The sequence below is a fragment of the Molothrus ater genome, chromosome 18 (genome assembly GCF_012460135.2).
Source record: "Molothrus ater isolate BHLD 08-10-18 breed brown headed cowbird chromosome 18, BPBGC_Mater_1.1, whole genome shotgun sequence".
In the NCBI taxonomy this organism is placed as follows: domain Eukaryota; kingdom Metazoa; phylum Chordata; class Aves; order Passeriformes; family Icteridae; genus Molothrus; species Molothrus ater.
In genome coordinates this window covers 13558469-13699056 of record NC_050495.2, presented here as the reverse complement: position 1 = coordinate 13699056, position 140588 = coordinate 13558469, and the positions used below count along the sequence as shown (strand labels likewise).

The 140588-nt window shown below is 55.8% G+C and overlaps 1 protein-coding gene and 1 long non-coding RNA gene across 2 annotated transcripts; one reads left to right on the top strand and one right to left on the bottom strand.

Moving 5' to 3' along the window:
- Positions 1 to 35481: 35481 nt before the first annotated feature.
- On the bottom strand, positions 35482 to 39912 carry LOC129046866 (uncharacterized). The gene is made up of 2 exons (XR_008508675.1): positions 37064 to 39912; positions 35482 to 35547 (listed from the first exon to the last, which is right to left on the bottom strand). It is a non-coding gene; the product is annotated as an uncharacterized LOC129046866 (long non-coding RNA).
- On the top strand, positions 39568 to 136315 carry RTN4R (reticulon 4 receptor). Its single transcript, XM_036393368.2, has 2 exons — positions 39568 to 40144; positions 134254 to 136315. Exons 1-2 carry the CDS (start codon positions 40123 to 40125, stop codon positions 135678 to 135680), a joined length of 1449 nt encoding a protein of 482 aa, XP_036249261.1. The 5' UTR covers positions 39568 to 40122; the 3' UTR covers positions 135681 to 136315.
- Positions 136316 to 140588: the final 4273 nt, after the last annotated feature.

Sequence of the window (140588 nt, the reverse complement as noted above, 5' to 3'; positions counted from 1 at the left end):
CCAGTGGATGAAGATAAGCAATAGATGCGAAATCTCTTGACTTTAAGGCTGTTAACAGAGCACAAGAGGATGTTCCTGAGCAAAGCAGGGAAACAGATCCAGATTTCTTGAGAGGATGGGGGTGCAAGCAGGAGAAGGCTGTTCCCAGAGAGCTCCTGCAAAGCCCTGTCCAAGCAGGACAGACAGGGCTGGCCTGAGACTGATCCTGGTTTCAGTTCTAATTCCTGGTTTACAGGATGGAATTGGGAGGCTGAGCCCTGTGAAAAATGCCCAGCTGGAGTGAAGGGCAGGATTCAAACTAGAGTGGCTTGGATGAAATTCAAATGCTCTAAAAACAGTCACCTAAAAGGGGCTGTGGAGAGGATGGAGCCAAACTCTTCTCAGGGCTGCATGATGAGGTTTAGCAGAGAATGGGCACGAGTTACAACTGGGAAAATTTCCAGAGAAATATTCTTCACTTTCAGGACCAGAGAGGTGGGGAAAATGTCAACCCCTGGAATTTTTCTAAACCAAAGCTGAGAAGCCTGGTCCAGGTTTAGAGTTAGCCCTGCTTAGAGCAGAAGAGGCAAGGAGAGACCTCCAAGGCCCCAGGCAACCAAAATCTTTCTATTATTCTATGACAACAACTCAGCTGGGCATTGGCCACCCTCAGCTGTTCTGGGCCAGGCTGGACAGGGCTGGGAGCAGCCTGGGACAGTGGGAGGTGTCCCTGCCCATGGCAGGGGTGGCACTGGATGGGCTGTAAGGTCCCTTCCAACCCAAACCATTCCAGGACTGCACAATTCCATGATCTGGGAACTGAATAGCTCAGGAGGGAAGGAGCAGCTGTGCAGAAGGCAAAGAAACTCCAGAGGAGCTGAGAGAGGAAATCCAGTGCCCCCCAAAAGGGACAATCCCTCAGCCAAGCAGACTGGCTGCAGGGTTTCATTCCCTTCCCCAGGGATGAGATCCTGGTCCCTGCTCTGACCAACCCTCTCCAGCATCTCTAACAGCAGCCCTGCTTTGGAAGGCCATGGGTGACTGGGAGTGAATTCCTTAGCCCAGCAGGAGATGTTTTCCAGGCCACTGCTCCTGGTTTTCACACTTGTAAAGGTTTTAAGTTGTTTTCCCTATTTGCATTACAAATACCATACAATTTTTGGACACACAGAGCTGCATCCCCAGATTCCTCTTCTTTCAGGCTGAATGCAGCTGCACAGCAAAGATTCTCTGCCTGAGCCTGCCTCTCCCTGGGATTAAACAAAGGAGTTTCAGTAATGCACAGGTATCTCTCAGGTAGATATTTTATTTTTCTTTCCACAGTGCCCAGGATTGTCCATAGGGGGAAGGGAAGGGAAGGGAAGGGAAGGGAAGGGAAGGGAAGGGAAGGGAAGGGAAGGGAAGGGAAGGGAAGGGAAGGGAAGGGAAGGGAAGGGAAGGGAAGGGAAGGGAAGGGAAGGGAAGGGAAGGGAAAAGAGAAAGTTCCTCACTGGGGAAAGGTGCAGCTGGGTTTGGAGATGCTCCTGGGCCCCAGCAGGAGGGTCAGAGAAGCAGGGGCTCAAGCAGCTGCACTGGCTTTGGGCTGGAGGGCAGGGAAGGAGCCCTGGAGCTGGGCTAAGGGGTTCAGGGCAGGTGGGATGTGGTGGCTCAGTGCTGTGCTCAGGTGTGGCAGGTCTGGAGGAGCAGCCAGACCTCTCCTCCCAGGGCTCCACCTTCCACCACTCTATTTCTGTTCATATTTGCCTGGAGCAGAGGGCAGATAAATTTCTGGTGAGCTCTTAGGAAAGTTATCCACGTTAGGACGGGGTCACAGGCACTGAGGGACATCCCACTTTTAGTGGCAGGGTTGGACATCAGTGCCTGGGTCTGAGACAGTCTGAGCTGCAGGGGATCCCCCTGCCCCCCCTGTTGAGGGCTGACACAAAATGCTCTGACCCTTCCTCACAACAGGCAAAGGGCCTGACCCCTCCAGGAATCCATCCCTGCCTCCCAGTGTGCAGGGCAGGTGTTGGGAAAGCCAAAGCTCACCTCGAACTGAAGGGCCCAAGGGATGCCAGGCATGGCCATGGAAAGGGCAGGGATAACCGAGGGGATGGGATGGGCCATGGAGTGACAGAGGTGCAGAGAAGGCTCAGTCAGTGCCATCCTGCTCACACAACTCCAGGCTGGCTCTTGGAGACTCTCTGCCTCAATTAACAAATCCCTATCAAAGGTCTTGGCTCCTTTTCATCTTCTCATGTGGCTAAAAGGACAATAGCAAACTCTCCAAGGTCTCATACCAAACCCTGGCTGATGCTTTATCTCCATTTCCTTCCTCCACTAAAGAGTGGGGACATAAATCCTGGATTTCCACAGCCTCTCCCATGTTCTCAGAATCATGGAATGGGTTGGGTTGGAAGGGACATTAAAGCCCATCCAGAGCCACCCCTGCCATGGCAGGGACACCTCCCACTGTCCCAGGCTGCTCCCAGCCCCAGTGTCCAGCCTGGCCTTGGGCACTGCCAGGGATCCAGGGGCAGCCCCAGCTGCTCTGGGCACCTGGGCCAGGGCCTGCCCACCCTGCCAGGGAACAATTCCTGATTCCCAATATCCCATCCAGCCCTGCCCTCTGGCAGTGGGAGCCATTCCCTGTGTCCTGTCCCTCCATCCCTTGTCCCCAGTCCCTCTGCAGCTCTCCTGGAGCCCCTTTAGGTGCTGGTGTTCCCCTGAAAGAGCAGAGGTGGAGCAGCACTGCCTGCCAGCCTGGCAAAGAGATGTGTGTGCCCTGTCCCCTGTTTGTGTGTGCCCTGTGTGTGTGTGTGTGTGTGTGCCCTGTCCCTCTGTGTGTGTGTGTGTGTGTGTGTGTGCCCTGTGTGTGTGTGTGTGCCCTGTGTGTGTGTGTGCCCTGTCACCTGTGTGTGTGTGCCGTGTGTGTGCGTGTGCCATGTGTGTGTGTGTGTGTGCCGTGTGTGTGTGTGTGCCGTGTGTGTGTGTGTGTGCGTGCCATGTGTGTGTGTCCTGTGTGTGTGTGTGCCGTGTGTGTGTGTGTGTGTGTGTGCCCTGTCCCCTGTGTGTGTATGCCCTGTGTGTGTGTATGCCCTGTGTGTGTGTGTGCCCTGTGTGTGTGTGTGCCCTCTCCCCTGTGTGTGTGTGTGCCCTGTGTGTGTGTGTCTGTGTCCTGTCCCCTATGTGGGTGCCCTGTGTGTGTGTGTCCTGTCCCCTATGTGTGTGTCCTGTCCCCTGCAGGGCTCCCAGGGACAGCTCAGCTGCCCAGGGCACAGAGAATTTGCTTCCCAGCTGAGGATTACAAAGGAGGTTTAGAAACATTTCTTTGGGAGTTTTTTTTAAAGCTTTTGTATTCTGCTCGGATGCTGCTTCTCTCCAAGCAGAATGAGCTCCCCCCACCCAAAAAAAAAAAAAAAAAAAAAAAAGGGAAGAAAAGGTCAGGCCAAGCCTGAGCTCGGATGAAATCCCTGGAAGCGTCGGGCTCCTTGTGCAGTTCAATTCTGCATTTGCCTGACTAAGACACAGCCTCTCCTGCTGGGCTTCTCATGGCTTCAGGAGCGTGAACTGGATTTCCACCAGGACAGGTTCTGAGTCCCCAGCCATGGCAGGGAGCCTTTCCCTGGGGCTGCAGGGCAGGAGTCGCCTCCTGTGCCTCGGTCCCTGCTCAGGGCAGCAGCTGGGTGGGCGCCGCCCCATTTCCATTCCCTGGGCTGTCACGGGAAGAGCGGGGCAGGACAGCATCGGTAAAGGGCCGTTCATTCCAATGCTCCATTTCCATCTCCTGCAGCGCTGCCAGGAGCTCTGCCGGGCACAGGAGGCAGTGCTGATTCAATGTTCAGCCGTGCCTGTCTGGCAGTGCTGAGCCTGGGAACGATCCCGGCCCCAGCTGGATCCCAGCGGGTCCCATCAGGGTGGGATGGGAACAGAGCAGGAGCAGCCTCCTCACCCCAGGCACAGCTGGGCAATGGGGCAGCTTGGAAAGGGAGTGTGTGTTCAGAGGGGGACGTTTGAGATGATTTTCACAGACTCACAGAAGGCTCTGAGCTGGAAGGGACCCAAAGGACCATCGAGTCCAGCTGGGGATGGCCCCTGTGGGGATGGAACCCACTGGGGGCTGTCAGCACCAGGCTCTGACCAGCTGAGCCAGCCCCAGCTCACCCATGGACAGAAGCTGCAGCTGTGCTCCATCCCTGGAGGGATCAGAGCAGTGAGAGGAGGCAGGATGGCAGCCTGAGTGAGCTGGGATGGGCTGGGGAGCTCCCCAGCTCTGCCCACACCATGCCATGCCATGCCATGCCATGCCATGCCATCCCATTATCCCATGCCATGCCATGCCACGCCATGCCATCCCATCCCATTATCCCATGCCATCCCATGCCATCCCATTATCCCATGCCATCCCATGCCATTCCATGCCATCCCATCCCATTATCCCATGCCATGCCATCCCATTATCCCATGCCATCCCATCCCAGGCCTTTGTGGGGATGGAGCCAGGACATTCCAGGTGCACAGGGTGTCCTGGCACAGCTCTCAGCCCCCACGTGGACTCAGGGGACCCCAAGCAGCTCAGGGCTGTCACTGGTGTCCAATCCTGCCACTACACAGAGGGATGTGACCCTGAGACCCACTGGGGATAACCCTAGAGCTCAGCAGGGTTTATCTGCTCATCCCAGCCTTGGCAGGGATGGAGACAGGGAATTCCTCCTGCAGGGTGTCCCAGTGAGGCCCCGGGGGGCTGGAGGGATCAAGGAGCAGTGGGAGCAGGGCTTTGTCTCCCTTGCTGGCTCAGAATTATCTGCACTGGCAAAGGGAAGGGGAGCATCCCCCACCCTGCCCAGGGCACAGAGGGCTCTGGCCAGCCTGACAGGTCCTGCAGCCCCTCCAGGCTGGCTGCTGGCCCAGTTTCACCTCTGCCAGAAGTGCCTGCTGGAATAGCCATGGGCATCAGTGTCCCGGTGGCATCAGGCTCTGGGGGCTGCAAACCAGCCTGGATTCCTCTGGAGATGACCAGGCCATGCCCATGTTGGTGGTGCCAGGTGATTTCTCAGCTGGTGGCTCTGCTCAGGGTCACATCAGGGGGACACAGGGGGCACTGCCAGGGAATCTCGCCAGCCATGAAATCAGACAGAGGCTCCCAAGCAAGTGAGTGCTGGCAGTGTCAGGAGGCAGCAGAGCTGCTCTTGTTGGTGTTTTCTGCTGGAAAAAAAGACACTGTGGGATTTCTTCTGGCCACAGAACATTTCCCACCTCCAGGCTCCATGCAGGGATGCAGGCTGCCTCCAGTCTCTGCTGCTGCAAGAGAGGAGCTGGATGAACAGGAACCCCCCTGCTGTCATTCCCAAGAGACAATTCCTGCTTGGAAGGGGCAGGGGCCTGTGCTTGGGGCACTGCTGGAGCCACTTGGGTGTGGGGAATGTCCCAGGTGGGATCCAGCAGGAACCAGAGCAGACACAGCAACACCTCAGAGCTTCAGCCACTCGGGATGGCAGCACCCACAGGGGGCAGCTGGGAAAGGACCTCTGGGAGCCACCTGGTGTCCCCTGGTGCCCCAGCAGGGCCATGCCAGAGCTCAGGGCACAGCAGGGTGTGCTCACAGCTCTGCCATGGCCCCAGGGAGGAGCCCCCAGAGCCTCTCTGGGCTCTGCTCAGGGCTGGGCACTGCCCAGGGCAGCAGCTCTGCCTCCTGGCCAGGGGCAGCTCCTGGGCTCAGGCCCTGCCCGTGCCTCTGGGGCCATTGCTGGGCCTGGGGCAGAGCCTGGGGCTGCTCTGAGCCCTGCACACAGGGGGACACAGGGACACACAGACAGGGACAGACTGGGGGACACAGGGACACACAGCCAGGGACAGACTGGGGGACACAGGGACAGACAGGGACAGGCTGGGGACACAGGGACACACAGACAGGGACAGACTGGGGGACACAGGGACACAGACAGGGACAGACTGGGGGACACAGGGACAGACAGGGACAGGCTGGGGGACACACGGACACACAGACAGGGACAGACTGGGGGACACAGGGACACACAGCCAGGGACAGACTGGGGGACACAGGGACAGACAGGGACAGGCTGGGGACACAGGGACACACAGACAGGGACAGACTGGGGGACACAGGGACACAGACAGGGACAGACTGGGGGACACAGGGACAGACAGGGACAGGCTGGGGGACACACGGACACACAGACAGGGACAGACTGGGGGACACAGGGACACACAGCCAGGGACAGACTGGGGGACACAGGGACACACAGGGACAGACTGGGGGACACACGGACACACAGACAGGGACAGACTGGGGGACACAGGGACACACAGACAGGGACAGACTGGGGGACACAGGGACAAACAGGGACAGACTGGGGGACACACGGACACACAGCCAGGGACAGACTGGGGGACACAGGGACACACAGACAGGGACAGACTGAGGGACACAGAGACAGACAGACAGGGACAGACTGGGGGACACAGGGACAGACAGGGACAGACTGGGGGACACACGGACACACAGACAGGGACAGCCAGCCAGGCACACCCAGGCACCCCCAGGGCTCAGGCCCCTCTCTCTCCCTGGGCTCCTCTCCAGGCTGAGCAGCCCCAGCTCCCTCAGCCTTTCCTGCCCCGAGCTGCTCCAGGCCCTGCTCAGCTCTTTCGGTGCTGGGAGGGGCTCTGAGGTCTCTCAGAACAGCCCCAGCCCTCCCACCCTGACTACAGAGAGAGGAATAAACAGACGTGGCTGGAATTCCTACACTCCACAGAGGCCTTGGGCCTGCCATGCCAGTCCTGCAAGCCCCAGGACAAGGGAAATTTTCCATTCCAGCTCCTCTAGGAATCATTGTGTGCCCAGGCAATGCAGGGGCACTGGAGATCAGACAGGTGAAGGATATAAGGAGCTTACAGGGTGGCAGAGTAGAGGAGCTGTGGGGCCATGGCAGGGTGATGAGCAGGGTGGGCAGGCCCTGGCACAGGTGCCCAGAGCAGCTGGGGCTGCCCCTGGATCCCTGGCAGTGCCCAAGGCCAGGCTGGACATTGGGGCTGGGAGCAGCCTGGGACAGTGGGAGGTGTCCCTGCCATGGCAGGGGTGGGATGAGATGAGCTTTAAGTCCCTCCCAAACCAAACCAGTCTGGCATTCTGTGATTTTGTGGCGCTCAGCTCTTGATCCCCCTTTCCCTGCACACCCAAGCTCCCTCCTCCCTGCATGGCTGCTCACAAAGCTGGGAGAGGCCTCCTTATGCTTAGAGCAAAAGGGCACCACATCCTTCCCAGTGCCCCATTCAGCCTGCAGGAACTGGGAACTGCAGGAGCTGGGAGCTGCAGGAACTGGGAACTGCAGGAACTGGGCCCTGCAGGAACTGGGAATGGCAGGAACTGGGCACTGCAGGAACTGGGAATGGCAGGAACTGGGCCCTGCAGGAGCTGGGAGCTGCAGGAACTGGGAACTGCAGGAACTGGGAGCTGCAGGAACTGGGCATGGCAGGAACTGGGAATGGCAGGAACTGGGAATGGCAGGAACTGGGAGCTGCAGGAACTGGGAATCGCAGGAACTGGGCCCTGCAGGAACTGGGAATGGCAGGAACTGGGCCCTGCAGGAACTGGGAGCTGCAGGAACTGGGAGCTGCAGGAACTGGGCACTGCAGGAACTGGGAATGGCAGGAATTGGGAGCTCCAGGAACTGGGCACTGCAAGAACTGGGAGCTGCAGGAGCTGGGCATGGCAGGAACTGGGCACTGCAGGAACTGGGCATGGCAGGAACTGGGCCCTGCAGGAACTGGGCAGGGCAGGAACTGGGCGCTGCAGGAACTGGGAATGGCAGGAACTGGGCCCTGCAGGAACTGGGAACTGCAGGAACTGGGAATGGCAGGAACTGGGCCCTGCAGGAACTGGGCACTGCAGGAACTGGGCCCTGCAGGAACTGGGCCCTGCAGGAACTGGGAATGGCAGGAACTGGGCCCTGCAGGAACTGGGAACTGCAGGAACTGGGCACTGCAGGAACTGGGCCCTGCAGGAACTGGGAATGGCAGGAACTGGGCACTGCAGGAACTGGGCACGGCAGGAACTGGGCACTGCAGGAACTGGGCCCTGCAGGAACTGGGCCCTGCAGGAACTGGGAATGGCAGGAACTGGGAATGGCAGGAACTGGGCACTGCAGGAACTGGGCCCTGCAGGAGCAGAGCTCTGTGCCCCACAGGAACACGGGCACTGGGCACTGCAGGAACTGGGAGCTGCAGGAACAGTGCTCTGGGCCCCACAGGAAGCCAGGCACTGGGTGCTGCAGGAATCAGGCCCATGGGATGCTGTTCCTCCTGTTCCCCAGCCCAGACACATCCCCTGCTTGCAGCCCTCCCCTCCTGCCCCAGCCCCAGTGCCTGCAGGGCTGGGTGCTCCCTGCAGGAGCAGAGCTCTGGGCTGGCCCCATGGCCTGTGGCAGCAGCAGGGCAGGATTGGGCTGGAGCAGCCTCAGCAGGCAGGGCTGGCTGCCTGAGGGATGTCTGGGGAAGGCTGAGCATGGTAAGCAGGGCTCTGGGTGGCCACTCTCACACGTGTCCCTCTTCAGCAGGAACTTGTAATGGGCAGCTGCCTTCGCCTGCTGTGAATGAAGGAAAACAGATGTGACATTTAAAGCTTCTCATGGCACCGTTGTGTGCTGCCTAGAGCTGCATTCTTTCAGCAAGGTCTGATAAAAATAATGAGCAGGTGACTCTCCTTGCAATTTCTTGGCATTTATTTTCAATGTCCTTAACTGCTTCATTCCCCAGAGTGCTGACAGCAGCACTCACCCGCTCCAGGCAGGTGTATTCACAAAGATTTCCTTTTGACCAGGTATCCCATGGAAACCCTCCAGGAACTGATCTGAATGGGCCAAACACTCCTGGTTTGTGTCACTGCAAACCTGCAGAGCCACTGGGACATAACTCATGGAGTGAAGCCAGAGCTCAGCTGAAGAAAGTTCAGCCCCAGATTCTGGGCTGTGCCTGGATTTTCTCATACTCCTTTTTGCTCAAACTTCCTTTTTTCATCACAAAATAGGGTCTGGAGCCCCAGGAGAGGCTGAGGGAGCTGGGAAGGGGTTCAGCCTGGAGCAAAGGAGCCTCAGGGGGCCCTTGTGGCTCTGCACAGCTCCTGCCAGGAGGGGACAGCCGGGGGGGTCAGGCTGTGCTCCAGGGAACAGGGACAGGAGCAGAGGGAACGGCCTCAGGCTGGGCCAGGGCAGGGGCAGGGTGGATTTTGGGGTAATTCCTTCATGGAGGGGGCAGTCAGGCACTGGCACAGCTGCCCAGGAAGGTCTGGAGTGCCCATCCCTGGAGGTGTCCAAGGAAGGCCTGGACAGGACACTCAGAGCTCAGGGCTGGGGACAAGGTGGGGATGGGGCACAGCTGGGACTCGACAGGCTGGAGGGCTTTTCTTACCTCAGGGATTCTGGGATTCTGGGAAAATGTCTGTGAGCACCCAACACACTGAGCCCACCCAGGAGGAAAAGGCCAATGCCAGAGACATCTGAAGGATTTATTTGGGAAAATTGCCTTGGTTTTAAAGCCTGGGTTTTCAGCAGCAATTTGATGTGGATTCACAGAATATCACCTTGTAGTGACCAAGCCAGAGAACCTCCACCTCCATCCTTGTCCTTCTAGTTCCATGACCAACACCCAACTCAGCCTGGCAACTGTGTGGCCTCCAGAGCCCATCCCTGCTCTTGTGCCACAGCAGTGTCTGACAGGAGCCCTCAGCCAGTGCCAGTGTCCCCTGCTCTGCCCCCCCGTGGCCCTGGGACCTGCCTTGTCACCCATTGACCTCAGCCTGGCACATCCTCTCCAGAAACCCCCAGCTCTGCTCAGCAGGGCTCATTCCAGCTCACCCCCACAGCCATGGCTGCACCCCAGGTCATGTCCCACATTCACTGAGAGCTGCCCCGGGCAGGGACAGCTCCTCCTGGGGACAGCTCCATCTCTGCTGTGGGACAGGGACAGCTCCATCTCTGCTCTGGGACAGGGACAGCACCCAGGGCATGGCTGGGGCTGGGCCAGGGCAGCTCAGGCTGAGATCAGGGCAAGGTTCTTCCCCCAGAGGGTGCTGGCACTGCCCAGGCTGCCCAGGGAATGGGCACAGCCCCGAGGCTGCCAGAGCTCCAGGAGCCTTTGGGCAGCAGTGCCAGGGATGGACAGGGTGGGATTGTTGGGGGTCTGGGCAGGGCCAGGGGCTGGGCTGGGTGATGCTGGGGGTCCCTCCCAATTCAGGACATTCTGGGACTCTCTTTACAGAACTGTTTTTTGTCCAGTCTGGCATTTTCTGACATATTTCACTCTATTCAGGAGAGCAGCATTAACAGGATCACTTTTAGAACCTACTTTTAGGTGCTTGCACAGAGAAAGAAGATGTGCAGATTTTGATGAATAAATCCAGTTTTCTTTCCTACTTACCCAGAATACCAAGGTTTTTCTGTTTCTTCTGTGAAAGCCCAGACAACCAAAAGTTATTTTTTAAAAAAGTCCTCATTTTTTTGAAAATTTTTGATTAAAAATAATCTTTTTTTTTTTGGAGATTTTTCCAAATGTCCTTGAATCTTACAGATTTTTTTTTTCTTTTTCCCTCCTTCCTCCCCTGCTCCTGAGCCCTCCTAAAGATAAAGCCACTTCCCAGTAACCACAAATATCCACAAATTTAACTCCAAGCTGTTTGAACCATTTGTAGGGCTCCTGCTGCCTGTGCTGATGGCAGCAGCCAGGGGCCCTGAGCAGGAAACGAGCATTCTGTGAGCACCACGCACCAGCTGGGGAGCAGATTCTGTGGAGCCTGGGGAGGTCCTGACTCCATCTGGGATGCCAAGGCCAGACCATAAATCTTCCAGCTTGGAGCCCATCCTGGCTGCTGCTCAGCCCACCCCCCTTGCAGGGAACTCCTTGCTCCTTCTTGCATCCCTGCAGCCTCCCAAGGGCAGGAGATGGGGCTGGGCCTGTGCCTGCAAATTTGGTTCAATTAATATTGGGTTAATTAGCTCGAAAGACAAAAAGTAGGTTTTATCTGTCATTGGGTGGGTTTTCAATGAGTTCCCAGTGGCACAGTTTGCCCACAGCTCTGTGGAGTCCTGGGTGACGCTGGCTGGGGGCTCTGTACAAATCACAAACAGGACAGGACTGCTGGGAACGTGCCTTGAGCTGTTTTATTTTCCAGCATCTGTCTCATTACATGGTGACGACAATGGGAAGATGCCAGCAGCTCACATCCCAGGCAGCAGACCAAGAACTCAATGTTACAACTTATTTTATAAGTTTTTTGACCAATCCCACAAAGCAAAAGCACATTGACAGTAGTTCTATCCAATCACTATAAGCACATGTACCTTTGGTTAAACAATGCTTGCTTATTTTGGATACAATACCTGCTTGTGAGCCTTAAAACACAACACACAGAGCTCCATTATTAAGCTTCAAACTTCTTAATATTTGGCTAGATAAACATTTCTGTAGCTTAGAGAGTTTTTGGTTTGCTGGTTAACTCTAATCACAGTTCTACTGCCTCTAACACCTACCTTTTGCAGCTTTCTCAAAACCCTCTAATTTTGTACATTCCCACACTGGGAGGCCCCTGGGTGGTGCAATCAGTGCCCTCCTCCCCTGCACTGCCCAGTGAGCACCCTGTGACAGCCCCAGCTCAGCCCAGTGCCAGGGAAACCCTGCCAGGGCTGGCAGCACCAGGACTGGGCTGGGAGGGCTCCAGGTGAGCAGCAGAGCCCAGCAGAGGAACCTTCCCTGTAGCCATGATAGTTTCTGAAAAATCCTTTCCTTAGGATTGTTCCTCCTGAGAAGCTGAGAGGCCTCAGGAACAAAATGTAACCAATGGTTATCTGCTGCTGTGGAATGCAACAGGTGCATCTGGGATTGGTCTCATGTGCTTGTTTCTAATTAATGCCCAATCACAGTCAGCTGGCTCAGACTGTCTGAGATACAAACCTTTGTTATCATTCTTTCTTTTTCTATTCTTAGCCAGCCTTCTGATGAAATCCTTTCTCTATTCTTTTAGTATAGTTTTAATGTAATATATATCATAAAATAATCAATCAAGCCTTCTGAAACATGGAGTCAGATCCTCATCTCTTCCCTCATCCTCGGACCTCTGTGAACACCATCACACTTCCCACAGCTCCTGGTGCCACTCCAGACTGAGCTCTGCTCTCAGCACCCCAGGTTCCCCCATGAGCTGCCCGGGTGTGGGGGTGACGGGGCTAGGATGGTCAGGATGGATGGAGAGCAGAGATCTCTGAGGCCAGGTCAGGAACTTGGGGTTCATTGCAAAGGGCCTGGGTGCAGGGCCCTGCTGGGAGCTGCCAGGCACAGCTGGAGCAGGGCTGAGAGAAGTAAAAAGAGTGGGGAAGAGAGAGAGCAAGAGTGTGGTAAAGAGGATGAGAGCGAAGTTCCCATTCCAATGCAATAAATCTTCTTCTGTGTTGAATATTTTAATTCTCACTAACTGTCCTAGGGTGACATTCTGATGCTTGTATCCCCATTCCTGTGTTCTGTTCATGCTGGATATCATGTTCTGTGCCTTCCAGACTGGCTCTGAAGAGCAAATGTTTTGTTTTGGTTTTGCTCTCAGCCGCTCCCCCACGGCTGGTGGGACACACAGACAGGGCAGTGCCTGGTGCTGCTTTTGCTTTTTGCTTTGCTTTTCCCTTTGCTCTTGCTTCTGCTTTGCTCCTGCTTTGCTCTTGCTTTTTGCTCCTGCTCATTAGTCAGTTTAGCCAAGCAGCCCAAATTTTCCCTGGACTGTTTCTCCTTTCCCTTTTTTGGACCTACTCAAACCTGCTCCAGACTGGGACCTGGGAACACCGAGAGTTTGCACCTTGTGGCTGCAGCAGCTGCCCCAGCACAGGAGGGACTGAGAACAGAGCGACCACCCCCGAGAGAGACTTTCTGAATTTGTCATCTTTGTCAGAGCAGTGCCAGAGTGGTGTCACCTGGTATTGTTCATTTTGTGTGCTGGGGGTGCTGTGCCTGGTAAATAAACAGGTTCTTTGCACTTGTCTCCAAGGAATCCTTCCCGACCTGGTTGGGCACAGGGGCTGTGTGGGTTTGTTTTCTGGAGGGGCCCCTTGGGAGGTTTTCTCCCAAATTTGCCCTAAACCAGGACACTAACCAATCGATTACAAGATACAAATCCTACAGCATTTCCATACAGCCTATAAGAATCATTACATTACCATACTGTGTTACATTTTAAACCCTAAAATCTCCTCTTTGGGCCCCTTCTGCCAAGCTGTAGGGTCTGCTCTGACCCTTGGGCCTGTCTGCAAGCAGAGGGTGTTGTTCCATCAAAAGGGGATCACCTTCACCTGGCCACACCATTGTTTTCCAGTTGTTCAGTACCTGAGGTATCTCAAAGCTTGCTTTCATTTCAATCTCACTTATAGTTTCTATATTCTCAAAATCTTTTGCAGACAATCATATTTATAAGGCTTTCCTGTTTCATCTTCCCCAACACCTGGGCTCGTCCTGCCCATGGCTGACAAACGCTGCTGGTGGCCACCCCAGCCACCCTGGGTTTGCCTCTTCCTGCTGCTCCTGCTGCTGGCCAAGGGGCCCAAAGCAGGAGCTCTGTGTCCTTGCCCTCTGCCTTTGGCCATCTGATGCTCAGGTCTCCAGGATATCAAGCCTTGCTCCACACACCAACCTCCCCCAAAAGTTGTAGGTGAGCTGCAGGTGACATCCCGTGACTGCAGTGCCTGGAGCTGCCCCAAACCCAGCCCTGGTCCTGCTGTGTGCTCTGGGTGACCTCCCAGGGGCTGTTTGTTCCCAGAGCCAGCTGATCCCTCCTCTCCTCCTGCCCAGGATGCCCCAGCTGGTGGGATTCAGGGTGCAGGGTGGATTGGCAGGGCAGGGCTGAGGCCTGCCAAAGTGGGGGAGCCCAGCAGGGAAGAGCAGGATGCTCTCCCAGGGGGAATCAGGCTCACGAGGTGTCCCTGAGGGGCAGGATGGAAAATGCAGATACCTGCCCCACTGCTGTGGCAGCAATAACACATTGTTATAACACATTTCTAGATCCAGGTGTGATAGAAGCCTTCAGTCAGGGCGGGAGCAGAGACCTTCCCCTGCTGGGAGCTGTGGGAATGGGGATCCTCTGATGGGAGAAGGGTGATGAGGCCCTGGCACAGAGCAGCTGGGGCTGCCCCTGGATCCCTGGCAGTGCCCAAGGCCAGGCTGGACATTGGGGCTTGGAGCAGCCTGGGACAGTGGGAGGTGTCCCTGCCATGGCAGGGGTGGCACTGGATGGGCTTTAAGGACCCTTCCCATCCAAACTTTTCTGTGATTCTGTTAAATTAAAAACCCCACAAACATGGAGAGCCCAGAGCAGTTTCTCACCTCCCTGCACTCCACTGGACCAAGGGAACTGCTCTGCCATGCAAAGATCATCGGCTGTTGAGATAAATTAATTCCCTTAATCCCTTAAATGTCTCCAGGCTTTATCTCGAGATGGCATCTTGTAAATTTGTGCTGTTTGGATCCTCACTAAGCTGCTCTTGGGCAGTGCCAGGGGTGGGTGATGCTGCAGGTGAGAGGCAGATGCCCAGTGTGACCCCAGAGGCAGATGCCCCCGTTCCTGTGGCCCCAGAGGACGGGGCTGTGGACAAAGCCCCCGCCAGCCCATGAGCAGCACAGAGCCCTGGAACACACTCTGCTTGCCTGCTGTGATGTGTGGTTGGGGGTAAGTGTACAGAGTCTGCAGCCCCAGATTAGATTAAGATTATTTGTAAAGGCTTTTTCTTTACATATGTTTGCCCTTGTGCTGCACAGCTGTGGGCAAAGCCTCTTGGAGCTGCTGATCCCCTGCACAGCTGTGCAGGCTGATGTGCTGCTCCTGCCAGGCTGGGCAGCCCTGGCAGTGCAGAGCATCCTCCTTCCTGCACTGAAACTGCAGCAGAGCCTCCTGCTGAGCCTGCAGCATTTCCATGCCCTGGGTCCCCTCCCATGGGCTTCGACTCCAGGTTTCTATATTATAATATATAATACATAATATAATATGTATATTATATAATATGTATATTATATAATATGTATATTATATAATATGTATATTATATTATATTATATTATATTATATTATATTATATTATATTATATTATATTATATTATATTATATTATATTATATTATATTATACATCCAGGTGTGCCCCAGGTGCCTTGGGCTCTTCCCCCAGAGGGTGCTGGCACTGCCCAGGCTGCCCATGGAATGGGCACGGCCCTGAGGCTGCCAGAGCTCCAGGATCACTCCAGGGATGCCCAGGGTGGGATTTTGGGATGTCTGTGCAGGGCCAGGAGCTGGACTGGATGATCCTATGGGTCCTTCCAGGCAGGACATTCTGTTATTGTGTGATTCTGTAACCTGACTCTGAAAGGAATTCACACAATCACAGAATATCCTGAGCTGGAGGAATGCCCAGCATTGCCCAGCCCACCCCTGTCCCTGCCCAGACCCCCAACAATCCCACCCTGTCCATCCCTGGCAGTGCTGCCCAAAGGCTCCTGGAGCTCTGGCAGCCTCGGGGCCGTGCCCATTCCCTGTCACTGTGCCAGGAGCTCTCCTGTGCTGGTTTGGGATGCTCAGGGACCTCCTGCCTCTGCCCTGGTCCCTGGCATCTCTTCCCCTGAGTTTGCCAGGGTTCCTCAGCAATGCTTTATCAGTTCATCAATGGCTGCTTCAAGTGAAACATTTGCTGAACACCTGGGATTGGACTCAGCTTTGGGGTGGTGCTGAGTTAGGCTCTGGTTTAAACTTCGGGTGAAAGAAGAGTGAATATGACACACAAAACATCAGTGAGGCTCCTTCCCCACATCCATTAATTTGGGAAAAGCCTCCAAGATCAAGTCTAACCTTCAATCAAATCCCACCATGGTCACTGAGCCATGTCCCAGTTGCCACTTCTCATTCTTTCCCCATTTCCAAGGATGGGGACTCCATCACTGCCCTGGCTTTCCTTGGCCAAGCTCCTGCGCTCATTCCTCTCTCCAGACCCAGCTGAGAGCTCTCTGGAGGAATCACAAGCTCTTGTTAAAACCCACAGGTGACTTTGGCAATTGCTGGCCTGGCAGAGGTCAGCCCTGAACCTGGAGTGCCCCTCAGGCAGCACAGCCTTGCAGGAAAGGTTTTTTCCATCCCAGGGGTTCTGAGAGCAGTCTGTGTGTGGGGACTGGCAGAGCAGGACACGGGGGGCTGTGCCTTGCTGGGAATGGGGTGTCCCCTGCAGCCTTGGGGAGCCTCCAGCTCTGTGTCCTGCCCAGGGGCCCTTTGCCAGGTGGGATTTGGGCAGAACAGTGCAGGGATGAGACACCTGCAGTGACAAACCCCCCCCGGCCCCTCTGTCCCACCCTGCCTGTCCTCTGCACGGGAAATGCACCTTTAAATAGCTGAGAAGCCCCCTTGACTCCGTGCCCAAAACCGTGGTGAAAGAGGCTCCATCTTTCCATCTCTGACAAATCAATACTGTCTGGGCACTGGAGATCCCAGCTAAATGAAGTGCTAATTACTAATTTAATAGTCAGAATAAAACTCTCTCAGGCTGTAAAGGGAAAGGCCACTCCCCCTTGAAGGTGAACAGAGCAGTGAGCAGAAAGGCTAAAATACAACCCAAGAGTCTTCTCAAAAGGTTGAAGGCACCTCTCAGTCATTTCTGTGTTTTGTTTCCTCTGTTTGTGATTTCTTAGATCCAGCAGCATCCTGTGGAATCCAAAATTTATCGTGAGGAGAGCATTGGTAACAAAAGTTCAAGTGCTGCAGTGAAAATCTGTCTCCTCTTCTTGGAAAGCCCTTGCAAAAAAACCCACCAACAACACAATGCATAGGAATAAAGCTAAGAAATGCAGCATTTGGAGCCAGAAAATGAAAGCTAAAAGCTGTGGTTGCTCTGCATCTTAATCTCTCTGCCCTGGCTAAGGTTTCCTTTTCCATTAGTGCATTATTTAGAAGCTAAAATGTAAGAGAGGATGGGAGCTGACAGGCAGAGCCTGTTCTGGAGTTGTTACAGGGCTGTGCTTCTCCTGCACCCACAGAGCTGACTCCAGCTTTGATGGATCACCAGGAATGAGATGGGTGGGTGCAGTGCTTGAACTCGGCAATGGGGCAGGAAGGGGCAGCCCAGACCTGCAGGGGATCCCAGCACAGCTTGTCTGTCCTTCCTGGGGCTGCAGCCCTCCCACAGAAGAATCACAGGACCATGGAAGAAGCTGGAAGGGACCCAGAGGACCATCCAGTCCCACCCCTGTCCCTGCCCAGACCCCAGTGAGCCCTTCTCAGGGACCTGGCAAAGGGACATCACCCAGGAACCTGCTTAACCCTTCCAGGGCCTCATCCATACCCCAAAGGATGCAGCTACACCCAGCAAAGCCAGGATCCTGTGCAAGGAGGGAAATAAGGAAAGGGAAAAGAGGGACAGGGCAGGGAAAGAAAAGCCAAAGAAGCGAGAGGAGCTGTACAAAGCTCTGTTCCCATCATCTTCAAGCCTTGGTTCAGCTGTGCAGGGTGAGCACTGAACTCCTCACTTCTGCCAAGGTTCCTCAGGAGCTGGGTGATGAAAGGGTGGATTCCTCATCCCAGCAGTGCAAGGCCAAAGAATGGGGATAAAGCCTCACAGTCCATGATTGTCTTGAGGGATCATTTTGTTACATCTCTTTTTAGAATCACAGAATATCCTGAGTTGGAAAAGACCCCCAGGGATCACCCAGCCCATCTCCTGTCCCTGCCCAGACCCCCCAACAATCCCACCCTGTCCATCCCTGGCAGTGCTGCCCAAAGGCTCCTGGAGCTCTGGCAGCCTCGGGGCTGTGCCCATTCCCTGGGCAGCCTGGGCAGTGCCAGCACCCTCTGGGGGAAGAACCTTGCCCTGAGCTCAGCCTGAGCTGCCCTGGCCCAGCCCCAGCTGTGCCCTGGCTCCTGTTCCTGCTCACCACAGAGCAGAGCTCAGTGCCTGCCCCTCCTGTGGACACCTGAGCTCCTTCCCTCCCACAGGGGCTGTGCTGCCCTTGGGAGCTGAGGAGCCCTGGAGAAGGAGCCCAGGACAAGGTGCCAGCTGTCCCACTGAGAACAGGGCACGCTGCTCTGCCAGGTCCCACCTGTGGCAGCACCAGAGCCCCTCCAGCCCCCCCTGTGACCCCTCAGCCACGGCTGGGCTGGAGCTCCTGCCCTGATTTTCTGGTGACTGGCTGTGAGAGTCTGTCTGAATTTTCCCTCATCTGCCTCACGATTGTCATTTGAGGACCACTGAAGAGAAGACCCCCCTCTTTTCTCTGTAGGAGAGAGTCACATGCCAGCAAGGCCCTGAGACCTGAGAGCACAGTGCTAAGTTACTGTTTTCACAGGTGTTGTTTGCTGTGTGCTACACTGAGCCCAATGAGGAGAAGGGGGCACCATGCCCTGTTTGCAACAACAGCCTTGGGAGCTGTCCCACCTCTCGGCCTGGCTGGACTCCTCCTGAGTTCTGGGTGATCCCCCCACAGAAGACCCTCACCTGTTTTACAACCACCATGACAGACAGACTGAGATGTGAGGAGCCTCTCCATCAAGGACTGAGACATGGAACCCCCATGTGAAAAGGCCCCTCTGCTCCTTCCAAGGACTGGCACTGAAACCCCCAGCCCGGGGCAGGTGTGTGGGGCAGGCAAGCTGACCAGAGCGAGATGTTTGCCTGCAGGTTGTGACCACTGGACCAAGAACACAATGGCTCTCGTTTACTGCTGAGAACATGGACTACCTGTTACATCTATTCCTTATTGTATCTGTTCCCCCCCTCAAAATTTCCAATAGAGTTATCATAATAAAAACCTCTGAGTGAGTGAGAGATTTTGAGATCTCCCCAGCGTATCAGGCGGATCCTCGGCTGGACTGGACCAAAGGACTTGGTCTCTACCTTTGGTAGCAATATCTCCCTCTTTCTCTCTCTCTTTTCTCTCCCTTTCTCTATCTTTTTCTCTCCCTTAATCCCTCTATTGCATTTTGCTGTGGGTATTCAATAAAGGTGCATTTGTTTTGATTATTACTGCAAACCCCCTGTGCCATGTCAGTGTTTTTTGCACCCTGAGATCAATCCATGAACCATCACGAAACCCATCCGTGAGGATGGATCGTGACACTGGCACATTCCAGCCATTCCCAGGGCCCTGGACCCCTGCAGTGGCTCCATGTGCTGGGGAGCCGAGTCCCCATTGCCAGCACAGGTCTGCACAGGGGCTGTCCTCACTGGCTCAGCAGCAGGGCACGGACAGCTCCAGGGGCTCCTCCCGGGCCCATTCCTCCCCTGGAAGCTGTTCCTCCCTGTTCTCTGGGCTCCAGGGCCCTGCCAGGCAGGAGGCACAGCCGAGGTGCAGTGCTGGGTATCGACGTGCCCCAATATTCATGGCCCCATAAAGCTGGTTTATGGTGATATAATAACCCTAAATATGGCACTATTGGCATCAGGGAGCTCGCAGTTCTGAGTGCTCTATCCTCGGTGAAATAAATGCCTCCCAGTCATCAATAGAGGAGCTGGATGGAGTCAAGCAAACAGCAGCTTTTCCATCCCTCTCCCCGCTGCAGCTTCACAAGGTATCAATATATCTATTGGAGTCCTTTGTGAGCAAGACATAAATCTGGGCGTTTGTTTGCCGGGAACAAATGCTTTATTATTAGCAAATTGTAAAGCAGGGGCGAAGCACTCTGCTAACAAGTGCCCGATCTGCAATGCTAATGGCAGCTGGCTGCAGCTCACACTCCGCCCCTCCTGTAAACACCTCCGTGGGAGCAGCAGCATCTCCCGGTGACTGAGAGCCCAGCCCTCCCCTCCCGCTCCTGCTGCCGAAAATAAGCTCTGCAATCGCTCCAGGCCTGGCAGACGAGCACGGGAAGAGCTGGGCAACGCTCTCCACTCTGAGTGGCAGCAGAGCATTTTGACATCTTGCCAGAATTCCTGAAAAAGGAAGGGGGAAAATCCATTTTCTTTCCTTTTTTTCAGGCTGTTGTTATCAGGAGTGAGTGGGGAGCTGTGTTTGCCAGGAGCTGCGAGGCTGGCAGGCTGCTCTCCACCCATGTGGGGTGGGGAACACGCTGGGAGATGTTTTGGGAGATGTTCTGGATGTGCTGCAGGGCTCCCCAAAATCCTGAGTGATCAGAACCCACTTCAGTCGGAACACCTGGACAGGACTGCCAGGGAAACCCCACGAGCTGTCAGCAGCTTTGGGAACTTCCCCAGCCCCACTCCTCCTTCACAGGAGCTCAGCTCAGCCCCGGTTCAACAGGAAAACCCCCTGGCTCTTGCCCACCTCCCTGGGAAGGGGAACAGCCCCAGGGCGCTGCCACAAGATCCTGAAACTGCAGTTTAAGTGAGGTTCCCTCCTGGTTTTCTCTTTTCCAGTGCATCACCATCCTGGTCTGGAAGCTAACCTAGCCATGAGCAGCAGATATTTCATCCACTTTCAAGAGGAGGGAGTGCTTGCACCGTGAGCTGGAGGGCTGCTGGCATCTCACCCTGGAGCCCACCTTCCCTTCCCTTCCCTTCCCTTCCCTTCCCTTCCCTTCCCTTCCCTTCCCTTCCCTTCCCTTCCCTTCCCTTCCCTTCCCTTCCCTTCCCTTCCCTTCCCTTCCCTTCCCTTCCCTTCCCTTCCCTTCCCTTCCCTTCCCTTCCCTTCCCTTCCCTTCCCTTCCCTTCCCTGGCACCCTGCAGCCCAGTGTGGTTTGCAGAGCTGGGATGTTCCAGCAGCTCCTTGGGAGCCCTGCAGAAGGCACCACCACCCACTCCTGCCAGGGAACAGCAAACACGGCCAGATATTTGCATGCTCCATTTGGAGTGCTTTGAAACAGCTTCTCAAGTCAGTTTTGGTAAAGCTCTCAGTGATCTTCCCCACTGCAAGGATGTTTTATGTATCTCAGAGCACTCTGTCACACACACACAGGAAGGTGCCCTTCACAGGTGGCTTCTCTGTTGCTTTAGGGTGACATCAAGCTGTCCATGTGAGTCACAGAGGGAGGAAGAGCAGCCCCAGACACCAAAAGTCCTTCCACACTCAGGCAGTGGTGCAAGAGCTTCCCAGGCTGGTTTTCCAGGGCACAGCCCCTCTGCACAAGGCTCTGTTGGAGCAGAGCTGAGCACGGTCCCTGCAGCAGCTGAGGGAGATGGAGGAGCTCCCAGGGGCCTCCTCTTGCTGGGAGCCCATAGAGCCCCCATGGCACCACCCAGACACACCTGGGCACAGGCTCAGCCCCATTTTCCTGCCCTCTGTCCATTCTGAGCTGAGGAATGGCACGAGAGGAGCTGAGGCTGGGGGGGACTGAGCCTCAGGCAGGCTCCTGCATGGTGTGAGGGCTCCCTTGGCTCCCTGTCCTCAGGGCTGCAGCCCAGGGGAACATGGAAATGGCAGGAGAGGAAGAGCAGGACTGTGAAAGGTGAGAAAAGCATGGTGGGGGGGTTTAGCCAAGGGCCAGCTGGGCTCTGGGCTTGGAAAGACCTCAGGAGGAAGCATCAGGAATCCCTGCTGTCCTTGCCATGCCAGCATCCATCTGCAGGGCTGCCAGCAGTTGTGTCCTCACACCTGCCCTGTTCCTGCACTGCTCCCGAGCATCACTCCTGGTGCAGAGATGGAGCTGGGACAAGGCCTCAGCCCCATTCCACAGGGAAAAGTCCCTTTCAGCCCTGCCCATCCTCCCTGGGGTGCCCAGGGCAGCAGCACATCTGCAAACAACCCCAGAGCTGCAGTGCCCAGCAAAAATGTCAGGCTGGACACCAGGAGGAATTTCCTCATGGAAAGGGGACATCAGGCCTTGGCAGGGGCTGCCCAGGGAGGTTTGCAGTGCCCATCCCTGGAGGTGTCCAAGGAAGGACTGGATGTGGCACTGAGTGCTCTGGGCTGGGGACAAGGTGGGGATTTGGAACAGGATGGAATCAATGACCTTGGAGGGCTCTTCCAGCCTCAGTGATTCTGGGATTCTGTGAATAAAGCCAAGGTTCTCACTTCCAGCAGACTCTGGGCAAAGCCTCCAGCCCTGCAGGAATCTCTCACGGAGAAAAGAAGCCAAAATTGCAGCTCCTGCAGCATGGAAATGCTCAGGGCTGTCTTGCCTGGCACCTGCAGCAGTCTCAGCCCCGTGCTGGCTCTGCCTGATGTTGCAGAATCTCATGGATCAGCACATGGGGCCCTGGCACAGCCCTGTGCCAAGCGCTGCCCTTGGAGGGGACAGAGGTGACAGCAGGGCTCCGAGTGCTGCCCTGGCCTCAGCCTGCCATTGCCAGCTCCCCTGCAATTCCTGATCCTGCATTCCTCATTGCCCAGCTCACGCTCGGCCCAGTGCAATTCCTGCTTCTTATCCCACCATCCTGCATTCCCGGCCGCTCCAGTGCAATTCCTGCTTCTTATCCCACCATCCTGCATTCCCGGCCGCTCCAGTGCAATTCCTGCTTCTTATCCCACCATCCTGCATTCCCGGCCGCTCCAGTGCAATTCCTGCTTCTTATCCCACCATCCTGCATTCCCAGCTGCTCCAGTGCAATTCCTGCTTCTTATCCCACCATCCTGCATTCCCGGCTGCTCCAGTGCAATTCCTCCTCTCCTGATCCCATATTCCCGCATTCCCGGCCGCTCCAGTGCAATTCCTGCCTCTCCTGATCCCATATTCCCGCATTCCCGGCCGCTCCAGTGCAATTCCTGCCTCTCCTGATCCCATATTCCCGCATTCCCGGCCGCTCCAGTGCAGTTCCTGCCGTGCCCGCACAGATGGCGTCGGGCCGGGCCGTGCTGAGCGCGGCTCTGCGGGGCCGGGTCCGAGACAGAGCCCCCAAATCCCGGCTCTGGGCAGCGCTCCGGGCCCTGGCAGATCGCTCTGCCTCTCATGCTCAGCGCTGTCGCTCTTAAAATCCATCTCAGCACTGCCCCGCAGCATCAGCTCCTGCCGCAAAATCCCTGTGTCCCTCGAAATCCCTGTGAGGGGCTGTGGGTGCTCCTCTGAGGCTGCCTGGGACCAGTGCGGTGCTGCAGCCCTGCTCTGTCCCTGCACTGCTGCTGCAGCTCTGCTCAAAGCTGTCCCTGCACTGCTGCTGCAGCTCTGCTCTGTCCCTGCACTGCTGCTGCAGCTCTGCTCTGTCCCTGCACTGCTGCTGCAGCTCTGCTCTGTCCCTGCACTGCTGCTGCAGCCCTGCTCTGCTCTGTCCCTGCACTGCTGCAGCCCTGCCCTGCTCTGTGCCTGCACTGCTGCAGCCCTGCTTTGCTCTGTCCCTGCACTGCTGGAGCCCTGCTCTGCTCTGTCCCTGCACTGCTGCTACAGCCCTGCTCTGCTCTGTGCCTGCACTGCTGCTGCAGCCCTGCTCTGTCCCTGCACTGCTGCAGCCCTGCTCTGTGCCTGCACTGCTGCTGCAGCCCTGCTCTGCTCTGTCCCTGCACTGCTGCAGCCCTGCTCTGTCCCTGCACTGCTGCAGCCCTGCTCTGCTCTGTGCCTGCACTGCTGCTGCAGCCCTGCTCTGTCCCTGCACTGCTGCAGCCCTGCTCTGTGCCTGCACTGCTGCAGCCCTGCTCTGCTCTGTCCCTCCCGTGCCCCCCGGGCAGCAGGGCCGGCCCCCAGCCCCTGCCGGGCTCCTCGGTCCCTGCCAGCTCCCCCAGGGCTGCCCCGCTGCTTCCTTGAAACTTGTCCTGTACTTTACTTTGAATGCAGCAGGGAGTCAGAATTCCGCCCACTGTTCCCTTCTATTCTTGGCCCTCCGCTTCCCTCACCTCCCAACCAAAATCTGTTCTCCTTCTGAAAATGGCTTTGATTTTCTGACGGCGAGAAGGCAGCTCTCTCCCACGGGCTTTGGGCCGTGGGCTGGCACCCCCAGCTCTGCAGCCCGGCCCAGGGGCTGCCCCTGGCCTCGCTGACCCCTCCGCAGCCCCGCTCTGCTCTGCTCTGCCCTGCTCTGCCCTGCTCTGCTCTGCCTGCTGGCAGCGCTTCTGCGGCTCCTCCACTGCCTGCTCCTTGCATTTGCCGCCTGCCTTGTGCCAGCCCTGCTAAATTTACGGGATTGTTGCTGGGAATTAGCGCTGTGTCCGTGTTTTCCTCCCTCCCTTCCTGCTGCCACTGCCGGCCGAGGCGGAACGCGCTGTTTGTCCCCATTCCAAGCGGCTCTGTCGAATCAACAAGAACAGATTATTCATCTGCTGCGGGAGGCTAATTGCAAACAGCCAGGAAACAGAGGATGATTTCACCGGGAAGGAATGGGCAGCGCTGGCCCTGCCCCTTTTGGCAGCACGGGTCAAACCCGAGCTCACACCTGAGCACAGCCCTGGTGCCAGCACCCTCTGATGGCTTTGGGGTCCCCAGACAGGGACCCTGCTTGGCGAGGCAGCAGCACAGCCCCGTCAGTCCCAGTCCAAGCAGCCCCTGCAGTGCCAGAAACCCACCAGCCCACACCCAGGCACATTTGTAACACCTGCACCTGCTCCCTGAGCTCTTGAGCCTGCACTGGGGGGAATCCTCAGACACTCTTCAGAGCTCTGAGGTCTCTGGAACACAAAAATCCCCACAAACCAGCACCCTTGTGCTGCCCATTTCACATCCTTAGCCAAGAGGTGGCACAAACGGCAGCCCCAGGGCAAGCAGGAGCCTCATGGAGGTTCCTCCAGTCCAGGAACGTGGAAGGGTTTGCTGGACATGTGGTTTGTGTGTCATTGTCACTGCCACTCCTGGTGGCACCTCAGCTGCACACATTTATGATGTTCACCCTGCAGGAGCAGCATGCCTGAGTGTCCTGAGTGCTGTCCCCTGCTCAGGGTCTGGCCAGCACAGCCTGGGGAGTGCTGGTCCTGCAGGACATGGGACCATGGCAGTGGATTCCCAGTGCTGGTCCTGCAGGACATGGAACCATGGCTCTGGATTCCCAGTGCTGGTCCTGCAGGACATGGAACCATGGCTCTGGATTCCCAGTGCTGGTCCTGCAGGACATGGGACCATGGCTCTGGATTCCCAGTGCTGGTCCTGCAGGACATGGGACCATGGCAGTGGATTCCCAGTGCTGGTCCTGCAGGACATGGAACCATGGCAGTGGATTCCCAGTGCTGGTCCTGAAGCACATGGAACCATGGCTCTGGATTCCCAGTGCTGGTCCTGCAGGACATGGAACCATGGCTCTGGATTCCCAGTGCTGGTCCTGCAGGACATGGGACCATGGCTCTGGATTCCCAGTACTGGTCCTGCAGGACATGGGACCATGGCTCTGGATTCCCAGTGCTGGTCCTGCAGGGCATGGGACCATGGCAGTGGATTCCCAGCTCCTGGTGCTGGTCCTGCAGCACATGGAACCATGGCAGTGGATTCCCAGTGCTGGTCCTGCAGGGCATGGGACCATGGCAGTGGATTCCCAGCTCCTGGTGCTGCTGCCAGGGCTCTGAAGCAGCAGCTGCTCTGCAGAGTCAGGTTTGCAAGGAGAGGAGCTGATTTCCATGGGCCTTCCCACAGAGCAGCATTCTGCTTTCCTGCAGCCTTCTGGCTCTTCCTGAAAACCTCTCGCTTTAGGAGCTAGGTGGGCACTTGGCTTTTCCTGGGGCACTCTGCAGGAGCAGCTCTCAGCTGTCACTTCAGTGCCTGCACTGCTCTGGGCAAGGGTGGGCGATGGAAGGGTCACCAGGCCAGGGGGGTCAGGAGGTGGCTTAATCCCAGGGGCCCTTCTAGGCTCAGGCTGCTGCCAAAACCACACCTCCTTCTCACTGTACTCAGTGCTTTTTTGCCAAAATACTCCATCCCATGATGTTCATTTGCCACTTCCCCTGTGGAATTGGGTGCCCCTACCCTTTGCCAGCAGAGCAAAGCCATGGCCTTGACAGGGATGTTTCTAAAGCCTTCATTAAGAGCTGGTTCAACAGCACTGACAGCATTTTCTTGGGATTATTTCTAAAAGCTGAAGCAGTTCTTGTAAAGCCTTGAAGGTTCCAGCACATCCCCTGGCAAACCTCTGAGGTCCAAAGCAGCAGCAATGCCCCAGCAATTCAGTGCCTGGTGGGCAGGGTGAGCTGGGCTCTGACTCCTGCAGCTCCACAAGGCCAAAGCCAGCATTTGCTGGGATCATGGCAGTTTGGGACAATAATTGCCAAACAGGATCAAAGACAAATCCACCAGATTTGAGCTGCTCGAGCATTCCTGCACTCCCCTGAATATAGAGCAAGTTTCAAGGCAGAAAAAAAGGTTTGAAAAAGTCCAGCTTGTCACAGGTTCTCTCCAGGTGATGTTTGGGGTCAGGTTTAGTCTAAAACCTCCTTGGAGGGGGAGCAATGCTTTGGTTCTCCAATTTTCTGCCCAGTTTGGCACAGTCAGTACTGGAGAATTCTGCTCTGAACTTTGCCCTTCCCTGCATTCCCACTCATTACATTTTCAGGAAAACACACACTAGAATTGTATTTACTTGTTTAATTCTAACTAAAGAAGACAATACTGCCTTACCCCTCTCTGAAATGCCTCAGTGTGCTCCAGTCCACTCTGCTGCTTTCCATGGGGGGCTGAACACTGGGGACTGACTAAAAGGGCTAAAAACTGAAGAGCCAGACTGTGGTGCCTGGAGATCCATGGGGCAGAGTGACAGAGCTGCTTAAACCTGGCTGGAGATCCTGCCTAGGGGGCCCCAGGAGCAGCCCAAGCCAATCTTTGCAGAAAACTGAACGAGTAATCCCTGCTCTACCCCAGCTTCCACCTTCCTCCAGCTCGCTTGGTTTCTCTTTTCCATGAGCAGTTTTTCTGCTCCTTAGCCAGCTTCTCTGGCACCAAGCCATGCCAGTGCCATGCCAAAGACTGTGCCAGTGCCATGCCAGTACCATGCCAGTACCATGCCAGTGCCATGCCAGTACCATGCCATGCCATGCCAAGGGCCATGCCAGTACCATGCCAGTACCATGCCAGTGCCATGCCAAGGGCCATGCCAGTACCATGCCAGTACCATGCCAGTGCCATGCCAAGGGCCATGCCAGTGCCATGCCAAGGGCCATGCCAGTGCCATGCCAGTGCCATACCAAGGGCCATGCCAGTGCCATGCCAGTGCCATGCCAGTGCCATGCCAGTACCATGCCAGTGCCATGCCAGTGCCATGCCAAGGGCCATGCCAGTACCATGCCAGTGCCATGCCAGTGCCATGCCAGTGCCATGCCAAGGGCCATGCCAGTACCATGCCAGTACCATGCCAGTGCCATGCCAGTACCATGCCAGTGCCATGCCAGTGCCATGCCAGTGCCATGCCAAGGGCCATGCCAAGTGCCATGCCAGTGCCATGCCAGTGCCATGCCAAGTGCCATGCCAGTGCCATGCCAAGGGCTATGCCAGTGCCATGCCAAGGGCCATTCCAGTGCCATGCCAATGCCATGCCAAGTGCCATGCCAGTGCCATGCCAAGGGCCATGCCAGTGTCATGCCAAGGACCATGCCAGTGCCATGCCAGTGCCATGCCAGGGGCCATGCTAAGTGCCATGCCAGTACCATGCCAGTGCCATGCCAGTGCCATGCCAGGGCCATGCCAAGGGCCATGCCAAGGGCCATGCCAAGGGCCAGTGTCATGCCAGTGCCATGCTAAGTGCCATGCCAGTGCCATGCCAGTGCCATGCCAGTGCCATGCCAAGGGCCATGCCAGTGCCATGCCAGTGCCATGCCAGGGCCATGCCAAGGGCCATGCCAAGGGCCATGCCAGTGCCATGCCAGTGCCATGCCAGTGCCATGCCAAGGGCCATGCCAGTGTCATGCCAAGTGCCATGCCAGTGCCATGCCAAGGGCCATGCCAGTGCCATGCCAGTGCCATGCCAAGTGCCATGCCAGTGCCATGCCAGTGCCATTCCAGTGCCATGCCAGGGCCATGCCAGTGCCAGACCCTTCAGGAGCTGTGCAGGGGGTGGCACACCGAGTCCCTCCCATCCCTCGGGCACAGCCTGCTCGTGGCTCCCCTTGCCTGGGGCCAGGGGGGTTCCTCCTGCTGTGCCCCAGGGACTTCCAGGCTCTTCTTGGGGATCTCCTTCTTCCTCAGGGCCGGTTTCTCGTCCTCAGGCTGTTTGGGAGGTTTCAAAGGGTGGCTGGCCACAGCTCCTGGTGCCTCACAGCACACCCAACCCCTCCAGTGCCCCCACCCAGGGCTGTCACACCATGGTGGGCACATCTGAGTGCCCCACATGGGCTGGTCCGGCTGGAAATTGTGATTTGCCTCCAGTCTGCCCTGCCCCCTATCCCTGGGTCCTCTCCCATTCCCCATGCGCCCTCTGCTCTGGTTCCTGCCCCAGGCTGGCTCCCTCTGCCCTTTGTTGATGGCAGCAGCTAAAGGGGAAGAGTCCAATCTTTGGCCTGGAATGGATTTACCTTCAGTGCCCCTGGACAGCCCATGGTGCTGGTCCCTGTTTGGTGGCAGATCCCCGTCCCTGGGGGCAGGAGAGCTGCCCAGGGCTGCCCTGATGTGTCTCACACCCTGTGCCTGCCCAGCTCAGCTCTGCTCCAGGTACAGCAGCGTCCCCGGGAGCCTCTGCAGGCCCTGGAGATTTTCAAGTTAAGACATGAGCTAGAGGAGTAATCCAAAATGAATAATTTATTTTGGTGAATTTTCCTTCCCTCTGTTTACAGATTGTCTCAGAGCAGATTGCAGCTTTCACACCTCAATTCATTATTGGAAACTATTTGCAGATAGTTCCCGGTCTGCAACTCATTTGCTAACTCTGCTGGGAGCACTGCAGATCTGAAATCAGAGCTGCTGTGACTGGTCAGGTGGTGCTGCCATGCTCTCATTCCTCTGTGACATCTCTGAGCTCGGGATGGGGCTGCAGGGGCGGCTGCTCCAGGCACAAATCCCGTGCTCATTTTCTGCCAGGGCTCTCCAGAGCCTTCCTGCAAGGCTGCCAGGACAGCCAGGGGCCTTGGGAGAGGAGGGGTCAGCCTGAAAAATACACAAGGAAATGGAAAACAAACAAACAAACAAACAAACAGAGTGAGGAGAAGCCACGTCCCGGTGCCTCGAGGCAGAGGAAGTCTGGGCAGGGATGGACTGGAGGGAAACACGAAGCTGAGCCCTGATAGCAGACAGATAACCCATGTGTGATGGTGTTCACAGGGGTCTGAGGATGAGGGAAGAGACCAGGATCTGACTCCATGTTTCAGAAGGCTTGATTGATTATTTTATGATATATATTACATTAAAAGTATACTAAAAGAATAGAAGAAAGGGTTTCATCAGAAGGCTGGCTAAGAATAGACAAAGAAAGAATGATAACAAAGGTTTGTGGCTCAGACTCTGTGTCTGAGCCAGCTCCTTGTGATTGGGCATTAATTAGAAACAACCACATGAGACCAATCCCAGATGCACCTGTTGCATTCCACAGCAGCAGATAACCATTGGTTACATTTTGTTCCTGAGGCCTCTCAGCTTCTCAGGAAGAAAAATCCTAAGGAAAGGATTTTCCATAAAAGATGTCTGTGACACCCATGGATTACAGACTGGAGGAAGGCACGAAGCTGAGCCCTCAGATAGCAGACAAATAACCCATGGATTGGAGCCCAGCCCTAGAACAGCAGAGCCCTGGGAGGCAGAGCTCAGAGCAGCGACCCCAGCTGGGTCCTACAGCTGAGACTGTGCAAAATCAACAGAGGAAACTTTTGTAACAGGGCTAAAATAGTAAAATAAAAGCAGACCTTTATTTGGAAGCCTCCAGGTGTCCCAGTGGTCATGGGCACACCCAGTATTGTATTTTTACAATTTTTAGAGGTATAATAAACTAGCATATCTAACAAATATTGTCCAACTAGAAGAGCAGTTGGTTAGGAAAATTTTTCCCCAGGTACTGCCCCAATGGAGTTGGTCCAGGGCTTCTTTGCCTTACTTCTCGTTATGTCTTCCCAAATTCTGATTAGAAAATGGAATGTTCTTCTTGTAGGTTCTACTTGAAAATAAGACTAAATAGTATTCTAGGAATGTGTTAAAAGGTTAGCTTCTTACTCTGAAATCTAAGAGAAAGGATAAGAAAAACACCAGGAGCTGTATAAACACATTTTAATGGTCTACAAAGTCACAAATACATGAAAAATACAGAAAAAGCAAAAATGTTCAGGCATCAACTGGGCTGGAGCAGCCATTCTTCAGCTGCTGCTCCCAGGTCCCTTCCCACTCCTTGGCTGTGTGTCCAGCACACACCCAGACTGCAGGATGTGCTCAGCAGCTGGGACTGGGGCTGCTGGGAGGCTTTGCACCCCAAAAACCTGCTCAGTGTGGATGCGGGGTCTGCCTGGAGCTTTGCATTGGGGTGGGGCTGAGAGCAGCTGCTGCAGGGGTGGAGAGGCCATGGCTGTGCTGGGCTCCCTGGGCTGGCCTGGGGACACCCAGCACTGCCAGCCCAGCCCCAGCACCCATGGGCACCCCTGGGGACACCCAGCACTGCCAGCCCAGCCCAGCCCAGCACCCCTGGGGACACCCAGCACTGCCAGCCCAGCCCCAGCACCCATGGGGACACCCAGCACTGCCAGCCCAGCCCCAGCACCCATGGGCTCCCCTGGGGACACCCAGCACTGCCAGCCCAGCCCAGCCCCAGCACCCATGGGGACACCCAGCACTGCCAGCCCAGCCCCAGCACCCATGGGCATCCCTGGGGACACCCAGCACTGCCAGCCCAGCCCAGCACCCATGGGGACACCCAGCACTGCCAGCCCAGCCCAGCCCAGCACCCATGGGCACCCTGGGGACACCCAGCACTGCCAGCCCAGCACCCATGGGCACCCTGGGGACACCCAGCACTGCCAGCCCAGCCCAGCACCCCTGGGGACACCCAGCACTGCCAGGCCAGCCCCAGCACCCATGGGCATCCCTGGGGACACCCAGCACTGCCAGCCCAGCCCCAGCACCCATGGGGACACCCAGCACTGCCAGCCCAGCCCAGCACCCCTGGGCTCCCCTGGGGACACCCAGCACTGCCAGCCCAGTCCCAGCACCCATGGGGACACCCAGCACTGCCAGCCCAGCCCAGCCCAGCCCCAGCACCCATGGGGACACCCAGCACTGCCAGGCCAGCCCCAGCACCCATGGGCATCCCTGGGGACACCCAGCACTGCCAGCCCAGCCCAGCCCAGCACCCATGGGCACCCATGGGGACACCCAGCACTGCCAGCCCAGCCCAGCCCCAGCACCCATGGGCACCCCTGGGGACACCCAGCACTGCCAGGCCAGCCCCAGCACCCATGGAATGCACAGGGCTCCCCTGGCCCAGCTCTGTGCAGGAGCAGCTTTTGCTCTCAGGTCTTTGTTCAGATTTTACTGCACCTCTCCCCCTCCCCTTGGCTCCCCTGCACGTGCAGAATCTCTGGGGTGGGCTGGCCCCAGCTGGATGCTGGGTGCCCACCAAAGCTGCTTTATCAGTGCCCTCTGCAACTGGAAAGGGGAGAGAAAATAAAGGGAGAGGTAAACACTGGCAGAGATCCCTCCCTGGTCACCATCACAACAGCCTGAACCTGGGGATAGTGACTGAATTTATTACCAAAAAATCAGAGCAGGACAATGAGAATAGAATAAATCTTAAAACCAGCTTTCCCCCACCTCCCCCTCTTCCCTGTTCACTCTGCTCTGAGCCAGGCTGGGAGAGCTGGGGGTGCTCACCTGGAGAGGAGAAGGCTCCAGGGACACCTCAGAGCCCCTTGCAGGGCCTAAAGGGGCTCCAGGAGAGCTGGAGAGGGACTGGGGACAAGGGATGGAGGGACAGGACACAGGGAATGCTCCCACTGCCAGAGGGCAGGGATGGATGGGATATTGGGAATCAGGAATTGTTCCCTGGCAGGGTGGGCAGACCCTGGCACAGGTGCCCAGAGCAGCTGGGGCTGCCCCTGGATCCCTGGCAGTGCCCAAGGCCAGGCTGGACACTGGGGCTGGGAGCAGCCTGGGACAGTGGGAGGTGTCCCCCAAACCCTTCTGGGATTCCCTGCCTGTTCCCAGCTGCCCACAGTGAGTGCAGGGCGAGCTCAGGGCAGCCCCAAGCCCAGGTGAACCAGGTGAGTCTCCCCAAGGCTGCAAAGGGAGCAGCTTTCTGCAAGAGATGCCTGAATAAATCAGCAGCCCTTCCTGCACAGCCTTCTGAAGGATTCCTGGCACATCCCAACCTCAGCAGCACCGCCAGGACCAGGTGGGAACCTTTTCCAGAGGGGATTGATGTGTCAGGCTGGAGCCGTGCTGGGATGATTTACAGGAACAACTCGTCCACACCGACCCCATTGCTCAGGCAGAGAGGCTGAAATGTGAGGGAAATCACGGAGCAGGAGCTGCCAGGGCCATCACTCACTGCTGGGAGCAGCAGCAGCCCGGGGATGGCTGGAGAGGCAGGGCTGGGTGCACTGGCAGAGGTGCAGATTGCACAGCAATGTTCCTGCTCTCTTCCCAGAGCTCACCTCTCCTGGCATTCCCAGAAAACCCTTCTGTGCCTTCAGAGCAGTCCTGCCATGACTGACAGAGGGCAGCTTTTCCCTCCTTGCCCAGCCCAGCCCAGCCCTGCCCAGCCCAGCCCTGGTGCAGTTTCATGGCAGGAGGAGCAGAGCAGCCCAGGGAACAGCTCAGACACTCTCTGCCTCTCCCTGGCTTCATGAGCTGAGCAGCTGGCAGGGCTGGAGCCAGGCAGAGCTCACAGCAGGGCCAGGGCCAGCCCCTGCCATGTCCTGTGTCCCTGCAGAGGGTGCCAGGCCATGCCTCTGTGCTCTGTGCTGGGGCTGGCCCTGCCAGTGCTGGCCCTGGGCAGCCTCTGAGGTGCTCTGGGACCCAGAGCTCACTGACTGCAGGGGAGGAACCAGGCCTGGCACATCAGCTGTGGGAGCTTGAGGGACCCCCAGGATCATTCAGTCCCACCCCTGGCCCAGCCCAGACCCCCAACAATCCCACCCTGGGCACCCCTGGCAGTGCTGCCCACTCAGATGTGGGTCCTTAATTCCTGACACAAATGGGCCCCACAGGGAGGCTTTTCCTGCATTAAATGTTGGCTCATTCCCCCTGAGCTCCAGGATCAGGAGTGTGCCCAGGCAGGGAGGGCTGGAGGTGGCACAGGAGGCTGGGATGTGACCCTGGTGTGGGTCAGGCACAGGGAAGGGCAGATGGAGCCACAGCTCCAAATCTGAAATGCCTCTGATTTGGCTCCATTGGATTTTATGGGGATAGAAAAGAATTTCCAGACAATTACAGAAAGCATTTCCACCTTCTGAGCCTCAGGCTGGGAGAGATCAGAGAACCATAAAATCTCCTGAGCAGGAGGGACCCCAGGGATCATTGATCCAGCCCTGTCCCTGCCCAGACCCCCAACAATCCCACCCTGTCCATCCCTGGCAGTGCTGCCCAAAGGCTCCTGGAGCTCTGGCAGCCTCGGGGCTGTGCCCATTCCCTGGGCAGCCTGGGCAGTGCCAGCACCCTCTGGGGGAAGAACCTTGCCCTGATCTCAGCCTGAGCTGCCCTGGCCCAGCCCCAGCCATGCCCTGGGTGCTGTCCCTGTCCCAGAGCAGAGATCAGTGCCTGCCCCTCCTCTTGCCCAGGAAATTCCTCCTGTGGACACCTGGGCTCCTCCTCTCTGTGGCACAGTTCCTGTGGGAGCTGAGGAGTTCTGGAGAATGATCCCAGAGCAAGGTCCCACCTGCCACAACTTCACATCCACTGCTCCTGCAGTTTTGTGTAAAATACCTGGTTTGTATTGGAAATGTTTGCTGTGCAGGTAGGATGGTTCAGTCCTGGTACTCTGTTCTGCTGCAAGAGTCCCTCTGCCAGCACAGAGCCTCCCTGCCCATGGCAGGGCATCAGTGCAGGCCTGAAAATGGAGCAGGAGCTGCTCTGGGTGCTGGGATAAATCCTGTCAGCACAGATCCTCCCTGGCTGCTGCCCTGGCCCAGGAGCCCTGCTGGTGTAGAGCCCCCCGGTGCCTCCCAATGCCCCCAGTGCTTCCCAGTGCTCCCAGTGCCTCCCAATGCTTCCCAGTGCTTCCCAGTGCCCCCAGTGCCTCCCAGTGCCTCCCAGTGCCCCCCAGTGCTTCCCAGTGCCCCCAGTGCTTCCCAGTGCCCCCCAGTGCCCCCAGTGCCTCCCAGTGCCCCCCAGTGCTTCCCAGTGCCCCCAGTGCTTCCCAGTGCCTCCCAATGCCCCCAGTGCCTCCCAGTGCCCCCCAGTGCTTCCCAGTGCCCCCAGTGCCCCCAGTGGTTCCAGTGCCCCCAGTGCCTCCCAGTGCCTCCCAATGCCCCCAATGCCCCCAGTGCCTCCCAATGCTTCCCAGTGCCTCCCAGTGCCCCCCAGTGCTTCCCAGTGTTTCCCAGTGCCCCCCAGTGCCCCCCAATGCTTCCCAGTGCCCCCCAGTGCTTCCCAGTGCCTCCCAGTGCCCCCCAGTGCCTCCCAGTGCCTCCCAATGCTTCCCAGTGCCTCCCAATGCCCCCAGTGCCTCCCAGTGCCTCCCAATGCCCCCAGTGCCTCCCAGTGCCTCCCAATGCTTCCCAGTGCCCCCAGTGCCCCCAATGCCCCCAGTGCCCCCAGTGGCTCCCAGTGCCCCAGTGCCCCCAGTGCCCCCCAGTGCCTCCCAGTGCTTCCCAGTGCCCCCAGTGGTTCCAGTGCCTCCCAGTCCCCCCCAGTGCTTCCCAGTGCCCCCAGTGGTTCCAGTGCCTCCCAGTGCCTCCCAATGCCCCCAGTGCCCCCCAGTGCTTCCCAGTGCCCCCCAGTGCTTCCCAGTGCCCCCAGTGCCCCCAGTGCCTCCCAGTGCCCCCCAGTGCCCCCATTGCCCCCCAGTGCGCCCAGTGCCCCCAGTGCCTCCCAGTGCCCCCCAGTGCCCCCCAGTTCCCCCAGTGCCCCCAGTGCCCCCATTGCCCCCCAGTTCCCCCAGTGCCCCCAGTTCCCCCAGTGCCCCCAGTGCCTCCCAGTGCCCCCAGTGCCTCCCAGTGCCCCCCAGTGCCCCCATTGCCCCCCAGTGCCCCCATTGCCCCCCAGTTCCCCCAGTGCCCCCAGTGCCCCCCAGTGCCCCCAGTGCCCCCCAGGCTGCAGGGGCCATGTTCCAGCTGCTGGAAATGCCCAGGACAGAGCCACGGTCTTGGTGCCCTTCACAAAAGCCAAGAGGTAGAAGGTGTCAAACACAATCTCTGTCAGTAGAGCAGTGGTGGTGGTGGCTCTGGAGAGCCCCTTCAGTTCTGCAGCTGGGTCTGCCCCGTGGGGTGCCCATGCCTGGCCTAGAGCAGGGGACACTGCTTTGGAAAGGTGTCCTTGTGCCTCTGCAGGGTGACTCTGCCACAGGGGTGTCACCTGGAGCAGGTGACATTGCCCAGCTGCTGCCTGCCCACATCTCCCCCTGCCTCCTGTGAGCACAGCAGTGCCAGAACTTGGCAGAGACTCAGTACAGAGTGCCAGGATGGTCTGGACTGGGAGGGACATTAAAAGAGCATCTTGTCCCCCTTCCACTAGAAAGAGAAAAAAATCCTGGTCCTTTGGTGCCCTTTTCTGCCTCCTTGCTCCTCTCAGAGGTGTTTCCAGGTGCTCCCAGCCCCATCAGACACAGGACAGCTGCAGCCACAAGGCCATGAGGGAGAAAGGTGAAAAGCCTTTCCTGGACCAGACCAAGATACCCTTTATTCAATACTGGCATTCAGGAGTCAACTCCTTTAGGCTCTGTTAAAAAAGAAAGAGGTGGGTGTGAGCACAGCAAAGGGCAATGAATCCCCATTTCATGTGCCCTATTTCCCCACATGCACCTCTCTCAGTGCCCACAGGCCCAGGAATGGGCCCTAAATCCTTTGGGAGCCCTGTGCTCACAGCTGAAGAGAGCAGGGAGGGATGGCACTTTGCAAACAAGACTCCCAACGTGCAGGAAGAGAACTGATCCCAGTGTGATTAAGCATCAGGTAGAGATGAACATGTAATTATCCAGTCAAAGCAAGGAGGCTTCATCTCGAGGAGCTGGCTCCTCTCCAGAGCCACTGCAACTGTGAGCAGCCCAGCTCCCCCAGGACATCTCCTGCCTGGGACTCCCCTCCTGCAGCAGCTTTGCTGGACACCCCCTTGCCACATGGAGAAATGTGAGCACAGGTGTCACACAGCAATGGGAGCACAGGTGTGACACAGGGAAATGGCAGCACAGGTGTCACGCAGAGCAATGGGAGCACAGGTGTGACACACAGGGAAATTGGAAGCACAGGTGTCACACACAGCAATGGGAGCACAGGTGTCACACAGGGAAATGGGAAGCACAGGCGTGACGCAGGGAAATGGGGAGCACAGGTGTGACACACAGCAATGGGAGCACAGGTGTCACACAGAATTTGGAAGCACAGGTGTCACACAGGGAAATGGGAGCACAGGTGTCACACAGAATTTGGAAGCACAGGTGTCACACACAGCAATGGCAGCACAGGTGTCACACATAGGGAAATGGGAAGCACAGGTGTCACACAGGGAAATGGGAGCACAGGTGTCACACAGAATTTGGAAGCACAGGTGTCACACACAGCAATGGCAGCACAGGTGTGACACAGGGAAATGGGAAGCACAGGTGTCACACAGAGCAATGGGAGCACAGGTGTGACACACAGCAATTGGAAGCACAGGTGTCACACAGAATTTGGAAGCACAGGTGTCACACAGAGGGAAATGGGAAGCACAGGTGTGACACAGAATTTGGAAGCACAGGTGTCACACAGCAATGGCAGCACAGGTGTGACACAGCAATGGCAGCACAGGTGTGACACAGCAATGGCAGCACAGGTGTCACACAGAATTTGGAAGCACAGGTGTCACACAGAATTTGGAAGCACAGGTGTGACACAGAATTTGGAAGCACAGCTGTCCAGCACGGGGCACACAGCAGCAGTTTCTCAGTTTCTGTGCCCTGTCACACGGCCTGGAGGCAGGGCTGGTCCGAGCACACCCTGGAGCGTCACTGCATGCCAAGGTCACAGCCCCAGCTGCCTCACAGCGACCTCTGAGCCACAGCTGCTGGGTCAAACAGCCCGAGGAGGGGCAGGATCTGCACCAGAGTCAGCCCCAGCCCTGTACAGATGTGTGCTCTCCATTTCCAGATTAACCTTTCAGAAATGTCAGCCAAACAACCGCTGCCTCCCTCGGACAACCTGGAATTTTTGGGCCTGTGACTAGAGCTTCAATTAACTCCTTCAGTGCTCCTGCTCACCTTCCAGCCCTCTCCCAGGAAATTCCAGCTCCAGGGCCCTTTCTTCTGCAGCTATTTTGATGCCCTGCACGTTGTGACCTCTCTCTCCTGCTGCACCGCTTGGGATGGTGGAGTCAAAGGGCACTGCTGAAACAGGAGTGCTTGCAGGTGTGTTCACAAGGCACATTCCTGATCTGTGCTAGCTGGGCTGCAGCAAGAGCAGGGCAGGGTGGGATCAGCCTCCCTCCCAGAAGATGTCCATAAACAACAACAGAGTGTGCTGCAGCAGATTGCACAGCAATGTTCCTGCTCTCTTCCCAGAGCTCATCTCTCCTGGCATTCCCAGAAAACCCTTCTGTGCCTTCGGAGCAGACCTGCCATGGCTGGCCCAGGCACCCAAGAGTGGCCCAAGTGTTCCAGCTGTGGCCCTGTGGGCACACTGCTCCTCTGGCAGCACGTTCATCAAGAGCTCTCCTGTTCATTAAGTGTGTACAGGGCTCCTGGAATATCCAGGATGGGCAGGAGGCAGCTGGGAGTCACCCAGAGCAAACAGAGGGAAGGGGGCAGGCAAGGCAGAAGGGGCAGAGGAGCTCAGGGCATGCCTGAGCTGGGCTGCAGGTGTGGGAAGGAAGAGGATTGGGGAATCATCACTGCACCTTTGCACTCTGGAGGAGCAGAAAGAGAGTGGCCAGAGGGAGCCCCTGCCCTCCCCAGGTGCCACCTGCCCTCTGCAGGGGGCTGTAGGAAGGGGCTGCAGCCCTGGGCTGCACAGAACTTCACATCTGCACTTAGAGGGTGTCTGGACAGCTCTCCTGCATCATCTTCAGATGGGGCTTCAAGGACCTATTGAAGGTATCCCTGCCCACGGCAGGGATTGGAACCAGATGAGCCTTAAGGTCCTTTCTAACCCAGCCCTGCTGTGATTCTGAGCCCAGCACCTCGGGCCAGCTGAGGCTGTTGGCACAAACAAGGCCCACACTGAGTAATTCACCCCCAGCTGCCCCAAGTGTCCAGCTGGGTGCCTTTGGTTGAGTTTCTTTGTTCCATAGATGATTGTGGGCTGGGTCAGTGGGAGGCACCCTCAGCCTCTGGGTTGTGCGCACAGGAGAAACTGAACCCTGGCTCACCTTGCAGTGATGCCTACATGGAAAGGTGGAAACTGGGCAGGCCTTGGAGGGATGTGGTTGTGACAACAACCCCGAGGGCAAGCTGGAGAGATGCCCAATATTGGGTACAAACCCACTGAGGAATGAAGGCTCAGAAGCATTTCTATACCCAGTGTACACCAGTAAAGATAATTACACACATTATAAAACCTCAGAATGGATTGGGCTGGAAGGGACCTTAAAGCTCATCCAGTGCCACCCCTGCCATGGCAGGGACACCTCCCACTGTCCCAGGCTGCTCCCAGCCCCAATGTCCAGCCTGGCCTTGGGCACTGCCAGGGATCCAGGGGCAGCCCCAGTTGCTCTGGGCACCTGTGCCAGGGCCTGCCCACCTGCCAGGGAACAATTCCTATTTCCCAATATCCCATCCATCCCTGCCCTCTGGCAGTGGGAGCCATTCCCTGTGTCCTGGCACTCCAGTTCTTCATGAAAAGTCCCTCCCTGGCTTCCTTGCAGCCCCTTCAGACCCTGGAAGGTGCTGTGAGGTCTCCACACAACCTTCTCTTCTCCAGGCTGAACAATTCCAGCTCCCAGCCTGGCTCCCCAGGGGAGGGGCTCCAGTCCAGAGCTGCTCCCAGAGCTCCATCTCCCATGTTTGGGGGGTGCCAGGGCTGTATGCAAAGTCCCAGGCAGGGTTTCACATGGATACAGGTACATCCACACATTGTCCACAGATCTGGTGGCAGCTGAACCTCTGCCTAGCAGGGACAGAGCCACCATCTCCCCATACTGTGGATGTTCAGCTTTCCCCGGCACAATCCTTCCCTCACTGAGCAAATGAGTTCGCTTAATAAAAATCCATCTTTCTGCTTCCCAGATGGGACGGGGGCAGATGGGATCTGCCTGTGCAGGAGCCCTCGTGCCCCCAGGCCAGGGAAGGGGGCCGGAGGGCTCGGCAGGGTGGGAATCCAGCTACAGTGAAACCCTCGGGCTCTGTGGGTAAACTGAGGCGAGCCGCTGTCCTTGCTGCCCGCGGGAGAGGGATCCCGAAGGGCAGGGATGGCGAGAGAGCTCAGCCACAGGGAGGAGTTCTCAAAGGGCTCTCTGACATCCTTCCCTCGGGAAAGCAGCGGCTCCGCACCCGCAGCAGCCGAATCTGGTGAGGAAGAGGAGGCACCGCACGTTCGGATGTCTCTCGCCGCCTCCCCGGCGCGCAGATCCAGAGCAGGGGCAAACACCCGCCGAGGTCTCCGGTGCCTCCCCAGGGGCTCCGAGCCGCGGTGCCCGGGGCGGTGCGGGCGCGGCTGCGGCGGGAGCTGGGGAGGAGGGAGCGGGCCCGGTGCCCGCCGAGCCCGGCCGTCCCTCTCCGCCGCTTCCTTTAGGTGGCACCGCTCCTCCAGGAATGAGCTCCGGGCCCCGCGCAGCCCTGCCCGGGCAGCGGCCGCACCGCGGGGGCTCCGCCGCGCACCGCACCGTCGGAGCGGCCCCTCCTCCCCTCGCCAGCCCGTGCCCGGCTCCCCCGTCCTCCCGCTCACTCCTCCAGCCAGTAAATCCGATCTAGGCTGATTCCTCTCACGTCAAACCACATGATCCCATAAAACATTCATCGCCTCTCCATCCCCGCTCGCTCGCCGCTCGCTCCCGGGATCCAGCGCAGCCGGCTCCGCTCCCCGCCGGGATCCGCCGCAGCCCCGGCCCCGTGCGTGCGGCGGGCGGGCGGGCGGAGCGAGGAGGAGGCAGGCGAGGCAGGCGAGGCGAGGCAGGGAGGGGGAGCCTCGCCTGGATGCTGACTCCAGCTCGGGGGCTGCTCATTCCCCCGATGAGCGAGGGCACCGGGAGCGCCCCCCCCTCCCCGTGCGCCGCCGCTCCCCGCTCGGGCTGAAGTTTGGCTCCGGGATCTGCCCCGCTTTCCCAAGGATTGTACCGCTGCCGCTCCACTTTGCGCCTCCAGACGTGCCTTCCCCGACCCCTAAGATGAAGAGGGCGATAGCTGAAGGTACGTGCGCCCCGGTCTCCCTCCGCCGCCGCGGCTCCCCCGGGCAGGGCACGGCGGCCGCGGCCCCAACTTCGCCCGGCGCCGGGAACTTCCCTCGCCGCAACTTTTTTTTTTTCCCCCGTGGGGTCTTCGGGAACGGCCAAGGTCCCGCGAGGAGAAGAGGGGCCGGGGGCCGGGCCGGGAGCGGGCGCTGGGGCCGGGAGAGGCGGCGGGGAGGGCGCGGGGGGAGCGGGAGCGCCGCGGCTGCGGGAGCGGAGCGGAGGCGAGGCCGGAGGGGGAGCGAGCCCCGGGCACGGCTCGGCTCCAGCCGCGGAGCAGGGCAGCGGGAGGGAAGGAGGACAGAGGGATGGTGGAAAGGGAGCAGCGGGCTAAGCCCCCTCCAGCCGCCGCCCAGCCTGGCTTGGCTCAGATCGGCCTTGGGGTGACCGGGCGAAGTTGGTGCCTCCGGGGGAAGCGCGTCCGCACCCCGCACCCCGCACCCCGCATCCCGCACCCCGCATCCCGCACCCCGCATCCCGCACCCCGCATCCCGCATCCCGCACCCCGCATCCCGCGGCGGAGGGGCCGGGACGGGCGGAGAGGGGATGGGGCAGCCCGGCTTGCCCCGCTCGCAGCGCGGCCGCCGGAGCAGCCCCGGCCCCGCTCCCCGAGCCCGTCCCGCTCGCGGAGCCGCCGCACGGGGAAGTTCCCGGAGGCTCCGGGGGCTCCGCAGGGTCCCGGGGTGCGGTGGGGGCTCCCCGCAGAGCCCTCCCTCAGGGTTCCGCCGCTTCGTGTTCGGGAGCCAGAGGCTGGGGAGGGCTGGGGGTGCGGGGCTGGTGCCCCTTTCCATTCGCTCGCAGCGCCGGGGGAGAGGCACGGAGCTCGCAGCCTGGCACGGCCGGACTCTCTCCGCACCTTTTCCATGCACTTCGGCGATAACCTTCGCTTCCCGGGCCCTTGTGCGGGCTGGGGCTGGGGCTGGGGCTGGGGCTGGAGCAGGGCTGGCACAGGGGCCGGGGCTGCGGCGGCTCCCGGAGCTCCCCGGTCCCGCCGTGCCGTGGCCGCTTGCGAGGGCGCCGGGGGCACCGGGAAGCGGCCCCGGCTCGGGGGGACACTCGCTGCCGGGCTCAGCCCGCCGGAGCAGCAGCGTGTGCCGCCCAGGCGTGTTCGCTGGGAGCCAGCCCAGGATTGCAGTTCGGAACGGGAGGGACCAGCCCGCGGTGGGAGCTCCCGGGCTGGCCGGGGCTGGCCAGGGGAGGTTCGGGCGTGCGGAGCCTCTGCCTGCTCTGACTCCGCTCTGTGCCGTCTCCGGCTCGCTTCCCGTTGCCGTCAGCGACACAGATATAATTCTCTTTTCCTTTCTATTTTGGAGGGCACTCTGGCTGATTTATTTGTGACGATCAAAGGACACATCCGAGCTGTGCTCCACACCGCGCACTGCCTCCTCGAGAGGCTTTGTGTCGATGTGAAACGTGAAATGGCCAATTTATTGCTGTTTGGGGAACACCTCGGGAGCGGGCTCGGCTCTGGCAGCTTCTCCCCGGCCCGGAGGGGATGCTGAGAGCGCAGCCTCCATTTGCCGGGGCTCGGGGGCTGCCGTGGGTGTGAGCCCGGGGCTCGGTGCCCCGCTCGGCCGGTGCCGGGCAGCGCTGGGTGTGCCCCGATCCCCTCGCTCCATCCCCGCTGCTGCTGCTGCTGCAGCGCTGCTCTCCCCACGCACTGACACTCCCGGCTGCCGCCAGCGCCGTGTGGAACAACACGGGGAAAAATGAAATATAAAAACTGTGTTACAACGGCTTTATTTATAGAACGAGGCTTGGAGGAGTTTGGGGTTGAATTATTTGCTTTTTTGCTGCAGTTTATGAATTGCTCCTGTGAGAGGCTGGCTTGCTGGCAGGTTTGGCTGGAAAGTCCTCACGAACCTGGGGGATTCTGTTTAGCTGAGTGTCCATCCTGCTGGATCTGGACTACATTTCCCACTGTGGGCTGCCAGGATGCTTCAAGTGCCTTGTAAGCCAGAAATAGCCACCAGGGGCAGTTGGACAGGCAGAGCTTTCCCTGTTCTCAGCACTGGCTGCCTTATTAACACGATTCATTTTTACTCAAAAAGGGCTTTCTATGCTTATTCTTTTTTTTTTTTTTTTTAACCCGAATACAAACCCCTATAATAGGAGAACCTACATCAACATCACCGATGGGAGAGCAGCTCTTTTTTTTCCTCTTGAGAGAAGACACCATTCATTGCATTATTCTGTATTTCCTGTCTTTATAATGTAAATTTTTTATCAAGGGCCCGCTGCATTTTCTGGGCTTTGTCCCCGCTTTCCCAGCTGGCGGCACAGAGTTCAGACCATGGGCCCATCAAAGGCTGTGTTTGGAGAGGATTTCTAAGGAGGAATGTGCTTAAAGAGGAATTTTAGGGCAAAAAGGTGGAGGTGCTGTTGCACCACTCGGTGCCTGGGCGTTGAACCGGTGCAGACATCGTTGTTCCCTGCTGGATCTGGGATGTTTTCCCAGACAAAGCTGGGCCAGAGGAGGAGTTAATGAGAAGCAGTGAGGAAGTGTGGAGGGCTGTGGGCAGCACGTGCTGAAGCAGCCGGGCCCCTCGTGAATTCCCTCAATGCCGAGCTCAGGAGCTCCAGGCTGGGCTTGGGAAAACCTCCCGGGAGCCTGGTGTGTCCATAAAGGAGTGAAAGGAGAGGGAGTGGCTGGTGGGAAGGAGCAAGGGGACATTTGTCACACAGCATCTCTGCCCTGCTCCCTGCCCTGCTATGCAAGGGCAGGAGAGTGGCTGTGGCTCCATCCGCTCACCCTGTGGAGCTGGAAGCTGGCAAGGACCACGGGGATGCCCAGCTGAGATCCCACATTCCCTGTGCCAGGCTGTGCCTGCTGCCACAGGCCCTGGGTAATCTTCTTCTGACCCCAACCACGACTTGGGCCTCAGCTTTCCAAAGGAACAACCAGAATCCAGCAGCACAGATGGGAATTTTCCACATTTTTCATCTCAGAAGCAGCAAGAAGCCTGTGAGCTGGGGGCAGGGCAGGGGAGGATGCTCTGAGGCTGCTGCACCCCTGCACACACAGCCCTGCCCAGCCCTGCAGAGCCCTGCTCAGCCCTGCTGCCTGAGGGCACTGGGGCTCCTCCCTTCCCTTCCCTTCCCTTCCCTTCCCTTCCCTTCCCTTCCCTTCCCTTCCCTTCCCTTCCCTTCCCTTCCCTTCCCTTCCCTTCCCTTCCCTTCCCTTCCCTTCCCTTCCCTTCCCTTCCCTTCCCTTCCCTTCCCTTCCCTTCCCTTCCCTTCCCTTCCCTTCCCTTCCCTTCCCTTCCCTTCCCTTCCCTTCCCTTCCCTTCCCTTCCCTTCCCTTTTCCCTTCCCCCTGAGGAGAGGGAGGTGGCCCAGAGCTGTGCCCAGAGCAGGAGGAGGCAGGGCAGTGCCCGGAGCTGAGCTCTGATTTCTGCCCTGCTCTGCCCCGGAGCTGCAGCCGGGATTCACCTGCAGGGGCCAGGGAGGAGCTGCTCCCTGCAGGCTCAGGTGTTTGTTTGTCCTCTTCCCCTTGGATTTGCAATGCTCTCTGCTGCTGTCACCTTCATGAGACAGATCTCTGAGTGCCAGGTGCCTCTTTAGATGTTCCTCAGGAGGTTTTCTCTTTATGCAGGGGGCACAGCCCCCGTGGAACAGGAGCACCCTGCAGCACTGCACAGGGGGCTGGCACAGGCAGCAGCTCAGCCTGGGGCCTGCAAGGGCTGGGACTGAATTTCTGGGAGTGCTTGTCCTTCCTGGCACTTTCTGGGAGGGCTTGTCCCTCCTGGCCATGTGGGAAGCTCTGTGCTGTGTCCCAGAGCAGGGGGAGCTGTCTGGGATGTGTGAGGAGCAGGGGGTCAGGGCTCCTCCATCACAGACACCCAGCACTGTGGGAGGAGGAGTGAGGCTGCTGAGACACAAAGCCACCTTCTCCTCCCCTTTCCTGCTGTGGCTGCAACTCCTGGAGGTTTCCAGAGGCTGAGGGAAAAGGGGACAATTGTACTGAAAAGTCTTAATCAGCTGAAAGAGGCTGAGGGTGGGTCCTGCCGTGCCTGTGCAGAGGTGCCGGAGGAATTCGTGCAGAGTTTGCTCAAATGTGCAACCTCACCTCAGCCTGAGCTCTGTGTGCCTGGTGCTGCTCTGACACAGGGGAATGGGGCTCTGGGGGGCTGGTCACCCTCTGGGGGCGTTCAGAGGGGTCTGGGGGCTCAGGGCAGGTGACAAAGCTGCATCCCTTGGGCTGTGGGCAGCTCTCGGCCAGAGCCTGCCTGTGGGCAGGGCACAGCTGTGGGGTGGCACAGGAGGGCACAGCTGTGGGGTGGCACAGGAGGGCACAGCTGTGGGGTGGCACAGACAGAGCAGGGCACAGCTGTGGGGTGGCACAGGAGGGCACAGCTGTGGGGTGGCACAGACAGAGCAGGGCACAGCTGTGGGGTGGCACAGAACACATCTGGTGGTGTGGCACAGAACACATCTGGTGGTGTGGCACAGGAGGGCACAGCTGTGGAATGGCACAGACAGAGCAGGCACAGCTGTGGGGTGGCACAGGAGGGCACAGCTGTGGGGTGGCACAGACAGAGCAGGGCACAGCTGTGGGGTGGGACAGGAGGGCACAGCTGTGGGGTGGCACAGACAGAGCAGGGCACAGCTGTGGGGTGGCACAGACCTTGACCTGCCTGCTTTGCTTTTGGAGTGCTCCTAGAAGGCCTCTGGAGTCTGCTCTTGTTCTGCCTCCCTGGTATCCTTGACCAGGTCATTGAGCCTTTCTGTGATGTGGTCTCAGCTCTTCCAGCTCTGTCCTCACACAGTGATGCTGAGTTATGTCCCCAGGGACCCAGGGGATGCTTAAACTCAGCCCAGAGCTGGGGTGTGGAGGCTGAGCAGTCCCTGATCCCTCCCCAGCAGTGCCACAGAGGCAGGTGGGACACACTGATCATCTCCTGGGGGCTGCTGCTGCATCCACAGCAGCTCTGTGTCTCTGGGCTGGCCCACCTTCCTCCCAGCCTTCACACTGCAGATTGTACAGCTTTTATTGTCCCTCTCCTGGAACCAGGAGATTAGCAAAGCACTTGAGTTTTATTTGGAATCCTCCCTGGTTGTCAAGGAAAGCAGAAACACTCCACAAGCACATGCAAAGCATCGAGGAGACTGGAAACAAAGAAACACAAACACTCCAATGCTGGGGTTTTTAGTTCAGTTTCTGGAGAGCTCAGCAGTTTGAGGCATCCCCCTGATGCCTCTCAAGGAGCAGTGCTGGCTCCTGTCTGCAGGGCTCAGGCAAGCCAGGCTCAGAATGTTTGCTTTCATGAAACCATGGAATATTTTGGATATTATAATCTCAATACACCTCTTGCTCAAGCACAGCTGATTTCACAGCCAGATCTGGCTGCTCAGGGGCTTGTCCTGCCCAGCATGGATGTATTACCAAGGATGGAGCTGCCTGTCCTCCTCCACAGCCTGGGTGCAGCCCCAGCCCTTTGTCACCCGGCCTGGATCAGCACCATGGGTGCTCCTGTCCCTTTGGTGGCCTGGGGGTGCCTGGCTCTGTCCCTGGCTCTGTCCCTGGCTCTGTCCCTGGCTGGGGCAGGAGCAATGGGGAACTTTGTGCTGGTTCCCTGTGAGGTCAGAGCAGGTGCTGGGGGGGCATCAAAGAGGGGTAAAAGCAGGGGTGACAGCCAGATGCCATGGCAGGGACACTCAGGGTGGCAATGGGACACTCAGGGTGGCAGCAGGGACACTCAGGGTGGCAGTGGGACACTCAGAACAGCAGCAGGGACACTCAGGGTGGCAGTAGGGACACTCAGGGTGGCAGTGGGACACTCAGGGTGGCAGTGGGACACTCAGAGCAGCAGCAGGGACACTCAGAGCAGCAGCAGGGACACTCAGGGTGGCAGTGGGACACTCAGGGTGGCAATGGGACACTCAGAGCAGCAGCAGGGACACTCAGGGTGGCAGTGGGACACTCAGAACAGCAGCAGGGACACTCAGGGTGGCAGTGGGACACTCAGAACAGCAGTAGGGACACTCAGGGTGGCAGCAGGGACACTCAGGGTGGCAGTGGGACACTCAGAACAGCAGCAGGGACACTCAGGGTGGCAGCAGGGACACTCAGGGTGGCAGTGGGACACTCAGAACAGCAGCAGGGACACTCAGGGTGGCAATGGGACACTCAGGATGGCAGCAGGGACACTCAGAGCAGCAGTAGGGACACTCAGGGTGGCAGTGGGACACTCAGAGCAGCAGCAGGGACACTCAGGGTGGCAGCAGGGACACTTAGGGTGGCAGTGGGACACTCAGGGTGGCAGTGGAACACTCAGAGCAGCAGCAGGGACACTCAGGGTGGCAGTGGGACACTGAGGGTGGCAGCAGGGACACTCAGGGTGGCAGTGGGACACTGAGGGTGGCAGTGGGACACTCAGGGTGGCAATGGGACACTCAGGATGGCAGCAGGGACACTCAGAGCAGCAGCAGGGACACTCAGGGTGGCAGTGGGACACTCAGGGTGGCAGCAGGGACACTCAGGGTGGCAGCAGACCCTTGCAGACGTTGTCCTGTGCTGTGTTTGCTCTGTGCTGCTCCTGCCCCTTTGCTGTGGGCTGTTCCAGCCTGCTGTCCCTCATCAATGGTGATTAGCACAGCTCCCCTGGGGCTCTGCAGTCCCCAGATGCTCCCTGTGCTGACACCCTGCAGGGACAGGGACCTCTCTGAGGACACCCGGGCCTGGCCACATCCCAGAGCCCTGGAGGTGCTGGGGGAGGCTCCAGAGCGGGGCTGCTGCACCTCAGCTCAGCTCTGCTGGGGATTTCTCTGTCCAGGCTTTGCAAAGCTCCAGCGATGGAGCCTGGCTGGCCTTGCCCAGCGCTGGAGCTGATGGAAAAGCCTCTCCTGATGTCTGACCTGCAGCTCTTGGCTGTGGCTCCTTGCTGTGTCACCTGGCCACACAAAGGTGTGCTCTGCTCTGCCATCCCTTCAGCTGCCCTGGAGCAGCTGGAGGCTGCAATTAAATCTTCCTTCATCTTCCCTTTGCCCAGCCCAACCATCATAATTCCTGCTGCCTGACCCTGCAGGACATACTAGCACATATATTGGGAATTGGGAATTGTTCCCTGGCAGGGTGGGCAGGCCCTGGCACAGGTGCCCAGAGCCAGGCTGGACATTGGGGCTGGGAGCACCTGGGACAGTGGAGTTCCAGCCCAGCTATCCCAGGACAAGGGCTGGACTCAGCTCCTTCTTCCTTCCAGGAGCTGCATCCTGAGAGCATCCAAACCCTTTTGGTGCTTGTTGACTGGAGCTGACTCCAGGAACCTCCTTGTCCAGCATTTCTGTCCTTGACCCGTGCTCTGAGAGCCTTTATTGTCAGCTGTGCTCTGATCCCACCGCAGCTGCAATTCCACAGCAAAGCAGAGGGATGCAGGCCAGAGGGAGGCTCAGGGCCTGGATGGAGTTTCCATCCCAACCCAGCTTTTCTCCTGCCTGGATGGAGTTTCCATCCCAACCCAGCTTTTCTCCTGCCTGGATGGAGTTTCCAGCCCAACCCAGCTTTTCTCCTGCCTGCATGGAGTTTCCATCCCAACCCAGCTTTTCTCCTGCCTGCATGGAGTTTCCAGCCCAGCTTTTCTGGGTCCCGCTGGAGCTGGACACGTTCCCTCCCTGGCTCTGGGAGTCCTGGTGCCTTTCCAGCGCTCTGTGCTTGGTTTTCTCTCTCCGTGCTGCACCTTCTGCTGGAAACAAAGGGATGTTTGCATTCCAGCGCGATGCTTCCCTTTCTTCCCTGAGTGCAGGGGACAATTACAGTGCCTTGCACTAATTGATCCCTTATTAGTGCTAATTGTGATTTACGTGGTGCTTTAGGAAGGGGCATTTCTGTGGCAGAAGTGATGCTCTAATGTCGCACTTGTGATGTGTCACCTCATCTCCCGTGAGCTGCTCATGGGGGAAGCGGGTTCACTTTTATTTTTTTGTTAAAAACCAATCTTTTGCAAGAACCATCTGGCTGCTAAATTCTCCTCCCGGAGCTGTGCGGTTTGCAGGGAGTTCATTTGCGTCTTTAGCTACTAAAGAGGAAGTAAAAGTGACTGATTAGTCTGAGACTGGGACCATTCACATCAAAGTGACAGATTTTGCGAGCTGGATTTGGGGAAGTGTTTAAAACTGGTGTGTTTTCATTAAATTGTGAAGGCTGTGGGCAGAAGTGCGCTCTGGGCGCTGCAGCTCAGGCTCAGCCCTGCACCCTGGGTTCTTCTGTCACTGTGAATTGTGGGGCTGCTCAAATTTCCCTCTGCTTGTTTGATGACTTTAAATATTGATTTTAATTGTGCCTCTTTCTGAAGGCTGTGAGTGATGGTGGGAGCCATGGACAATGATCCCTGAGCACAACACAGCCACGTGCACCGGGAGGGGGGAGCTCAGCCTGGCTCTGCACAGGGGAGGGAGAGAAGGAAAATACCTGTGGAGCCCCCAAACTCAGCTTTCCCTGCTCCCATGGGGGCTTTGCAGGGATGTGCCAGGAGCTGCTGGCCAGGCTGGGCTCTCAGAAGCCCTTTGGGGGTGCTGGGGTGAGGCTGGGAGGGCTCCACACTCTCCCCTGTTCAGAGGGGTCATTGGAAAGCCTCAGAGCAAATCCAGAGTTTGGGAATGTGGGATTTGTCTGTGCAGAGAGAAATGGTCAATGGGAGACAGCAGGACCTGTGGAACTTGCACTGCAAGGATCTGGAGGGACAGGACAAGGGAATGGCTCCAAACTGAGAGAGAGTGGGTCTAGATTGGAAATCAGGGATGATCCTTCCCTGGCAGGGTGGGCAGGCCCTGGCACAGAGCAGCTGGGGCTGCCCCTGGATCCCTGGCAGTGCCCAAGGCCAGGCTGGACATTGGGGCTGGGAGCAGTGGGAGGTGTCCCTGCCATGGCAGGGGTGGCACTGGGTGGGCTTTGATGTCCCTTCCAACCCAAACCCTTCTGGGTCCCTGGGGCACTGGCATGTTTTCAGAGCAGTGGGAGCTGTGCTGTCCCTCTCCCTGTGCCCGGGTTCATTCCCAAGCACACATCCTGATGGATCTGGCCCTGATCAATGCTCTGTGGCCGTGCAAACACGGTTAGCATTGGCTTTACACTAGAGGGCTGTCTGTCCCTTTCCCTTCTGAGAGCAGCCCTTGTGCCGGGCTCCCAGTTTGATGCCGGGGTGGGCAGTGCTGCAGGTGGGGTGTGGTGCTCGGCTCTGCTCTCTGCGCTGCCCACAGCAGCCCTGCCCGGGCTGCAGGAGCCCTTTGGAGCTGTTTCTGGCCAAGTGGAGCTCTCTGGCTCTGCCCTCTGTCCAGCCCAGCAGGAAGCAGCAGCTTCCACACAGGATTCCTTCCCCTCCTGCTCTTCCAGGCTCCTTCTGCTGTCAGGAGTGGGGCACTCTGGAGCACAGGGTGCTCTGGGTTTCCAGGAGTGTGGCATTTCCTGCTGCTGCCCTGCCCTGCCCTGCTGAGGATCTGCAGCCCTGAACATCTGCACATCCAGCTTGGGCTGACAGACAGGAATTGCTCTGGAAATGGCTCTGGGGGCTGGAGGAGCCTTCAGTGTCCCAGGGCTGAAAGATATTTGCTGTGGGAATCTACAAAACCAGAGAGTTTTGGGGAAGTTGCAAAAGGCAGGCCTCAGAGACAGTAGAACTGGGACTGGAGCTAAGCAGTAGGCATGAGATTGGTCAGCAGAAAAATTATTCAAACTGTAGAAAAGCAAGGACAGATAGAACAATGGTCTGTGTATTAATGCTTTGGTAGAATAACTCTCTAAGCTACAGAAAAGTTTATCTAGTGAGATATTAAGAAGGTTGAAGCTTAATAATGGAGCTCTGTGCATTGCGTTTTAAGGCTCACAAGCAGGTATTGTATTTGAAATAAGCAAGGATTGTTTAACCAAAGGTACCTGTGCTTATAGTGATTGGATAGAACTACTGTCAATGTGCTTTTGCTTTGTGGGATTGGTCAAGAAGCTTATAAAGTGAGTTGTGACATTAAATTCTTTGTCTGCTGCCTGGGATGTGAGCTGCTGGCATCTTCCCATTGTCATCACCATGTCATGAGGCTGATGCTGGAAAATAAAACAGCTCAAGGCACGTTCCCAGCAGTCCTGTCCTGTTTGTGATTTGTAAATAACCCCCTACCAGTGTCATTTGGCAGCTGCTGTGTCGTTATAGGACACAAAATAAAACCATGTGGACACACAACTCTCCAAGGTAGAAAAGAGTGTGTTTAATTTGTGACTCTAACATTTATAGATTTTCAAAAGTGACAGTGGATTGGAGGGTGGCAGTGCTACTTCTCCAATGACACTGGAAAAACCAACAGTTTATCAAATTTTTGTTCTTCCATAAAAGAATGTAAAACAATCAGTTATTTACATAAAGTGTATGAGAAAGTTGGTTACAAGAATGTAAACACCAGAAGGCTTAGAAAAACTTAAAAAATCAGGGCAACACTTCTGCCTGAAAGTTCAGCTGGGACAGCTCCTCTGGCTCTCCTGTCACCTGTGGGGCTGGGACCTCTGGGGACATGGCCACCATGAAGCCTGCTTGCTTTGGTCCCTGCTGCCATTTGTTTCATGGAATCACAGAATATCCTGAGCTGGGATCAGGATCATCCAGCCCTGCCCAGACCCCCAACAATCCCACCCTGTCCATCCCTGGCAGTGCTGCCCAAAGGCTCCTGGAGCTCTGGCAGCCTCGGGGCTGTGCCCATTCCCTGGGCAGCCTGGGCAGTGCCAGCACCCTCTGGGGGAAGAACCTTGCCCTGATCTCAGCCTGAGCTGCCCTGGCCCAGCTTCCTTCTGGTTGAATTGAATTGATTTGTTTCATTCTGTCCCCACTCCCCTTTAAGCCAGGTAAAGACAGAACCAGCTGGAGCCTGCCTGTGCCTGACAGACATGGTGTGAATTCAGGCCTGCCTGGAGAATTCCAACCCCAAACACAACCCCTCCGTGCCTGCCATGTGCATCATGCCATGCATTTGTGGCACTGCTTTTTCCTCTTCTTGGATGCCTGGGCAGTCCCTGTTTGGCTCAGTTTGGGCAGAAGTGGTGGGAATGGAGAGCAGCCCTGGGCAAGGGTGAGCAGGGCTGGGGGTGGGAATAAGCTGGGATGGCCAGGAGGGTGGGAGGGGGCACTGGTGGGTGCTGGAGCATTCAGGGGCTGTGCCCAGCACACACTCAAGTGTTGCTGTAGGACATGAAAGAACACAAGCTCACACCGCTGCTCTCAAGGTGAAGAAAAAAGAGAAGTTTATTTTCTGACTCCAACATTTATACATTTCCAAGAGTGACAGTGGATTGGAGGGTGACAGTGCCACCTCTCCAATGACACTGGGCAAACCAACAGTCCATCAAATTTCTCCTTCTCCATAAAGGAATGCAAAACAATGAGTTTTTTACAGAAAGTGTGTGAGAAAGTTCATTACAAGAATGTAAACATCAGAAGGCTTAGAAAATCTTAAAAAACCAGGGTGACACTCAAGTGCAGAGGGTGGTTCTTTGGCACAAGTTGGTTTAGGAGCTCCAGGCACTTCTCTCCCTCCCTCAGTTTGTCCCTGATGTGTCCTGAGGGGGGGCAGGGGTGAACGATGGCGATGCTGAGCTCTGAGGGGTGGCACTGACCCCAGGGGTGGTGGTGGGACCGTGGGGACCAGGGCTTGGAGCTGCTCTGCATCCACCACCCACAGCTGGGGCAGCAGCAGTGGCAGCAGTGGCAGCTGTGTCCCAGCTGTCCCCGGGCTCAGGACAGGGATGTCCCCAGGCCCAGGGTCCCTTTGCGGGCATGGCAGAGGGATCAGGCTCAGCCCTGCAGGATTGGTGTTCCAGGCTTGATGTTCCAGGCTTGAACCTTGATTTCTGACATCAGGGGTGAAGTGAGAGAAGGAGGAGAAGGAGAAGGAGAAGGAGAAGGAGAAGGAGAAGGAGAAGGAGAAGGAGAAGGAGAAGGAGAAGGAGAAGGAGGGCTTGGAGGCAGAGCCTGGCTGAGGGGTGCAGCTTCATCTTAGGTGACCCCCAAGGCCACACCCTTGGGTTTGATGTCACCCACAAGGCCAAGGACCATTTCTCCCAAGCTTTTACCAAACCCAGCTTCTACCATGACACAAATTTTGCAGCTGAGGCACTGGGGGCAATGTGGGGTCTGGAGATCAGGCAGTGCTTGTTTGAACATCATTCCCACTAGTCAGGCACTGTTCCTGTTTTCCTGAGCCTGTGTCCTCTGCTGGGTGCAGAGAGGTCCCAAAGCCCTGGGAAGGGGCTCTGGGAGGGGCTGGGGGTGCTGCTGGGCTGGGATCGTGTCCAGTTCCTGTCCCCTTCTCTCCCAGGCTGCAAGGGAGCCCCAGGGGACAGCCCAGCCAGGGAGAGACGTTTGTACCAGTGGCACCATCAATGACCCCGAGCTGCATGGGGAGGCCCAGGAGAGCCTTTCCTTGGCCATGGTGTTTCATGGGAAATGCTTTGCTTTCTCTGTGATTATTTTTGGCTTTCCTGGAGTTTCTCAAGGCTTACAGTTAATCCTGAGCTTTGGGGTGGCCAGCTGGGCTGCAGGGACAGAGTCTGCCTCAGAACACTGGGTTTGGCCATTTCCTGGGGAGCTTGGGTGTGCTGGAGCTTGGAAAAGGTTAACCTGGGCACACCTGGGGTGTGTGCAGAGTGCTCTGCATGGAGACACAGCTGGGCCAGGGGAATGTCCCTGCCCATGGCAGGAGTGGCTCTGGATGAGCTTTAAGGTCCCTCCCAGTCCAAACCATTGCAGGATTCTGTGATGCTGTTTTTGTAGTTATAAGGACCCCCCAGCTCAGCCTGTGCCTGCTCCAGCCCTGCCCCCTCCCAGCTTCAGGTGCCCCCCAAGGCAGCTCCTGGGAGCTGAGCCCTCTCCTCTGAAGTGCTGGGCTCTGCTGGTTTCACCTGCATTTCTGAGTGTTCTACCCTGCCTCTCTCCTGAAATCAAGGCCTCAGCATGGCCCATGTGAGCCCATGACTCCCTTGCTGGGACATTTGGCCCCAGCCCTGCTCCTGAAGCCAGCCCTAAGGCTGGGGTGGGAGCCCTGCTGTGACAGCCCCCGAAGCTCTGTGGGATGTCTGGGTGTGTTCCACCCCTCTGCAGGTGTGGGATGTGTGCCCTGGGGCTGTGCTGGCCCTGGGGTCACCCCGTGGGACAGGGGCAGGGCCAGCCCTGCTGTCCACACCATGGTTTAGTGACAGAGGGGCCAGCAGCCCCCCAGCACCTGCCCTGTGTGTACCAGAGCACGAGGCCCTCCCAATAATCCCTGCCAGCTCATCCCAGCCTGTCTGCCTGCTGAGGAGGGACACCAGGCTCTGAGTGCCCCTGCTGGGGCTGAGTGTCCCCAGGGGTGACCTGGTGCCCTGTGGCACTGCAGGGACAGTGAAACAGCTGCTCTAAACCAGGGGCTGCAGCTGAAAACGCCCTGGGAGCCCTCCCTGCTCAGGGCTGCTGTTTGCTGTGCTCTCTAACCCAGAGAGATCTGTGAGTGAAAGGTGTGAGCCCAGCACTTGGCATGGGCAGAGCTGGGATGATATTGGTATTACCAATCTTGCAGACAGGAATATTGGCTTGTCTGGCCCTGCTGCTGAACCAAATCACAGCAACTGTGCTGTTTCACCCCACAGACACTTTGGGCTGCCTGGGTGTGTGGTGTTTCACCCACAGACACTTTTGGCTGGCTGGGTGTGTGGTGTTTCACCCCACAGACACTTTTGGCCGGCTGGGTGTGTGGTGTTTCACCCACAGACACTTTTGGCTGGCTGGGTGCTGCAGTTGGGCCCTTGGAGACAAGTCCAGGCCTGCAGGAGCTCTGGTGGTGCTGGGATGGAGCTTCCCCCCATAACAGGGGCTGCTCCTCAGGTTTCCCTCTGTTAGAGAAGCTTTAAGGCGATGGTGAAGGAAAGGAGTCAGTTCTGCTGGAGGGTTTGGATCCAGAGCTTTATTCTGGCCCTCAGGCCTCTGAATGCAGCACCAGCTCCAACAGAACTCCCTGAGCCCGTGGCTGCTGCTCCTTTAACCCCGGGGAGAGGGGCAGGGAAGGGGCAGGGAGCCACCAAGCAGGTACAGGAGGGGAGAGACAAAGGGACAAAGGACACCTGGATGGCCCAATGCCCCCCAGGGGTAGAGGGCATCCTTTGGATCTGCCAATCACTCGAGGCCCTTCTGGAATGCCAGGACTGACAGACAGTGCTGGGAGGGGGAAGGAGAGGTGACTGACACACCTGGGAGGGAATCATCAGGGGAGGGACCCGGGGTTCTGAGGTGAACCCTGAAATCACAACACAACAGGAAGGGATGGTGCAGCCAGGGCTCCAATGGCACAGGAATTGCCACCGTGCTGGGAGCCAGAACCTGCCTGGGTGTGCAGAGAGGACAAGGAGTGAGCAGGGATTGCCAGGGCACCCACAGCTCCTGGGACAGAGCCCCAGCCAGCTGTGGGGCCACTCTGCCAGAGCAGGTGCCTTGGGAGGAGGAGGGACAGGCACAGCCCCTGGGGACCGCGTGGAAAAAATCACAGAGCAGGGACATGCCAGGCTGGGGGACACTGGGGCTGCTGGGGGACACTGCACACGTGGGGCTGGCTGTGTGACACAGGCTGGCTGTGTGACACTGGGAATGGGTGTGTGACACTGGGATTGGGTGTGTGACACTGGGAATGGGTGTGTGACACTGGCATTGGGTGTGTGACACTGGGGCTGGGTGTGTGACAGTGGGACTGGCTGTGTGACACTGGGGCCAGATGTGTGACACTGGGATTGGGTGTGTGACAATGGGACTGGCTGTGTGACACTGGAGCTGGGTGTGTGACACTGGGGCTGGGTGTGTGACACTGGGGCCGGGTGTGTGACACAGGCTGGGTGTGTGACACTGGCATTGGGTGTGTGACACTGGGGCTGGCTGTGTGACACTGGCTGGGTGTGTGACACTGGGGCCGGGTGTGTGACACTGGGGCTGGCTGTGTGACACTGGCTGGGTGTGTGACACTGGGATTGGGTGTGTGACACTGGCTGGGTGTGTGACACTGGGGCTGGGTGTGTGACACTGGGGCCGGGTGTGTGACACAGGCTGGGTGTGTGACACTGGCTGGGTGTGTGACACTGGGGCTGGGTGTGTGACACTGGGACTGGCTGTGTGACACTGGCTAGGTGTGTGACACTGGCTGGGTGTGTGACACTGGAGCTGGTGTGTGACACTGGGGCCGGGTGTGTGACACTGGAGCTGGGTGTGTGACACTGGCTGGGTGTGTGACACTGGGGCCGGGTGTGTGACACTGGGGCCGGGTGTGTGACACTGGGAATGGGTGTGTGACACTGGGATTGGGTGTGTGACACAGGCTGGGTGTGTGACACTGGGGCCGGGTGTGTGACACTCTGCACACACGTGGGGAGCAGGCAGGGCATGGGGACATGGGGACAGCTGCACCAGGGGCTGCCCTTGATCTCTTGTGGTATTTTCTGGGTCCCCCATCGTTGGGAGGAATAAATGAATCAGAGTCCACGTTCTCAGAAGCCTCATTTATTATTTTATGATCTGTATTATATTAAAGAATGCTATACTAAACTATACTAAAGAATAGAGAGAGGATACAGACAGAAGTCTAAAAGATAATAATGAAAAACTCGCGACTGACTCAGAGTCTGACACAGCCTGACTGTGATTGGTCATTACGTTAAAACAATTCACATGAAACCAATCAAACATTGACCAGATGGTAAACAATGTCCAAGCCACATTCCAAAGCAGCAAAACACAGGAGAGGCAATCAGATAATTATTGTTTTCATTTTCTCTGAGGCTTCTCAGCTTCCCAGGAGAGAAATCCTGGGCAAGGGGATTTTTCAGAAAATATGATGGTGACAATCTGTCATGGGACAGGGCTGAAAATCAGCCTGGGATGGGCACACAGCTCATGAAGGTGAATGGGCCATGGCTTGTTTGTCACCCAGGAGGGACACAAAATCAGGGACATGATTCAAAACCAATGAAACAAAATGGTTGTGTTGAACACAGGGTAAGGACAGGCTCTGCCAGTCCCCTGGGCTGGGGTCAGCACTGCATGGGCAGTGTGTGAGCCATGGGTGTGGAGCTGGTGAAAGGCTCCTCCTTCTCCTTCTCCTTCTCCTTCTCCTTCTCCTTCTCCTTCTCCTTCTCCTTCTCCTTCTCCTTCTCCTTCTCCTTCTCCTTCTCCTTCTCCTTCTCCTTCTCCTTCTCCTTCTCCTTCTCCTTCTCCTTCTCCTTCCCCCATCTCTGGGAGGAAGTGGGAAGGGGGACAAGCCCTGGGTGAGGAGGAAATGTGAAGTGCAGCTGTGAGTTGGTGCCTCCTCCCTTGGGGAATGACAGTTCCTTATCCCTTGTCTCCCAAAAGGCACAAAGTGCTGAGGACACCCCGAGGGTTTGGCATGCACAGACCCTCCAGGGGCTGCAGCTGCAGAGGGAGAGGAGACAGGGGGACAGTGTACAGAGACAGGAGGGTGACAAATGGCAAAGGAGAGGGTTCATGGACAGGAGAGGCCTCCTGGGCTGCAGGTCCAGGGCAGGTGCAGCAAGGGCCACGTTTGTATTTTCAGGAGACCATCCAGCCTGCAGCTCTCCCACCTCTGGCAGGGCTGCAGAAGAGCCAAGGCTTGGAGAGAGCCCTGCTCCCTGTGGGAATGCAGGGAGGGGGCACCAGCAGTGCCCACCAGAGCAGCTCCTCCTGCAAAACCAGCAGCTGGAGCCCTCTGGCCCTCTGGGAGCCCTGTGCTCTCCTCAGGTGACAGTTCTGGGCTCAGGGGCATCCCCAAACTCTGCTCCCTCTCAAGCAGTGCTGCCTCAGGTTGTGTTCCAGAGGAGCTTTCCAGGAGGTGGGACCGGGAATGGGGATCCCTCAGAGTACAGCACAAACACCTGGAGGAGCAGCCAAGGCTTGGCCAGCAGAAGGTGACAGGAAATGCTGGATCAGGAAAGCTCTTTTAACAGTTTAGTGGTGCCAAAGGATGAAGGATGGACTCCATAAACCTGGAGGTCTTCTCCAACCTCAGGGACCCCGGGGTTCTGTGGCTGGTGCTGAGCTGGGGGTCCTGTGCCACCCTTGAGGGGACCCTCTGTGCTTTGTGCCCTGCCCAGGAGCTCTCCCTGTGCTCTGGGAGCCTCAGGCTGAGCCTCAGGGCTGTCCTTGCTCAGCCAGGGCCAGCCCTGCCCTCCTGGCTTGGTCACATGGGTGTGTGACCACCCCAGGGGTGTCCTGGGAGCTCTGTGCTCATCTGGGCCCTTTGGAGCTCTGCTGGGCAGGTTTCTGTGGGTTTGGGGCCTCCCTGGAGGGCTGCAGTCCCAAGGGCACCGTTAGAGCAGATGTTGTGTTAGGAAATGCAGAGGTGGCTCCAAGGCCCTTCCCAGGGAGCGTCCACGCTGTCCCTCCATGGGGACAAGGAGGTGGTGGTGGCTCCATGGCCCTTCCCAGGGAGCATCCACGCTGTCCCTCCGTGGGGACAAGGAGCTGGTGCTGGTTTCCTCCTCCCTGCCCTGGGCTGCTCTGCAGAGGCAGGGCCAGTGTGGGGTCCCTCCACTGCCTGTGGCCCTTTGCTTTGCTCCCTCCCAGGACCAAAGGCCACTGTGGAGAGTCACAGAACCATGGAATTAGGGCTGGAAAAGATCTCCAAGGTCATCAAATCCAACCCCGACCAACACCAAACCATATTGTGAAGTGCCAGGTCTGCTCACTTTTTGAACATCTCCAGGGATGGTGACTCCAGCCTGTTCCAGGGCCTGGCCACCTTTGAGTGAGGAAATTGTCCCTGATTTCCAGCCTGAAGCTCCCTTGTTGTGCAGCCTGAGGCCGTTTCCCCTTTCCCACTTGCCCAGGAAGGTGCCTGGTGCCACCTGAGCAGGTCCCTGAGCCCTGCTGGCACAGGCTGGCAGCAGCTCCTCCTGCCTGTCTGCCTGCCTGGCTCTCTGGAGCCGCACAGGGAATATGCAAATTTAACCTTTGCATTTTCTGTGCTGTTCTTTTCCTGGGAAATGTCACCGGGGGCACCAAACTGGGATTGCCTGGCACTGGGGGAAAGAGCAGCAGTGGTGTGTGCCTGGATCCTGGGGAGGATCCAGCATGGAGCTGCCTCCTCCAGGGAGGGCTCTGGGAGCTGCCCTGCCCTGCCCTGATGTCTGCAGGGATGGTGACTTGGTTTGGAAAGACAGGAGTCTGCTAAGGAAGGCAGGAGCCTCCCCTGAAATGGAGAATGTAAACCCTCCCCACCCCTCTGAATTGCTGTAAATTTTAAATTAAGGGGCTCTCAGGCAAAAATATGGGAGCAGGAAATAACAGTTCTTCAATAGGGAAAGGGAAAAATAAAAGGATAAAATAAACAATGCAGTGCACTAGAACAACACTGCCAGAGTCAGAACCCAGCCTGACACCCTGTGGGTCAGGCTGTTGGCACAGTCCCATTGGAATTGTGGCTCAGCCCTCCTGCAGTGCCAGGGGTGGCTCTGCTGGAGCAGGGATCCTGGAGAGAAGGATGGATTCTGCCTCTGAAGATCCAGGGGAAGGAGAGGCAGCTGCTGTTCCTCTGGGCAATCCCGTGCAGAAGCCGTGCTGGTGTCTCAGAACCTCTGGATTATATCCGGGTAGGAATGCTTGGCTCCTCCCTCTGGGCTCACATCTCCCAATGGGATGCTGCAGTTCTTATCAGCCATGCAGGGACATTCAATGGCTGTTATCAGCAGATGTCCCCTCCCGAGGGAGGTGTGAATGTGGTCACTCAGAGAGAGAGATAAGGCAAACTGCCCACTTGACAAAGGTAATCTGCCATACAGATGGGAATGGAAAACATCTTGCATTGCAATCTTCAACAGATGGATGGATGGATGGGATGGGATGGGATGGGATGGGATGGGATGGGATGGGATGGGATGGGATGGGATGGGATGGGTGACTGGAGCCAGAGGGAGGTTGTGTCCCTCGTGTCCCCAAGGCTGGGGGAGCTGTCAGCAGTGCCACATCTCCTGCTGCTGGGAGAGGCTTGGGAGCCAGTGCTGTGCTCCAGGGATGGATCCAGAGGCAGCTGCTGTGGCAGGAGGGAGCTCCCTGTTTGCCCAGAGAGAAGGGGAATCCCAGCTGGCAGAGCTGGCAGTGGCTGATGGGACTGTCCCAGCTGAGCCCAGACTGAGGTGAAGGGCTGGGATTCCTGGGAAGCACCTGTAGGACAAACAAGAGTGGGGTTGCAGTGGGGGCAGGACTTACTGCAGGGGGGAGAGGAATTTCAGCACCAGAATAACCAAAGCCTTTATTAACACCCGTGAAGGTGCTGCCACATTGGCTTTGTGGCTTTTGGGAGCCCCTGCCAGGGTGGATGTGTTGATCTCTGCACCATTCTCATGGAATAATTCCATAATTCCACCGAGGAGCAGCTGAGGGAGCTGGGAAGGGGCTCAGCCTGGAGCAAAGGAGCCTCAGGGGGCCCTTGTGGCTCTGCACAGCTCCTGCCAGGAGGGGACAGCCGGGGGCTCGGGCTGTGCTCCAGGGAACAGGGACAGGAGCAGAGGGAACGGCCTCAGGCTGGGCCAGGGCAGGGGCAGGGTGGATTTTGGGGAAATTTCTAAAGACTGAAAGGGTGGTCAGGCACTGGCACAGCTGCCAGGGCAGTGCTGGATCCCCATCCATGGAAAAGCTCAGGAAGCTGTGTGGCTGTGGCACTGGGACATGGCTCGGTGCTGAACGTGGTGCTGCTGGCTCGAGGGTTGGACTCAACAGTCTCAGGGGTTTTTCCACCCCAGACAATTCTGTGGTTGCCATGGGCTGTGCCAGCCCCAGCTCTGGGTTCTGTGATTCTCCATGGGCTGTGCCAGCCCCAGCTGTGGCTCTGAGCAGGCAGAGCACACCTGGAGAGCCCCATGAACAGCTCAGGGGGGTAGCCCTGGTGCTGTGTCCTCTGCAGAGTGACCTCAGCTGCCATTTTGGGTCTGTCTCTGTGTGGGACAAGTGCTCAGGGCCAGCAGGGCAGGAGCTCTCCAGGGACAGCCAAGGCTCCCCCAGGAGCAGCAGGGGCAGCTCTGGGCCAGCAGGACCCAAGAAAGCAGAGCAGGAGCCTTCACAAGCAGCCCAAAGTGAGCCAGGCAGGATAGGTGGGTTCCACAGGAGGACATATCCATCTCCTGTTGGGGAAGATGAAACAGGAAAGCCTTATCAATATGATTGTCTGGCAAAAGATTGTGAGAGTATAGAAACTATAAGTGAGATTGAAATGAAAGCAAGCTTTGAGATCCCTCAGTTACTGAACAACTGGAAAACAATGGCATGGCCAGCTGAAGGTGATCCCCTTTTGATGGAACAACACCCTCTGCTTGCAGACAGGCCCAAGGGTCAGAGCAGACCCTACAGCTTGGCAGAAGGGCCCAAAGAGGAGATTTTAGAGTTTAAAATGTAACACAGTGTGGTAATGTAATGATTCTTATAGGCTGTATGGAAATGCTATAGGATTTGTATCTTGTACTAGATTGGTTAGTGAGAATTAGAATATTCAGCACAGAAGAAAATTTATGGTGTTGTAATGGGAACCTCGCTCTCTTACCCTTTTACTCTCTCACCCTTTTACTCTCTCACCCTCTCATCCTCTCTGCCCCTCTCTTCTCTCAGTCCTGCTCCAGCTGTGCCTGGCAGCTCCCAGCAGGGCCCTGCCCCCAGGCCCTTTGCAATGAACCCCAAGTTCCTGACCTGGCCCCAGAGATCTCTGGTCTCCATCCATCCCCACCCTCCTACCCTCTGATGCTCCTGCAAAATCCCAGCTCCCAGAGGGGTTGGGAAGCAGTAGAGTCACAGAGGGTTTGGAAGCAGGACAGATGCCTTGGAGGTGCCCTTGGAGCAGCCTGGGCTGGTTGGGGTTGCACTCCCAGCTCCAGGGCTCTGGGAGCAGTGGGGGCCCTGGGGACCCCCAGCCCTGCTGAGCTCCTGGGTTTTGGCTGCCCCTGAGGAGAAGGTTGGGCTGTGCTGGGTGATGGTTTTCAGAAGGCTTTATTTATTATTTTATGATATATATTACATTAAAACTGTACTAAAAGAATAGAAGAAAGGATTTCATCAGAAGGCTGGCTAAGCTAAGAATAGAAAAAGAAAGAATGATAACAAAGGTTTGTGGCTCGGACTCTCTGTCCAAGCCAGCTGACTGTGATTGGCCATTAATTAGAAACAATCACATGAGACCAATCCCAGATGCACCTGTTGCATTCCACAGCAGCAGATAACCATTGGTTACATTTTGTTCCTGAGGCCTCTCAGCTTCTTAGGAGGAAAAATCCTAAGGAAAGGATTTTCCATAAAAGATGTCTGTGACAGTGCTGTGTGTGCTGCAGGTCTGCACATCAGAGAGGAGCAGTCACAAACCCACTACAAGGTGTATCCAAACCTTCTTAATTAACATCAATAACCTCAGCAGTTCCTGGCAGAGGGGCTGGAGTGCTGGGGAGGGCTGCAGGGCAGGGATGGAGCCATGGAGCAGTGAGGGGGTGCTGCTGGTCCTCACCCCCAGGAGCAAGGCAGGGAAACAGAGAGAGCAGGGCAGGGTCCACATGGGAAAGCTGCTGCTCCCACAGTGCATGAGCAACTTCCAGAACCCTTGGATTTGCCAGATCATGGAATATCCTGAGCTGCAGGGGATCCACAGGGATCACTGGGTGGCTCTGGGGGGAAGGACCCATCCTGGGACTGAACCTCGGTGCTGTCAGCACCAGCTGAGCCCAGCCCTGGGGCTGAGGGGCTGGGAGAGCTCCCCAGGCTCTCCCCTGGGGCTGAGGGGCTGGGAGAGCTCCCCAGGCTCTGCCCTGGGGCTGGGATGGGAAGGGGGGAGCAGGGCAGGGATCGGTTTCCATTGCTGGGCAACCCCAGAGCACCTGGCCATGGTGGGACCACTCAGGGGACTCTGGGACCGGCTCCTGGGGACAAGAGAGACAGAGCAGGGCCAGCGCAGGGCCAGGCAGGCTCTGCAGGGTGTGGGATTATTTACAGCCAGGGGAACGGCCCCAGAGGCACCTGGGCACTGGAGCATCCCCAGCTCACAGCAGGGGCTGCTGGGGAACATTCCCTGCCCAGCAATCCCAGGAGCAAGGCCTGTGATAGCCACAGGATTTTCTGGTGATAGCCACGGGATTTTCTGGTGATAGCCACGGGATTTTCTGGTGATAGCCACGGGACTTTCTGGTGATAACCATGGGACTTTCTGGTGATAGCCATGGGATTTTCTGGTGATAGCCATGGGATTTTTTGGTGATAGCCATGGGATTTTCTGGTGATAGCCACAGGAATTTCTGGTGATAGCCACGGGATTTTCTGGTGATAGCCATGGGATTTTCTGGTGATAGCCATGGGATTTTCTGGTGATAGCCATGGGGTTTTCCTGGGCCTATCCATAGGAAACAGGCAGAACCAGGTCAGCTTTGTAATGCCTGAGAGAAGAGCCTCATCCCAAAGATGAGAGCAAAATCTATCCCTGTTTTCATGTGAACCATTTTAAGGAGCATCTTTAGGCTGTGTGGCAGGTGGGAATGGCCAAGGCCTGGTTTATTTATTCTTTACTCAGAGGGTGGGCAGGCCCTGGCACAGGTGCCCAGAGCAGCTGGGGCTGCCCCTGGATCCCTGGCAGTGCCCAAGGCCAGGCTGGACATTGGGGCTGGGAGCAGCCTGGGACAGTGGGAGGTGTCCCTGCCATGGCAGGGGTGGCACTGGATGAGCTTTGAGGTCCCTCCCAACCCAAACCAGTCTGGGATTTTGTGATTCTGAGCTCTGGGGCAGAGCTGCTGCTTCCCAAATCCCTTCAGGAGCAAACATGGGCTCTGGTGCAGATGTGGAGCTGCCCCTGGCAAGGGAGGCAGCAGAGGGTTCAGAGGCACTGCCTGTTTTCCCAGCCAGGGAGAAGCATGTCCTGGTGTAATTGCCTGGCTTATTTGGAAAAAACTCACTGTAGTTCCTAGAAATTCAATATTGAAAGCACTGAGTAGGACCCTCTGTGGATTAATTTTGAGGAGAGAAGAAGAATGAGGAATTTAATGCTCACTCTAATGAATGTCAATCTTCTCTCTTAATGAATAGGAATCACAGTTTGCTGCACATTGTTGGGAAATGAAAAGCATCCTAAGTTCCATTCACTTCCTTTTTTTTCCCCTTTCCCTTTCTTTCTTTTCTCCCCTCTTTGAGTGAGATAATGCTGTGCACAGCAGATGTGAACATTCATTTGTGAGCACGGAGGATTTTTATCTCTCCCTGTACAAGGCAAGGCTCTCCTTCAGCTGAGCTTTGTAAAATTTCCTGTACAATCCAAACATTGCTTCAGAGCTGGATCCTTCACAGCCAGCTGGGGTGGGGTTTTTCCCTTTTCCTTGGGAAACCATCCTGACAATGCAGAGCAGAGCTGGCCCAGCGTGTGCTTGATGTGTTTGCTGCTCTCAGCCCTGGCTTTGCTGCTTGGAGTGGCAGAGGTGAGGCTCTGGTGCCACTGTCACCCTGCAAGGGACACAAAAGGACACAACACCCCCCTCCATACCCCATGGCATCCCTTCCCTTGGCAGAGGGATGCCCAGGAGTGATGCCAGGGGGGATTAAAGCAGCAGCTCTGGCTTTGGGAAGGTGCTGAGGCTGGCACAGGGCAGGGCAGGGGCTCCAGCCAGGACAGGGGAACTGCCCAGCCCTGCCCAGCCCTGGGCCTCAGCACCTGCCTCTGCCTGGGGATGGACGGCCCAGGGCCTCTGCAGCAGCACAGCCCCCCCATTGCAGCAGCACAGCCCCCCCATTGCAGCAGCACAGCCCCCCCATTGCAGCACAGCACCCCCATTGCAGCACAGCACCCCCATTGCAGCAGCACAGCACCCCCATCTCAGCACAGCACCCCCATTGCAGCAGCAGAACACCCCCATTGCAGCAGCACAGCACCCTCATTGCAGCACAGCCCCCCCATTGCAGCAGCACAGCCCCCCCATTGCAGCAGCACAGCACCCCCATCTCAGCAGCACAGCCCCCCCATTGCAGCACAGCACCCCCATTGCAGCAGCACAGCACCCCCATTTCAGCACAGTACCCCCATTGCAGCAGCACAGCCCCCCATCTCAGCAGCACAGCACCCCCATCTCAGCACAGCACCCCCATCTCAGCAGCACAGCACCCCCATTGCAGCACAGCCCCCCCATCTCAGCTGGGCTGGGGAGGTCTGTGAGCAGCAGAGCCCTCTGAGTGCCAGGAGCCTCCTGGTTCTTGTCCTGCTCCTTGGCAGCTCCAGCCCTGGGGGAGAGCCACGGGCCAAGGGATCTCCTGGAACTGCTGAGGGGCCCAGGGATCTCCTGGAACTGCTGAGGGGCCAAGGGATCTCCTGGAACTGCTGAGGGGCCAAGGGATGTCCTGGAACTGCTGAGGGGCCAAGGGATGTGCTGGAACTGCTGAGGGGCCCAGGGATGTGCTGGGAACTGCTGAGGGGCCCAGGGATGTCCTGGAACTGCTGAGGGGCCCAGGGATGTGCTGGGAACTGCTGAGGGGCCCAGGGATGTCCTGGAACTGCTGAGGGGCCAAGGGATGTCCTGGAACTGCTGAGGGGCCAAGGGATGTCCGGGAACTGCTGAGGGGCCCAGGGATGTCCGGGAGCTGCTGCGCTCCTGGCTGAGGGCTCAGCCCAGCCAGCCTGCACATCTGCCCTTTTCCATCACTCTGTTTGGATCAGGGGGTCACCTCAGACCCTGGGGACAGTCTGGGGTCACCTCAGACCCTGGGGACAGTCTGGGGACACCCCAGCACAGGCCCTGGCACTGGAGATAGCTGCTGGGGCTGCCAGGAGAAGGCTCCGTGGCTTCTGGGGCTTTGGGAGGGACTTGGGGTGTACACAGGGGCTTTGGGGTGTATGTCAAGGTTTGGGGTGTACATGGAGACTTTGGGGTGAATGTGGAGGTTTGGGGTGTACATGGGGGCTTTGGGGTGTATATGGAGGTTTTGGGGTCTCTGTGAGGTTTGGGGTCTCTGTGGGGGCTCTGAGGTGGGAGTGGAGGTTTGGGGTGTGTATGAGGGCTTTAGGTTGTATTTGGAGGTTGGGGGTGTATGTGGAGGTTTTGGGGTGTCTGTGGGGGTTTGGGGTACATATGGGGCCTTTGAGGTTCATGTGGGATGTTTGGGGTGTCTGTGGAGGCTCTGGGGGGTCGGTGAGGTGTGGAGCACACACTGAGGCCCCTCCTGCTGTCCCCAGCAGCCAGGCTCAGACACGGAAGGGATGAGTGGCTGCAGGAGAGGGAAGGGAATTCTGAGGAGCCGTGGGACAGAGCTGAGGGCTGGCCCATCCATCCTCCAGGAGTGGAGCCCAGGCAGCCCCTGGGAAGGGAGGTGAGGTGTGAGCAGAGCCTGCAGCACCCAAGGCACTCTGGGATCAGGGTGAGAAACCCCAATCACTTGTTTTTTAAAATCTTAAAAGTTTAATGATAATAAAATGGTTCTAGAAATAGCAATACAATTAGAGTAATAATAATATGGACAATTTGGATTAGGACAATATGAGACAATAGAAACAAAGAGTTACAGACAGCCCGGGTACCTTTTCTGGGCAGCATAAACCCAAAAAAGGACCCACATTAACAGAGGATTAACCCTTAAAAACAACAGCCTGTTGCATATTCATACACCTCATCCATGATGCATAAATTCCACTCAAACACAGGATTCTGTCTGGGCAGTGCCAGCTTCTTCCTCTGAATCCTGATGGGGTCTCCAGGGCTGAGCAAGGCAGGAAGAAGTTCATTTATTCTGATGATGGGGCAATAAATTCTCTTTTTCTGAAAGATTCAGGTGTCCTGTGGCTGCTATCTGGTGTGAGTCCTTTCTTTTTAAATAGTATCTTACATAGCATAGTTTCTGTTTTAACATTTTGTTATAACCTAAAACTATATTTAACACACTACTAAAAAAATTAATACAGCATCACTTTCAAACATAACACATATAATATTCATTTCAATATTTGCAAGAAGCCAGTCATAAAAGAGGCATTTTTCAGAACCAGGATGCAGATCAGGAGCAGGGCCAGGGGTCCCTGTGGCTGTGCTTTGGGATGTGGAGGGGAAGGGGGCAGCCTGGCAGGAAGGGCTGCTCTGGAAGGGGCTTTCCCCTGGTCTGTTCCGTGTGCAGATGGCTCCAGCTGAGCGGATGCTGGCTCAGAGCCAGGGGAGTTTAGAGTTGCACTGTTTTAAAATATTTATTAATGTGAAGATGTCGTTAGCACTTAAGCCGAGGCAATACTGTAGAAGTCTTTTTGCTGGAGTGGAAGTTAGTGATGCTGAAAAGCCATTAAACTGTAAATATAAACTATATTAAGTGCTCAGGAGCAACCTTAAATATCCCTCAGCTGGTTGCTGTGCCTGTGCAAGGCTGAGTGTCTGAGAGAGGATTATTCACAGAGATCTCTCTGCACAGGGCCTGGCTCTGCCCAGGGCCTCCAGGAGGGGCCTGAGGGGATTTACAGGTGAGATTTTCAGCTCAGGGGTTGCTGTTCAGTGCCTGATATCCCCCAGAACCGCAGGGTGCCACAGGCAGGGATAAGAAGGAGAGCATTCAACCCTGCCCAGCCTGGCCTTGGGCACTGCCAGGGATCCAGGGGCAGCCCCAGCTGCTCTGGGCACCTGTGCCAGGGCCTGCCCACCCTGCCAGGGAACAATTCCTGATTCCCAATATCCCATCCAGCCCTGCCCTCTGGCAGTGGGAGCCATTCCCTGTGTCCTGTCCCTCCATCCCAGACCATGCACACTGAGCCCTGGAGAAGGAGCCTGTGGCTGAGATCCTGGGGTGGTTGCTGTCCCTGGAGATGGCTCACAATGCATTCAGCCCCTGCTGACGCTCCTGCCTGTCCCCATGGGCTCCCTGCCCAGTCAGGATCAGCCCTGATCCTCCTGCCCTGCCAGATCAGGAGCTGGGATTTTCTCAGGAAGGGCTGCCAGAGCTCAGGGAGTCGGTGAGTGCAGTGGCCCTGAGCCCTCTCTCCATTCTCCATCCCTGTGCTCACAGGGACGGAGCTGATGGGGGTGGTTGGTGCTGACCCTGCCCTGGGGTCTCTGGGGTCTGGCTCTGCCCCCCAGTGTCTGCTCAGCATCCCCCAGAGCTGGGCAGCAGCAGCCCCTGAGCCCTCCTGTGCCCGGGGTCCTGCTCTGTGCCAGCCCTGCTCTGCTGCCCAGCTGTGCCCAACCCTCCCAGTCTGGGTTCAGGGGAGGCCATGGATGCTCCGAGGGCTGGAGCCAGGCTGGGAGAGCTGGGGGTGCTCACCTGGAGAGGAGAAGGCTCCAGGGAGAGCTCAGAGCCCCTTGCAGGGCCCAAAGGGGCTCCAGGAGAGCTGGAGAGGGACTGGGGACAAGGGATGGAGGGACAGGACCCAGGGAATGGCTTCCACTGCCAGAGGGCAGGGATGGATGGGATATTGGGAATCAGGAATTGTTCCCTGGCAGGGTGGGCAGGCCCTGGCACAGGTGCCCAGAGCAGCTGGGGCTGCCCCTGGATCCCTGGCAGTGCCCAAGGCCAGGCTGGACACTGGGGCTGGGAGCAGCCTGGGACAGTGGGAGGTGTCCCTGCCATGGCAGGGCTGGCACTGGATGGGCTTTAAGGTCTCTTCCAACTATTCCTTAATTAACAATTCCATGATTCTGTGATTCCATGGATTTTGTTAACCCCAGGAGCTGCTGGGCAGCCTGGCCTTGCAGACCCTGCCTCCCTCTGCTGCTGGACCCTCCTTTTGTGCTCCAGCCTAAGGCTGGCACTTGATTTAGTAAACTCCCTGCACCCAGGAGAGCTCACATTTCAATCTTTAAATCCAACCTGAATAAAGATTGCAGAAGTGAGGAGCCCCCACTCTGGCTGCTGAGAGCTCACAGTGATATGGATTTCTTAGGCAATTAAATTGCACATAATAGAGTAACTGGATTGTACAAATTTAAAGAGCACCTGGAATATGCAGGCATATTCTGAAATTTCTAATCTCATATTTCAGCTCTAGCCCATTAATCTGTCATATTTAAGGCCTTTATTTCTTTTCTGTTCACCCTGCTGCAGAGTTGGGATATTGCTGGGAAATGCAGCTCTTCCATGTCTGCCTGGATCTCCTGGGCCACGGCCTGAGCACATTTTCCTGCTCACATCCTGTGCTCCATCCTGGTTTTCTGAGGAGAGTGGAGCAGGGCTGGGACAGTGCAGGAGCACCCTCAGCAGGGACAGCCCTTGCTGGGGACAGGAGGTGCAGCCCCACATCCCTGTCCCCATGCCCAGCCTGCCCACCCCTGGCTTTTCCCTTCTCACATCCAGCAGCCCCCCAGTGCTGTGTGCCCCTGCAGTGTGCAACCCCCTTCCCTCTGGGCTCTGCTGGCCCAGCTCAGCTCCCTGCTGGCCCCTGGGCTGCTCTCCTGGCCAGCTGGGCACCAGGGGGGTCCCCGTGGAGAGGGAGGGAGCTCAGAGCCTGTGCTGCAGCCAGGAGCCTCAGCAGCCACAGCTGCTGCTTCCACTGACTATTTGGGGGCTGAGATGCAGCCAGGGGGATCTGGGCCCTGAGACTGGGGAGGATCTGGGGAAACACCTGCAGGAGAGGAACTCCAGCCCTGGCCCAGCTGCCCAGGGCAGGAGGAGTCCCCATCCCTGTGGATGTGGGGGAGCGATGCCCTGGGCAGGGCTGGGGGAGCAGAGGATGGAGCTGGGGATCTCAGAGGGCTTTCCCAGCCCTTCTCACTCCATGACTGTTTGGTTTGTGCCCCCCACCCCGGGTGTGGCAGCGGTGTCTGTGCCTGTCTCACCCCCACAGGTCCCTTTCCTGCCTGAGTGACAAATTGCCTGTGTGGAACATTCCAAGTGTCCTCTGCAGGAGCCCCAGTGCTGCTGAAGCCCAGCAGGCCCCGTGGCTGGCAGTGGATGCCCCATGCATTTGTGGGTTTGGGTCATGGAGTTATCTGGGAGATTTTTTCCCTTTACAAATGCCAAGAGCAGCCCAGCTCTCCCCACAGGAGATCCCTCAGGGATTGCCTGGGGTGCAGTGCTGGGACAGTCCCTGGGGTGGGGCATTTTCTGGGGTCCCCGTGGCAGGAAGGAATGAATCTGACTCCATGTTCTTAAAAGGCATTATATTATATTATATTATATTATATTATATTATATTATATTATATTATATTATATTATATTATATTATATTATATTATATTATATTATATTATATTATATTATATTATATTATATTACATTATATTATATTATATTATATTACATTATATTATATTATATTACATTATATTATATTACATTATATTACATTATTATATCATATAATATATCATATTATTATGCTATACTAAAACTATACTAAAGAATAGAGAAAGGATACAGACAGAAGGCTTAACAAGTTACTAATGAAAACTTGTGACCCTGGCCAGAGTCCTGATACAGCTGGACTGTGATTGGTCATTAAGTTAAAACAATTCACATGGAACCAATCAAACAATGACCAGTTGGTAAACAATCTCCAGACCACATTCCAAAGCAGCAAAACATGGAGAAGCAATCAGATAATTATTGTTTTCATTTTTCTCTGAGGCTTCTCAGCTTCCCAGGAGAAGAAATCCTGTTGAAGGGATTTTTCAGACAATGTGACAGTGACACCTGGTGTGGCCCTGTGCCCACCTGCAGCCAGTGTTGGGCTCTGCTCAGCTGCAGGTTTTGTTCCAGCAGAGGGGAGGGCCCAGGGCAGGGCCGTGTCCCTGGAGGCTGCTCAGGGTAGCACAGACAGGAATTCCAGCTCCTGCTCAGCCCAAAGCTCAGGCTGTGTGTCTGTGCCAGCCAGGGCAGCCCCAGCCCTGTGGCACCTGTGGCACCTGTGGCACCTGTGGCACCAGCTGTCTCTAGGCTGCTCTGGGGGGTTGTTGTGGGGCAGCCCTGGGCTGCCTCCACTCCCCTGCCCCTGCCCCAGCCCTTTCCTCAGGGACTGTGCCTGCAGGAGCACTGGGATGGGATCTGACTTTGGGATTCCGTCTGCTTGTAAATCATAAAGTCATGAACAGCTTTGGATTGGGATGGACACCAAATCCACCCAGTGCCACCCTGACCATGGCAGGGACACCTCCCACTGTCCCAGGCTGTTCCCAGCCCCAGTGTCCAGCCTGGCCTTGGGCACTGCCAGGGATCCAGGGGCAGCCCCAGCTGCTCTGGGCACCTGTGCCAGGGCCTGCCCACCCTCCCAGGGAACAATTCCTGCCCAATATCCCATTGTCCGGAAAATTAATCTGCAAACAGAGGAGCCCTGTAACTTTATTTGAATAAAAGGAGAGGCAATTGGGCATCTCCCTGGGTCTCTCACATTGCTAGAGAGCACAGCCTCCTTTTTATCCCAATTTCCTGGCTGCATTTCCCTCTCTTTCCCCACTGGGTGAGGTACCTGCGAGGTACAGACTTCCCAAATGGCCTGGTACACATCCCCTTCTAATGTGCATCCCCCTCTTCCTTTTTCTGCATCTCTGTTCTTTTTCTCTAAGTCCAGGGATTTAGCACAGCCTTGGGTGAGCTTGGTCTGTGTCAATTAGTGGAACTCCTCTGGAATTTATGGTTCCTCCCACTGCTTCTTTCACCTCTCAGTATCTGGTTTTATCTACCAGCAGGCTCACAGGTTGTTTTAAAGACACCTCATTCCTTTCACCATCCAGCCCTTCCCTCTGGCAGTGGGAGCCATTCCCTGTGTCCTGTCCCTCCATGCCTTGTCCCCAGTCCCTCTGCAGCTCTCCTGGAGCCCCTTTAGGCCCTGCAAGGGGCTCTGAGGTGTCCCTGGAGCCTTCTCCTCTCCAGGTGAGCACCCCCAGCTTTCCCAGCCTGGCTCCAGCCCTTGGAGCATCTCTGGTGCCTCCTCTGGCCTGGCTCCAGCAGCTCCAGGTCCCTCCTGTGCTGGCCCCAGGGCTGGGGCAGCTCTGCAGGTGGGGTCTCACCTGAGGGGCACAATCCCCCTGCCCCAGTCCCTGCTGGGGTCAAACAAGGAGCTCCTGGAGCTCAGCTGCCCCCCAAACACATCCCAGGCTGCAGGAGAACCCTGGCCCTGCCCTGCCAGCTCCTCCTGGGAAATCCTTTGGGGTACCCCCGAGTTCAGGCACCCCCAAAAGGCTCTCTGTAGTTTCTGCCTCTCTGGGGCAGGAGGAAGGTGGAGCTGGGAGCTTGGGCTGTCCCTGGGGTGGCTCTGGAAGCTCTGGGATCCAAGGCAGAGGGGCAGTGGCTCAGGAGGCTGTGCCATTGTGAAAAATGCATGTATTTTATGATTGGCTTTTCTCAAATATTAAAATGAATATCATATGTGTTGTGTTAGAAAGTGATGCTGTATTAATGCTCTTAAGTAGTGTGTTAAATATAGGTTTAGGTTATAAAAAATGTTAAAATATAAACAATGTTATGTAGGATACTTTTTTAAAGAAAGGTGCTATTAGGATTTGGAGGAAGAAGCTGACACTGCCCAGACAGAATCCTGTGTTTGAATGGAATTTATGCATCATGTATGAGGTGTATGAATATGTAACAGGTTATTGTTTTTAAGGGTTAATCCTCTGTTAATGTGGGTCCTTTCTTGGGCTCGTGCTGCCCAGAAAAGGTACCTGGACATCCGTAACTCTTTGTTTCTATTGTCTCATATTGTCCTAATCCAAATTGTCCAAATTATTATTACTCTAATTGTATTACTATTTTTTATAACCATTTTATTACTATTAAACTTTTAATATTTTAAAAACAAGTGATTGGCGTTTTTCACAGCCACACATGCCATCCTCCTGGGAGCCAAGGACAGAGGGGACTCAGGGGGCTGTGTCACACATCCCACCCTCCTGTGTCACCCTGGTTTTTTAAGATTTTCTAAGCCTTCTGATGTTGACATTCTTGTAACGAACTTTCTCACACTTTCTGTAAAAAACTCATTGTTTTGCATTCCTTTATGGAGAAGGAGAAATTTGATGGACTGTTGGTTTGCCCAGTGTCATTGGAGAGGTGGCACTGTCACCCTCCAACCCGCCGTCACTCTTGGAAATCTAAAAATCTAAAAAATAATCTATCTAAATCTAAAAAATCTAAAATAATCTACCTAAATCTAAAAAAAAATATAAATGTTGGAGTCAGGAAATAAGCTTCCTTTGTATGCTTCACCTTGCGAACAGCGCTGTGCGCTTGTGTTCCCTCGTGCCCTGCAGTGACACTCCTGGGGCAGCCGCAGGGCCCTCCCTGTGTGGCTCAGGACTCGCAGCCCTGTCTGCCACAGCACCTGCAGCCTCAGCTGGAGCAGCAGCGCCCTGGGAGCTCCTCTGAAACCCAGCCCGAGGGAAAGAGGCAAAAACCTGACCTGCTTTTGTTTGCTGCGCGCAGCCCAGGCCGCTTTCAACTCCTGGCCTCGATTAGGGGAAGCTAAATTGTTTTCCCGTGGAATTGTTCGAGAGTAAAGAGAGGTCTCGGGTGTTAATTCGCTCTTTGTTTTCGCTCAGGGAACCACGGGGGGTTGGAGCCTGGCGGCTCGGTGAGCGAGGCAGGCAGGTTTGTGTTGGTTTGTTTGCAAAACAAAGTTTAGGGATCGACTGTGCCGAGCAGAACGAGCCAGGATGGAAGAAAAGATGTGAGCGCTCTCTCAGGAGAGCTTTAAAAGCCTGCACATCTCGCAGACGCTTTAGAAATTCAGAGCTGACCCTGCTTGCTTTGTTTAAAAAAAATTAAAATATAAATAAAAATCTGCTGCACAACCCCACCCCCGTGGCTTTCTTTGTGAGGAACTTCTGACAGACTCGGAAATGCTCTGCCTGCTGAATAAATTATAAACCCCATCCTCGGGCAGAGGCTGCACAGCCAAAAGCAAATTAAATCCTCTTCATGGCAATATCGAATGGAGACATTTGCTTCAGTTGGAGGAGCGTGCATTCAGAGGATTTACCTTTGCTCAGCCTCTCAGGAGGGGAATCTCTGCCTGGGGAGGGCTGGGAGGGCAGGGTGGGTGACGCTCTCAGAGAGGGCTCAGGAGCTTCAGAGCCAGGGGAGCCGGGGCTGGGCTGGCAGGGGCAGCCCTGGGTGATATAAACACGGGCAGGAGACCTTTCTGCTTTTTAATGCCTTTATTAAAAGTGATCAGAGCGGGTGGGGAGAACCAACGGGTCACGCTTACGCTGCTGCTGCTCCCAGGAGTGACAGAGAGGAGGAGGAGGAAGAGTGCAGCTTCATCCACTGGTTTGCAGGCAGAGCTGGGGGCTCCATCCTCACCACAACATCAGGAATTTCCCCGCTTTTAGGTTTGACATTCGAGCTCCTCTGTCCAGCTGACATCTTTAGGTTAGGGTGAGGGGTAAAAAGGGCCTTAGTGGATACTGGATTCTGTTCCTCACGTCCAGACATCACTTTGATCTGTCAATTCCATGTTGGCTCGTTGTTTTTAGGGGTTTTTTCTAGGTTTGGTCAGGGGCTTCTTCATTTTCATGCCAGCTCCGATGTCCCCTCCTCTTCACCATCCAGGTGCCATCCTCCAGGAAGCAGCAGGGTGCCACTGACAAAAGGGTGATCCCCAACCACCAACAACAGGTAGTTAACAAAAACACAGACCCCTGGTGTCACACAGACCCAGGGTGTCACACCAACCCCTGGTGTCACACAGACCCAGGGTGTCACAGCAGCCCTGGTGTCACACCTCCCCTGGTGTCACACCAACCCCTGGTGTCACACCAGCCCTGGTGGGCAGAGCTGTCACACGAACCCCTGGTGGCTGCTGGGCTTTGGGAGCAGCCAGCAATGGCTCAGCAAAGATCTGGGAAGGTGTCTCCAGAGTGGTCCCCAGGCAGCCTTGCTGGGGGAGCCCAGCCCTGTCTCAGGGACTGGAGGTCCCTGGGGTGCCACACTCGGAGGGGGGTGCTGCTGTCCCTGCTGTCCCTGAGCCTGCTCAGCATCCCAGACACCCCAAACCCACGTGGCAGGGGATGCTCCAGGGCTGCTGAGCACCTCTGAGCTGGGGGTGAGCTCCCTCTGGGCACCCAAAGAGGGGAGAAGTGGGTCCAGAGCTGCTCCAACTGTTGTGATTCCCCTCAGGTGACAGAGAGGCAAGAGCCAGAGGTTTGTACATTAGATTGTGCTTGAATTTAACAGCACTTGGTGCTGCAGAGCAGTCCCAGCTCCATCCCCTGCTGCTGCTCCCTGCACCCAGCATGTGCCAATGCAGCTGGCTCTGCCCCCAGCCTGGTGCCAGGGGAGTTCATAGAGAGCACAAAGGAGAACAGAACCCCCCTGGATCTTCTCCACGAGCAGGGGCTGTCAGAAATATTACAGATTGATCTGTATTTTATCTGGGAGGGAGGATGGCTCCTTAACATCATTAAGTGGTGACCTTTAAAACTCATCTTGTGCTGCCAGCCGGGCAGGCAGGGGATGGAGCGGAGACGGATGGCGGCGGCGGGGAATCAAATAAATTGTTTGCTGAGATCACTGCGGGTGTGTTTGCACTGGTGTGGAGGTCCCTGGGCCACTGCTCACTGTCTCTTTCTTTTTTACAGCAGAATAAATCCAGTTTGGTGCCCAAGATGAATTTTCAGGGCCATATGTCATGTTTTACAAGGGGCTGACAGCTCAAATTGGGGCAGAATAATGGTGCCCAGCCTGAAGTCACCTCGATGGCTTTATTAGATTCCTCATCCCCTAGCAGATGAGCAGGCTGGCTTTGGGGGCTGCTTTCTGCTGGGAAACTGATCCTGTTTAGTTCCAGCTTTGAGTGTTGGTGTGTGGGAAATGCTGCCAGGCCAGGTGCCAGTGCCAGGGCCAGGCTGGATGGCTCACACTGGGGTGCTCCAGGTGTGGGGCCTGTCCCCTGCACCCCTGGGACAGGGGAACATCCCTCACAGCCTGGGACTGTGAAGGGGTTGGTCCCACAGGGGTCTGGGCAGGATTGCCCTGTACCCTGTGAGCTCCTGTGTGGGGTCTGGGGGACTGCCCTGTACCCTGTGAGCTCCTGTGTGGGGTCTGGGGGACTGCCCTGTACCCTGTGAGCTCCTGTGTGGGGTCTGCCCTGTACCCTGTGAGCTCCTGTGTGGGGTCTGGGCAGGATTGCCCTGTACCCTGTGAGCTCCTGTGTGGGGTCTGAGGGACTGCCCTGTACCCTGTGAGCTCCTGTGTGGGGTCTGGGCAGGATTGCCCTGTACCCTGTGAGCTCCTGTGTGGGGTCTGCCCTGTACCCTGTGAGCTCCTGTGTGGGGTCTGGGCAGGATTGCCCTGTACCCTGTGAGCTCCAGTGTGGGGTCTGGGGGACTGCCCTGTACACTGGGAGCAGAATGGTTGTCACTCCCTGAGGGGCTTCAGTTGCCTCAGGGCACTGGGGGACTGCTGGATCCCCTTCCCTTGGAGCTGTGGTCAGGGTTGTTATTCCTGCCATAGCATGGAGCTGGATCCAGGAGGGTGAATCCCAGTTTGGGTTCATTTCCAGGAGGATAAATCCCAATTTGAGTCATAGCCATAGCCTGGAGCTGGATCCAGGAGGGTAAATCCCAGTTTGGGTCCATTTCCAGGAGGGTAAATCCCAGTCTGGGTCCATTTCCAGGAGAGTGAATCCCAGTTTGGGTGCATTTCCAGGAGCATAAATCCCAGTTTGGGTGCATTTCCAGGAGGGTAAATCCCAATTTGAGTCATAGCCATAGCCTGGAGCTGGATCCAGGATGGTAAATCCCACTTTGGGTGCATTTCCAGGAGGGTAAATCCCAGTTTGGGTCCATTTCCAGGAAGGTAAATCCCAGTTTGGGTCCATTTCCAGGATGGTAAATCCCAATTTGGGTGCATTTCCAGGAGGGTGAATCCCAGTTTGGGTGCATTTCCAGGAGGGTAAATCCCACTTTGGGTGCATTTCCAGGAGGGTAAATCCCAATTTGAGTCATAGCCATAGCCTGGAGCTGTATCCAGGAGGGTAAATCCCACTTTGGGTGCATTTCCAGGAGGGTAAATCCCAGTTTGGGTGCATTTCCATTGGTGTGGCTCTCATCCCTGGGGCTCCCATCACAGCCTGAGATGGTGCTTGGAAGGGGGGGTGGAGGGGAGGATGGAGAGGGCAGAGGGAGCCCAGGCAGCCTTGGGCAGGAGGAGGACGAGGAGGAGGAGGTGCTGCATCCTTTTCATGGCCCTTTCCTTGACCTCTAAGAGGTCATTGAGGACTCAGAGCTCATTCCATGGACTCAGTGAGAACAACCCAGGGGCACAGGGACAGAGGAGCTGCATCCCGAGGGGTGACAGGCCCTGAGGACACAGGAATAGCTCAGACACCAGCCCTGGTCCCCTCTGGGGACAGATACTGGGGGTTCCCCCAGGCCCTGAGCTGCTGGCACAGCTCCTCTGGCCCCTGGGCTGGGGTGTGTTTGTCCCTTGTCCCAGGGCTGTGCTCCCAAGGGAGGTGAGGACAGAGTTCCCGTGTCTCCAGTGAGGATGTGCCTGACTTTGGGATGTCTTTGCAGACTCAGACAGCTCTTAAAGCAGAAGGTTACCCTAATTTATGGTGCCTGGATTTATGGGAGGTATATATCAGGCACAGTGTAATAGCTTTGCTGTGGCTCATCTCCTGGGGGGACATCCTGGAGTCTCTGGGAGCAGGGACAGCACTGGGAGCACTCACCAGCAGGGAAGGGACAGTCCTGGCACTGCCCACACTGCCCAGAGTGCCCAGCCTGTGCAGTGGGATCCAAAGCCCTTTGCCTTCTGGCAGTGAATGGGAAACTTCAGAAGGGGAGATTTCCCAAAGCTCAACCCACCCAATCCATGCCCTTCCTGCAGGACCCTCCTGCAGTGCCCTGTGCCCACCCCTCTGCATGGCCCTGCCCCCAGCAGGGGCAGTTTGTCCTTCCTGTCCCTCCCTGCTGGTACCCAGAGCTGCTGGTGCAGTTCCTGGGCTCTCTGTGCCTCCTGGCCCTGGCACCTGCCCCAAGTGTCCCTGCAGGCAGTGCCACCTCCTGCTGCTCCTGCCCGTGGCAATGCCCCCAGTGCCCCTTGGCTGGTGGAACAGGCAGAACACTGCAGGGGCAGATTGGCTCCTCTCTCCCTTCCCATTCCCAAAGCCCCTGGGAGCAGCCCTTGGGAGGGTGGGGATGGAGCTGTGGGGACATCTCTGTCCTCTCCCTGCCCTGAGCTGCTGTGCCCCATTGTCCCCACACTGAGGGATGGCCCAGGGGCTGCCCAGGCTGGGGAGGTGCCCAGGCAGGAGAGCTGAGGGTGCTGGAATCATCTGTGGAACAGGATCCTGGGGCAGCCAGCAGGTCAGGAACTCAGCTGGGGCTCCTCTGGGAGCTGAGAATCCCAGCACTGCTGGAAACCTTAACAGGACCAGTGGGAGCTGCTGGGCTGGAATGGGGATCCCAGCACTGCTGGAAACCTCAGCAGGAGCCGGTGGGAGCTGCTGGGCTGGAATGGGGATCCCAGCACTGCTGGAAACCTCAGCAGGAGCCGGTGGGAGCTGCTGGGAGAGCCTGGAGCAGCCCAGGGCTGGCAAAGGCTCTGCTGGGCGCGGTGCTGGGGCGATGGGGACCGAGCTGGGCTGGAGCAGGCTGCACTCCCTGCAGGATAAATCCCTTTGTGACTCATTCCCGACGCTGCAGGCAGGGACTGGAGCAGCTGATGGTGCAGAGGCACCGGGAGCTGTGGGCACAGGGAAAGAAAGGTGAGAGCATGGGCGGGGACAGGCGGGGTCCCGGGCACCGGCTGCTGCAGCCCCGGCCCACAAACCTTCCTCACATGCCAGAAAGCAGAAATGGCTGGGGCATCTCTGCTCCCGAGCCTTTGCTCCCACTGATATCCTGAAAAGCCTGAAATCAGCAGGAATTCCTTGGATTTCTCCTCAGACCCACCAGGGCAGGCTGAGCCCTTTCCCATCGCGCCGCCCCCTCCTGCTGGAGCTGCACTTTCAGAGCTGCTTTGCTGCGGCTGTAGGAGGAGGGGGGATGAAAATCTGCTATTCCTGGGGCCCAGGCTCTCCTGTCCTTCCTCCTCCTCCTCCTCCTTCCCTGCAGTCCCTGTGTGGAAATGGCTGTGCCCACTCAAGAAGTTGGCACTGCTGCCTGAAGATGTTCTGCTTCTTTAACGGAGCCTCAGCAGTTACAAAAACTTGTCTTTAAAAATTCATGCTGTTCTGTATCATGTTAAATATTTATTCTAAAGGAACAATGCGTTCCCCCCTCCCCCCTTCTGCTATGATACCTATTTTGCATATGAGCTGATTAATTATTAAGCATCTACATTTTATTTTGACAAACAGAAGACGTGCTCCAGTCAGTTGGATGCTGTTGTGTTCTGCTGAGCTGTGAATTCACCTTCCCTCTCCAGGCACAGAGATCCTCCCTGGCTGTGTCCTGGGGCTCCCTTGGTGTCCTTAACCCTGCAGAGCCCTGGCCATGGAGAAAACTGCAGGATCCCCTTTCCCTGCCCACCCAGCAGGGAGCCAGGCTGGCTCCTCAGCCCCAGGTGTGTTTTTACCTGCCCTGTCCCTTGGCTGTGCCCAGGTGAAGGTGATGAACCTTTCCTGATGGGGACATCGCCTGGGCTGGGGCAGGAGAAGGTGCTGCTGGTCCAGCACACACCAGGCTGTGCCAGGGCAGCAGGGAGAGCCTGGTGCCAACTCCCACCCCTGGGCACCAGGGAATGGGGGAGAACTGGGATGTGCTGAGCCTGAGGCAGCTGGGTCCCTGCTGGAGCTGCTCCATGACAAACGTGGATGGTGGCACGAGGTCCAGGGGACATTTCCTGCAGGGGAGCTTGGAGCTCCTCTGGGGGAGCCAGGACCCAAATTCCCTGAGTGATTCCTGGGGTGGGAGGGAAGAGCTGTGTCCTTGGAGCAGAGAGCTGCCCTGGGACACAACCGGGCCTGTCCTCCCTGAGCCCTGGGGACACAACCGGGCCTGTCCTCCCTGAGCCCTGGGGACACAACCAGGCCTGTCCTCCCTGAGCCCTGGGGACACAACCAGGCCTGTCCTCTCTGAGCCCTGGGGACACAACCAGGCCTGTCCTCCCTGAGCCCTGGGGACACAACCAGGCCTGTCCTCCCTGAGCCCTGGGGACATAAACAGATCTGCCCTTCCTGAGCCCTGGGGACACAACCAGGCCTGTCCTCCCTAAGCCCTGGGGACAGAAATGGGCCTGTCCTCCCTGAGCCCTGGGGACACAAATGGGCCTGTCCTAAGCCCTGAGCCCTGGGGACACAACCGGGCCTGTCCTAAGCCCTGAGCCCTGGGGACACAAACAGGCCTGTCCTCCCTGAGCCCTGGGGACACAACCAGGCCTGTCCTAAGCCCTGAGCCCTGGGGACACAACCAGGCCTGTCCTCCCTGAGCCCTGGGGACACAACCAGGCCTGTCCTCCCTGAGCCCTGGGGACACAAACGGGCCTGTCCTCCCTGAGCCCTGGGGACACAACTGGGCCTGTCCTAAGCCCTAAGCCCTGGGGACACAACTGGGCCTGTCCTCCCTGAGCCTGCTGGGCACTGCCCCGCTGGTCCAGCTCTGGGGCTGGAGCCTCCTCCCAGCAATTCTGTGGGAGAGGGAAGCACACAGTCTGCAGCTCAGCTCACTGGGGCCCAGGGGTGTGCTCCTCCCAGCAGGAAAGGGCAGAGGTGGGATAGGTGGATCTTGGGTTTTTCGTTGTTCATTGCTACCCCCAGATGTGCAGGATGTCTCTGTTTCGGCCCATGCATCTGAAGAACGAGTCAGAGCTCTTCAGTTTTCGGTCTTGAAGTTGTTTATTAATTCTGTTCTTTATTAATTCTTATCTATAAAATTTTCTTTCTGCCCAGCCGAGATCTGCTCAGCAGGGCAGCCACAGGCACTCTGACCGCCCCAAGGGTGGTGTTGTCTTTCTATACCACAAACTACATATAACATATTTACACTTAATTCCCAATACCCATCACCTATGTTAGACAGTGCATTTCTACTCTAAACCAATCCCAAAGTGCCAACAGCACTGCAGAAAATGGAGAACAAGAAGAAGAAGAAGAAAGGCTGTACACACCCAAGTTCCTCCATCTTGTCCCCATAACCCCCATACCAAAAATCCTAAAATCTACATTTTCACCCTGTGATAATTTTATTCTTATACTATTCAAACTTCTGTGGCTTTCACATCCTCATACAAAGCTGGTAACTTGCTCCAGGGGTCAAAATCAAACCCACAGGTGTTCTGGGCTGTGTGCCAGGGTCTCTGAGCCCCCCGGCAGGGTCCTTGGCAACTCTGGAAACCCAGAGGGATGCACTGAGTTCTGACAGGTGGAGAAGAAGAGCTCTGGCATCCCGGGGCCCATCCTGCTGCAGGGGCACCCCATGGCACTGCTGCTCTGACCCTGCAAACTCGAAACAAGGGCTGAGCAAAGATCTGATCCCAGGGCAAACCCCACTCCAGGATTATTAGGAATTAATCCTGCTTAGAAAACGGGATTACTGTTCAGGAGAGATGCTGAAAACCCAGCATTTGTATTCCTTGTGAGATTCCAGTGTTAGCCCCTCTTCTCCCCGCCCCAGATTTCCCAAGGAAGAACAAAAATAACTCTGAAGTTTTCCCATGGAAATGTGATCTCAGCTGCTTTGCAAACATGGGAGCATCTCTCTCTATCTCTGTGTGCTTCCCAAGCAGGCTTTGCACCAATAAAAACGCAGCCACGGGATCCATTTTGGAATCAATGCTCAGGAAAGCAGGAAAATGAAGCAAATCGGGCTGAGGTGTTTGTTTGGGGAGCTCTACCAGAAGAGATGCAATCCCTCAGTGCGTGCCCTTGAAAGGGTCTGTCACAAACCCCTCCTCGGGCCCACCCTTGGGACTGGAATCGCAAAGTGAAGAGACCGGGCAAGGTGGAGATCTCCAAAGCATTTGGAACAGATTCTCAGGGAACCTTTGTCTCGGGACGAGTTTGGGAGCTCTGTGACAGCGAGCAGGGACTGCCCGGGGGGCTGCGGGCAGGGGGCATGGCTGGGCAATGAATGCTCTCATTAACAGCTGGGCAATGAATGTTCTCATTAACAGCTTCATTAGCGAGCGGTGGCACCACGGGGGGCAGGAGCTGAGAGGTGGCACAGGGCTGAGAGGTGGCATGGGGTTGAGAGGTGGCACGGGGCTGAGAGGTGGCACAGGGCTGAGAGGTGTCACTGGGCTGAGAGGTGGCACAGGGCTGAGAGGTGTCACTGGGCTGAGAGGTGGCACGGGGCTGAGAGGTGGCACTGAGCTGAGAGGTGGCACAGGGATGAGAGGTGTCACAGGGCTGAGAGGTGTCACAGGGCTGAGAGGTGGCACAGGGATGAGAGGTGTCACAGGGCTGAGAGGTGGCACTGAGCTGAGAGGTGTCACAGGGCTGAGAGGTGGCACTGAGCTGAGAGATGGCACGGGGTTGAGAGGTGTCACAGGGCTGAGAGGTGGCACAGGGCTGAGAGGTGGCACAGGGATGAGAGGTGGCACAGGGTTGAGAGGTGGCACTGGGCTGAGAGGTGGCACGGGGTTGAGAGGTGTCACAGGGCTGAGAGGTGGCACAGGGATGAGAGGTGGCACGGAGCAGAAAGGTGGCACGGGGCTGAAAGGTGGCACAGGGCTGAGAGGTGGCCGGGGCTGGGAGGTGAAGCAACAGCTCCGCGGTTCTGGAGCCCCGCGAGAGGCTGCAAACCCGGCACAATGGGATCGGGATCTGGATCGGGATCGGGATCGGGATCGGGATCGGGCTCGGGATCGGGATCGGGCTCGGGCTTGGGCTCAGCTCGGTACCCATGGCCTGGGGCAAACCGGCCGTGGCACTCGGTGCTCTGTGTGCTCATGTGTGGGGCTGTTCTGATCCACAGCTGCACAGAGAGCCCCGGGGTCACTCTGCCGCTGCTGCACTGGAATTCCAGCAAATCCCTGGGAACCTGGGGGTGCAGAAGGCACCAAGCCTGAGCAGGGCCCTTGTCCCTTCACTCCACAAGGAGCTGTGGGCAGGGCTGGGTTTGCGGCCTGCCCCACCCCTGCTTTTGGGAATGTTGGGAGTCCCACCTTGAAAGAGCCACTTTGGGGAGTCAGGCACTGGCTGGAGTAGAAACAGAGCTGTGACATCCCCTGGAGGACCCAGAGCAGGGAACTGCAGGTGCTGGGTCCAGCCTGGGTGGGGTCGCCCCTGAGGGGCTCTGCTGGGACAGGGATGGAGCAGGGTTCAGCAGTGGAGTGTCCCAGGGGAGTGACAGGACAAGGGACAATGGATTTGGGCAGCCAGAGGGCAGGGATGGATGGGATCTTGGGAATGAGGAATTGTTCCCTGGCAGGGTGGGCAGGCCCTGGCACAGGTGCCCAGAGCAGCTGGGGCTGCCCCTGGATCCCTGGCAGTGCCCAAGGCCAGGCTGGACACTGGGGCTGGGAGCAGCCTGGGACAGTGGGAGGTGTCCCTGCCCATGGCCAGGGTGGCACTGGATGGGCTTTAAGGTCTCTTCCCACCCAACCATCCTGGGATTCTGTGCCATGGGGGAATGGGAAGACTCTTCCAAAGGCAGGCCCGGAGCCTCCCTGCCCGGGCTGGGCGTTGCAGGCTCTGTCTGGGGGCAGGGCTGCCTGGTGCCCGCTGACCAGGCTCAGGAGCAGGGCCAGCAGGGGGGCTCAGTAGGCACAGCTGAGGTGCAGGAATGCAGGAATGCAGGAATGCAGGCTGGGGTTTGGACAATGCCTTGGAAGGTCCGGCTGATGGAGCAGCTGCTGCTTCTCCCTGCCTTTGTGGCTGGGGTCGATGACTGTGACTTTCCCTGAACTGAATTCCCAGCTGGAAGCAGGGCCTGCTTTGCTACCTCTGCTGGATTAAAGAGCCTTTGAGTGTCCACAGGTTTCCTCCCCTGGAAGTGCTCAAGGGCTGTTATCAGGTCACCTTTTAGCTTTTCTTCAGGGCACACTCAGATCAGGTGTCTTTACTTCACACCGTTTTTCCTGGCTCTTGACATCATTTTAGGCTCTTCACAACTGGTCTGAATCTTGTGCCTTTCTCTGAACTGCCTTGGGACAGATTTCCACTGGAGCAATATTCTAATCCTGCCTTCTCCCTGGTGCAGGGTGGGCCAGTTCCCTTCTGGACTTGCAGGTGGGATTAATGGTGGAGCTCAGTCCCAGCACTGTGCCTTGAGCTGGCCTTGGCTGCAAGCTCCATTTCCTGTGAGCAGTTGCTGGTTTTGGACAAACCATGGCAGACTCATGGATGGGTGGGGCAGGAAGAGCTGGATCTGCTCTGTTTGGGCACAGAAAATGAAGCTTTATTTTACTTTATTCCCCTCTCTGGGAACTGAATCTTGGCTGAAGGCTCATCCAGGAATAGCCAGTGCAGGGCGGCAGAGGCAGGGCTGAGCTCCATGCCCAGCCCTGCCCAGGAGTGACTGCCAGTGTCCCTGAGCCCAAAGCCATGAGCTGCATCCCAGCTGCTTGTGGCAGGGAGAGAGCTGCATCCTGAGGTTTCCAGGGTGAAGGGAGGGAAATGTCATTCCTCTGGAGGAGCCAGAGATGCTGGCTCAGCTGGAGCTGACGTTCCAGGGCCTTTGCCCACCCCAGAGAGCTGGGGACCGTGGCCAAAGCAGGAACTGCTTGTGCAGCCCAGGCTGGTGGGATGGTGATCCTTGGGAAGAGGAGCCAGCCCCTCTTCTTTGGCCCAGGACCCTTTCCTGAGGCTGCCAGCACTGCCTGGGGCAGACCTGAGACATTGGGTGGCTTTCTTTGATACTTCCAGGACAGGCAGGACAGCCCTGAATCCCAGAATCCTTGAGCTGTCCTCCTGCTGCCCCTGTCCCCCAGAGGCTGGGCTGTGCTGGGCTGGGCTGGGCTGAGATGGGCTGGGCTGAGCTGGGCTGGGCTGGGCTGGGCTGGGCTGGGCTGAGCTGGGCTGGACTGGGCTGGGCTGGGCTGGGCTGGGCTGGGCTGAGCTGGGCTGGGCTGGGCTGAGCTGGGCTGGGCTGAGCTGGGCTGGGCTGGGCTGGGCTGAGATGGGCTGGGCTGGGCTGAGATGGGCTGGGCTGGGCTGGGCTGGGCCAGGCGGAGCTGGGCTGAGCTGAGCTGAGCTGGGCTGAGATGGGCTGGGCTGAGATGGGCTGGGCTGGGCTGGGCTGAGCTGGGCTGAGATGGGCTGGGCTGAGATGGACTGAGATGGGCTGGGCTGGGCTGGGCTGGGCTGGGCTGGGCTGGGCTGAGCTGGGCTGGGCTGGGCTGGGCTGGGGGTCCTGGCTGCAGGGAGGGTGCAGAGCTGTGCTCATGTCTGAAAGGACACAAAGCCCTGGCAGCTGGGCAGGACAGTCTGATTTTAGTCAGAATGGTCTCAAATCCTACAAATCCTCCATCCCAGGAGGGACAGTGCCCACTGACCTGTGCTCCACCCCAGGGTGCCTGATCCTGTGTCCTGTGCTGAGCTGTTGGGGTCTGTGTCCTTGGTCACTCTGAGCTTCACTTCCCCTGTTCCCTGCTCCTTTCCATGGATGCTCTGTCCCCAGCAGCAAGGAGAATTCCCTCAGCTGCAGGGAGCTCCAATCTGGTGGTGGACATGGTCCCATCACATGTCCTGATGGTGGAAATGGTCACATCACATCTCCTGAAGTTGGACATGGTCACACCACATCTCCTGATGGTGGAGATGGTCACATCACATCTCCTGAAGTTGGACATGGTCACACCACATCTCCTGAAGTTGGACAAGGTCACACCACATCTCCTGATGGTGGAGATGGTCACATCACATCTCCTGATGGTGGAAATGGTCACACCACATCTCCTGAAGTTGGACAAGGTCACACCACATCTCCTGATGGTGGAGATGGTCACATCACATCTCCTGAAGTTGGACATGGTCACACCACATCTCCTGATGGTGGAGATGGTCACACCACATATCCTGATGGTGGACAAGGTCACATCATATCTCCCTCAGCCAGGGGCTTGTCCTGCCCCAGGGGACACGGACAGGCAGGGACACTCAGGTCTGCACAAAGCTCCAAGCAGGCACTGCTTGCTTCCCTCCTTTCCCATGCTTGGCCACGTTTCCTGCAGGAATCCCCTCCCCCACGGGTCCTGTAACATCCATTTTGGGTTTCCCATGGGTTTGGGGCCAGGGAAGCTCTCCTGGACACAGCACAGGGAGGGTGATGACTCCATCCTCCCCCACTGCCTGCTCCAGGCCCTCTCCTGGGAAAGCCCCCTCTGGAAATAGCAGGCTGAGTGTTTCCAGCTTCCAGAGTGCGTCAGGAAAGAATCACATCAAGGGCTCTTAATGCTCGACCTTTCCCATCTCCCTGCAGCTCCTGAGTGCCAGGCTCAGGCTGGGAAGTGCCTGGGGACGCTTCTGCCCCCACCCAGCCTGTGCTTGGCAGAGAGCAGAGCTGCAGCTGGACAGAAGGACTGCCCTGGCACCCCCAGCTGCTGCTGCTGGGGACACCTGGGCCACCCTCTGCAGGGCTGCTGAAAGGTGCTGGCAGAGCTGCACACACGGCTCTCCCAGGGCACTACCTGGGGACAGAGAGACTGCTGGGTTCTACTGGTTCATACTGGGTTGTGCTGGGTTGTGCAGGGCCATACTGGATTTTACTGGTTTGTACTGGGTTATACTGCGTTGTGCTGGGCCATACAAGATCATACTGGGTCATACTGTGTTGTGCTGGGTTGTACTGGGTCATACTGGGTTATATTGGGTTGTACTGGGTCATACTGGGTTATGCTGGGTTGTGCTGGGTTATATGGGGTTACACTGGGTTATACTGGGTTATGCAGGGTTCTGCTCAGTCATACTTGGTTGTATTGGGTTGTGCAGGGTCATACTGGGTTATACTGGCTTGTGCTGGGTCATACTGGATTATACTGGGTTGTGCAGGGTCATACTGGATTATATGGGGTTATACTGGGTCATTCTGGGTTGTGCAGGGTTCTGCTTGGTCATACTTGGTTGTATTGGGTTGTGCTCGGTCATACTGGGTTTTACTGGGTTATACTGGGTTGTGCTAAGTCATGCTGGGTTGTGCAGGGTTATACTGGGTTGTACTGGTTCATACTGGCTTATACTGGGTTGTGCAGGGTCATACTGGGTCATTCTGGGTTGTGCTGGGTCGTGCTGGGTTATACTGGGTTGTACTGGGTTTCCCTGGGTCATACTGGGTTGTGCTGGATCATACTGGTTATATGGGGTTATACTGGGTTGTACTGGATTATGCAGGGTTCTGCTGGGTCATACTTGGTTGTACGGGGTCATACTGGGTTGTGCTGCTGGTTTGGGGCTCTAGGTTTCCCTGGATGAAGTCGGGGGAGCCCAGTGATGCCAGGAGTGTGGCACTGGGAGCTGGAGGAGGCCCCTGGGATCCCTGCAGGGAACTCCACAACTCCTGACAGGAGAGGGGGTCAGGCTGTGCTCCAGGGAACAGGGACAGGAGCAGAGGGAACGGCCTCAGGCTGGGCCAGGGGAGCCTCAGGGTGGACATCAGGAGGAATTTCCCCATGGAAAGGGGGGTCAGGCCTTGGCAGGGGCTGCCCAGGGAGGTTTGCAGTGCCCATCCCTGGAGGGGTCCCTGGAGGTGGCACTGAGTGCTCTGAGCTGGGGACAGGGTGGGATCACCACAGATTTGACTTGGTGACTCTGGAACGCTTTTCCAGCCTGAATGGTTCCATAATTCTGTGATTCCAATTCCACCCTGCAGGAGCAGCTCCCAGCAGCTCCCTGCAGAGGCAGGGGCTGTGTGGGGCAGAGCTGTGGGACAGCAGCCCCAGCTCAGGTTCCACCTTGGAGCTGCAGGGCTTTGGAGTGGCTCAAGCACTGAGACACTGGAGTGCAGGAGCTCCTGTGGTCAGGCAGGGCTTGCTGTCAGCAGCTGGAGCTGAAATGTTTGAGAGCAGGAGGTGCCTGCTGGGACAAGGTGGGTCTGGGGCAGCTGGATCCGAGGACAGAGTTGGCATTTCCCTCCTGACCAGGTGTGAGAGACAACTCAGTCCAGGGAGTTCAGTTGTGTCAGCTTTGGGGAGGTCAGAGGCACAACTCTGTCCTAGGGCTGTGCAGGCTCCAGGCAGGAATGGGACAGGCTGCTGGGGGCAGCATTCCCTGCCCACCCTGGCACACCCAGGGGCTGCAGGACACTGCCCAGGCCACAGCTCCATCCCGGCAAGGCTGGGCATGGGAATGGGAATGGGCATGGGGATGGGCATGGGCATGGGAATGGGGATGGAAATGGGAATGGAAATGGGAATGGGGATGGGCATGGGCATGGGAATGGGAATGAGAATGGAAATGGGAATGGGAATGGGAATGGGGATGGGCAAGGGAATGGGGATGGGCATGGGAATGGGAATGGGAATGTGGATGGGCATGGGGATGGGCATGGGAATGGGCATGGGAATGGGGATGAGAACAGGAATGGGCATGGGAATGGGAATGGGAATGTGGATGGGCATGGGGATGGGCATGGGCATGGGCATGGGAATGGGGGATGGGAACAGGAATGGGCATGGGAATGGGAATGTGGATGGGCATGGGGATGGGCATGGGCATGGGCATGGGAATGGGGATGAGAACAGGAATGGGCATGGGAATGGGAACGGGAATGTGGATGGGCATGGGCATGAGAATGGGGATAGGAACAGGAATGGGCATGGGAATGGGAATGGGCATGGGCATGAGAATGGGAATGGGAATGGGAATGGGGATAGGAATAGAAATGGGAATGAGCATGGGCATGGGAATGGGGAATGGGCATGGGGATGGGAATGGGCATGGGAATGGGATTGGGCATGGGAATGGGCATGGGAATGGGAATGAGCATGGGAATGGGAATGGGAATGAGCATGGGCATGGGAAGGGTTGGGGCTGCTGGTCTTAGAGGGCTTTTCCAAGCAGACTCCATGAGTGTGTACCCAGAGGAGGAACATCTCCCCAAAGGCACACACCTTGCCCTGGCCACTGCTCCTGGCCCTGCTGGGGGATCTGGTGATCCAAACCAGCTGCAAAATCCAGCTTTGCACAGAATTCCCTGGGTGGGTGGTGGCAGTGGCTGAGCTGTGGCCCAGGGCTGTTGTGTGCAGAGAAACCAGGGTAAGCACAAAGCAACTGGGGAAAAAATGATAAAAATAAATAATTTTTTTTAAAGTTTTTAAAATTTAAATGAGTTTTATTTCTTTTCATGTTGCAAGGCTGCATTTTCTTTCCCTTATTTTCTGCTCCTCTTAGAGGCTGGTACTGCTGAAGTGGTTGTTTTGTGCTTGTTCCTTTAATTAGCTCCTTAGCAGCTTCCCAGCTTTCCTATGGAGACTTGTTCTTCTTCTGAAGTTGATTTCTTAAGGTTAGGCTTAAAAAAGCTCACCCATACGGAAAGGCATGAAGTGAAAGGGAAAGCCAGGCTGTAGGAATGATGCAGACACGTTTGCTGGGCCTCGGTGTCCAGTTCTGATGCACTGGGAGAGATCCAGGGGCTGGGATTTGACCTTACAGGTCACAAAGATTGATCATCATCAATCATCAATCACCACAGAAATGGTCAGAGGACTGAAGCACTTTTCCTATTAGGAAGGGCTGAGAGATTGGAATTACTCAGCCTGGAGAGGAGAAGGCTCCAGGGAGAGCTCAGAGCCCCTTGCAGGGCCTAAAGGGGCTCCAGGAGAGCTGCAGAGGGACTGGGGACAAGGGATGGAGGGACAGGACCCAGGGAATGGCTCCCACTGCAGAGGGCAGGGCTGGATGGGATCTTGGGAATCAGGAATTGTTCCCTGGCAGGGTGGGCAGGCCCTGGCACAGGTGCCCAGAGCAGCTGGGGCTGCCCCTGGATCCCTGGCAGTGCCCAAGGCCAGGCTGGACATTGGGGCTGGGAGCAGCCTGGGACAGTGGGAGGTGTCCCTGCCATGGCAGGGCTGGCACTGGATGGGCTTTAGGGTCTCTTCCAACCCAACCCATTCCATGGTTTTATATCCAATCAGAGTTTCCAGGTTGAACTTTTTGGGACTTGGGCACCTCAAGCATTGAAATTCTTCAGCAAACCCCTCCCTGTTCCCTTTGGCTGGAGCACAGGACTGATTTTATCCTGCTCCCTTTGGAAATGTCAGCCCCTGTGCTCAGGAGTTTTACAGGCACCTTGTACCTTGCAAGCCAAGATCACTTTTTAATGCTAACAAGGAATCAATTTGTTTTGAATGTGCAAAGATTTTATGCCACTAAGAGAGAAGGGTTTTTAATATGGATATAATAAGCCTTATGCTATGTCCATGGTTTGAATAATCCATGGATTTCTCATTGTCCTGCCTCAGAAAAAAGATGCTGGAGTAAAGGAAAAGCTGCTGAGAAGGGCAGCCAGGGTGCTCAGAGGGCTGGGGTGGGCACAGACCCACATAGAGGTTTTACACCTTTTTGCCAGAGGTGTGCAGGGCAGGGCAGGGGGCACTGAGGAACTGGTCACAGTTCTGACCCTGGTGGCACTCGGGGAACAGGTGAGGCTGGAGCCTCACCACACATCCATCACCTGTGCAGGGCTTGGCCCAGGATGCTGTGGGAGCCAAAGGACAGAGTGAGTTTGAAGAGAGGAAGGGCAAAGTGGTTCTCTGGGATCCACTGTGGCTGTGGAGCAGGTGGATAATCCCAAATGTGGAGTCTCCAAGCTCTGCCTGTTCCCTGTGCCAGGGCACACTCTGCCCTGCCTCACCTGCTCAGACCCACGTGGAGCCTCTGCTGCGCCAGGGCAGGATGAAAGCCCCATGATCTTTGTAGTGCTTCAATATTCCAGTGCTTGTACAAAAAAAGAGTTTTAAAAGGGTTCACAGGAGCAGCCTGGACCCAGATTCCAAGCTGCTTGAAACCCTGCAGAAACAGGGATTTAACTTTCAGAAGCTGCAGATTTCATCATGGCTCACGTCTGTCTTTTTTTTTTCTTCTTCTTTTTTTTTTAATGGTTTTCTAAAATTACCAAAAAGCACCCACAGATGGTGGAGTTCTGATTGGTTTATTGTGTGTGAGTGTGAAAATCCACAGCATGTTGGTGCTCCCAGCTTGGTCTCCAGAGACACACAAGCCCTGCAGCTGATTGGTGAAATGAATATCACAGAATTGTGGGATGGGTTGGGTGGGAAGGGACCCTGCAGCCCATCCAGTGCCACCCCTGCCATGGCAGGGACACCTCCCACTGTCCCAGGCTGCTCCAAGCCCTGTCCAGGCTGGCGTTGGGCACTGCCAGGGATCCAGGGGCAGCCCCAGCTGCTCTGTGCCAGTCATGGCTCACATGGCCAGCACAAATATCCTAAATTATTGCAGGTGTTCTGATACAGCCGGAACTCTTTTAAATGGAAGCTCCAAATAACTTCATTGACTTTGCCAGTCCTCCGTGCTCTGCTCTCCCAGCTGGAAGTTTTGCTGGGAGTGGGATGAGAACAAGAGCTCCCCTTCCCCAAGCCTGCTCTGAGCCAGGGCCTGGCTGTCACCTCCTGAGGACATTTCTGTGCTCAAGACACCTGATGGCACCAGTCCACAAATGCAGGGTGGTGCTGTATTTGTGGGGTGCCCTTGGCAGGAAGGAATGATGAATCTGACTCCATGTTCTCAGAAGGCTCATTTATTATTTTATGATACTATATGATATAAAAGAATACTAAAATAAACTATACTAAAGAATACAGAAAGGATACAGACAGAAGGTTAAAAAGATACTAATGAAAAACTTGTGACTCTCTGAGTCTGACACAGCTTGGCCCTAATTGGTCAAAGAGTAAAAAAAATTCACATGAAACCAATGAAAGAAACACCTGTGGGTAAACAATCTCCAAACACATTTTCCACACCAGCAAAACACAGGAGAAGCAATCAGATAATTATTGTTTTCCTTTTCCCTGAGGCCTCTCAGCTTCCCAGGAGAGAAATCCTGGCAAAGGGATTTTTCCAGAAAATAAGACTGTGACAGGGTGGGACAAATCTGTCCCAGATTTCCATCCCCTCTCTGTGTGAGCTGGGGTCAGAGTCGCTCTGGCTGGACCACGTGGCACCTTCAGCAAGATGCTGTCACTGCTGTCCTGCTGTCTGTCACTGCTGTCCTCCTCTGGGACAGGACCCCTTCCTCCCTGGAGCTGGTGCAGGGCTGTGTTTGGGATTTGGTGTGAGGATAACACTGAGAACACTCTGAGCTTATGGTTGGTGCCAAGCTCTGTTCACTCCAGATCCAGGAGTTCTCAGGATGCCAGGCTATGGCAGTGAGCTGGGATGGAACCTGGCCAGGAGAGCTGACCCACAGTGGCCACAGGGATGTTCCACACCACAGAAGGTCCTGCTTGGGGTAGGAACCAGGGCAGGGGTGGAGTCTCCATCCCTGCACATGCAGATGTGGTGATGGAGGAACTGTGCTCAGTGCTGCCCTGGGCAGTGTCTGGTTAATGAGGGCAGTGCTTTAGCTCCATGGCCTTGGGGGTCTTTTCCAGCCTTAACTCTGTGACTGTTCAGTGCCTGAAGGGGCTCCAGGAGAGCTGCAGAGGGACTGGGGACAAGGGATGGAGGGACAGGACACAGGGAATGGCTCCCACTGCCAGAGGGCAGGGATGGATGGGATATTGGGAATTAGGAATTGTTCCCTGGCAGGGTGGGCAGGCCCTGGCACAGGTGCCCAGAGCAGCTGGGGCTGCCCCTGGATCCCTGGCAGTGCCCAAGGCCAGGCTGGACATTGGGGCTGGGAGCACCTGGGACAGTGGGAGGTGTCCCTGCCATGGCAATGGATGATCTGTATGGTCCTTTCCCACCCCAATTCCATGATTCTGTGGTGCTGTGACTCTCATGTATGCCCTTGGCAGGGAGAACTCAGAGCTCTCGTGCAGGATCCAGAGATGTCCTGGGGCCTCTGGAATCCCATCCCAGACACCATCCCAAGGAGCTTTTTTTTCTACTGCTGGAGCTTCCTTACAGTGGCATCCTGCTGCTGCTGGCCCTGGAGCAGCTGAGGCCTGCTGAGGAAACGCTCTTCAGTGGATTTGAGAAGGAATCTCTTGGATAAGGAGAAGAGACCCTCAAGTGCTGATTTTCTGCCCGGTTGCCTCTTCTTGCAAGAGGCAGTTGAACTGCAGTGGGAAGAATGTTTTGCAGCACTTTGCAGCTCACACACTACACCAGGCCCTCGGTGTCCCCACTCATTTGAGCTCATTTTTCTCCTCCTTCCCTTTCCACAGGAACCTTTTCACTCCTTCACAAAGAACTTGCAATAAGAGCATTTCCGAAATCATTGTTTATTCAATATTTATGACAACCTTGGAATGCAAATTAAGTTGTAACAAATGAGCACACAGGTGGGTGCTTTGCTCCTACACAATTCCTGAATTACCCTCCTGGAGCCCTGATTTTCCATGGTTTCCTTGCAATGCTCTGATGGTGCCTGGGAGCTCTGTACTTCAGCACTCTCTGTGAATTTCCTTCCATTCCTGCCCTCCAGTCCTCCAGCAGGAGTGGGAGGTGTCTCCCTGAGCTGGACTTGACACATCTTGAGCAGGAAGAGGATGGAATCCTGGAATTCTTTGGGTGGGAAGGGACCTTAAAGCCCATCCAGTGCCAGCCCTGCCATGGCAGGGACACCTCCCACTGTCCCAGGCTGCTCCCAGCCCCAATGTCCAGCCTGGCCTTGGGCACTGCCAGGGATCCAGGGGCAGCCCCAGCTGCTCTGGGCACCTGTGCCAGGGCCTGCCCACCCTGCCAGGGAACAATTCCTAATTCCCAATATCCCATCCATCCCTGCCCTCTGGCAGTGGGAGCCATTCCCTGTGTCCTGTCCCTCCATCCCTTGTCCCCAGTCCCTCTGCAGCTCTCCTGGAGCCCCTTTAGGCCCTGCAAGGGGCTCTGAGGTGTCCCTGGAGCCTTCTCCTCTCCAGGTGAGCACCCCCAGCTCTCCCAGCCTGGCTCAGAGCAGAGGGGCTCCAGCCCTTGGAGCACTGGGATGTCCTGCTGGGCTCTCCCAGGTTTCTGACTTGACATCTCCAGCAGCTTGGAGTGTCCAGGATGAGGTAACCACTGTGCCACAGCCAGGGAAATCTGTTATTGGCATCCAGAGGTTCAGGATATCTGTGTAAGCTGTCCCAGTGAGTTCTTGGTCTGGACATCCCCTGTGTAAGCCCAGGCCCAGCAAAGCCAGGTGTGGGTGCTCTGCCTTCCCTTCACCTCCCCAGCCTCCTGTGAGCACCTCTGAGGAGCCCAGCTGGCTTCTCTTCCTCCCCTCCTTGTGCACACACACAAACTCTTCCTCTGGGGCTTCCCAAGGGATCCCTTCCCCATGGCACTCCCTGGTGCCCAGGCTGTGCTCTCCTGCCCAGCTCTGCCACCAGGGTGCCCGTGCCCCATGCTGGGCTCACAGCTCTGTTGGGAGATGCTCCCCTGCTCTGTCCTGCACAGGCCCAGCCTGGCATTCTCCAGAGCAAAGACTCAAACAGCAGCACTAAAATCAAGAAGAAAATCCTGTATTTGTAGCACCAAAACTTTGATGCTTTCTGGGTTTCTCTCCTCTGGCAGCTGCAGCAGGAACGAGATCATCAAGATTTAATTCAGCCTGTGGCTTGAATGTGATCTCTGCACTTGTCCTGCAGCCCTTTCCCTTCTCCATCTGCCTCCCTGCCTGCATCTCAGCATGGATCACATCCAGCCAGCTGGATGGAATGGAGCTGTTGTCCACCCAGGAGCCACCCCTTGCTCTCTTTTATTCCTTGAACTGCTTTTTATTGCTGGGGTGTTGTGGAGAAGGAGCAGCTGTGATGTCCCTGTCCCCAGCCCCACTCTGTGCCTGCCAGCCCTGGTTCCCAGCTCTTCCCTGGAGGTTGGGTTTGCAGTTTGGGTGTCAGGAACAAGAGCTCTGAGCTCCTCCCTGTGCCCTTGCTCCAGCTGGGATAACCTTTTGTCCCTCCCCCGTGCTTACACCGATCCCAGAGGCATTCCTGCCACCTGCAGAGGAGCTGGGACACTCCCAGCCCTTCCTGCAGCTCTGGAGGATGAGGCAGGGCTGGGGCTGGGGCTGCCACCCCTCCTGCTGTCAGGAACAAAACCTCTGGGGGTAGAGATTTATCCCTTTCCCTTGCTCCTGAACAAAACCCTTCCGGGCTGCCTGAAGTAAATCATAAAACCTGGAATCTCCTGGGCTGGAAGGGCCCCACCAGGATGATCCAGCCCAGCTCCTGGCCTTGCCCAGACCCCCCAACAGTCCCAGCCTGGATTCCCTGTCCCTCCCTGGCAGTTTTTGCCCTGGGGGTGCAGGGAAGTACCTGGAGGAGAGGACCACGAAGGTGATGGGAGATGATTTAAAGGGCCTGGAGAGCCAGGACAAGGGGGAAGGGGTCCACACTGATAAAAAGTGGGGTTAGATGGGATATTGGGAATCAGGAATTGTTCCCTGGCAGGGTGGGCAGGCCCTGGCACAGGTGCCCAGAGCAGCTGGGGCTGCCCCTGGATCCCTGGCAGTGCCCAAGGCCAGGCTGGACACTGGGGCTGGGAGCACCTGGGACAGTGGGAGGTGTCCCTGCCATGGCAGGGGTGGCACTGGATGAGCCTTAAGGTCCCTTCCCACCCAAACCATTCTGGGATTCTGTGCTGACCCTGTGGGTGGTGGGGCAGCCCTGGCAGCAGGGACAGAGCTCCCTGGGGCACTGCAGATGCCAAGGGGATGCATTCCCTCGGTGCTGGTGGATCCCAGTGTTGAGAAGGCCCTGTCCCTGTGTCTGGGCAGCCAAACCCCCCCTGCTGGCCCTGCCCCATGTCCTTGGGTGGGCCCTGAGCAGGGCACGGCATCTGTGGCTCCCGGGAGAGCAGCGTCCGTTCCAGGTGAATATTAATCCGAACAGGAGGAGGCAGAAACATTGTTTACCCTGCTTTTGTTAATCAGTTTGTTTCCCTTCGTGATCCCAAAATGAAATTAAAAGGCTCTGTTTACATTGCTGAATTATCATCTGCTCCAGCAGGTAAAGCACTTTGGTGGAGAATTAATGGAGCCGCGGACAGATTTGTGTCAAAAATATGTGCATATTTTCCCAGCAAAGGATTTGTTTAACTGAGCTAGAATCTCATGGCTTTGTGTTTAAATAAAACATCAGCCACCAGCCACCCACAAAAGTTGCTGGAGGCTGTGGCCCTGGAATGAGTTCACCTTTAAAACAGCTGAGCTGGAGCCTTTTCTCCTGCTGCATTCTGAGGTGATGCTCCAGGAGCAAAGGCACCCTTGGAGTGCAGCTGAAGGATTTGTAATCTTCTCCAAGGAAACACCCAACCCTAATACCAGGGAAACACAAGGGAATGTGCACAGGGTTCATCCTGCAGCTCTTCTGCTGAATTGTCCTGGGGGCAAGGTGGGAATTTCTGTCAAATTCTCTCCTCTTGTCCCACAGCATAACCCAGCACAGGGCTGGGCCCTTGCACCTGCCTCAGAAGGCTGAAAAATATCCAATTCTGCTCAGTTTTGCTCCAGCTGCACTAAATTTATAAGCCAGCACAAGGAAGACAAGATCTAAAAACCAATTTAGCAAAAAATAGCCTTTGCAACTAAAAATTAATGCTTGGAAAGGCCTAAATGAAGCTTGAAAATAGCTTTTTTTTTCCCCTCTCCAGCCGATGATTCACGTGCCTATTTGCAAACAATTCAAATGCAGTAAATTGAGAGGAAATATAAATCAGGTTCCTAAGTGAAGCTGCATAAATCCAATAAATGATTGATGAGAGGATCCTGTTTGAAGGCGCTGCTGTCTGTCTCCAGTGCTGAGGCAGAAAATAATGGGGCCTCCTCCTCTTTGGCCCTGGCCAGTGGAGCAGGGTGCAGTGACCCCCGATCCCCCCGTGCCCCTGGCCACGCTGCCCAGGCAGAGCTGCAGAATGAGCCTGTGCCCACCCCACAGATCCCTGTGGGCTCTCCCTGGGCAGGAGGAGCAGGAATGGGCAGAGGAGCCAGAGCTGCCAGGGCAGCCCTGCAAAGGCTTCAGTGCTCCCCAAGAAATGTGGCACTGTGCCTTGGTTTGAACAGACAGGTGTCTGCTAAAGAAGGCAGGAGCCTCCCCTGAAATGGAAAATGTAAATCCCCTCCTCTGAATTGTTGTAATTTTGAAATTAAGGGGCTCTCGGGCAAAGATATGGGAGCAGGAATAACAGTTCATTACTAGGAAAAATAAAAATACAAATGCAATAGTACAAAAAAAGAAAACAAACCACAGCCAGAGTCAGACCATGCCCTGCCCCCTGTGTGTCAGGGGGTGGCACAGCCCCATCCCATGGGGGCTCAGCCCTCCTGCAGTGCCAGCTGTGGCTCTGCTGGAGCAGGGATCGTGCACAAGGGGGGAGTTTTCCTCTGCAGCTCCAGGGCTGCTGCAGATGGGCCTGGGCTCCCTCTGGCAATGCAGGGCAGCAGAAGCTGCTCCTCTGGCAATGCACTGGGCAAAGGCTGCTGTGCTGTGCCAGGCTCACATTGGATCCAGGTAGGAATGCTTGGCTCCTGCCCTGGGCACAGCATCTCCCCATGGGATGCTGGAATTGGATCAGCCCTGCAGGGACACTCAGTGGCCATGGACAGCAGAGATCTCCTGCAGGGAGGATTGGCTGGGGGAGAGATAAAGGAAAAACTGCCCCATGGACAGCAGAGAACTGCCCCAGCTCTGACACATGGGGACAGAACACAGACATTGCCTTGCAATCCAGGGCACACTGACTTCTCACAAGGGCATGGAGTGAGGGGACAGGGGGCGTGGCTGTAACTGGGATGCAGTAGATTTAGATGGGATATTGGGAATTGGGAATTGTTCCCTGGCAGGGTGGGCAGGCCCTGGCACAGGTGCCCAGAGCAGCTGGGGCTGCCCCTGGATCCCTGGCAGTGCCCAAGGCCAGGCTGGACATTGGGGCTGGGAGCAGCCTGGGACAGTGGGAGGTGTCCCTGCCATGGCAGGGGTGGAATGGGATGGGACTTAAGGTCCCTTCCCACCCAAACCATTCCATGGATCTGTGGTTCCATGGAGCTGATGCAATGGCTCAGGAGCCCCTCTGGCTCCAGGGGAAGGAGCAGCCCTGTCCTGCAGCGGACCTGCTGGTTCTGCAGTAGGACCATGCTGTGTCCCTCCACTCTCACGGCAGGTCCTGGGGAGAAGCTCTGGTCCCTCTGTGCTCTCAGGGACACCGGGCTGTGTGTCCCCTGCTGGCACAGAGGAGCTCCCAGCTCCCTGCCCAAGGGCAGCACGAGGGCGGCTGGAGCTGGTGCATTCCCAGAGGTGATGGTTGTGGCAGATGAATGGTAGCACAGAGACCTGAAAACCCTTCCAAAAATTCATCCAGGAGCTGCCCCAATCCAGTCAGGGCTCCTGCAGTCTGTCCCAGGGCTGGTGGCATGCTGTGTATCCAAACCTTTGCTTGGAGCTCAGGGGATAAGCAGTGTCCATCTCTCAGGGTACATCTGGAAGTGGGGGAATAGCCAGGGCATGGCAGCTGGTCAGCAGGGAGGGGCTGTGGCCACGTCACCTTTCTCACATGAAGTTCTTGGTCACAGAATCCCAGGATCACTGAGGCTGAAAAATCCCCCCAGACCATCAAGTCCCAGCTGTGCCCAATCCCCACTTTGTCCCCAGCCCTGAGCTCTGAGTGTCCTGTCCAGGCCTTCCTTGGACACCTCCAGGGATGGGCACTCCAGACCTCCCTGGGCAGCTGTGCCAGTGCCTGACCACCCTTTCCATGAAGGAATTACCCCAAAATCCACCCTGCCCCTGCCCTGGCCCAGCCTGAGGCCGTTCCCTCTGCTCCTGTCCCTGTTCCCTGGAGCACAGCCCGACCCCCCGGCTGTCCCCTCCTGGCAGGAGCTGTGCAGAGCCACAAGGGCCCCCCTGAGGCTCCTTTGCTCCAGGCTGAGCCCCTGCCCAGCTCCCTCAGCCTCTCCTGGGGCTCCAGCCCCTTCCCAGCTCCGTTCCCTGCCCTGGACACACTCCAGCCTCTCAAGCTCCTTCTTGAATTGCAGGGCCCAAAACTGTCCCCTTGAATTGCAGGGCCCAGAACTGTGCGCAGCCCTCGGGCCCTCAGCAATGCCCCAGGATCCTCATTCCCCGTGTCCCAGCAGCTCTGGTGGGCAAGGCCGGAGCAGGGCGGGTCTGTGTCCCCGGCCGGAGCTCCTGTGGGAGGGGCAGGGCAGTCGGTGGATCCTGCTCCTCCTAAACCCCTCTAAAACCCGCCCAAACCTCCTCCAAACCCCCCAAAGCCCTCCCAAGCCCATCCTGTGAGCCCAGCCTGCAGGGAGATAGATCGGCAGCAGCAGCAGCAGCAGCTGTTGGAAAAGCCCCCAGGGCAGAGTCTGGAAATGGAGATTCCAGCTGCCAGCACCCTGCCCCCAGCACGGAGCTGAGCCCAGAGCATCCTCCCCAGTGCCCTCGGGTGCCCTGGCGCCCGTCCTGCTGCCATTGAACGGTTCCAGAGGCCTGGCAGAGCGGGATGGGTCACAGCAGCCCTGAGGGCACGGCAGGAGCAGCTTTTTCCATCCCCACTGAGATGGGAGCATCAGAACGGGACCAAGCTCAGAGGAGTCACTCTGCAGCCGTGTGGAGCAGGATCATCTTGGGGTGCCACCTTTTCCATGTCTCCCCAAGCCCTCTGAGGGACCATGGGGAGCGTGAGGGGCAGGGCTGTGCCCCACCAGTCCAGAGCAGATCTCTGTACAGACCTTTCACCTCACTGCCCTCATCCTGCCCCACCAGCAGCATCCCAAAACCGTGAGGGGTGAGGATGAGCTGTTTAGGAGGCATCAGTGCAGCCAGCATTGCAATGCCAAGGTGCTGGGAAGAGCCTGAACACAATCCAGAGCCTTGGCATTGGGAGGTTCAAGCATTTTTTCAGCATGTGACAGGCCAAGGCAGCTGCCACCAGCTCCTGCTCCCAGCCTGGCATAAATCAGCAGCAGAGGAACAAGGTGACTTGTCTCCACTCCAGGTTGTCCCTCTTTGGAGCTGGCACTGACACAGTTTTCATGAAAAATTTATTTTGCAAGAAAATGGGTTTTCAATCAAAGCAAGCGTTTCTGCATGAAATATTATTTACATTGACATTTCCCCATTTTTTCTCAATGATACACTTCTCTTCCTTCCTTCTCCCACTTTCTTCCAAAGAGACGAGCCCAAAAATAATTCAGAGGCAGTGTTAATTTTTCAGTGAAAGTGTCTGGCTTTGGGTAACAGAGGACTGCATATTTTGAGAGAAAATCAAATATTTTCCCTCCAAAGTGAGGAAAAGTGAGTTTTCAGAAATGAAACCATCAACTGGTAATGAAGTGGGGGTATCAGAACGATCTGGGGAAGGGTTTGCAGAGAGGAATGGGGGATGCTGTGTCCCAGAGCAGCTCTGGGCACGGGGAGGGGACAGCAGTGTCCCTGCCCTCGGGTCCATCTTCCTCCTCGTGACCCAGAGCCCACAATGAGACAAATTCATAATCTGCAGCAGAAATAATCCAATGCATTTTTTTTTTAACAGAAAAGGGGGAGGTGTTGTATTGCACTAAATAGTTTATTTAGTTGTTGTTTTGCCCATCTCCTGCTCCTGCCCAGTCCTTGGTTTGAGCCTAAGGAGGCTCGATGGGGCATCTAATTGAGGCACCTAATTAAGGCACCTAATGAATCCACTCTGGTGGCACAGGAGGGTGGAGGCACCGTTCTGGTCCCTGGGGACAGCAGCTCCCACATTCCCACAGGTCCCACGTGGGCTGGCTGCTGCTGGGGCCATGCCAGCCCCTGGTGCCCTGGATTCAGCTTCCTCTGCCCCATTTCTGCCTGGCACATCCAAGTGCTCAGCTTTCCAAAAGTATTCCACAGGCAAAGGCTTTGCTTCTCCGAGCCACAGGGGATCATCCCTGCCTGTGCCTGGATCCAGAGAGCAGCACCTGCAGGTTCTGCACCCTCTGGGTGCTGGGCTCCCCTTGTGGGGCTCAGGGCCAGCCTGGGGGACTCCAGGGGCACTTGGAATGTTCAGCTGGAGCAGAGGACACTGAGCTCAGAGCTCACCAGGAGCTGCAGCTCCTCCCAAGGGCAGCTCCCATCTCTGCTCTGGGACAGGGACAGCACCCAGGGCATGGCTGGGGCTGGGCCAGGGCAGCTCAGGCTGAGATCAGGGCAAGGTTCTTCCCCCAGAGGGTGCTGGCACTGCCCAGGCTGCCCAGGGAATGGGCACGGCCCCGAGGCTGCCAGAGCTCCAGGAGCCTTTGGGCAGCGCTGCCAGGGATGGACAGGGTGGGATTGTTGGGGGTCTGGGCTGGATGATCCTGTGGGTCCCTCCAGCTCAGGAGATTTCATCATTCTGTGAGGCCATCACCTGTGATCCCACAGCAGCCCTGAGCTGGGTGTTCATCCCCTCTCCCTGAGCCAGAGAGGAACAAAGGTGCTGGAGCCAGAGAGGGTCTGAGGCCATGGGCAGGCAGAGCAGCTGGAGCTGAGGCACTGCCCCATTCCTGCACAGGGATGCTCCCAGCTGCCCTTTCCAGGAGCAGAGCCAGCTCCAGAGGGGCCTGGGGGAGGCTCCCCGTGCCAGCTGTGGCTGGCAGCTGGCTGGGCATGCGGCCTTGGGAAATTCTTGCTATTTTCCAGCTCTTGCTCTTTTGCAGGGCTAGCAGAATTTCTCAGTGTGGAGACATTTGTCAATTTGCATAATTAAAGCACTGCAAACTCATCCAGATTCACAGATCTCTGCGCTGGCTCCCTGGAGACTCCCCACTCCTCTCCCATGAATTATTTATCGGCAGTGCTGGTTCTAACAGGGCCCTTTGTCTGCGCCTTTGCTCCACATTTCAGAGCTCCCAGGTGGAGATGAGGAGGCTCCCCCGAGGCAGAGCTGGGGACAGGAACAGCTCCGTGTCCCACAGCCCTGTCCTTCCACTCTGCTGGGTGGGATCCACGGGAATTCCTGGAGCTGCAGGGCTGCTGTGCAGAGGGAGCTGAAGGTGTTTGGTCCAAGGCTGGGCTCCATGGTCCTGGAGCTCTTTTCCAGCAGCAGGGATCCTGTGAGTGAGTGAGCAGCGGGGATGCTGTGACTGAGCTTCCTGTGCAGATGGAGGTGTTGCAGCAGGGCAGCCCCAGGGCTGTCCCCACACTGCTTCAGGCCTTGGCTGTATCATCAGCTCAGGGTGCCTGGTACCTCTGTCCCATGTCCCAGCCTGTCCCTGCATGGGACCTGAGGGCTGGGGATGTCCCTCCATGTCCCCTGAGCTGGCACTGCTGGGGCACCTCCAGTGCTGGGGCAGCTCTGGGACCCTCCTGACAGGAGAGACCTGGAGGGGCTGGAGCGTGGCCAGGCCAGGGAACAGAGCTGGGAAGGGGCTGGAGCCCCAGGAGAGGCTGAGGGAGCTGGGCAGGGGCTCAGCCTGGAGCAAAGGAGCCTCAGGGGGGCCCTTGTGGCTCTGCACAGCTCCTGCCAGGAGGGGACAGCCGGGGGGGTCGGGCTGTGCTCCAGGGAACAGGGACAGGAGCAGAGGGAACGGCCTGAGGCTGGGCCAGGGCAGGGGCAGGGTGGACACCAGGAGGAATTTCTGCATGGAAAGGGGGGTCAGGCCTTGGCACAGCTGCCCAGAGCAGTGCTTGAGTGTCCATCCCAGTTTTCCAGCAGCCACGTGGATGTGGCACTTGGGGACAGGGGTCAGTGGTGGCCGTGGCAGTGCTGAGCTGACAGTTGGACTCAATGGTCCTACAGGGCTTTTCCAACATTAACAACCCTGGGATTCCATGGTTCTGGAAGGAAAGGGGCAGTCTGAGTGCTCACTCTGACCCTGTGTGCTCCCAATCTCAGGGGCTGCTTTGCCTCTGGTGAGAGCACCCAGTGATGACTTTCCAGAAACCACAATTCCCTGGGTCAGGTCCAGGAAAAAATGGAGATAACATGAGGGAACAGCCAGAGGGAGGGAGAAAGGCAGGAGCAAGTGGTGAGTACACAGAAACCTTGCCTGTGTTTGCAGGCTCTCCCTGCTGGAGTTGAGTGTGTACTTGTAAATCCCACAGCAGAGGAATACAAATATTTGTGCTGCAGAAACAGTTCCCATGAACTCCTGGAGCTCCCCTGCTCAATTCCTTCCAGCCTTTCACAGGCCTCTTGTACTTCCTGGGCTGTGGGACATGGAGCTGCTTTTGCAGGGACAGGAAAGAGGGGAAATGGTTTTGAATTTAAATAGGAGAGATTTAAATTAGATGTTAGGAAGGAATTGTTCCCTGGCAGGGTGGGCAGGCCCTGGCACAGGTGCCCAGAGCAACTGGGGCTGCCCCTGGATCCCTGGCAGTGCCCAAGGCCAGGTTGGACACTGGGGCTGGGAGCAGCCTGGGACAGTGGGAGGTGACCCTGCCATGGCAGGGGTGGCACTGGATGAGCTGTAAGGTCCCTTCCCACCCAAACCATCCCATGATTTCTCTGTTTCCCTGGATCTCTCAGTGGTGCCTGCAGAGCAGTGTGGGGCTGAAGCAAGAATGAAATCAGAACTCAGAGCTAGAGCTGAGTAATTCCAGGTAAATCTGGGTGGCAGCTGCTGAGTGCAGCTTTGCTGGGCCGGGTGCAGGTCCTGGGGTGGAGCAGGGGAGCAGGGGGTGATGCTGGCACATGGAGGGCTCCAGGGACACCAGAGTGGCACCTTCCAACCCGACAGCCCAGACTGCCCTGTCAGCCTGGGGCTGGAGCTGCTCTGCTGAGGGAGTTGGCAGCTTCAAACTCAGCCCTAAGAAGGTGCAGTGTGCCCAGACTCCAGGTGCCTGTGCAGTTCTCATCCCTCCCTGCCCAGGAATAAGGATTCAATAGCACCAGCACTTGTTCTGTGAGCTCCTGGGCAGTGCCAGCGCCATGAGCAGGAATGGCCCATCCCTGAAGGTGTCCAAGGGCTTGCAGCAGCGTGGGACAGTGGGAGGTGTCCCTGCCCAGGGCAGGGAGGTGACATGAGATGGGCTTTAAGGTCCCCTCTGTTAGGAAAATTAACCCACAAACACCAGAGGTTAATGTCCAAAAAGGAGACAGAGGAGTCCTTTGACTTCATTCAAATAAAGGCAGAGGCCATGGGGCATTCCCCTGGGGTCTCTCCAATTTTTGGAGGACACAGTCTCCTTTTTATCCCAATTTCCCAGCCACATTTCCCTTCTCTCTTTCCCCATTTCTGAGGTACTTGAGAGGTTCAGACTTCCCAATACACCTGATACCAGAGATCCCCTTCTAATGTATAACCCTCCCTTTTAATTTTTAATTCTTATGGAATTTAGGGGTTTTCCTTCCCCATTGTTTCTTTCATCTTTCAATGTCTAATTTCATTTATCAGCAAACCTAAAGTTTATTTGTAAAAGCAAATCTCTTTTTCCATTCATTAATCAGTGGAATCCTTCCCATTGTTTCTTTTATCTCTCAGTGCTGGTTTTATCTACCAGCAGACCCACAGCTTGTTTGGAAAGACAAATCCACCATTCCTCTCACCTCCCACCCAAACCAGTCTGGGATTGGCTGAACTGGGAGCACTGGGAGTTGGCGCTGGCTGGGAGATTCATGGTGGTTTTTTGTCAGGAGCCCTTGTGGCCATGGCAGGGGGCTGAGAGCTCTGCTGGGGATGCTGGGGAGCTTTCCCTGCATGGAGAGCTGCAGGCTGGCCTCTGGGGGCTGCAATGTTTATTTTGGCCAGCCCAGCGCCGCCGGCTGTGCTCATCACAAGGTGTGATCACGCCTGCAGAGAGGCCCCCAAGAATCATTTTCAGCTCCCATCCCCTTGGTTCCAGCAGACAAGGCGAGAAATGGTACAATGCAGTTGGGGGCTATTGTGAAAAGCCTCTGCAAAGGATTTCTCACAGTGTGATGGAAGCTGGAATACTCATCTGGGCTCCTCTGGTTCTTTATTTTTATTTATTTATTTATTTATTTATTTATTTATTTATTTGGTTTTCCCAGAGCCTGCTGTTGCTGATGTATTATTTATACAGCAGGAAATTAGACTCTGAGGACTCAAGTATTCTTCAAATAAGCTTCCTAATTCTGTCAATTAAGAATGCACAGGCTGCTGGGGTTCTGGCATGGGATGAGCTGTGCAGGAGTGAAAGCTGCCCCTGGTCATTGCTCTGATGTGCTGCTGCAGAGATTTTCAGCTGGAGGAAAAAATCTCTTGGTCCCAAAATCAAAGGTGTGAGGTGCTGGGAGCGTTCTGTGGAGCAGCTCTGGCTGGTCCCAGGGGCACAGACAGCTCCCTGTGCTCTGGCAGGGGGATGCTGGAGTGCTGAGTGTGTGGTCACTCCCTGCTCTGCTCTGCAGTGAAATGTGGGGCCTTTCCTTGCTGGTAACAAACAGCCAGGGCTGGGAGCCTGTCAGGGATGAGTTTGGGGTCATTTACTCCCTAATTAATGCAGTAATTCTTCATGTGCTCCCGGTGTAGCTCTAGAGCAAATTAGTTAATGTGTAATTAATACATAAAAGAGCATCTTTCCTCCTTCACTGCCTTTCTTTGACCAAGCACTTCTAAATGAGTTTGGAATTCTCCTTCTGCAGCAGGGCTGGGCACAGGGCTGCAGGATGGGCTGTTCCACCTCCCTCAGGAAGGGGAAGGTGAGGGCCAGAGGGAGCAGGGAGAGCCTGTGTCCAGCATCCAGCTGGGAGTGTTGCCTTCTGTGGGAGCATCAGGGGGTAGGACAGTGGGGATGGATGGAGATGAGAGATCTCTGGGGCCAGGTCAGGAACTTGGGGTTCATTGCAAAGGGCCTGGGGGCAGGGCCCTGCTGGGAGCTGCCAGGCACAGCTGGAGCAGGACTGAGAGAAGAGAGGGGCAGAGAGGATGAGAGGGTGAGAGAGTAAAAGGGTAAGAGAGTAAAAGGGTGAGAGAGTAAAAGGGTAAGAGAGCGAGGTTCCCATTGCAATACAATAAATCTTCTTCTGTGCTGAATATTCTAATTCTCACTAACCAATCTAGTACAAGATACAAATCCTACAGCATTTCCGTACAGCCTATAAGAATCATTACATTTCCATACTGTGTTACATTTTAAACTCTAAAATCTCCTCTTTGGGCCCTTCTACCAAGCTGTAGGGTCTGCTCTGACCCTTGGGCCTGTCTGCAGGCAGAGGGTGTTGTTCCATCAAAAGGGGATCACCTTCAGCTGGCCACACCATTGTTTTCCAGTTGTTCAGTAACTGAGGGATCTCAAAGCTTGCTTTCATTTCAATCTCACTTATAGTTTCTATATTCTCACAATCTTTTGCCAGGCAATCATATTTATAAGGCTTTCCTGTTCCATCTTCCCCAACAGCCTTCACCTGCAGAGGGCTCAGCCCAGCTGTGCCCCAGCATTCCAGAGCCAGGGAAAAGCCCCGGGGTCGCTGGGCTCAGGGAGTCTCTCCAGCACATCCCAGTGTTCTGGAGCATTCCTGCACAGGAACCCAGCACAGGCAGAACTGGATGCTTGTCCTGCCCTCGGGCAGCTGTGAGAAAGGTGATACCTCTGAGGTGTCCCCTCCTGCCTGTCCTGACCTGGACATGTCCCTGCCACCACCGGCACTGCCTGGCTCTGCCTGAGGGAAGGAGCTTTATGGCTGCAGCACAGTTTTTCTTTTTTATCATTGCTGTGGATTTAATGTCCACTGCAAATGCAGATCTCTGCATCTGGAGGAGGGGTGGAGGCTGTTCTGCCTGCTCTGCTCAGGAAGCCCTCAGGAGGACAGGGACACAGCCTCAGGTGCTGCAAGGGGACAGGACAGGACTGTCACAGCAGGGCAGGGTGGCCTGGGGGATCCCCCTGCTCCTGGGGGCTGCCAAGGGAATCCAGGGCAGGATGGATTCCCGTGTGCCCTGGGAATGTGGAACCAGCCCTGTGCAGGCAGAGATGTCCCCAGCACCCTGCACCCTTCCCAGTCCCCAAAGGCTGGCAGGGGACACAGCCTGGGCCAAGTGACCTGGGGATCCCCAGCCACAGGGCAGAGAGAAATAATTCCCACTGAGGGTTCTGTGACCCTTTGTGCCCTTGGATCCCCCTCCCTCTCCTCTCAGCTAAACAAGTGTCTCCTCCCAGCCCTCTGCAGCCCCATCCTTGTGGAAAACGAGCAGAGCTGGGAGCAGGGCTGTGACTGTGGAAGCAGTTTGTGCTCCTGATGGCAGTGCAGAGAGATGGGATGGGATGGGATGGGATGGGATGGGATGGGAGGGGATGGGATGGGATGGGATGGGATGGGATGGGATGGGATGGGATGGGATGGGATGGGATGGGATGGGATGGGATGGGATGGGCTATCCCAGCCCTTTGGACTCACATCTCAGCAGCCCCCAGCCCTGGTGAGCTGCAGGAGGTGCCTGGGAGGTGGATGTGGGGCACAGCCTCTCCTGCTCTCCATGCAGCCAGAGCCAAACCCCAGCTGTGTCCCTGTGCAGGCAGCTGGGCACCAGCAGCAGAGGTGCTGCAGGGTGGCAGTGACCCTGCAGTGCTGGGGGAGCGCAGTGTGGCCCCTGTGCTGCCTCCCCAGCTGCTGTGGGAGGGGGAACAGCCTGGGTGCAGCCTCAGGGTCCCTGGAGCAGGGTGGGACAGAGCAGAGCCATGAGGGGAATGTCCCACCACCCCTGATCGGGGGGCTCTCACCTTTTGTGGCCCTGGCAATGCCCAGCCCCTCCCTGGGGGTTTTCCAGGGCCTTCCTCCCTGGGAGTCCTGCCTGCCACAGGACTCAGTGCTTTTGGCCATCCCCATCTCCCCTCGGTCCTCCCACTCCTGCCAGGACCTGCTGGTGCCTTCGCTGCCTCTTCCCCTGTGCTTGGTGGGGCAGGAGCAGCCCATCCTCCCCCTGGGCATCTCCTCTGGGAGAGCAGCAAATCCATAAATTGGGAGCAAAGCTCAGCTCAGACCCACAAAGGCTTCAAGGCCTGGGTTGAGCAGGAGACAAAAGCTGCCAGCAGGCTCTGGCTCCCAGCTCTCCCTGCTGAGAGGAGCTCATGGAATCTGAGCCACACGTGGCATTGGAGCTCTCTGTGCCCTTCATGCTTGTGGGGGAATAAAGGCTTTTCTTGTGGGCTCTGTGAGCCAAGCCTCTCCCTCTGCACACGTTTGCTATGGAAACCAGGCCCTGCTCTGCCAGCTCAGCCCTCAGCAGCAAGGAACAGAACCAGGGCTTGGGAGCCAACAAACACCAGAGAGCCCTGAGCCTCTGCTGCACCTCACCAGGGCACACCTGGGGCAGCTCCCTGCCTGTCTGGCCTGGCTCCCAATTTGGGAGGGCAGGAGTAGGGAGAGGGACTGGGCACAGGGAGGGCAGAATGTTGTAGTGTGTTTTTATACTTTGTAATACTTTGAAGTAGTTCTGGTTTGTATCCCCATATTTTTCCCAAATGGTTTATCCCAGACTGTACCCCCTCCCTTTACCTGTGTAATCCCTCTCCCTGGATGAGATCATCCCCAAACCCCCACCCTGGCTCTCTGTCAATCACTCAGCATCCCATCCCCTCCATCCAGAAGTTTCAGTCCAGGATGTCGAGTGATTTGCCAGAGGCCAGGGGTCAGCCCCACAAGCCTTGCCCCATACGCTGTCCTAAATGTCCATCCCCCAGTACCCATCCCTTAGGGTCACTTCTTGGTCAGTAAAATGTTCTCTACTTTTGGTTTCCACCTCCCTTTAAATGTAACCTTGGCACATCTCCCGGGGCTCTCGGCAGGAGCCCCCTGAGGTGCAGGAGCTCCTATGGGATCCTAATAAGACCTTGGATTAACCCCTGCTAAGAGTCGGCCCTTTATCTTCTACTGATGTCTCTGGTGTCTCTTGTGCTGCAAAGGTGCCAGCCCAGGTGCCCTCAGCACCCTCAGGGCACAGAGAGTGTCTCCCCCCAGCCCAGGTGCCCTCAGCACCCTCGGGGCACACACAGAGAGTGTCTCCCTGCTGTCAGCCCAGGTGCCCTCAGCACCCTCGAGGCACACACAGAGAGTGTCTGCCCCCAGCCCAGGTGCCCTCAGCACCCTCGGGGCACACACAGAGAGTGTCTGCCCCCAGCCCAGGTGCCCTCAGCACCCTCGGGGCACACACAGACAGTGTCTCCCTGCCAGCCCAGGTGCCCTCAGCACCCTCGGGGCACACACAGAGAGTGTCTCCCTGCCAGCCCAGGTGCCCTCAGCACCCTCGGGGCACACACAGAGTGTCTCCCCGCCGTGTCAGGGCTGCCCCCCCGGTCTCTGCCGACTCGGGACCGGCCGAGGGTTCCTGAGAGGCTCGCAGAGGGACAGAGACAGCAGAACAGCAGAATTCTCCCCATTCTGCTCATTTCTAAACAGATCCTTTTCTCCTCATTATTTCTCTTCTCAGTGTTTTCCAGCCCCTCCAGACAGGGATGCACAGAAATATCAGGCAGTGTTTAAAGAGGCAGCACACTTACAAACTAGGAGATGTGTCATTAAAAGCTTGGATTATTCCTGCTGTTCTGCTTTTGCCAGGAGCGTGGCAGGGACCTGCCAGGCAGCTCCTGGGAATGTCAGAGGCTGTGGCTGAGAGGAGCTGCCCAGCCCTGGGGATCATTTTCCTGTCATTCTCAGACACCTTGGCATGGCAGGAGTGTCCTGCAGTGCTGAGGAATGGGGGAACCCAGGCTTTGCCTGCACAGCCTCTGCTGCCAGGGCTGTCCCCAGAGGAGCAGCTCTCTGCAGAGCCAGGAGGGACAGGGAGCAGGCTCTGTGAAACAGGGGGCAAATCCTCCTCCCCTCAGGGCCTCGCTGGGGGCTGCAGCAGGGGTGTGTGGAAAACACCTTCACTCTCCTGGGAACATTTAAAAAGTGTAATAAAGGACAGTCGGAGACAAGGACCACAGAGCAAGGGTTATTATGGCCCCCTGTTATCTTCGGGATACCCCTTAAATACCTTTTAATTCCATCAGCCTGTTGCATATTCATTGACCCTCATGCATAGTAAACTTTTCCCCAAACCTGTTCACACATTCCAAGAACTGTTCAGCCTGGCTCCTCCTTGGATCTGCCTTTTTAGAGTGTGTGCATTCCTTGGCTGTGGTTTTAGTCCTATTTTACCACCTCCAGTTTTTGGGCCTTGCTCCACACTGCCTTCAGCCAGTGAGTGCTGATGGTTGGCAGATCTGTCCAGGTGTGCTCATCCTGTGTTCACTGGGTGTTATCCCATCCCAGCAGGCACTGTAACACAAGCACACTGATATCAGCTATTGCACTACTCTGTCTAGGCTTAATTAACAGCAGAAATAAAACCTAAATCAGAGTTACTTTAACACTGCACATATAAATCCATTTTAATATTTGCAAAAAGCCAATATTATGATATGTATCTATAACAGGTGTCACTGCAAAAAAAAACAAAAAAAAAAAGAGAGGTCAGCCCCATGTGGATGTGTACATCCAACCTCCTTGTCCAGTGATGTTTATTTGATCGTTTGAAAGTCCCTGCAGGTCACCTTTGCCCGCAGTGGAGTCCAGGCTGGTGTTTCCTCATGAGCAGCAGTGTCCCAGAGCCTGGAGCCCAGAGTGATGCCCTCCTCTAAAGCCCAGTGATGAAATGCAGCTACAAACACCCCCCGACCTCTGGCGTCTGTGGGGCACAGCAAATCCGTGCTCGAACCACAGCTGGCCCTTGAAAAGGGGGAGAAGAATCCACCCTCGCATGGCTCAGCCCCAGGAGCCGGTCTGGGCAGTCCCCGGCTCTCCAGCCAGGCCCACATTTCAGGCAGGAACGCCTGAGCTGCCTCTGCGGCCACTCCAGCTCTGTAAATCAGCTCCCCCCGCCCGCCTGCCTCCCCAGGAGTGCTTAAATCAACCCTAAATGAGCTCTTTTAAGGAAATGCGGGCAATCAGCGCTGAGTTATTGCGAGGCACAAGGGCTTTCTTAAAAGCGACGAGCACTTATTGGTCATCTGCACTCCAGAAGGCACAGCCCTGTAAATCAGAGCCCGCGGGCCAGCCTGGAGCTCAGCCTGTGCTGGAGCATTGTCGGCATTGTCCTCCCTGCCTGCTGGCTTTTCAAACAATCCTCTGTCCTTCCACACCATTTCCTGTCCTTCCAAACAATTTCCTGCCTTTCCACACCATCCTCTGTCCTTCCACACCATCCCCTGTCCTTCCACACCATCCCCTGTCCTTCCACACCATCCTCTGTCCTTCCAAACCATTTCCTGTCCTTCCAAACCATTCCCTGTCCTTCCACACCATCCCCTGTCCTTCCACACCATCCCCTGTCCTTCCACACCATTTCCTGTCCTTCCACACCAACCTCTGTCCCTCCACACCATCCCCTGTCCTTCCACACCATTTCCTGTCCTTCCACACCAACCTCTGTCCTTCCACACCATCCCCTGTCCTTCCACACCATTTCCTGTCCTTCTAAACCATTCCCTGCCCCTCCACACCATCCTCTGTCCTTCCACACCATTCCCTGTCCTTCCACACCATCCTCTGTCCTTCCACACCATTCCCTGTCCTTCCACACCATCCTCTGTCCCTCCACACCATTCCCTGTCCTTCCACACCATCCTCTTCAGTGCTCAGCTCTGGTTTTGAGCCCTTCTCCTGCTCTTTCCACACTGCCCTGCTCGGAGCCTACAGGAAATCGGAAAATCATGGAAAATGTGCCCTGTTCCTGAGGAAGGGCTGTTGCTCTCTGCAGGGCTGGTGTGATTGGGGGACCTGTCCCTGAGCCTTTCCTCACCCACCCTGTTTGCCAACAGCTGCAAACCTCAGGAGCAGGGAAGGAGATTCCCAGAGAGCACAGTTTGGGATATTTCAAACCCCTCCTTCTCTCTGAGGTTCAGCTAGAGTTCATGTTTCATCTTTTTTGCCAGAAAAATAAAATATCATCATAAAGTTGTGAGGAGCCCCTGAATGCAGAAGCTGGCACCTCAGACAGTGCTCAGTACCCTGAGATCAGTGGTAAAGCCTGAAATGTGCTGAGAGCTGCAGCGTGGGAGTGCCTCACATCCCCTGCCTTGGGGCTGAGCTCAGGGGGGCTCCTGCCCCTCCCTGCCTCTCCTCCTGAGCCTGAGGAGCAGGGATGCTCCAGGGATGCTCCAGGGATGCTCCAGGGATGCTCCATCCTGTGTTTAACAGGAACACAGACACTCCCCACAGCCTGATCCCATCATTTCCCTGCCGGGGCTGGCAGTGAGGGACAGCTCTGTCACCTCCCTGAGGGAGTCATCCCCCGTGGGTCAGCCTCTGCCAAGGAAACCACAGGCCATGTTTGGACTTCCTTCTCTGGATTCTCCTGCTTTAAAAGCATCTCAGAGTTCCCTCTTGTCTGTAATGTCAGGGCAGTGGCTCTCAGGAGTTCACAGTTTATTGCAGGACACGTGAGCAGTCTCTGTTTTGTCCTGCACATTCGAAGAATCAGTCAGAGTTCTTCAGTTCTTGGTATTTATTTTATCTTATCTAGAAAAATGTTTCTCCTGTCCAGCTGAGGTCCACTCAGCAGGACAGCCAGAGGCACTCTGCCTGCCCCCAGGGCAGTGTTATCTCTTTATACTAAAAACTTCGTGTACAATTCCTTTCCAATACCTATCACCTGTGTTGGACAGTGAGCTTCTACTCTGAACCAATCCCAAAGTGCCACCATCACAGCTGAAGATGGAGGTAGAGAAGAAGAAGAAGAAGAAGAAGGCTGGACATGCCCAAGTCCCTCCATCTTGTCCCCAAAACCCCTATTCTAAAAACCCCAAAATCTACTTTTTCACCCAGTGATAATTTTATTATTACACTACTTAACCTTCTGTGGCTTTCAGGTCTTCATACAAAGCTGGTAATTTGCTGCACGGGTCATAATCAAACCCACAGGTGCTCTGGGCTGTGTGCCAGGGTCTCTGAGCCCCCTGGCAGGGGTCCTGGCAACTCTGGACACCCAGAGGGTTGCACTGAGTTCTGACAAGTGGTGATAAATGTCATCTGTCCCCCAGGATACCATACTGCAGCCAGCTGTGGGTTTCTGGCAGGCTGGGGCAGTTTTGGGGTGCAGAAAGGGCAGCAGGAACTGGAGTTCAGCACAGGGAGAGGCTGCAGGAGCAGTGGGAGAGCAGAGCTGAGTGGCAGCTGTCAGGAGATCAATGTCTGGGGATGAGAAACCCTCAGTGACCTCGCTCTCTCCAGGGCCTGGCACTTCACTGAAGTATTTATTATTTTTCCACACCGAGTGTGCCCTCTTGGGTGCCCAAACCTGGTCATGGTCACCGAACCAACCCCAGCTCCCAGGCCCTGCAAGGGGCTCTGAGGTGTCCCTGGAGCCTTCTCCTCTCCAGGTGAGCACCCCCAGCTCTCCCAGCCTGGCTGCAGAGCAGAGGGGCTCCAACCCTTGGAGCATCTCTGGTGCCTCCTCTGGACTCTCTCCAGAGCTCTGAATCCTCCTGCTGTTGGACCCAGGGCTGGGGCAGTGCTCCAGGTGGGCCAGGGGTCAGCAAAGCATGTGAACTCCAAATAATTGGTGACAGCTTGGCGGTGACACCTCCCTGAGCTTTGCCATCAGGCTCAGAAGTGGGGGAGCCAAGGCAGAGGCTGCAGATCCATGGCCAGCAGCCACCCCAAAAGATGGACAGGTGGGAAGGGAGAAGGGAGGGAAGTGGTGATCTGCAGCTCTTGCTTCCCATCCCAGATGCATCAGGCAGAGCAGGGGTCCCAAGGGAGCAAGCAGAGCACAGCAGGAGCACACAGGGGGGGAAGGAACCCTTCTCCCTGCCCTTCTCAGTGCAGCACTTCTGCTTTTTAATTCCCAGCTGTGTCGTGTCAGATACAGGAACAGTCCTCAGAGCAGGGCCTGGAATAAACCTTCTCCTTCTGCTCTCTGTCCTGCTCTCAGTTCATCTCCTGCCTCATTTGCTGCAAGCTCTGGTTGTATTTGTCATGGCAGAACTGTTTCAATTTCCAGTTCTCCTTGACAAGGCTCCTGACCCAGCCCATTTGCTGCTCTCAAATCCGCTTGGATGTGGCTGAGAGCTGGACAGCTCCATGCTCAGTGCCCTCCCTTTCTCTGGAGCCTCCCACCAAGCCCTGAGGTGCTCAGGGATGCACAGGCACAGCTTTGAGCAGGGGGATTTGCCTGGAAGTGCAGGTGGACAGAGTTTCACAGGACACCAGGAGCCTCTCCTCATGCTGTAATGCTCCTGCATCAACATTTTCACTGTGAACTGGTGTAGGGGCTGTCTTTTGAAGAAACTGGTGATTTTCAACCTGCCCATGGGGTCTGACAGCTCTGCTCCCAGGGTTTATGTGCCTTGGAGAGCACCTGAGGGATGGCTCTTCTCGCCCAGCAGTTGTGGGAGTGTGTGAGAGTGTGTGTGCAGAGCTGTGGTGCTGGGCCAGAGCTGCAGCTGATCGTCCAAGAGGGGCTTGGTTGTTAAAAAATCCTGATTTACACCCGGGGGCTTTGCTTTCCACCCTTTTAATTCACCTTCCCATTTTCCTAGCATCTGTCCTGTGCTGCTGTTCAGAGTGTCTGAAATGTTCAGATCTCTTCATAAGCAAGACTCCTCCATTTTCACCTTCATTTCTGCCTGGGGATTGAGCCCAGCAGTATCTGGGGCTGTTTGTGCTGTGTTTGGCAGCTGTGCCCAGCTCAGCCCCTGCCCTGTCACTGCTGAGTCAGGAACAGGAGTGAAGGTGACACACAGACTGCAGGTCTCTCAGAAGGCTGATCCAAGTTTATTAGAAACCCATTCCTTTTCATACACCTTTGCTGACTGGTCATTTAATCAACACCCCTCACACCACTGGCTAATTAAGGAGACACCCTTTGGTAAACATCTTATGAGAAACAACTGTTCCAAACACCAGCTGCAAGATTTCATTCTTACTCTGAGCTTTCCCAAAGTTCCCCACAACAATTCCTGGGAAAGTTGGACCCTGGGGCTTGGAGCAGCCTGGGACAGTGGAAGGTGTCCCTGCCATGACTGGGGTGGAATTCCATGATCTGAAAGGTCCCTTCCCACCAATTCCATGATCTGAAAGGTCCCTTCCCACCCAGAGCATTCTGGGACTCTGTGATTTGCCTGTAAAATCATCCCTCAGACCAGCACAGCACCACAGGGCAGTCTGTTATTGGCTCTTTGGCCTCCTTTTTGTCATCCCTATCCAAAGGAAAGGAAGGAAAGGACGTTTAGTGCTCCACAAAAAGAAATATTTCAGGAGAAAAAGCTTGGGGAAAAGAGGGACAACAAAATGCCACCTTTCCAAGGCAGAACTGTGGGCAGAGTGTGTCTGTCCCAAGTTCTGCTTCCCCAGAGTCAGAACTTCCCTGGAATCCTCCAACTTAAAGCAGCTGCAGTCCAAGTGCTCTCTGCAGTGAAAGACTAAATGACTTACACCCTTTCCAAAGGCAGGGAAGGTTTATCAGGCTTGCTCTCTCTGCCCAGGCTGTCAATATCCACATTCCCCAGCCCCTGTCACCCCAGCCTGGGGCTGGCACTGGGCTGGCACCAGCCCTGGGGTTCCCTCCAGCCCAGGTGTCTGCAGCTGATGCAAACTTCCTGTGAAAAACCCCAATCACTTGTTTCTAAATTTTTAAAAGTTGAATAGTAATAAAATGGTTATAAAAATAGCAATATAATTAGAGTGGTAAAAATTTGAACAATTTGAATTAGGACAATATGAGACAATAGAAACAAAGAGTTATGGACAGTCCGGGTACCTTTTTCTGGGCAGCATAAACCCGAACAAGGACCCACGTTAACAGAGGATTAACCCTTAAAAACAACAGCCTGTTGCATATTCATACACCTCATCCATGATGCATAAATTCCATTCAAACACAGGATTCTGTCTGGGCAGTGTCAGCTTCTTCCTCTGAATCCTGACAGGGTCTCCAGGGCTGAGCAAGGCAGGAAGAAGTTCATTTCTGCTGATAATGGAGCAATAAATTCTCTATTTCTGAAAGATTGAGGTATCCTGTGGCTGCTATCTCAGTGTGATTCCTCTTTTTTTAAAAAAGTATCTTACATAGCATAGTTTCTATTTTAACATTTTGTTATAACCTAAAACTATATTTACCACACTACTTAAGAAAATGAATACAGCATCACTTTCTAACATAACACATACAATATTCATTTCAATATTTGTGAAAAGCCAATGATAAAATACGCATTTTTCACACTTCCCTCTCAGTCTGAAGTTGTTTTCTCTGCCTGTAATGTCAGAGTGGCCGCAGAGGCCGTGCTCTGAAATGTCACATTGTTTGTGCTTCCTCCGGGGACACCGGGGCAGGGATTGCAGCTGAGGGTCAGCTCCCACCGTCCCTTTAAAGGCTGGGCCTTCATGCAAATGTTGGCAATGATCTCAGGCAGAGCTGTGGCCCCTTCCCTCCCCCTGCTGTCATTCCAGACAGTCCCTGGGACAGGGTGAGGGATGGAAAACCCATTCTGGGCTCCAGCTCCACACCCCAGGGGGTGGAGAAATGCAGAAGAGGCAGAGGTGGGGCTGTGCCCTTCCAGTGGTGTCCCACTCCCTGGGCAGCTGGTGGGACCCTGTGCTCCATCAGAGTCCTTTAAGGTGCCACACATTGTCAGAATCTCCAAAATCCCAGTTACAGGGTCCCAGGGTGGCTGAGGCTGGAGGGAGCCCAGAGGGTCCCTGGTGTCCCCTGGTGCCCCAGCAGGGCCATGCCAGAGCTCAGGACAGAGCAGGGTGTGCTCACAGCTCTGCCATGGCCCCAGGGAGGAGCCCCCAGAGCCTCTCTGGGCTCTGCTCAGGGCTGGGCACTGCCCAGGGCAGCAGCTCTGCCTCCTGGCCAGGGGCAGCTCCTGGGCTCAGGCCCTGCCCGTGCCTCTGGGGCCATTGCTGGGCCTGGGGCAGAGCCTGGGGCTGCTCTGAGCCCTGCACACAGGGACAGACTGGGGGACACACGGACACACAGACAGGGACAGACTGGGGGACACAGGGACAGACAGGGACAGACTGGGGGACACAGGGACACACAGACAGAGACAGACTGGGGGACACAGGGACAGGCAGGGGGAAACAGGGACACACAGACAGGGACAGAGTGGGGGACACAGGGACAGACAGACAGGGACAGACAGGGACAGACTGGGGGACACACAGACAGACTGGGGGACACACGGACACACAGACAGGGACAGACTGGGGGACACAGGGACAGACAGACAGGGGGACACAGGGACAGACAGACAGGGACAGACTGGGGGACACAGGGACAGACAGGGACAGACTGGGGGACACACGGACACACAGACAGGGACAGACTGGGGGACACAGGGACACACAGACAGGGACAGACTGGGGGACACAGGGACAGACAGACAGGGACAGACAGGGACACACAGACAGGGACACAGGGACAGATTGGGGGACACACGGACACACAGACAGGGACAGACTGGGGGACACAGGGACAGACAGGGACAGACTGAGGGACACAGGGACACACAGACAGGGACAGACTGGGGACACATGGACACACAGGGACAGATTGGGGGGCACAGGGACACACAGACAGGGACAGACTGGGGGACACAGGGACACACAGACAGGGACAGACTGGGGGACACACGGACACACAGACAGGGACAGCCAGCCAGGCACACCCAGGCACCCCCAGGGCTCAGGCCCCTCTCTCTCCCTGGGCTCCTCTCCAGGCTGAGCAGCCCCAGCTCCCTCAGCCTTTCCTGCCCCGAGCTGCTCCAGGCCCTGCTCAGCTCCAGGGGCTCCCCCCCAGCCCAAACTCGGCCCTTTGCTCTGTTCCTCTCACCCTGGCAGGTTTCTCCTCTCAGACTGGGGGTTTATAAAAGCTCACAAGTCAGAAATGCAGATTTCCTGCCTTTTGTCTTTAATTTCGCTGTGGTGCTGAGCTGCTCGTGCTGGGTGAGATCTGATCAGCGGTGACACAAAGTGGATTCAAACAAGTGCTGGGAGCTGACAGCCTCTTATTTATATATGGGTTTATTTTTTAATCAGAGCCCTACACCACTGATTTATTAATTTCTGCACGTCTCAGATGCACCAAGGCTTACAAGCATCTCAACAGAAACCTTTTGTGTCCCTGCTTGCCAGGGCTTTTCAATTCTCTCTTTCTCATTTAGATTTTCTTCTCAGTCTCCAGTAAATGCCACTCAGCCATGGGCTTTGCTCCTATTGTGATTGTCAGGAATGGTTGAATTCCCACCCCCAGGCAGGAGGGATCCCTTCCTTCTCCAGTTGTGGGGCTGCTCCTCCCAACATCCAGGGATTATTTTGACAGCTTAGAGAAATTGCTTTGATTTTGTGCGTTAATGCTGCTCTCAAGCCTTAACACCTTTTTTTTTTCTCTCAAAGCTTGCTTTATTGCCTCCTCTCTGCTCTTCAGGAGCTGTTTTAAGTAGTCAGACTTCCACATTTGCCTTGAATATCTTCTCCCTCTTGTTTGAAGTCCCTGCCTTTGGAAAGGGTGTAAGTCATTTAGTCTTTCACTGCAGAGAGCACTTGGACTGCAGCTGCTTTAAGTTGGAGGATTCCAGGGAAGTTCTGACTCTGGGGAGAGCAGAACTTGGGACAGACACACTCTGCCCACAGTTCTGCCTTGGAAAGGTGGCATTTTGTTGTCCCCTTTTCCCCAAGCTTTTTCTCCTGATATATTTCCTTTTGTGGAGCACTCAACATCCTTTCCTTCCTTTCCCTTGGATAGGGATGACAAAAAGGAGGCCAAACAATGCTGCCCTGTGGTGCTGTGCTGGTCTGAGGGATGATTTTACAGGCAAATCACAGAGTCCCAGAATGCTCTGGGTGGGAAGGGACCTTTCAGATCATGGAATTCCACCCCTGCCATGGCAGGGACACCTTCCACTGTCCCAGGCTGCTCCAAGCCCCAGGGTCCAACCTGGCCTTGGGCACTGCCAGTTCCTGAGTCCCATTGTGACACAGACTTCAAGCTGGGACTATTTTGCCCATAATTATCTGGGATTTTTTGGCTTCCCAGCTCTTTGCAAGCTCCCAGGGGTTGTCCTGGTGTGCCTTTGCTGTGTCCATGTGGTACCATCCCACACGGGGTTCCCTGTCATGGCACAGCTCAGTTCGGAGGTAAATTTGAACTGGAGAGGTCACACAACATTTTCTCTCTTCTCTTCTCTTTTCTCTTCTCTTCTCTTCTCTTCTCTTCTCTTCTCTTCTCTTCTCTTCTCTTCTCTTCTCTTCTCTTCTCTTCTCTTCTCTTCTCTTCTCTTCTCTTCTCTTCTCTTCTCTTCAGTCCTGGAGCTCCTTCTCCTCCAGCTTAGTTAATTCACCATCCCACACTGCTCCATCCTGTATTTCCAGGATCCTCCAGCTCTTTGGACACACAGTTAGGACATTTCCACCTGTGCTGCCCCAAGTTCACCTGTGGATAAATTCTCTCCCCCTTTCTCTGAGTTTCTTGGTGGTGTGGTTGAGGAAGAACATCAGCCCCTAAGAGCTGCTGGAGCAGGGATCAATGACAATTGGATTCTTTCTGATCGGCTCCAGGAGCCCCAGGCAAGGAGTAACATTTGGCAACAGAAGCTCAGAGCAAAAATTCCCTCCCATTCCCCCAGCTCTTCCCTCTCTCATTATCAGGCATCACCTCTCAGCTCCTGGCAGCTCCTCACACACAACTCTCTTATCTGCAGCCTTTCCCCTTCCTGATGAGCTGGAAGGAGGCTCATTTTCCCCACAAGGAGCAGTTTTCCAGCCTAGAACAATCTGCCAGCTCTTACCATAGCCCTCCCTGTCATTTCTCCATCCCCACTAAAGCTGAAACCTTCCCCAGCTCAGTTTAATTAACCTGCTATTTCCTGCCCTTCTCATTAGATCATTAACGAGAGTTCTAGTGAGCTGGGTGTGATGGTGGCCCCGGGGGCCTGTCCCAGCACGTGTCCTCCTCTCCATCCATCAGCCACTGAGCCCTGGGCTGGATCTCCCAGGCAGAGCAGGGATTCCTCCATGGGGTGATGTGGACAGGCTGGGTGCTGGCAGTCTGGCCAGAGTCAGATGAACTTCCCCAGGCATTGCTCTGGGAACTGTGAGAGACAACTGCTCACTCTGAAAATTTAAAGATGTTTATTAAACCTTGACAAAAACACAACAAAGGACTACATAAGGAAAAGCTGCAGCACTGGGAGCTGCCCTCATGCACACCACATGGCCAGTTCATCTTCAAGATGGATGCTCAGTGTTTTATACCCCTGGGGCTGCACCAGCCAGCCCTGGCCCCTCCCAAAGTCTGTCACTCAGCTCTTCTGTGCCATTTATCAGTGCAGACTGCTTTGTACCTGCATTGGAGCTCAGGTGTTGCCATGCTGCACCCCCAAGCACCCCCAAGCTTTTCCATTCCCACCTGCCCCATGCAAGGGACACCTGTGCAGCTTCTTTGTACCTGTCCTGGACAACAATACAGGGGGAAAGGGAACTGTGGGGAGAACAGAGGACATCTAAACTGCAATAACATAACTGTACATCACTAAAGCCTTTCTTAATATTCACACAATAGTGATCCCTTAATTGTGAAAGCCAATCATCTCATTATCCATCTATAACAGAACTTTTGAGAAAGATCAGAGAAAAAAATTAAAACAATCCTTAATCTTTACAACTAGTGTTTTAAACATGTTGTTTATTTGTAAGATGTATACCAAAAAAGTTATTCCTAATTAACCAATAGTATAAGAAGTATTAATTAAGGACCAATCAACTCCAGCTTTGTCAGAACTATCTATTAAAAATGTGCAATATCTAATAAACTCAACATTTTACCTTCTAAAAACAGAAGAATTTCTATCACTTCATTCATCCATCCTTAATGCCAGAAGAACAGAGAGGGGTTCCCCCAGTCCAGCAGAGCTGTCAGAAGGAGCTGCTGGTCCTGCAGTGGTGTGGTCCTGCCTGGGGGATCAGGGTGCAGGGCTCTCCCTCAGGCCAGGCTCTGAAAGGATAAAACAAAGAGATCTCCCTCCCTTGTGCTCCTTAGGGATGGTTCAGGAATGGTGCCACAGCCCTGGACACCTCTGCAAGGCTCTCCATGCCCAGCTGGCCAAGCAGGCCCTGCGTGCTCCACCAGCACCTGGGGATGGAAATGTGCTCCATGAGAATTCATGTGCCAGAAAAGTGCCTGGGATTTCATCTAAATTTGACACCTAAACTCTAAACTTCCCAGGGAGCTGGGAGACTTGGAGAGGTGCAGGGGCAGCTGCAGTTCAGGTTCTGGCAGCTCCTGGCGACATTTGCCACTGCCAGAGGTCCCCTTGTCCCAAGGACAGGTCACTGCTGCTGCTTCACTCATGGAACCACAGAACTGTCTGGGGGGGAAGGGACCTTTAAATGCCACCCCCTGCCACCCCTGCCATGGCAGGGACACCTCCCACTGTCCCAATGTCCAGCCTGGCCTTGGGCACTGCCAGGGATCCAGGGGCAGCCCCAGCTGCTCTGGGCACCTGTGCCAGGGCCTGCCCACCCTGCCAGGGAACAATTCCTAATTCCCAAGATCCCATCCATCCCTGCCCTCTGGCAGTGGGAGCCATTCCCTGGGTCCTGTCCCTCCATCCCTTGTCCCCAGTCCCTCTGCAGCTCTCCTGGAGCCCCTTTAGGCCCTGCAAGGGGCTCTGAGGTGTCCCTGGAGCCTTCTCCTCTCCAGGTGAGCACCCCCAGCTCTCCCAGCCTGGCTCCAGCCCTTGGAGCATCTCCATGGCCTCCTCTGGACTCTCTCCAGCAGCTCCAGGTCCCTCCTGTGCTGGGCCCAGGGCTGGGGCAGCTCTGCAGGTGGGGTCTCACCTGAGTGGGGCAGAGGAGCAGAATCCCCTCCCTTGGTCCCCACTCTGTGGGATCAGGCCGGGACATGCACAGAACAGAGCAGGATTTGTCCCTGGTTCCATTGTCACCCTGATTTGCTGTCACCCTCCTGCAGAGCCCCATGTGGCTCTGAGCAGGCTGTGCACAGGGGAAGAGGGTTTGGGCTGTTTTCCCAGAAAAAGGGCTGTGTGAGGGGCTGTCACCCCAAATAACAGCTAAGGAGGAAAGTAGGAAGGAAGGGGCCACAGGTGGTGAGGCAGAACCAGCAGCATCACATCCTGGGAGGAAACATTTGCACAAGCAGTGATTTAGGATTTGGGCTCTGGAGCTGAGGGGAGACTGGCTGAGCTTGCTCTGGAAAAGTCCTCCAGGACGGGAAGGCAGAGACAGAGGCATCAGAAGTAGTGACAATTTGCAATTCCCAGCTTCACCCCAAAGCATTCCTGCTTTTCCTGTGAGAGGTCCCATGATGGCCTCCATGAGGCTGGGAGGGGATTTGCTGGACACTTTTTGTGGAGTTTTGGGGTTGAGAGGTGGGAATGCTGAGCAGGCCTGGGAAGCAAGGCTGGCACCAGGACCATTTTGGGAAATGATGTCTGGAGAGCTCCTGCTGGAGCCAGCAGGGTTTGTGCTCCTTGTCCTTGCTCCTGTCAGAAGCTGCACAGATCATTTCCCCAGGGAAAGGAGAGTTGGCTTTCACTTTGCCAGGAAAAAAAAGAGCAGGAGAACATGAGGAGATGGTTTTTTTTTTTTTTTTTTTTTTTCTGTCTTCAAATCCACAAGATTTACTCTTCTTTTTCCTTGACTTGCATAATATGAGAAATCCCCCCAAAACCCTTGTGAATATGTTGGGATGAGCTTTTCCAGGCTGGAGGAGATGGGATATTCTGCTTGGAAATGAATATATTACCCATGAGGTGCCATTTGGGTGCCTGATGTTATTGCTCCTGCAGGTTTGAGCTTTCCACTGGCATTTCTGTGATTCTACTGTAATTTCTATTCATAATTTGACCAATTTCTTCCTTTTTTTCACTTGAGTTCATTCCTTTGACGAGATTATTCATATGTCCCCCACATCAGCAGTTGGTCCTTGGTCTCTCTTTCGTGCTGCAGGAGGTGAATTAAACAAAGATGGCAAATGAAATGGAAAGAAATTCACTTAGTCCCATGAAATATTAACAGGCACTTATGGGAAGGGAGCCCTGCTGGAGGGAGGGACCTGCAGGGTGGGAATTCTCTGTGCCCTGGACACTTGCAGGGCCTGGCTATGGGATGGTGATTGTCTGCAGTCAAATTTGTGGTTTGGTTCTTTCAATTGAGTGTGGTGTTGTGAGGGTTCCCAGGACAAGGTGAGAGATGAGAATTTGACTCCCAAGTTCTCAGAAGGCTGATTTATTATTTTATGATATTATAATGTATTAAAAGAAATGCTATACTAAAACTATACTAAAGAAAGAGAGAGGAGACATCAGAAGGCTGGACAAGAATGAATAATAAAAACTCTTGACTGACCAGAGTCCCGACACAGCTGGACTAGGATTGGTCATTAAGTTAAAACAATTCACATGCTGGGTAAACAATTCTCCAAATCACATTCCAGAGGAGCAAAACAAGGAGAAGCTGAGGCTTCTCATCTTGCCAGGGGAAGAAATCCCGGTGAAGGGATTTTCCAGAAAATATCATGGTGACAATTGAGGAATGAGCCCCAGGGGCTGAGCTCAGGGCCAGGCTGAGCCTGTGTGCCTGGGGTGGCAGGGGAAGGACAGGTGGCCCTGCCACCAGGGCTGGAGGGGTGACAGCAACACCCAGCCCTGGGGACAAACAGCTCCCGTGGGAAGGAGAAAATACTGATTATTCAAGGAAACCTTTTCTTTTCTCTGCAATGATCCTGAATACTCCAACAACTGTGGAGGGGGATGGCCAGCTGGGATGAGAGCCCATCCTCCAGGATGGTTTATGGACAATAATCCCACAGGGATGGATGCTCCAGCCCTTTCTCAGGAGTGAGTGTGGGAGCAGGGCCAGAACTTGCTGACAAGATCCTGGCTCTAATTCCTTATAAACCTGAAAACAAGAGGATTCCCAGAGGCAGGGAAGGCTAGGGAAGGTTGGAAGCAGCAAGTGTGAAAGCCTCAGAGGTGAGGAGAGGCTGCTCAGCTCAGGAGCTGTGCTGTGGAGAAAGAGGAGATGTTAACAGAGCTAAGGATCAAAGGCACAGAAATCCAGAGAAAAATACCTGGAAAAGCACTGGAAAAATACCTGGAAAATACCTGGAAAAGACTGTCCAGAGAGTCACCATCCCTGGGAGTGCTCCAGAAACGTGTCCCCGTGGCACTTGGGGACATGGTTCAACAGCACTGGGTTGGCATTGGACTTGGAAATCTTTGAGGCCTTTTCCAACCTGATTGAATCTACGATTCCATGAAACACCAATAATTTCCACTGCTATATTTCCCAGAATTTTTTTCCAAACCCGGTTATCTTTTTTTTTTTTTTTTCTGATGTTGTTTTTAAAGGTATTGCTGTCACAATTATTTATTGATGGCATCACCTCAATGCCAGCAAGCCTGGGGCTTGGACCGATGTCCTGGTGGATGAGATGTGCACAAACTCCCCCAGCCTCTGCTCATGGATCTGGATTATCATAATAAATTCAGATTTATGTCAGGAGCTCGATTTCCATGGTGGAGAATATCCTGTCTCTGGAATCAATGGACAGTTATTAAATGGATTAAGAAAAAGGCAGCTTAAAACCCTCAAAATGCGATTGTTGGTGGAGGATCAGTGCAGAACAAGCTGCTTGCACAAGAGCTTTGCAGGATTCAGCTTCCACCCTGCTGTATTTCCCTGTTTTCATGAATGATCCAGAAAATATCTATAAATGACTGCCCGTGCAGTTGGCAGCTGGCTGGGATTTTGCCCTGATAGATAAAGCTGAAGGCAGGGCTCTAATGCAGAGCAACTGCAGCTGCCTGGGAGGGGGACAGCAGGAAAAAGGGAATTGAAATCCAGCAGGTGCCTGGCCTGGGAGCAGGGAATGGGGGCCTCTCCAGCACCTGGGAGCTGCAGGGCCTAAAACTGATTGAAGGCCCCATTGGAGAGCAGGTGATGATGGCCATTTAATGCCCTGTGGTGGGGAAATGGAGGGACACAGGGAACAGGGGAGGCTGCAGGTGGAACAGGAGTTTTATCCACCTGGAGGGAAAAGCAGGAGGGGGCTCTCATTCCTCTGCCTGCAATGAGACCTTGAGCTGAGGACTTTGGGCATGGAAGTCCGGTGTGAATTCCTGGTGGAATTCTGTGGGATCTCAGGGTGGATGTGAGGTGAGGGCAGCTCAGCCCAGCACCGGGGGCTCAAACCCTGCTGGGCTGCAGGATCCTTCCCCCATTGCTCACATCCTGATTCCCAGGAAAACAGGCAGCTGTGTAATTAGCAGCCTGTTGAGTCCTTGCTCAGCTTGGCACGTTTCAGAGGAATATGTTTATTTCTAGAGCTGTGGGTGTCGTGCTCCACACCTGGGGAGCGTGGCTGAGTGAGCTGTACTCACCTGAGCCACACACACTTACCAAAAACCAGTCCCAGCTTGGTCTGGGAATGAAAGGACGAGCCAGGGATGTGTGCCTGGAGCTGGGAGAGATGCTGGGGGAAAGGGGAAAGGAGGGTGTGGCATTCACATTGTCTGGAAAAATCCCTTCACCCAGGATTTTTCTCCTGGGAAGCTGAGAAGCCTCAGAGAAAAGGAAAACAATTCTTATCTCATTTGCTTTCTCCTGTGTTGTGCTGGTGTGGAATGTGTTTGGAGATTGTTTACCCACAGGTGATTGTTCCATTGGATTCTGCTGGGAGTTGTTTTCACTCTTTGGCCAATCAGGGCCAAGCTGTGTCAGGACTCTGGAAAGAGTCAGGAGTTTTCATTATTATCTTTTTAGCATTCAGTATGTGTCCTTTCTGTATTCTTTAGTATAGTATAGTATTCTTTAATATAATATAGTATCATAAAATAATAAATGAGCCTTCTGAGAACATGGAGTCACATCCTTCCTTCCTTCCTTCCTTCCTTCCTTCCTTCCTTCCTTCCTTCCTTCCTTCCTTCCTTCCTTCCTTCCTTCCTTCCTTCCTTCCTTCCTTCCTTCCTTCCTTCCTTCCTTCCTTCCTTCCTTCCTTCCTTCCTTCCTTCCTTCCTTCCTTCCTTCCTCCCTCCCTCCCTCCCTCCCTCCCTCCCTCCCTCTCTGGGGGGAACATGAATACAATAGGAGGGAGAGGGGGAGCATGGCTGGGCTGGAGGGGCTGGGTATCCCAAGGGGGATCAGGGATGTCCTGAGCCTGCTGAAGGCCACGTTGAGGTGGAGACCTCACAGACCCAGCTCTGGTCCTCCCCTGCTCCAGGTGACAAACCTGGGGATATCTGGAGAGCTCTGGTCCTCCAGGCCCAGCAAGGGGAGCAACAAGTTGTGAGCCGGGCAGAGAAATCTGCTCTCCAGTCCCCTGTGCCTGCTCTCTCCCGTGGTTGTTCTCTGGGACCGTGGCTGTGTCCAAGGTTGGGGTTGGAATGTTCTCCCCCTCCCTGTCCTGCCTGGGCTGCCTGGGGCTGTTTGCTCACTCTGCATCCACACACACAACCTAACTGAGGCCATGGGGGATGTTTGGAATAACTTTCCCTTCCAGGCTCTTTGCTGAACTTCATCCCTGCACTCCACATGATGCGGATGCTGGGGCTGCGAGCAAAACCTGAGATAATGTTATTTCAGATGGAAACCAAGGAAAATGCTGCCTTGGGCAAGGGGGCTCTTCCAGAAGCTGTGGGGGTGGGGTTTGCAGCTGGCAGGGGGTGCAGTCCCAGATGGCTGGGGGGGAGCAGGTGTAAATTCCATCTGGAGCTTCACCTCTCCTCTCCCTGAGTCACTCACACACAGAGCAGCCACCAACGCCAGCTTTGGAGCTGCAGGAACCTCTCCTTCTTCCTGAGAAGGTTTGGAAGATTCCTGGGGTACTTTGTGCCCCATAGGAGACCTAAATCATGTCAGGAAGCTGCATTTCCTTCCTTTGGACACCTGTTTGTCCCTGATTTTTTACAGATATGGCACAGATAATCCCGAATTCTGGAGGAGCTGCTTGTGATTCACAGTGAATATTTTGTCACTTCATTCTTCCCAGTGTGGGGATGGAAGGGTGGCAGGATCACACATGATCCTGCTCGTGCAGTGTGCTGGATGCATCCCATCTGGATAGGATGGCAACGAGGACTGGGCTGACTGAGGGTGCCCTCAGCAGTGCTGGAACCAGGGACAGCTTTTCTGGTCTCCTTCTTAGGGATCCGCTGGGTTTGGCTTTACTGGGCTGGGTGTGAGTTTTGGCCATGAGACTCTTGGGAAAAGGCAGCATGACAGGGACAGATTTGGGGGAAAAATCCTTCCCTGGCAGGGTGGGCAGGCCCTGGCACAGGTGCCCAGAGCAGCTGGGGCTGCCCCTGGATCCCTGGCAGTGCCCAAGGCCAGGCTGGACATTGGGGCTGGGAGCAGCCTGGGACAGTGGGAGGTGTCCCTGCCATGGCAGGGGTGGAATGGGATGGGACTTAAGGTCCTTTCCCACCCAGACCATCCCATAATCCCGTGACAGCTGTGACAATACCATGGCCAGTGGTGGCTGTCACTTGGAGAAAGACCAGCTGTGACATTTCATGTAACCCTGGGATGGTTTGGGTGGGAAGACACCTTAAAGCTGAACTCATTCCAACCCCTCTGGTTCTCCCAGGCTCTGAGGAAGGACCCCTCCCTCCTCCTCCTCGTCGTCTCCCTGTGTTCAGTGTGGCTGGGCCCAGCCTGGCAGGTGCCCAGTGCAGCCCTGGGAGGTGGATCAGGATCACAGCAGCTACTCAGAGCTGCTCTCCAGGATGAATTCAGGATTTGGAGAGCTCAGCAGATGCCTGTAGCATTTCAGGGATCTCTCCCTGCCCTGCTGCCTTCCTGCCCATTCCCTTCCCCTTTTGGTGCCTCAAGTTTTCCAAATGCACATTCCAGGCCATGTGCTTTCACCTTCCCTTTGGACACTGGGCTTTTTCTGCCTCTCATCCAGCTCCCACAGCCTTGGGTCCCTGCCTTTGGCACGGCTGGCCCCTGCTCTGTGCATCTCCAGGAGATTCTGCCCTCTCCTCCCACTGTCACTGTGGAATTTGGTACCTGGCAAAAGCCAAACTCAGCTGCTCTGAGCCAAATCCCCACAAACCCCATGTGCTCCCTGTCCCTGCTGCTGTGCTACAGGGGCCCTGTGCTGTCCCACTGCTGGAGAGGGCACCAGGACAAGGCTTTGCATTGTGTGTTCAGGAGAGCTGGACATGTCCATGGTTATTCCAGCTCCAGACAGGATCACAGGATCCTGACAAGGGACACACTCCTGCTTGCACTGGGGAAACCAGTTCTGGGGAAGGCAATGGGAATACTGGGAGTTTGGGTGGGCAGCAGCATCTGAGACCTGCAATGTCTGCACAAAAAGGAGCAGAGTTGATCTGTGCCAAGCCCAGGACTGGAATAAACCCACCTAAGAGGCCTTTTCCACAGGAATTCTCCATGGTTTACTTTAAGCTCATCATTTTCTCCCTTTAAAAGGTCAAGAGCTTTCCCCTTCCAGTTGTGCCACAAATAGAAAGAGGTCAGGTGGCAACCATGCAGATTTATTTTGTATTACATGAGAACAGCTGAAAATTCTGCTTGTGCTGATGGGCCTGGCAGAGAGAGCCCCACCAGGTGAGGGCAGAGCACTCACTGCAAAATGGGCTGGTGTAGCCATTGGATTTCCCAGTGCCTATCCATAGGAATAACTAGGTCAGGTTTTTAGTGCTGAAGAACCTCAAAGATTATTCCTGATTTCATGAAAATAATTTTAAATACCATCTTTAACCTGGGTGGGGTTGGCCAAATCCTTATTTATTGTTCTCTGTAAGGGAGGGGAGGTGCTAAAATGGAATTTCCAGAGAAGCTGTGGAACTTCTGTAAAATCCATCTCAACCCCTGCACACATTTGTTGAAACCTTTGCAATTGTCCATCTAAATCTGTGAAAAATTCCATCTGAATCTCTGCAATTGTCCATCCAAAGCTCTGCAAAACTCCATCTGAACCTCTGCAAAATTCCACCTGAACCTCTGCAAAATTCCACCTAAACACCTGGAAAATTCCATCTAAACCTCTGCCATGGTCCCTCTGAACCTCTACAAAACTCCATCTGATCCTCAGCAATTTTCCATCTGAACTTCTGCAAAATTCTCTCAAAATGTCTGCCCAATCCCATCTGCACCTCTGCCATGGTCCGAGCTTCCCCTGCACCCCAAGTATTGCACTGTGGAGTACAGCAAAAACATCTGGAGCAGCATTCCTACAGGGACCCGGGGCTTGGAAGAATCTCCAAGAGGGGAAAGAAGGTTTTCTGTCTGGTAGGGAGCCAGGGAAGCTCTGCCTCAGGCCCCTGTTTGCCCAGGGCTTGGAGAAGGTGCCAGGGAAATGCTCCCACAATTTAGAGCTGCATTCCCACCCCTGTCTGCTCCTGGATCCCACCTCAGACCAGCCCAAATGTCCCTGGCCTGGCTCCCTGCAGCTCTTCTCACCTTCTTTTATTGGAATCAGGACTTCTCCCATTCCCTGGCCTCCCAGGGCACTCCTGGGCTGTAATAATTGATAATTGTTATTGTTAACCAGGGACCTGCTGACTCCCTTGGTATTTCCCTCAGAAGGGTTCTGTGGCCTTTTCTCTGAGCAGCTCTCACACCTCCGTGCCTTGCAGCAAGCCTTGGGAATTCAGCAGCATGGAAACCCTCTGGCTACAGAAGGAACTTTAATTTTTGTGCTCCTTGTTGTGTTCTCATTCAAATGGGCTGAAATACAAACTGCTCGCTCTGCCCTTCTCCTTCCTCTCCCTGCTGCTGCCCAGGGAAATGCTGGCAAAGCACCAAAAGCATAACCCTGACCAAATGTTCTTAGGCTAAAGCCAGGCTGCTGCCAAAATTTTGGGAGTGAGGGAGAGCCCGTGGCAGGGATGGGGAGCCCCACAAGTGGAGCTGCTTTGGCACATGCCAGGGAAGGATGGAGCTGTCCCAGGGAAGGCTGTGCTGCCCTGAGCTCCTGGAATGAGCTGTGGAGCTCAGCCCCAGCCATGCTGAAGAACCAGTGCTCAAACCGCCCCGGAGGCTTGGGAGAATGGAGGGGAAGAATTGCACAAGGTAGAACTCGTGTTTACCTTCTTCCCTTCAAAATATCCTTGCAATATTAAGTCTAAAAACTACATTAAGGGAGTGGGATTTAAGAGGGGAAGATGAAGAGCTGAAGTGAGGAGCTGGCACATGCACTGCCTGGGATGCATTATGGAAATGACCTTTCAGCCCTGAGCACAGCTGGGATTTCTCCTGCTCAGACCTTGCTCAGGATGTTCTGGAGGGGCTGTGCTGCCAAAGGCAAGGAAGAGCTCCTCAGTCTCAAAGGTTAATGGGTCTGGATGCTGTCCCAGAGGATGTGGGATCGGGGACAAGCCAGGGCCGGGTTCAGGTGCCTAAATCACTGCCCCTGCTGCTGCTGCCATCCCAGCAGCTCCAGGCAGGGCTGGCACAGGTCTCACACGGAGCTGCACCAATCCTGCCCCCAGCACTCCTGCTGCCTCAGGCCCGCAGGTGTGCCTGAAAGGGAATTAGCTCCCCATTTTCAGGCTGCTGGGATTCATCCCCGGTGTTCTGGTGTGAGCTTGGGCTCGAGCTCCAGCCCCTGGACCTGGAGCATCCCCAGCAGAGCCAGATCCCCATTCAGAACCCCAGAGCTCACCCACCCCAGTGACCTCACTGTCTGTCCCACCTGAGGGGGGTGTCTGGCACCCCAAAATGCCCATGGAGATACAGAGGTGCCCCAGGACCTGCTTCAGCCCCAAAATGCTGTGCTGCAGCTGCCTGGGGGTGGCAGCACCTGCTCTGCCCCACAGCTGTGACTCTGGTGCCTGTCCCAGGTGTTTCATGGAGGCAAAGCTTCACCCCCATCCTCTCCTCCGGGCTGGGGCCGCTCCAGCTGCACCTCCACGCTCCATCCTTCCTCTCCGCAGCAGAAGGGAGGGAAATTCCAGACCGCTCCGAGCCCATTGTCCTTCCTCGCTGACCTCTCCGTCCACCTCCACTTGAAATGCATCAAAGCGCTGCCCTCTTCCCTGTGGCACAGGCACAGCCCCACCTTTGGCCACGGGACAAAGCGAGAGGCACCAGGAGCGGCCGAGGGCGGAATTTCAAACGATGCCCACAGAATTTCAAACCATGCCCACTCCGAGTGGGGAATTCGGCAGCTCCAGCGTGTCCCTGCTATAAACAAAGGCGAAACGCTGTGTGCATCAGCAAAAGGCTTTGTATTGTCAAATGTTCTCTTTATGTCCGAGCAGGAGAGAATTCTGATGATTATTGACCCTGCACTGCAGGAAAGCCACATTAGAATATCTCCAAATCAATGGCAGAGCAGAGCAGCGGGGAGAGGCCGCGCTCTGCAAAGGGCATCACATTGCAGCTCACTCTGGCCTCCTGAAAAAAAGTTTGCAAAGCATCTGTTGGAGGCCCCCGGAGCCTTTTCTTTCTAATTGCCACGTCTGACAAGGCGATGGCCCGGGGGAGCGGTGGGGAGGCAGATAATGGACCCACTTTAATTGCTTCCAGTTCCATGAGTCAGAACACTCGGGAATGGCAAAGGGGAAGCTGCAGCTTCACTGAAGGAGCTTTCTGGCTTTCAAGAAAGCTCTGGAGGAACAAATGCTAAACTCAAAGCCAAAGTCTTGGAGGGACTGAAGGTTCCAGGTTCTGGAATGTCTTTCATGTTTTGCTTTTGATAGGAACTCTGGAGTTAAGTTTTAATCATGTTCTGAAAGAGGGAGGGATGGTTTCTCAGCTAAGAGAGGAGGGGACAGGTGTCATTCCAAGAGCCTTTTCCTCAGGGATGGGCACTGAGATGGGAGCTGAGGTGGGGGAGTCCAGCTGGAGGTGGAGGTGGAGGATCAACACCCATTGGTGGTGATACAGATACAGCACTCGGGATGGATTTATCGAGAAGGTGAAGGGAGGATGCTGCTCCCCACTGGGAGCTGAGTGTGGCATGTTCTGGGAATGGGCAGACAGGGAACCTTCTGGCCTCCCTCCTCCCTGACAGCCCTGAATCACAGAATCACAGAATGCTTTGGGTTGGGAAGGACCTTTAAGCTTATCTTGTTCCACCCCCTGAGACCTTCCACTACCCCAGGTTGCCCCAAGCCCCGTCCAACCTGGCCTTGAATGTCTCCTGTCCTTCTGACCTCAGGGCAGGGGGGTTTCCTGGAAAAGTAAGGAGCTCACAGCCAGAACTGAACCCAGTGCTCCAGGAAAACAAATGAAAATATCCCTGTGCAAGGTCTGGGTGGCCGATGGCACTTGGTGTCCACGGGGATCTGGGACACACTGAGAGCAGGCCCAGCTGCTGGTTGGACAGCAGTCACTGGAGAAGGGTTTGGAGGAGCAGGGAAAGCCGTGGCAGGGTCCCTGGGGTCTCTGTCACAGCACACCCAGCCTGGCTGGGCACAGAAGGGTCACCTTGGCTTCCCATGGCTTCATCCACTCCTGCCCTTCCCCCTGGCCCTGCCCTGGCTGGGACTGCCAGGCTGGGCTGTGCCATGGGTCAGCCAGGACACGGCTGGGCTGCACGGTGGGAAAGCCACTGGAAAAAGGCTTTGGGGGATGATTGACAGGAACTGTCTCGCTGGAAGGAGCTAATCCGAGCAGCTCATGAACACCAGGTCCCTAATTAAAGCGCACAGCCTGGCCCTGCTGTAATTAATTTCCCAGCAGCTCTCAGTGCCACTGACTCAGCGCTGCTGGCAGCCTCGGGGCATGGGGGTGGGACAGGGGGCTGAGCCTGGCAGCAGGATGTGCCCTGTCCCTCCTGGGCACAGCCAGGAGCTGCCCAGGGGAAGGGGGACCCTGTGGGTCACCTGTGCCCGCTCAGCTGTGGGACAGCTGGCACAGGGCAGGGTGATGCTCATGGCTCACCTCTGGCAGCAGCTCTCTCCCTGTGTACACATGGATTTCCATGGATGTACCGTGTCCTCAGCTGGAGCTGGGACAGGGATGGTGTCACCGTGCCTCCTCTTGCTTGGCAGTGGGTTTTTGCATTCCCTCTGCCGTTTCCCATTTTTTCCTAAGGCCTGTGGGATGCACCCGGGCTGTGGCTGGATTGTCCCCAGGCCGTGGCAGGGAGGAGCAGCCTGGGGACAGCTGGATGCTGCCCCAGTGTCCCAGTCCGAGCTGTTTTGCTGCAGTGGGAGGTGTTGCATGAGGAGGTGACTCCAGTGTCACCCCCAGCCCCATCACCCAAATCACAGAGCTGCCGAGGGAGGCTCCACAAAGTCCCATTTCTCTGCCCACGAGGTTTCATTATCAGCTGCAGAGGGATGGCCAGAGAGTGGCCAATGCTGTTTTAATTTCCCAGGAGGCTGCTCTTGGTGTGCCATGGCTGCAGCAGGGAGTCTCAGCTGTCTCCTTTTACCGTGCTTCATGCAATGGGACGTGACACGTCAAAACATGACAAGGCAGCCAAAATGTGTCACAACACTGCACTCAAACTCTGCCTTGCAGGGTTGCTCAGCAGCTGATAGCATCAGGCTCCAATTATCTCTGCATGCTGAGCTGGGTTTTTATCCCTTGTGGAATATGATATATGGGAGTCTCCTGCCTGCATTGGACTATTGGATCACATCAGATTTATTAACCACACACGGTGAATGGTTCTGACCAGACTGACACCCAAAGCTGGGATCCTGGCCTGTTCTTGCAGGAAGGAGACTTTCCCACCTCAGCTTTTCCAATTGTTATTCCTCAGTGAAGATTTGGTGAGGTTTCTGTGTGATTAAAATCTGTTATTGTTGGTGTTTGACGTGGTTCCATTGGCCACGTCAGCACCTTCCAGGCTCTAAGGGAGGTGCAGCCACTGCCTTCAGATTCCCCCTGGGAATTTGCAAAGCTGGATTTGGCTCCAGTCTCCCCAGTTCATCCCATTCTGCTCCTCTGGGCTTTCCTGTCTGGCTTTTTGCACTCTGCTTTTCCACCTTACTTTGTAATGAGGCAACAGCCTTCTGGAACAATGTTTTGAGCTCTTCAAAGGGAAAACCCTCCCACAAAAGAGGCAAGACCCTCCTATAAGAGAGGCAAAGCTGGAGATTCCCAGCGGTGGGGACGGGGACGTGTCCTTTGGCCAGAGGTGCTGTGATGAGCTGGGAAGGAGTCACAATGTCCCTGCTCACATGTGGCATTCCCAAATGGAGACTCCTGCTGCTCTGGCTGCTTTCCATTCATTTTATCTCCCCTTTGAAGGAATCAGACTAATTACTGGCTGCTAATGGCTGGGAAAGCAGTGCTGGCACTGCCTCCCTTCCCACCAGCAGCAGGGAACAGCCTGGCTCTCCTCAGGCCTCTCAGCGGGACCTTCAGGGACCCTCGAGGTCCCTTTGGAGAAGGTGCTGCTGTGTCCATCCCTCCCTCCCTCCCTCCAGGCTCATTTCCAGCTCCCAGCTGGGGAATTTGGTGACCCAAAATGCTTCCCTGGGATTCCAGTGCATCCCAACTCCTGGGGAAGTGGGTGAACATCACCAGGAAAAAAATTGTTCCTCTCTGGGGTTTTCCAGCCCTGTGGGGCTGCAAGCATGCTTGGGACACATGGAATCTGTTCCTGCCTTGCACACTTGGTGGGATCCCTGAAGGAAGCCTTGCAACTGACTTTTTCCTACAACAGCACAATGGAAAATCCTGCTGTTTCCTCCTCTTCCTCAGTGGCTGCACAGGTTCAAAGGAAAAAAATATGGGGAGAGAGGAAGGAGGAATATGTGGCTTAAAGTTTTGAGCAGGAGAAGGAAAGGATCCTTTTGGCCCTGAGACTTCTCCAGGCAGGTCTGACCTGAAAGTTATTCTGGGAATGTCTCACAGTTATTTCTCCCAGGAGATCAAATCAGTCCAAAATTATTTGTGGAAAGTCACAGTCATGTTTTGAGAGCAGTGTGGGGACACCTGCTTGTTTGGAAGAGTTGTTCTGTGACCCTGCAAAGTGAGGAGCTGGTGGCACTGCTGGGATGGGATTTGGGGTTTCCTGGTACATCCCAGGTGCTTTTCCAGGGGCTGAGCTGTGCCAGGTGTGCCCATGGCAGAGGGAAATGCCCCAGAATCTGGTCCCTTTGCTCACAGGTAAGATCTTGGGAACAGGGCTGGTGTTGGATGTGCAAATCCAAAGCCCTGATCCCACACTTTCACCTCCTGAGGGTGCAGGGCCGAGGAGGCACTGGGACTCCATCTCTACAAGTGTACACTGATTTAAGCTCTTGAGCTGAGTGGCAGAATCCCATTTTTAATCCTACATTTTAATCACTGGCTGCCCTGGCATCTGTTTGTGGTTGGTGGTGCCACACTCGGAGGGGGAATTTCAGGCTTCTCTGCCAGGAGAAGCGCTCTCCATGACCCTGCCTAATCCCCACCCTATTTCTGTCCTTCCTCAGGAAGCAAACTGCTGATTTTGGTGCTTTGCTTGAACATCCCATCAGAAGTGGAGTCCTGCCCCGGGGCGTGTGTATGCTACAGTGAACCCAAGATCACCATCAGCTGCCAGCAGCAGGGGCTGACAGCCATCCCCACGGAGATCCCCATCCAGAGCCAGCGCATCTTCCTGCACAACAACCGCATCACCCTGGTGAGGGCCACCAGCTTCACCTCGTGCCGCAACATGACCATCCTGTGGATCCACTCCAACAACATCAGCCTCATCGAGCCCGGAGCCTTCTACGGGCTCACCAAGCTGGAGGAGCTGGACCTCAGCGACAACACGAACCTGAAATCCATCAACCCCGTCACCTTCCGGGGGCTCGTGCACCTCCACACCCTCCACCTGGATCGCTGCGGGCTCCTGGAACTCTCCACAGGGCTTTTCCGAGGGTTGTTCTCCTTGCAGTACCTCTACCTTCAGGATAATAACCTCCAGATCCTGCTGGACGACACCTTCATCGACCTGGCGAACCTCACGTACCTGTTTTTGCACGGGAACAAGATCAAGAGCCTGTCGGAGAACGTCTTCCGCGGGCTGATCAACCTGGACCGGCTGCTGCTGCACCAGAACAGGGTGAGCGTGGTGCACCGGCGCGCCTTCCACGACCTGGGGAAGGTGATGACCCTGTACCTGTTCAACAACAACCTGACCGTGCTCACAGGGGACACCATGGCCCCCCTGGTGTCCCTGCAGTACCTGCGCCTCAACGGCAACCAGTGGATCTGCGACTGCCAGGCCCGCTCGCTCTGGAATTGGTTTAAGCAGTTCAAGGGCTCCTCCTCGGAGCTGGAGTGCCACCTGCCCCCTCGCCTGGCGGGGCGGGACCTGAAGCGGCTGCAGAGCTCGGAGCTGGACAGCTGCGTGGACTCCTTCAACCAGATCCGCACCAGCGTCTTCAGCACCAAAACCAGGTTGGGGAAGCTCCCGACGGGGCTGCCCCCGCTGGGCTCCCACGACGGCTCCTCCAAGTGCTGCCAGCCAGAGATGGACAAGTCCTTTATTTACGAGGCCAAGGGCAAGGCAGGGCCCTCCTCCCACAGCAGCCGCTCATCCAACAACCACCTCAAGGAGAAGGAGAACATGTCCAGGCCCAAGTACATGGAGACGGACCGTTCCAAAAACGGCAGCAACAAGCAGATAAACGATTCCCCCTTTGGGACCTTCCCCAGCATTGTAGACCCTCCTTTGACCAAGTTGAGACCCGAATTTCTAGAGCCTATTGAACCTTCCACAGTCCCAACCAAAAAGAGGCAGGGCTGCTCTAAAAAGAACAGATCAAAGGCCCAGTGCCGCCTCACCCAGCAGGGGAACAGCTCCACGTTACAGCTCAGCCTAAGCCTTTTGATCCCCCCCTTGGTGTGGAGCTTACTGTTATTCTGCTAAAATTAACTCTTTTCCTGGGTTGATGACACTTTAATACTCGACTTTTGCTGACCTCCATAAATGTTGCAAACAAAAGCAGGACTCCCATCCACCCTGAGAAAGCTTTGTTACACAAAACTTAACTGGATGCCTTTATTAAAACAAACAAACAAACAAACAAACAAAAACAAAACAAAACAAAAAAGACAAATACTGAGATGTACATAATTTATTTGTCCTGAAACCTGTGAATTATACCTTTGGTCTTCGGAACTGCACTTGCCCACAAAGCAGCTTTTGCTACAGCAGATGGTAAAGAAATATGGTTTATTTACAGGAAAAAAAAAAAAAAAGAAGTGTAAGAAATGCTCTGAAAAGAATGTCTAAAATCTGTTTGTAACTCACCATCTCACTGAACAGTGTTGCAGGTTCCCATTTGCAGAGGTAATGGATTTGATGCTGTTTTAATCCTATGTTGATGACTCTTGCAGTTTTTCCGTCTCCATTCCATCCTTCACACCACGTTTACAGGCAGCATTTGTTAAAGAATGCTGCCTGCCCCTTCACAAGATTGCAGTATATATAGATATGCATTTTATTTTACTTGTGTACAAGTATACAAAAAAACCTATAAAATAAAGATTTCTTTTTCCTAAGTGGTTGTCATCTGCGAGGGGTGAAGGACTGGGAGCAGCTGAAAAGCTGAAGATTTAAAAGGATGTGGAGTGTGATCTGAGCAGTTTAACACCACAGTGATAAATAAGGCATTTTTGGATGGTTATGCAACCTCTGACTGGTGCCAGCAAAGGGTTTGGTTGTGTGAAACATGCCCTGCTCATGCTCCTGTTTCCCTGCAAACTGTCCCACCTCCTCCCAGCATCACTCAGGTTCCAGAATGATCAGAAGAGCAGGAAATGCTGGCCCAGCCCTCAGAGCTGGGGTAGAGGAATGTCAGAAACAATCCCAGGATTTGGGCAGGGCCATTTTTCTCCTGCTCTGCACAGATGGGCTCAGCTGTGTGGTAGGTCCTGAGTGGAGCAGCACTGGGATTTAGGGAATAGGGGGGTTCTCTCCAGAAACACAGGGCCTGGCAGCTCAGATGCCCATCCCTGGAGTCACTGTGTCACTGGCTTCATCTCCAGGGTGACCTTGGGATGCTGAGAAAATAAACCATTGCTGTCCATGTGCAGTGGATGCCACCCCATGGGACCCAGTGGGCCATAAAGTGGAGCTGGCTGTGCCCCCCTGGCACTGCAGCCACCCCTGGGCAGGCTAGGAAGGGTTGGGCACAGAGCTTATCAGGAGGCTGCTTTTCTTTATCAAAGCACAGAGATTGTCCTGTGCCCCTCTCTCCTGCTGGCTTTGGAGGTCTCTGAAGGCAGGAGCAGCCCGTCACACACAGCTGCCAGGGGATGGGGGCCAGAGAAGGGCAGTGCCACAGTGCCAAGGGAATGTGCGCTCCAGGGTTATGGGTGGAAGTCAGACTGGGGGGCTCCAGGTTGCACCATCCCTTGGGGTTCCCAGCACTGAGACTGGTGCTGAGCTTCCCAGAAGGAGTGAGGCACTGCAAGCCAGGAGTGAAGGCCATCAGCAGGCCCATGGCTTCCTTCCAGCCTTGTCCTGGCCTCAGGAGGAGGGAGCAGATACCGTGAGGAGGAGCAGGAGGATGCTTGGATGGCTGATCTCCAACCTGGGGATGCTGTGGGGCAGGGCCTGTGCCCCACTCTGGGGTGCTGCTGGCTCTTCCCTCCTCTGCCACAGCCAGTTCCCACCTGGGTGAGTGCCAGGGAGCGCCCAAAGTGCTGCAGTTGTGATCTGTCTCCAAATCCATCCCTGGGGCTGCCAAAAAGGTGTGGCACAGACCCCTGGCAGTGAACATCTCCCTCGTGTCACCACAATGGGGACAGGCCTGTCTCTCCAGCTGGGCAGGAGCTGCTGTGCAGGACAGCCCTGGGATCCCAGCAGATCCCATTCCTGCCAGCCCAGCTCCATGACCCAGCCTCTGCAGAGGCTCCAGCTGTATTTGGGTGCAAATTCACGGTCCTGCCAAAAGGATGGGGCAGGAAATCAGTGCCTGTGCTGGGACAGTGCCAGATGAGCTGGCCAGCCCTGCCAGCCCTGCTGTGTGTGCCCAGTTTGGGGCGCACTTGCTCACACTCACAGGCCACTGACTGGGACCTCCCCAGCCCCTTCCTGCCATTCCTGCTCGGATCTGTCCCATCATGCCAGCATGGAAGGATTTCCCAAGGTCCTGCACTCTCTGCCTCATCCCAAAAAGCACCATCGAGACTCTTGAAGGACTCAAACCTACACTGGAATCTGAAGCTCAGGAGCAGAGAGCAGCTTGGTCAGCAGTGCCCCAAAGCCCATGGAAAAGCTGGAAGATCTGCTGGATGCTGTGACATGGAACCTCCTGTTTGGGTCATAGGCTCAGTGTGACTCCCTTGTACAGCAATTAGTGAGTCTTGTGGTCCAAATTCCTGCTCCTTGGACACGAGGAAAACAGAGCAGGTGGCAAAAATTCAGGATGAATCTGGAAGGAAAAAATTGAGAAAAAAGAGACCATTGTGGCTTTGCCCCCAGCAGCTGAAGGGCAGAGCTGGGAGCTGGGCTTGCCCTGCCCAAAGCAGGGTCCTGGGCAGTTGAGCTCCCTGTGGACAATGCAAAGCAGACAAGGAATTCCTGTCACTCATCCTGAATGGAGCAGGAGCTGCTCTCTGCCAACCCAGTGACACCATTCCTGCTTTCTAGAGCTCAGCTCTGCTGTGCTTTCAGTGGCTCCTAGGACTATACATTGGCCACAAGCCCAGGAGAGTCCCTCGTGCTAATTTCCTAGATTTCCTGCTGTCCAGATGCCAATTCTGTGTTTACAGCCATTGAAATGACAAATATTGGAGAAGGGGATGCAGTGGGCAGGAGGAATTCCCATAAAAGCTTGGTGTTCCAGAGGCTGAGCCCTGGTATTGCTGAGGTAGGAAAGGAACTCAAATGAAGGGAGTTTCACCCCTGCTTTGTGCTTTGCTGGGGTTGGCACAATTCTTTCAGATACTCCCAGATTTATTTTACACTCAGATGTCACTGAGGTGAGTGGGATTCACCCAGCAGGGCTCAGGACCTTGTTGGCTGTTCCCCATCTCAGGATCCTTCCTCTCCCTTCCTTTCTCACCGTGCAAGTCACACTCAATTTTCTGCTCCTGTCACTGATGCCAGCAATGAAATCAGAGACAAAGGCAGCAGCAAAGAGCCAGGAGGGATGGGATCCCTGGGAAGAATGGGCTCCTCATCACCAGCAGAGAGCTGCAGCACTCAGCACCCACTGTCCCCTGGCACTGCTGAAGAGGCAGCCACACCACAGGCCCTCAGGCAGTGCTGGGAACACCCCATGTTCATCCTTAATTCTCCAGAATTTGTCTCCATGGATTGCTGGCTGGTAGTTCCAAGCAGGAGGAGAAGCAGAAGAGAAACCCTTCTTCCAGGCTTTTAGGTCCATCTGGAAGGACAACCCAAGCTGGCAAGGACACGATTGTGCCCCTCCTTGTTGTGGTCACATGGAAGGGTGTTTATCTCCACCCCTCCCTCCTCCTTCCCATCCTCAGCACGGGGATGGGGCTGTTCCTCTGCCAGTGGATGTGGAAGTGGATTCCAAAGGCCTGTACAGGTGGGATTTGGCCCATCCTGAATGGGGTCCCTGGCACACAGATGTGGTGACCCCATCTCTGCTGCCAAGCTACAACACCTGATGTGGGCAGGTTTTATGGAGAGGAATTTCATCCAACTGGTTTTGAAAGATTTTCTTTTCTTTTGCTAATGGATGAATGTGATTCACTGGGATGAAATCTTCATGGAGGGATGCTGTGCCTCTGATGTCATTTCCATCAGAGACCTTTCCCATCAAAGCTGGAGACAAGAGAGGGATAATGCAACGTGGAAGAAGCCCCCTGATGGCCTGGTTCAGCAGATGTCCTGGCCATGGATCAGGAAGGACTGAGCTGCTCTGACACCTGTGGCTCAGGCAGTTCAAGTACAAGCTGTGTGCTCCTGAGGATCGCTCCCTGTTCCTGTCCAGAGCCTCTCCAAGCCTTTGGAATATGAGCACTCTGAGCGTGGGCAGAGACAGAGCCCCATGGGGCTGGAGCTCGTGGCTGCAGCTGCTGAGTGAGCCCTGCTGGAACAGCCAGCAGGGGACTGGGAGAGACCAGGAGCAGGACAGGGGCAGCCAGAGGGATCATGGGCAGGCAACTGGGGCAGGGCCTCTGTCCACTGCCCACAGCAGGCTCTGTCCCCAGCAGTGTTCCAGGCATTTTGCTCCATGCAGAATGACAGAATCATGGAATATGCTGAGCTGGATAGGACAAGGGTCATGGAGTCCCCCCCAGCCCTGCCCAGACCCCCCAACAATCCCACCCTGTGCATCCCTGGCAGTGCTGCCCAAAGGCTCCTGGAGCTCTGGCAGCCTCGGGGCTGTGCCCATTCCCTGGGCAGCCTGGGCAGTGCCAGCACCCTCTGGGGGAAGAACCTTGCCCTGATCTCAGCCTGAGCTGCCCTGGCCCAGCTCCAGCCATGCCCTGGCTCCTGTCCTGCTCCCCTCGGTGCCTGCTCTGGTGGTGTCTCTTACCTTCAGACTTAAGCAATCCACAGCTGCCTCAAATGTGTTTGTTTCCCACTTTCCTCTCTTCCCCTGGATGTGGGAGGAGCTGCCTTTGCCTCTCCTGCCCTTCCCCTGGGACAGGAAGCTCCCATTTCTGAGCTGTTCCCCCCCAACAACACCACTGGGGCTCAGCTCAGCTTCTTGAGCTGAAATCAGCTCCTTAACAAAGCTTGTCTGAGTCCTGCTTAGCTGCAAAAGGGTCTGGAGACCCTTTCCCCAGGCTTTTCTCATCTGAGGCTGGAGTCTCCCCACTCCTCCTTGGAGTTGGGGAACCAAAGGGA

Bases quoted from the DNA above. Each gene is read 5' to 3' on its own strand.
- RTN4R (XM_036393368.2), top strand. From the start codon at position 40,123: ATGAAGAGGGCGATAGCTGAAG. The intron at 40,145-134,253 runs GTACGTGCGCCC...GTCCTTCCTCAG, and splicing joins GAAGAGGGCGATAGCTGAAG to GAAGCAAACTGCTGATTTTG.